This window comes from Jaculus jaculus, chromosome 12 (genome assembly GCF_020740685.1).
Source record: "Jaculus jaculus isolate mJacJac1 chromosome 12, mJacJac1.mat.Y.cur, whole genome shotgun sequence".
NCBI classification, from domain to species: Eukaryota; Metazoa; Chordata; class Mammalia; order Rodentia; family Dipodidae; genus Jaculus; species Jaculus jaculus.
The window spans coordinates 13,817,891-13,939,786 of NC_059113.1; the positions used below are offsets into that span (position 1 = coordinate 13,817,891).

Below are 121,896 nucleotides of genomic sequence, written 5' to 3' on the forward strand. Positions count from 1 at the left end.
AAATAAATAATAAACAAAAAAAAATTTCAAAATATTTTTATTTATTAAATTGAGGGGAAAAGAAAGAAGCAGAGAAAAATACAGATAGAGAATAGGCACGCCAGGGCTTCTAGCCACTGCAAATGAACTCCAGATACATGTGCCACCTTGTGCATCTGGCTTAGGTGGGTCCTGGGAAATTGAACCTAGGTTCTTTGGCTTTGCAGGCAAATGCCTTAATCACTAAGCCATCTCTCCAGCCCTATTTTTATCTTCACTTTTTTTCTTTCCTTTTTTTGTTCATTTTTATTTATTTATTTGAGAGTGACAGAGAGAGAGAGAGGCAGGTAGAGAGAGAGAGAGAGAGAGAGTGAGAATGGGTGCGCCAGGGCTTCCAGCCACTGCAAACGAACTCCAGATGCATGCCCCCCTTGTGCATCTGGCTAACGTGGGTCCTGGGGAATTGAGTCTCGAACTGGGTTCCTTAGGCTTCACAGGCAAGCACTTAACCGCTAAGCCATCTCTCCAGCCCTCACTGGGTTTTTTTGTTATTTTTGAAGTAGGGTTTTCTCTAGCCCAGGCTGACCTGGAATTCACTATGTAGTCTCAGGGTGGCCTTGAACTCATGGCAATCCTCCTACCTCTGCCTTCCGAGTGCTGGGATTAAACCCATGAGCCACCTCACCCAGTGAAAATTATTATTTTAAAACATTATTATTCTTTCAAGCATTGAGGTTGTCTGTATAATAAACCCAGCACATGGAAAGCAAATGCAGGAGAATCAAGACTTCAAGGCCAGCTTAGGCTGCACAGTGAGATCCTGTCTCAAAAAACAGGGGCTGGGGAGATGGCTCAGTGGTTAAAGACACTTGCTTGCAAAGCCTGCCAGCCTGGGGTTCAATTAATTCCTTAGTATCCACATAAAGGCAGATGCACAAAGTGGTACATGCCTCTGGAGTTCGTTTGCAGTGGCAAGAAGCCCTGGTGCATGCTCTCTCTCTCTCATAAATAAATAACAATATTAAAAACAAAAAGTAAAAAGCAAAACAAGTACATTCTTGCTCAAAATGCTGGGGCTCTGGGTTCATCCTTCCTTGCATGCTGAGGCCCTGCCTTAAAGCTCCAGGAATATCAAGGAGACAAAAACATTCTTGCTGATTTGATAGATTAAAAGCTGGCTTAGGGCTGAGCATCTATATTAGTGATAAAACACCTTGGGTTTACTCCCATACAGGAAAAAATAAATTAATCTAGTTTTCTTTCTTTAAAAAAAAATAAATTTATTTATTTACAAGCAGAGCGAGAGAGATAGAGAGAAGAGAGACAGACAGAGAGAGAATGGGCACGCCAGGGCCTGTAGCTACTGCAAATGAACTCCCGATGCATGTGCCTCTTGTACATCTGGCTTACATGGGTCCTGGGGAATCAAACCTGGGTCCTTTGGCTTTGCAGGCAAGGGTCTTAACCGCTAAGCCATCTCTCCAGCCCTAGTTTTCTTTTTCTTTCTTTTTCTTTTCTTTTTTTTTTTTTTTGTTGGTTGTTGGTTTGTTTTTTGTTGGGGATGCTAGGGCCTCACACATGGTAAGCTCTCTACCATTGAGCTATAGCCCAAGCATTCATTTTTTATTTATTTATTTATTTGAGAGTGACAGACAGAGAGGAAGAGAGAGAAAGAGAGAGAATGGACGTGCCAGGGCCTCCAGTCACTGCAAACGAACTCCAGACACGTGTGCCCCCTTGCTCATCTGGCTAACGTGGGTCCTGGGGAATTGAGCCTCGAACTGGGGTCCTTAGGCTTCATAGGCAAGCGCTTAACTGCTAAGCCATCTCTCCAGCCCCCAAGCCTTCTTTTGACCTTTTTTTTTTTTTGAGATAGGATCTTGACAACTTGCCCATCCTCCCAAGCAGTTGAGACTATAGACCTGCCTCAGAGACCCAGTATAAAACAGTTCTTAAATGTTTGCATATGTATTTCCTTTTTATGAATTACATCTGCATGCTCTGAACCTATTTTTGAATCGCTAAAATAATTTACTAAGAAATTAAATTCCTTCAGGTGAAAATGCTCAGTTGTCACATTAGAATATTTATGAGGACAGACATTGAAAAACTTGGGTGTTTATCTTACCAGTGTGAGGAGGAAGAAAGAATTCATTTAATCACCACATTCCTTAATAATTTGAGAAAACAAAAGGGTCAGCTCATTTAGCTTGCACAATTTTGATTGTTATCCTAGCTGCCTTCAAAGTGCAATGTGGAGCTGATGTCCAATACCAAGTTTTTTTACAAAACAAACTCTGTGGGTATTTAAAATTAGACTTCTACATTCCAAGGAATCTAATCTCCTCCCAGCTCTGTGTAATGCCCCAAATACCTCAGACGTTCCAAATTATAACTTCGAATTTCAACTTGATTACATTAAGTGCACCCAGACCTCATTGCTATGACCCAAAAACAACATTTCCTTTTAGTTTGCTCATATCTCCTATATTTAACTCTCTCTTTGGGCCATGGCCAGTCACAGGACAATAGTGAAGTGCTCTGGGCAGCCCCTCTTCTCAGTGACCCCTTGTCTGTTGGTGGCGATTAAGGCAAAAGAATTTGTTCACTTTCCTGGTTGAAGGCTTCGTGCCCATTTTTCCTCTGCGATTTATAAAGGCGTTGTCCTGAATTTTACTTGAGCGTACACAAAAGGCTCCCCTTGTGAGATTATGTTGTTTTTCTTCTCTTGCCATTTCATTTCCTATTGTAAAGCAAACCGCTTGTTAGTGCTTGGCACAAGGCATTTATGCAGTCATGTGTACAAGTGGAATGGCCCCCTTAACCAGGGCTGTGGTGATAATTCTTTTAATCCCTGGACTGAGTTTTATTGCAAAAAATAAAAATCAATCTGAGCTCTGGGAGACCTGGGTTCAGCTGACCGCCCCCCCAATGTGAAACCCTGGGAAGGAGGCAAGGAACCCCTCCCACGCTCCCAGCACCCCCACTGCCCTTCTTTATTAATGTGGAGCGCACTAGGTAGGGCAGGCCCCTCGAGACTGTCCCAAATAAGCTGGTTATCAGAGCCGGTTCTTTCGCCAACCACAGTCATTTGAGAAAACCACCAGGTCCTTGCCAGGAATCTGTAGGCAGCGGCCAGCCAATGCTGGCCTGCACGGTACTCCCTTGATGCGCCCGCATCAGCCGGCTCCTGCTTGGGGCCTCAGTTTGGTCCCGAGCCTGGTCAGCTGAGCACCAGCTGCAGTGGCCTCGCTGTTCCAACTATGGCCCAGGGGCTCAGCGCCTGTGCCACTTGCCAAAGACCAGGTGCTGCTGCCCTCTGCCCAAGCCCCAGGCCGCCTCACTGCCCGGTTGGGGGGAGGGGAGGGGGCCGGGCTCAAAGTCCCCACTGTAGGAATGCATAGTAGTTAGTGTCTGTCACCAGACAGGGAGAGCTCTTGGGGCCTGTGAGACATTTCTGAGTCACTTAAATAAACAGCTCTACATGGCTCTGCCCTCTTGTCATGCCATCTAGACCAAGTGCAGGAGGAGACAGGCCATCCACTGGTCATGGTGTTGGCGTGATGATCACAGCAGCCAAGGCAGGCCCTGGTCAAGAAGGAAGTGCCTGTTTGGGAGCCTACCTCTCTTCTGCCTTCCCACCTATGGTTGCAGCTCCATTCCACCATCTCCTTCTGACAATCCACCACTGGTCTTCACTCCTCATTCTACGGCCTTTCTTATCTACTACCTGAGTCCATCCTGCTGCTGTAACAAACTAGCTCAGGCTAGGTGTTTTATAAACAACAGAAAGTCTTGCTCACTGTCCTGGAAGCTGGAAAGTCCAAGGTCAAGGTGCCGGTATGGGTAGACTATTTGTGTGTGTGGCCGTGTGTGGTGTATGGTCGTGTATGTGCTGAAGTAAACCCCATGCGTGTGCCTGCAGAGGCCAGAGACTCCCTGTATCCTCCCTCAGCTCATGTACATGTGTTCTGAAGACAGGGTCTCTCCCTCAACCCAGAGCCAGCAAGCGCAGAGATTCTCAGGCCCTCATCCCTCTTCCGCCACGGCCGCTGCAGGACTGGAGTTACAGACGTGCACGGCCATCACCAGCTTTGCACGTGGGTTCCGGGGAGTCCCTAATGCTTAAGCTGCAAGCTGCTCAACCACTGAGCCATCAGCCCTCTTTTTGATTTTCATTTTGAGACAGTCTGAGTCACCCAGGCAGGCCTTGAACTTATGACCCTTTTGTCTCACCCTCCAGGATAGCTGAGATTACAGGCAGTGCTACCAGGCTCATCTTAAATGTCACATTTTTTTTCCGTGTCCCTCACTTGATGGAAGGGTGAACATGCTCCCTTGGCATCTTAGAAGGGCACTAATCCCACTGATAAGGGTGGCACCCTCATTACCTAATCACCTCTCTCAAACTCCTCCTCCTGATAGCAGCACATTTCAGATTATCTTTCTACATGCACGTGTGAGGGAATCCATCCGGACTCCAGAGTAGACCCAGGCAGAGTCCCTCAGCAAGCATAACGTTGGCTTCTGTGCAAACTCCAGTCCTTTCATTGAGACACTGGTTTGACAGATTTAAGGACAAAAACAAGCAAGATAAACACCTCCAAATTGCTGAACTGCAATTACAGGTGGTGTAAAAATATAAATGGGAAATGCAAGACTTCACATGCCTGAGAAAAAAACAACACAGAAAACTATATTAGTCACCTTGGGATAAGAAAGGGTTTCTTAATCAGGGCCAAGAACATATTACCATGAAAGGGCACTTGATAAATTCAACCACAATATAATTAAGGAATCCTGTTCAACAAAAGACACCATAGAGAAGTAATAAAAAGGCTAGAGGGATGGTTTAGTGGTTAAGGTGTCTGCCTGCAAAACCAAAGGACCGAGGTTCGATTCCTCAGGACCCATGTTAGCCAGATGCACAAGGGGGTGAATGTGTCTGGAGTTCATTTGCAGTGGCTGGAGGCCCTGGAGCACCCAGTCTCTCCACCCCACCCCACCCCCATCAAATAAATAAATAATAATTAAATATTTTAAAAAATTAAATTTGAAAAATTATTTAAAAAAAGTAATAAAAGACTCCATATTCCTGCAGAAAATAGTTATTGCACAAGTAAGTGAACAAGATCACAGAAGATACAAATCTCTTCTTGAAATCCCTGCTGAAGAAGATAGGCAATGGTCATTTTGCAGGAGAAGAAACACAAATGCACCAAAATGTAAGAGAATATCTGCTCAGCCTTGTTAGAACACAAGATGGTCATGCCACTCTGTACCCAACTGAGAGGCCAAGTTCACATCAGAAATAACATGCAGAGATAAGAGGGTTTTTTGAGACAGGTCTTTGGTCCTGCGGTGACTTGAATTAGATGTTTCCCCCCACCATAGACTCATGTGTGTTGGATACTTGGTCCCCGGCTGGTTGCAATTTGGGAAGTAAGTAGAGCCTTGCTGGAGGAGGCGTGTCACTGGGAACAGACCTTGGGAATTATTAGCCCAGCTTGCCAGTGCCAGCTCGGCTCACTCTTGTTGAGTCCTGCCAGCCGTCGGGGTAAGACGTGAAGTCCGGCCTCTGCTCTACCATCCTTCCCCCGCCGGGATGAGAATTGCCCTTGAGACTGTGAGCCAAAGTAAGCCCTTTCCTCCTAGCAGCTGCTCTGGGCCCGGTGTTTTGTCCCAGAAGTGCAAAGGTAACTACAACAAGCACACAGTCCAGACTGTCCTGGAGCTTGCATCGTCCTGCCTCGGCCCTTCAGGGGTTAGGATTACGGCGTGTGCTCCCATGCCCAGAGGAACCCTCTTACAGACTGCTAGTGTTTGCTCACTGCTTCGGAAACGTCTCTGGTATTCTCTTATACAATTTAACACTGGCATTCTCGACCATCTATTCATTCTACTTCCTGTTGTTTATCCAATGACAAAGCCGTGACTATCGCAGATGCAGATAAACACAGGGATATTTACACAGGTAGTCATCATGGCAGGAAGGAACGGAACAGCTGGAGACAGAGTTGTAGCCATGAACTATCACACTGCAGCCAGGCGTGGTGATGCATGCCTTTAATCCCAGCACTCGGGAGGCAGAGGTAAGGGGATCGCTGTGAGTTCGAGGCCCCCCTGAGATTACATAGGGAATTCCAGGTCAGCCTGGGCTAAAGGGAGAGCCTACATCGGAAAACAAAAAGAAAGAAATATGCTGTGGTGAAAATGAGGGAGCTACAGATACACACAGAGGTGTCTGTATCTACGGAACACAGGGAAGAGTAGTCAAACAAGATTAAAAAAATTGCCTTGGGGCTGGAGAGATGGCTTAGTGGTTAAGCGCTTGCCTGTGAAGCCTAAGGACCCCAGTTCGAGGCTCGGTTCCCCAGGTCCCACATTAGCCAGATGCACAAGGGGGCGCACGCGTCTGGAGTTCGTTTGCAGTGGCTGGAGACCCTGGCGCGCCCATTCTCTCTCCCTCTCTCTGCCTCTTTCTCTCTCCCTCTCTCTGCCTCTTTCTCTCTCTGTCACTCTCAAATAAATAAATAAAAGTAAACAAAAAATATTTTTAAAAAAAATTGCCTGTAGGAGGCTGGAGAGATGGCTTAGCCGCTAAGGCACTTGCCTTCAAAGCCTAAGGACCTGGGTTTGATTCCCTACTACCCACATAAAACCCAGTGATGCATGTATCTGGAGTTAGTTTGCATTGGCTAGAGGCCCTAGCATGCCCATTCTTTCTCTCTCTATTCCCTCTTTCTCTGCTTGCAAATAAATAAATAAAATACTAAAGAGCAATAAAAGTATGTCATGCACTGTAGTAACTCATAAGCAGACAACCAGGCTGAGGGTGCGACTCAGAGCGTGTGCTCAGCCCACGTGGAGGCCGTGGGTTCAGTCCTCATCGCCCTTCCAAAAGACAAAAACACCAACAAATGGTTTGTTACTTAGGGATGTCCACAGAGTATGATACAAAATTACTTAAAATCATCAATGGAATAACAATGCCAAAATCCATAACAAGCGTCCCCTCTGCGGGAGGACTGAGCGGTGGGAGGAGAAGCTGGTAGACTGGGGTTTCTTCCGTGAGGTGTGTTGGTCATGTTACACCGTTAATGTTGGGTGAGGCCTTCGCAGTTGATTGGGTCCCTGGTATGCTTGATAACCCAGGTGTGTAAAATACTTTATGTATAGTATATTACCTAATTTAAAAATATTAATGAGGGCTGGAGAGATGGCTTAGCGGTTAAGCACTTGCCTGTGAAGCCTAAGGACCCCGGTTCGAGGCTCGGTTCCCCAGGTCCCACGTTAGCCAGATGCACAAGGGGGCGCACGCGTCTGGAGTTCGTTTGCAGAGGCTGGAAGCCCTGGCGCGCCCATTCTCTCTCTCTCCCCCTATCTGTCTTTCTCTCTGTGTCTGTCGCTCTCAAATAAATAAATAAATAAATAATTTTAAAAAAATATTAATGAAAAAAATTTTTTAAAAATATTAAAGACTATAGAAGAACAGTTGAGGCATACCCAAAACCTTTAAATGAGATGTTTTTGATCAGAATTTTGACACCTCTACCTCAGGATTCAAAACCCACATGCCCACCTGATCACAGTCTATGGCGGCCTTATTAAATGTGCTTTTAATTTGAAAACAGTCCCATTTTAGGCTGGAGAGATGGCTCGGTGATTAAGTGTACCCCCTGCACAATCGTGAGGGCCTGTGGGGGGCTGCTCCCACATAAGCAGCTGGGCATGGCAATGCATACTTGTGACGCCAGGCCTGCAGGGGAGCAGAGACCTGAGGGTCAAGAATCATAAGAGCTCTATAAAGAGACTCTGGCTCAAAACAAGACTGGGAGCCAGGCATGTTGACTCATGCCTTTGATCCCAGCACTCGGGAGGTAGAGTTAGGAGGATCACCATGAGTTCGAGGCCATGAGACTACATTGTGAATTCCAGGTCAGCATGGGGTAGAGGGAGAACCTACCTTGAAAAAACAACAAAAAAAAAACCAAACAAGCAAACAAAAAAAAGGACTGGGCAAAAAAGCAGAAGAGTTCCAAGGACCGTAGATGAGCACCCCCACCCCACACTTGAGAATGTGGGAGACGGAGACATACACACACACACACACACACACACACACACACACACACACACACACACACTGAGATCTGGAAATCCAATCCATCAAGCTCAGTGGCCTAAACCAGGCAGCTCACACCTGTAATCTCAATACTTGGGAAGCTGAGGCAGGAGGATTATCATAAATTTGGTGTTAGCATCAGCTACACAGTAAGTTGTCGACCAGCCTGGGTTACATAGTGAGACCTTGTCTCAAAAAGTAATAATAGCCGGGTGTGATGGTGCACGCCTTTAATCCCAGCACTTGGGAGGCAGAGATAGGAGGATCGCCGCGTGTTTGAGGCCAGCCTGAGACTACATAGTGTATTCCAGGTCAGCCTGGGCTAGAGTGAGACCCTACCTCGAAAAACCAAAATAATAATAGCAACAATGAGAGCTGTGGAGAAGGCTCAGTGGGTAAAGTGCTTGCTGAGTGGACGTGAGGACATGCGTGAGTTCTGATCTCCACACCCCACTTCAAGCCAGATGTGGTATTTCCCGTCTATGATCCCAAGCACCTCTAACATGATAGGACACAGACAGAGAAGTCCCGGGAACTCCAGGGCCAGCGAGCCGAGGGCGCACACTGGGAAGCAATGAGACGCTGTCTCGAGGAAGAAGGCGAAGGTGGAAACCAGAGGTTGCTTCCACATGTGCGCCATAACATGTGTTCACATACATACATATGCCACACACACACACGATTTGAAAAAATAAAAACAAAACAAAAACTGAGAAAGAAGCCAAGTGATCAGTCTGTAGTTTTTACACCTGCACACTCTGTCTTCTGCTTCCTGGATGACCACGCTAAGCCCATAGGTTCCTCGATGCCTGTTTTCTATGGGTATGCAGGTAAACAGAAGCAGGAAGGAGTCTCTTGGGCCACCCCTGCCTAACCTCTGGCCTGCCTTCCTTCTCCTGGACCTGATGATGGCCTGGAGCTCAGGTAAGAAAAATGAATCACCCAGTGGGATTGGAGCAGCAGCGCTGTCCCCTGGCTCCAGGCCAGCCTGTCAGGATGTGCGTCAGAAAATGCTAGTGAGTGAAATTCCAAAGCAGTGTGAGTCACCAGGGACCCAGGAGGACAGGACAGGCCCCCGGTCATACCAGGAGCCTGAGGGCAGCTTAATGAGGCTGGTGGGGGAGGGTGAAGGGACTGGGCCAGGCACTGAGAATGAATACCTGTGCAAAGATGAAGACAGGTGGCTTACCCTGGGTCCAGCACAGCTCTGGATGAAGGCCAGCCTCCCGGTCACACCCTCCATACTGTAACCAGACACTCGCCTGCTTCCCTATAGGCTGGGCTTCTCCTCCCAGCCGTAAATCCAATCCGCTTGCTGTTTCTTCATGCCTCCTCTCCCAGCAACCTGCCCAGAAACCACTGCCCTCAAACACACTACGTTGGGGCAGGACAGGACGGCTGGTCATCCAAGGCAAGACAGCAGATAAGTCCATGTCCTATGGCACTTGTTCTGTTGATGATCATGGCTCCTTCACCTGTGTGCCCTGGTCACTCCCAGCACATCATACACACAACAGGTAGCTCTCGGCAGTGGGTCCCTTGCGATGCATGACATATAAACACAGGAAACATTAGCGGGTGGCTGAGCAGTCATGTCTGTTGATCCCTCTGTGTGCAGACTCTTCGAGAGTGTGGTCCAGTAGACACATCTGTAACATTCAGACAGGTGGCAGAAGACTCCCATCCCCTGTGGGAGCGTCAAGGATGAGTGTCCACTCTCTGCTTGTAACCCTGGTCAGGATGGAACGGCAGGTATAGGAGTGCCTAGGTGGCATGGAAATGCCACCCCAAACTCCCAGCCCATTGAATTCCCATCTCTCAAAGGGGTCACCGGAGTACAGTGACAGCTTGTGATATTGGGGCCACCTTGGCCTTTATGGTCACTCTGTCTCCTGCTCCTCCTTGTCTCTAGGGACCCTGCTTGTGGCAGCCTGCCCCAGTAACGCCCCCATGTGCTAGAGGCCCCAGACTGTGAGACTCCTTTTACCCACTGGTCTCGGGCTCTGAGTAGCCCCAGAGTCAATAGCACTTCACGCTGGAGGATTCCCAATCCTACAGGCATCAGGTTCTGAGCATCCCGAAAGAAGCACAGCAGCAGCCCAAACCTTGATTTTCCTCTCACCTGTTCCCAGTGCCTGAATGTTATTCCTCTTCTGAGTCCTAGCTAACCAGGAGCTCTCAGGCTTGCCGAGGGACCCTAACCCTGTCTCAGGACTTTGAGGGCTCTGCAGCTGTACTAAGAAGAAGAGCCTAACTAAGGTGTGGGCCTCGCGATGCATGGGCAAAGGTGCAGCAGGGTACAAGCCTTGCTCAAATGTCAGGCGGGGGGGGGGGCTGGAGAGATGGCGTAGTGGTTAAGCACTTGCCTGTGAAGCCTAAGGACCCCGGTTCGAGGCTCGGTTCCCCAGGTCCCACGTTAGCCAGATGCACAAGGGGGTACACACGCCTGGAGTTCGTTTGCAGAGGCTGGAAGCCCTGGCGCGCGCCCATTCTCTCTCTCCCTCTATCTGTCTTTCTCTCTGTGTCTGTCACTCTCAAATAAATAAAAAAAAATTTTAAAAAAATGTCAGGCGGGCTGAGAGGGGCTCCTAAAGTGACCATTTAAGAATCTTGCTGACCCCGCTTACATTTTCCTTGACTTCAGGTTCAGGGGTTATCTGTGCTGTCCCGCGTGGCCAATCTCCAGGGCACACTTCCTCATTTGTCACATGCAGACCATCTAGGTCCTTTGTGGTCATGTGTACAGTGAGTTAAACCTCCTGCTTGCACGCAGGAACACAATCCCATAACCTGAGCGTCTCTTGTAAGGGCAAGGAGGGCCCAGCTCTATTCTGGTGGTATGGCCTGGAGGAGGTCTCGAGGTTTCTTTCTTTCTTTTATTTTAATTATTTATTTATTTGACAAAGAAAGAGGGAGAGAGAGAATGGGCACACCAGGGCCTCCAGACACATGTGTCACCTTGTGCATCTGGCTTATGTGGGTCCTGGGAAATCGAACCTGGGTCCTTTGACTTTCCAGGCAAACGCCTTAACTGCTAAGCCATCTTTCCAGCCCAGCTTCTCTGCTTTCTATCCTCTCTCCAGCCAAGGTCATGGGGACACTCCCCATGGCAGATAACAATGTTGCATGATAACATCACACTTGGGAAATTTCAAAGATGGCAGAGATCAGTGAGCAGCCTAGATGCACGCAGGCAACTGAAGGGCAGAGAAAATCCTTGAATTCCACATCTCAGACTAGCCCTTGGGCTTCGCTCCATCTGCCAGATTGTCTCAGCTGTGAGCTCCCATGTTCCTGTCTGAAAGGAGTTCAAAACAACCTGTTGGGACTAAAGGTGAGTGGAGGCCCAGGGAGGTGGGGGTCTCCTCTGGCCTGGTGGGAATGCTAATGGTTGACCATCTGCTCTGAGACCCACCCTGGCAAGTCCCACCCCTTCTGGAAGTTTCAATTTCTTCCTCTGCCAAACAGGGATAACAATAATCACGACAACAATAACATCATATTATAATGATTTCTTCCTGTAGAATCGTTCTGAAGCTTAGGCAAGACAGTGTATAGAGTACATCAGTCACAGAGCAAGCACAAAGCTAGTTGTTATTATTGCTGCCATTAAACTTCAACTCCTTGGTGACATAGGTCACTGGCATCTCTGCCACCTTTACTTCCCAATCTCTAGGGTAGTATCTGGCACTGATAGGAGCATGTGCTTGATGAATGAAAGGAAGAAGATAAACAGAAGAATGAGTAATCAAGTTAACGTCATTATTTTCAGAGAAAAGTGAAAGGGGCTGGAGACATGGCTTAGCAGTTGCCTGCACAGCCTAAGGACCCACATTCGACTCTCCAGATCCCATGTAAGCCAGATGCACAAAGGTGAGGCAAGCACAAGGTCGCATATGCCCACTGGGTGGCACAAGTGTCTGAAGTTCAATTTCAGTGACTGAGGCCCTGGTGCACCAATTCTCTCTCCCTCTGACTCTGTTGCGCTCTCTCTCTCTCTCTCTCTCTCTCTCTCTCTCTAAAAGGAAAAGAAAAGTGAAAAGGGGACTGGAAAGCTGGCTTAGTGGTTAAGGCATTTGCCTGCAAATTCAAAGGATCCAGGTTCGATTCTCCAGGACCCATGTTAACCAGTTGCGCAAGGGGGCGCACGTGTCTGGAGTTTGTTTGCAGTGGCTGGAGGCCCTGGGGCACCCATTCTCTCTCTCTCAAATAAATAAATAAAATACATTTTTTTTTAAAAAAAAAAAGACAAATGAAAGGACAGTTAGGCATGGTGACCCCGGTTGTACAAGCTAGTCACACACATTGACATGGCGAGGGGCTGTCCACCTCTGTCCAGGAGGTAGCCTGTGGCTAGGTCAGCTAAGCTGGACCTCTGACTCATGACTCTGACATCTCCCAACATCAGGCTCTCTGGTCTTCAGCTCTAGATTTGTAAAAATGGAGTAGTCCATGCCCAAGACTCCAAGCCTTCCTCCTGGGTGAGGGCCACCATGCATTCTTCACTCTGGGCTCCTCTTGGGACTGTCTCCCACCCTAGGCTTCCAGCCACAGCTCAGACCCATGGTGTACCCTCTACTGCTGCTGTCCATTCCCAGGAGCAGGAGGAAGAGAGTAGGGCTGGTGGTCAGGCAGCAAACTTTGCAGAGCCTGTGAGAGGCCCTGGACAAACAAAGGTGGGGCGTGTGCTTGCAGTGGGCAGCTTGGTAACAGCCCACAGTCCTGCCCCTCTGCCTAGGCACCTGCCTCAGGCCATCTGCAACCTGCCTGCTCTGTGGAAAGCCCCCAACTTTCTTTCCCCTTTCTCATGTGCAAGTTAGGTCCTTGGGTCCCTGTAGCTTGGTTCCTGTCCTTCCTCTCATCTCACTGCACACCTTGCCTCCCTGATCGGAGGGAACAGTAGACCAGGTATGACCATTCCCTGCAGATAAGCTTGGGTTTTGACAAATGAAAGAGGCCTCTTAGAAATCTCCACAGAGCCCTTATTCCCTTTTTATCCCTTGAAACCCATAGCCCGGGAGGAGTGGGAATTCCCCAGGCAGCAGATTGACCTTGGCAATAGCTGCTGATTGGCTAATGAGAGTGTGAGAGATGACAGTGGGGTCCTAAGGAGGCCAGAGCTGGTGCAGCTGACCTGAGTGGCCCCTCATCACTGTCACTACCTCAAGAAGATTGTGACCATCAGGCCTGCCCCCTTCACTCAAGCATCATCCAGGGTTGAATAATACCCACTAGGGTCCCTGTGTCCTGGCTGGTCTCCAGAGTACCCATCTTGTAAGCCATCCAAGCCAAAGCCACGTGAATTAATTTTACGGACTCTCAGACCAGGAGGCAGGGAAAAGGGGAGACAAACACCAGGAGAAGGAAGTGATGAGGTAAAGGTGGACGTGTCTAAGATGAACACAGGGAGAAGGAAGTGATGAAGTGAAGGTGGACGTGTCTAAGATGAACACAGGGAGAAGGAAGTGATGAGGTGAAGGTGGATGTGTCTAAGATGAACACAGGGAGAAGGAAGTGAAGAGGTGAAGGTGGACGTGTCTAAGATGAACACAGGGAGAAGGAAGTGAAGAGGTGAAGGTGGATGTGTCTAAGATGAACACAGGGAGAAGGAAGTGAAGAGGTGAGGGTGGACGTGTCTAAGATGAACACAGGGAGAAGGAAGTGAAGAGGTGAGGGTGGACGTGTCTAAGATGAACACAGGGAGAAGGAAGTGAAGAGGTGAAGGTGGACGTGTCCAAGATGAACACCGGGAGAAGGAAGTGAAGAGGTGAAGGTGGACGTGTCCAAGATGAACACAGGGAGAAGGAAGTGATGAGGTGAAGGTGGACGTGTCTAAGATGAACACAGGGAGAAGGAAGTGAAGAGGTGAAGGTGGACGTGTCCAAGATGAACACCGGGAGAAGGAAGTGAAGAGGTGAAGATAGATGTGTCTAAGATGAACTCAGGGAGAAAGAAGTGATGAAGTGAAGGTGGACGTGTCTAAGATGAACACAGGGAGAAGGAAGTGATGAAGTGAAGGTGGACGTGTCTAAGATGAATACCGGGAGAAGGAAGTGAAAAGGTGAAGGTGGACGTGTCTAAGATGAACACCGGGAGAAGGAAGTGAAGAGGTGAAGGTGATGTGTCTAAGATGAACACAGGGAGGAGGAAGTGATGAGGTGAAGATAGATGTGTCTAAGATGAACAGAGAAGGCTGGGGACTTGGCTTAGCCTGTAAAAGCACTTCATGAGAGCTTCACGAGTTTTGATCCAAGCACCCAAGTAAAAAGCCAGATGTGGGCTCAAGAGATGGCTCAGTGATTAAAGCACTTGCACACAAAGCCAAAGGACCTAGGTTCGATTCCTCAGGACCCATGTAAATCCAGATGCACAAAGTGACACATGGGTCTGGAGTTTGTTTGCAGTGGCTAGAGGCCCTGGTGCACCCTTTTTTCTCCCTTTCAATAAATAAATAAAAATAATTTTGCCAGGCATGGTGGCACACACCTTTAATCCTGGCACTTGAGAGGCAGAGGTAGGAGGATTGCCATGAGTTCGAGGACACCCTGAGACTACATAGCGAATTCCAGGTCAGCCTGGTCTAGAATGAGATCCTACCTTGAAAAACAAACAAGCAAACAAACAAACAAGCAAACAAACAAACAAACAAACAAGCCAGATGTGACCATATCCTCCTGTAAGCTCAGTCCTGTAGGGAGCAGAGAATCACTGGGGCTCATTGGTCAGTCAGCCTGACCAAACAGGTGAGCTCCAGGTTCAGCTTGAGACACCATCTCAAGGAAATAACTTGGAAGAGTAATAGAGGAGAGCCCTTGCCATTTTTCTGGCCTCTACACATATACACTTGGGATATATGCATGTCCACCCTCGTGTGCATACATTTTACACACACACACATGTGCATGCACACACCAAAATAAATAAGAGAATTTGCCAGGCGTGGTAGCACATGCCTTCAATCCCAGCACTAGGGAGGCAGGGGTAGGATGATCACTGTGAGTTCAAGGCCACCCTGAGACTACAGAGTGAATTCTAGGTCAGCCTGGGCTAGAGTAAGACCCTACCTCAAAAAAAAAAAAAAAAAAAAAGAAGAAGAAGAAGAAGAAGAGAAGGAGAATTGAGGATACTCAGCTGGTGTTCTAGCTTGAACACAAACTCCATCCCAGCCTGAAAAGGTGAGTGGCTCTTGGATGGATCCCAGACCCATGAAGAACAAGGTTTCTGTAGAGCTGGGGGCAGTCCTCCTCTCCTGGTTGTTAAAAGTCAGGGCCAGACGCATCAGAACTCCTCCATGTTAACCACCCGTTTTTCTGAGAATCCCTTGGGCATGGGAACCCAGCTCCTGATGGTGTTACCACCATCTTCGTTCCTGTGTCCTTAGAGGACTAAGTATCAAGGAGGCTCTCGTGCTTGGGGAGAAGGCACAAGGTGGCTCTGCAAGGTTCAGTCTGGAGCTCTCCAGGGAAATTCACGGCACAGGCGAGGATCACATGCCCTCATGGGTAGCCCCAGAAATGCCATAACCCAGGTCCAAAGCAGCTACTACCACAAATTCATGCTGCTTCATGACACCTAGCAATGCCCAGGGGATTCCAATTCTGACTAAGCTGACCTTGGCAAGAAGGAGCCTTCCAAGTGCTTACTGCCCACTGGCCTTGATATGTTAGTCTTTCTTTTCCCTTTTCTTTGAGGTAGGGTCTCACTCTAGCCCAGGCTGACCTGGAATTCACTATGGAGTCTCAGGGTGGCCTCAAACTTAACAACGATCCTCCTACCTCTGCTTCCTGAGTGCTGGGATTAAAGGTGTGTGCCACATCCCCCGGCTAAACTTTGTGCACATGCATGCATGCGTGTGTGGTGTGTGCATGTATGTATGTATGTTTGCATGTAAGCAAGCGCATATTATGTGGGTGTGTGCATATGCATGTGAAGGCTGAGGACAACTTGGGTGTTAGCCTCAGGAGTGCAACACATGTATTTTTTTTTTTTTAAGTTGGGTCTCACTCTAGCCCAGGACCTGGAATTCTCTAGGTGGTCTCAGGGTGGCCTCAAACTCATGGCGATCCTCCTACCTCTGCATCCCGAGTGCTGGGATTAAAGGTGTGCGCCACCATATCCAGTGTTGCAGTCAAGTTCATATCGCTGGTAGAAATCTCCCAACCAAGAGCAGCTCGTGGGAAAAAGAGATCTATTTTGGCTTACAGACTCAAGGGGAAGCTCCATGATGGCATGGGCAGAGGGTGGACATCTCCCCCTGGCCAACATAAGGTGGACCACAGCAACAGGAGAGTGTGCCAAATACTGGCAAGGGGAAACTGGCTATAACACCCATAAGCCCATCCCCATTGGTACACTACCCCCAGGAGGCTTTCATTTCCTATTGCCATCAGCTGAGGAACCTAGCATCCAGAACACCTAAGTTTATAGGGGACACCTGAATCAAACCACCATATTCCACCCCTGGCCTCCATAAACTGACAACCATACATGATGTAAAATGCTGTGCATACATACACCTTTAAAAGTCTCCATAGTTTTTATTAATTCCAGTGATGTTCCTACATCCCCATGGTACAAGATCTTCTAACTAAACCACAATACCAAAAAATCCCCCCCCCCAAACCCACAATGGCACAGAATAAACATTCACACTGAAAAAAATGGCACTGGGCATAGCAAAGAAATACTCAGCCAATACAAGATTTAAAACAACCAGGGCAAACAGCAAACTCTTAGCTCTAAGTATAACAACTCTAGTCAATGACCAATCGCCAAGTCCAATAATTCTAACCAGCAACAAGTCTCTGGTATTCAAATTCCACCCCTCCAGCTAGGCTACTCACAGTCCTGGAAAACTTCATCTGGGGCTGACAGCTTTCCTTAGCAGCCATCTCATGGTCCCAGCATCTCCACCACAAGCCACGGTTCATCCTCATGGCCCCATGGGGTCTCCATGCAGGCAACCAGCAAACCTGCTTCACACTGCCCATGGTCATTTCTAAAATACATAACCGTGTTGCAATATCAATGACCCTCTCTTTCCTGCATTTCTTATACTCCACAGTACCAGGTAGCATGCCAAATTGTTAACCCAGGGGGGAATAAAGCAGACTTTGAAGAACAGGACACTTGAGCACTCAGTCCCCTTCAAAAGAGTCTACATTCTTCCTGTTGCCCTGGTGCAGTTTAGCTGGCCCAATTTCAAAGGTTGTAATCTCTCAATTGCAGCTGAATAGGCAACAGTTCACCCAAAGATTTTTCTTTCTGTATCATATCCCTCTGCTCACACTAGTTCATTTCTACACAAAGCAAACCTGCACAACTTCTCAAGAAATGGGCATAACAGCAAGCTACTCACACAAACTGCTAGCCCAGTCCAAGTAAAGCTCTTTCTCACCCTCAAAGCCAAACCTCACGGTCCATAGTTCTTACTGCATTTAGGTCTTTCAACTCTGACCAGAATAGTCCATCAAGCTGTACTTACAGCACTGCAAGGCGTCTCTTAGGCCAAGGTTTCAAACCCTCCCACATTCCTCTTGAAAATCAGCTCCAAAGTGCCAAAGCCACACAGTCAGGTGTCTAGCAGCAACCCCACTCTTGGTACCACTTTGCTGTTGCAGTCAGGTTCACATTGCTGGTAGGAATCACCTAATTAAGAGCAGTTTGTGAGCCAGGTGTGGTGGCATATGCCTTTAATCCAAGCACTTGGGAGGCAGAGGTAGGTGGATCATCGTGAGTTCAAGGCCACCTTGAGATTACATAGTGAATTCCAGGTCCGCCTGGGCTAAAGTGAGACCCTACCTCAAAACAAACAAACAAAAAAGAGCAGTTTGTGGGGAAAAAAAGAGGTCTATTTTGGCTTACAGGCTCAAGGGGAAGCTCCATGATGGCAGGGGAAAATGATGGCATGGGCAGAGGGTGGACATCACCCCCTGGCCAACATAAGGTGGACCATAGCAACAGGAGAGTGTGCCAAACACTGGCAAGGGTAAATTGGCTATAACACCCATAAGCCCACCCCCAACAATATTCTGCCTCCAGGAGGCTTTAATTTCCAATTACCATCAGCTGGGGAACCTAGCATCCAGAACACCTAAGTTTATGGGGGCATACCTCAATCAAACCACCACACCCACCCAACATACTTCTTTTTGAGACAGAGTCTCTCATTGGCTTGGAGCCCACTAATTAGGCCATACTGACATTTTATGTGGGTACTGGGAATCAAACCTGGGTCTTCATGCTTAGAAGGTGTGGTGCTTTGATTCAGTTGTTCCCCATACATAAACTTAGGTGTTCTGAATTCTGGGTTTCCAGCTGATGGAGATTTGGGAATTAACGCCTCCTGAAGGCAGTGTATTGTTGGGGGAGGCTTATGGGTGCTATAGCCAGTTTCCCCTTGAAAGTGTCTGGCACACTCTCCTGTTGCTATGGCCCACCTTATGTTAGCCAAGAGGTGATGTCCACCCTCTGCTCATGCCATCATTTTCCCTGCCATCGTGGAGTGCACCCTCGAATCTGTAAGCCAAAATAAACCCCTTTTTCCCAAAAGCTGCTCTTGGTCGGGTGGTTTCTGCCAGCAATGTGAACCTGACTGAGACAGAAGGCAAGCACGGCACCCCCTGAGCCATCTCCCCAATCTCCTCTTTCTGTCTCACGACGTCCCCTTCCTCTGTCTGCAGTGGAACACAAGCCCACACACTCACAGCGGGCACGTCTGAAGGTCCTCAGGAAATGCTCCCGTCCCTGACATGAAGGATGATCCCTGCATTCCGGCAACACTGGGAGAAAGTGGGCCAGGGAGAGGAGTCACAGGGCTTCAGGTGGCCTATCTTCCCTGCCACCCCAACCCCAACCCCCAGCCCTGCCACTGCAGCCACATGGACACCCTTGGGGAACAGTTGGGGCTTTTTATAATCTTTATTTGTTAACAGTTGAGGCTATTTTTTTCCCCCATGCTGCAAGAGATGCCAGAGCCTCATGAAAAAGTTGTGAAAAACACAAGTCTATTTTGGGGGTGATCAGCCTCCTCAAGGCCTTACACCCCCAGCTTTGCAGGGGTTTGAAGATGGGACCTACCGTCGCTCAGGCGGTCCGAAGTCTGTAGGGAGCCAAGGATTCTTGGATCCAGAAGCACTTGCTGCTGCAGGCTGCAAGTTTGCCCCTCGTGTAACGTCTGCGCCTATGAAAGGCGACAGAAGCAGTCCGTCGCTCCATGCTGCCTGATGGGGGCTCTGTCCCAAGAAAGCTGTCTCCCAGGAGGCTTAGGCCGGAGCCGCCATACTGTGTGCCCTGTCGTCATGAGCGGGGGTTCTGGAAGTCTCTGGAGACACAAACCGCTGAGATCTCAAATGTTTCTCCTGATCCAAGAGCTGCTTCAGAGCCAAAAGCTTCACGGGGGGCCGGGGGAGGGCTGCACCAGCTGTGGGCAAGGAGGACTGGGGGAGTGGGCGTGGGCTCCGCATGTCTTGTGCCAGCAGGAACCAGCTGTACCTGATCACCACAGATTGCTCGTGGGATCTTCAGGCCCCACTTTTCAGCCGCGCGGCGTGAACGCAGGCCCGCCGCAAGGGGCTGGCTGGCCTCGAACATCCGGCCACCATCTCTCTCGCTCACATTCCCTGACGCATGTCCCCTGACCTCCTTTACACTTCCTCACGTGACTCCCAGGCCACTAAGGCTCAGATGAGCTTGGGCTTCTCCCACCTTAGAAGATTAGACTCTTAGCGTTCCACCCCCATAGCCTTGTTCCATGTCCTTCCGCTATCTGGTCTGCACATGGGGACCAGATGGCTGGGATGCAAATAGAAGTCGGTTCCTCCATTACCCACAGGCACGGAGCTATGGAGGGGCTGTGTACTGAAGGTGGAGAAGCCTTACAGGGATCTCAGTGCTGGAAGGGACAGCAAGGTCACCTAGCCGTCTGCTGTCTTCACACAAGTGACACTGTTATCCCCAGTGGGAGATCAGAGAGATTAAGTTCCTGGCTCAAAGTCATACAGATATTTTCAAGGTCGGCACCAAAGAGGGCCATGGGTGCACCCCCCCCCCCCCGCACGCTTTGATTTCTTTTCACCCTTGGGACAATTCTTGCCTTTTTCTTGTCACTCACTCCTTTGCCCTTGGGAGCTTAGCTTAAAGCCAGCTAATAATCCCACTTTAACAGTGCAGTGGCCACTGCTTCCAGGGTGTCAGCTGACCCCTCCAAGCCCTTGTTCTTTGTTATATTATTTCTCCAAAGGTAGGTTCTCACTCTAGCCTAGGCTGACCTCTCACTCTGTAATTCAAGGATGGCCTTGAACTCACAACAACAATTCTCCTACCTCTGCTTCCCAAAGAGTGCTGGGGTTCAAGGAGTTTGTTTCCTATTTTTATTTTTTAACTTTAAAAAAATTCTATTTAGGGCTGGAGAGATGGCTTAGTGGTTAAGCGCTTGCCTGTGAAGCCTAAGGACCCCGGTTCGAGGCTCGGTTCCCCAGGTCCCACGTTATCCAGATGCACAAGGGGGCGCACGCGTCTGGAGTTCGCTTGCAGAGGCTGGAAGCCCTGGGGCACCCATTCTCTCTCTCTCCTTCTATCTGTCTTTCTCTCTGTGTCTGTCGCTCTCAAATAAATAAATAAAAAATTTAAAAAACAATTCTATTTATTTATTTGAAAGGAGAGAGAGAGAGAGAGAGAGAAGCAGGGGTGCCAGGGCCTCCTGCCACTGTAAACACATTCCAGATGCATGTGCCACTTTGTGTATTTGGTTGTATGTGGGTACCGGGAACTTGCTCTGGCCTGAACCCAGGCTGGTAGGGTTTTGCAAGCAAGTACCTTTAACTGCTGAGCCATTTCCCCAACCCATTCCAACCCTTTTTTCATTTTATTTTATTTATTTATTTTGGTTTTTCGAGGTAGGGTTTCACTCTAGCCCAGGCTGACCTGGAATTCACTATGTAATCACAAGGTGGCCGTGAACTCACAGCAATCCTCCTACTGCTGCCTCCCAAGTGCTGAGACTAAAGGTGTGCACCACCACACCTGGCTTATTCCAGCCCTTCTTGATCACATTTCAGCTTTCATGAAAAGGATGGCCAATAAATTTCATGCCCTCCATCATTGGTACCAATAGCAGCCGGCAGAGCTTCCATGAACATTGAAGGCCACATAAACTGATCTGTGTTCATGGGAAAATGAGCCCTGAGTAGACAAAGTTTTGTCCTTTATCACCCAGCTCCATGATGGACAGCTAACTGCTTCTTTTCCCAATTCACTCATCCAACTCAGAGTGAGCTTGATTTTGGCCCCAGTGCTGGCCTCATAGCTGATGTCTGGACTCTCCAGGGTGACCTCAGAGACATCCCCCCCCCCCAGACTGGTGTGTGAGCCCTCTGAGCTTGAACATCAGGGGCCATGTCCTTGCACTGTGTAGAGAGAGCCCTCTATTTCAGCTAACAGACCCTTTTTTCAGTTTTTAAAAATATTTTATTCATTTGTTTCTGAGAGATAGAAAAAGAAAGAAGAGAAATAGAAAGAGGCAGATAGGTAGAGAGAGAGAGAGAGAGAGAAAGAGAGACAGAGAAAATGGGTGCACCAGGGCCTCCAGCCACTGTAAAGGAACTCCGTACACATGCTCCACCTTGTGCATCTGGCTTACATGGGTACTGGGGAATTGAACCCTGATCTTTAGGCTTTGCAGGCAAGCACCTTAACCACTGAACCATCTCTCCAGCCCCTGGCTGACTTCTGAGTGACTTAGTGTATTTATTTTCTGCCCACCTTCATCAGGAGCCTGGAGGGAAACCAGTGCCATGGAAAGCCAAAGAAAAGGCTGGTACAACCCATGGAAGACCTCTCTGGACAACATGCCAGTCATCACTCGCTCTGTGGCTTTGTCTCCTGTCCTCACTCCATTTCCTCTTCTCAAACATTCACTCATCCGTCAAGCATCTACGGAGCACCTAGAGCATGTGCGTTCAACCACTAGGCTATAGGCCGCAGACCAGCATGACCAGTAGACAAATACCCCTTTGAATAAGCACATTCCTTCCCCAAAGAAGCTCTCAGCACTGGGAGGGAGGGAGGGAGGGAGAGAGAAAGAGAGAACACTATGGCTGGTGTTGGTGTTACTAGAGGAACACAGAAGGACAGCAAATCCAGGTTTGACAGGGGGCATTATGGGAGGCTTCCTGGAGGAAATGATACCCAGATTAACTTGAAGAATGAGTCAGCATTCCCAGGTGCAGGAGATGTTCTGAGAGCACTAGTAAGGATAAAGACCAAGAAGGGTTCTACCTTCTTGCAGAGACCTAGTGGTACCCTGAACCCTGGGCCAAGAGTTGAAAATACCTAGGTTTCTCCAACTCAGCTCTCTCTCTCCTTGCCCAAGTTATGCATCTTTTTTTGGTTTGTTTTTTTGTCTTTGTGCATGCCCGTGTGCCTGCATGCGTGCGCTGTGCATGCATGTATGCACGTTTGTGGTGTTTGGGCAAGTGTGGATGCATGTAGGTGTGCATGCACGTGCAGGTCAGAGGTCTCTGGGACACGGTCTCTTGATGAACCTGGAGCCCCCAGGTTCTGCTAGATTAACTAGCTACTGAGCCCCAGGGACGGCCGTCTCTCTTTCCTCAGTGCATGGATTACAGGCGTGTAGCCCCACACCTGGCATTTTCCACGGTAAAGAAAATGGCAAGCATTTTCCTCACTGAGCCGTTTCCCCAGCCCCAGGCTCTCTGTATTTTGACAGACTTTTGCATTTGCTCTTAACTTTGCCCCCGGAGTTGGGCGGGGATGCCACCTGACCCAGTAGGCACACTGCTAGGGGAGGGTAGGCCCATGTCACAAGGTCTAGCGGGTGTGGGGGGGGGGAGGGAGGAGCTCAGGAGGCTCTGGTGTTCCAGGAAAGGGGCGGCTCTTGCAAACATGTGCTGAGCAGCCTGCAGAGCCGGGGAGCTGAGCCACCCACCTGCAAGGCTTACAGAGCGTGCAAGCTGGAGGAGGGGCTGGCAGAGGAGCGTGCACAAGCTGGGCTGGTCCCGGGAGGGGGAGTTCGAGCCACGGGGAGTGGGCAGTATTGGAACCTAGCAGTGTGCACTTTCCTCAGAACTGGGGGTCAGAAGCTTCTCTCCCCAGCGAAAACCTCCGGCTCGTAGCCAGGCATCTGTCTTGGCAGGGGAACAGCAGCCTCGTAATGACCTGGCACAGAGCGGCCTTGGGAGGTGCCTTTAGGAGACAGGGCCAAGGGGGGATTTATGTCAGCAGCTTTGGCGAAGGAAGGGATGGTCGGCCGGGGGCTCTGGAATCAAACCTGCAGTCATACCATCTGGAATCCCCCCAGGCAGCAGTAAGATACTGCCATTGGAGTAAGGAAGCCAGGCTACAATATGGCAGTGCCCAGACCACCTGGAAGGGCCAGCTAGCCAGTGAAGTGGCAGAATGAACAGCTCGTTTTGAAGCATTCCTTAAAAGCACACTGGTGACTCTGGGCTGCAGGAAATGAGCAGAGAGGACTGGTGTGTACAGAAAGGACAGAGAAGCAGGTAGAAGGAACCTTTCTGGAAAAATCTCCAGCCACTTGAGAAGAACACTGAAGCAAGGGAAGCAGGCTCCTGGGCTGGGCTGGGCTGGGCAGCTCCGGTGAGGGGAAAGAGGCTTCAGTCTACGTGGCAGCTACTGCTGTGACAGCCAAGATCCAGCCATGGGGCGTGACACAGACTGTGCCCCTGGCAACTTCTTGCCTTGATGCTGGGGCAACCTGGCCTCAGGAATGGTCCTGCTTTTCAGGATCTAGCATTGGATGGCCTGGGCAAAGATAATCAAACACGGTAGAAAACCTTTGGCTCCAGAGCTGGTATGTGGCTGTTTGAACAGCAGGGAGGGTGAAGTTGAGGATCTAGCCTGGGAATCTGACATCAGCCACAACTGGAACACAGTGAGGGCCAGGGCTTGTCAGTGATCTGTCCATCATGACCAGAATCTTCCATGGCCATGCGCAGGGGACAAGCTCGAAGCTGACACCAAGAGACCTTAGTTACTGAGCTGTGAGTGGGGACCACAGAGGTCTCTGTAGACTACCCTGGTCAAGAGGGCTGCAGAAGCTTCCAGACAACTGGGACGAAATACAAGTGGGGCTCTGTAGCACTTGCCTTCTCAATGCTGGGACGAAACACCTAACCAGAAGCAGCTGATGAAAGGAGAGGGTTTATTTTGGTTGACAGGTTTTTCTGGGCTTTTTATTGTTGTTGTTTTTGTTGGTTTGTTTCTGTTTTTCAAAATAGGGTCTCACTCTAGCCCAGGCTGACCTGGAATTCACTATGTAGTCTCAGGCTGGCCTTGAACACTCAGTGATCCTCCTACCTCTGTCTCCCCAGTGCTGGGATTAAAGGCATGCGCCACCACACCCAGCTGGTTTACGGTTTTGAGAGGAAGTGTCATCATGACAGGGAAAGCGTGGCAGAGCACACGGCAGACAATCACATCTTTTCACATCAGCTGGGGAAAAGAAGGAAAGGGAACTGGCCTTATTGGGGCTGGACTAATAAACTTCAAGGCTGTCCCTCAGTGGCACACCTACGCCAGCAAGGCTCTATCCCACAAAGGCTCTACTGGCTGCAGATTAAGGTATGAGATTTAATCACATACACACGAGACTATGGGGGACGTTTTTCATTCAAACCGGAGACACCCTGGCAAGGACAGTCTGAGAAGAGGCACTGACTTCTAAGGAGGCAGGCTTGGAGGAATGCTGCCCAGTGAGTAGGGTCTGGCTGAGAATGCCTGAGAGGTGAAGTGACGGGAGGACTTTGGTTGGAAGAAACACTGAAAGAGGGGACTGTGTGCAAAGGCAGGACAGGAATCAAGGCCATCTCCCTGGCCAAGCGCCTCTGCCTGAGCCTCCTTACTGAACCTGAGCAGATTCACAGCCTCATTTACACTTGCATTGATTCAAGACCCAACTCCCAAGCCTACACGTTTGGAACCAGTTAAGTTTCCCAAGCTGAGCTGGATTTCTCTCCCACGGGGAAGGGCACTGCCTCCAGAGTTACGGGCACTTCAGCATGTCCCCCCCACCCCACCCCGGGACTTTGGACACTGCACTGGGGATGTATGTACCTGCTGCCAGGATTTGTGAAAGGTGACATTATCCGGCAGCTGACCTCCAGGTGGCTTTTGGGAACTGGGTGGAGGCACCAGGGTATGGATGGGAGAGACCCCAGCCTGCTGTGGGAATGCAGAGAAGTCTCATTTTGGTGCTTTTCTTTGGGGCAATCATTCTTTGTAACATGGAAGATGGGGTGAGCCTCATCCATGCCAAACATGGGAGGGGGGAATGCACATGAATGTGGTCTCATTTCCCTCCTAAGGATAAACTAGTACTTCTTTTTTCTTATGAAGAGTGAATCCAAACACGAGCTGTGAAATGGCACTCTTGTCATTGCCAACTTCTCCAGCTGAGGGTGGAATCAGGAGACAGAGTTAGGGGCGCATCCTCCAACAGTCTCATACCCACTGTTCATTGAATGAGCCAAAATGCCCACTTGGCATGAGTACTTGATGGGCAACTTGCAATCATATGCAGCCACTGATCAGAGACAGCTTCAGGCAATACAAAATTCAACATATATTTATTTGAGATAGGGTCTATCTGTGTAGTCTAAGATGACCTTGAACTCAAGAGCCTCCTGCCTCAGACTCCTGAGTGCTGGGATTACAGGTGTATGGTGTGTGTGTGTGTGTGTTTGCAGATTGCCCAACTTCATTCAATTTTTATTTGGTGAGAGTTTTTTTGGCAATAAATTTCTTTTCCTCATCATATTTTGTGTACACTAATATTAAACTGGATGTACATTCTCAAGAGTGTAGAGCTGGAGCTGGGCGTGGTGGTGCACGCCTTTAATCCCAGCACTCGGGAGGCAGAGGTAGGAGGATCGTCATAAGTTCGAAGCCACCCTGGGACTACATAGTGAATTCCAGGTCAGCCTGGGATAGAGTGAGATCCTACCTTGAAAAAAAAAATGCGTAGAGCTTAAGAGATGGCTTAGCAGTTAAGGAGTTTGCCTGCAAAGCCTGAGGACCCAGGTTTGATTCCCCAGTACCCATGTAAGCCAGATGCACAAGGTGGTACATGTATTTGGAGTTCATTTGCAGTGACTAGTGGCCTGGTGTGCCTATTCTCTCTCTCTCTCTCTCTCCCTCTCTTTCTGTGCCCCTTCAAATAAACAAATAAAATATATTTTTTAAAGAGTACAAATTGTAGTTGTGATGGAAGGGATTGAGGTGATGGCCATGCCAGTCTAGGTTTTAAAAACTGTCCAGAGGCGGGACTGGAGAGATGGCTTAGCTGTTAACGAATTTGCCTGCAAAGCTAAAGAATCCCAGTTCCACTCTCCAGGACCCACGTAAGCCAGATACACAAGGGGGCGCATATGCCTGGAGTTCATTTTCAGTGGCTGGAGGCCCTAGCATGCCCATTCTCACTCTCCCTTTGTCTCTCTCAAATAAATAAATAAAGTATATTTTTAAAAAACTGTCCAGAGGCAATTGACAAGATAGTATCGCCAGAAGGAGCTGCCTGTTATAATTTGTAGAGGTCCGGAGCATCCCAGCAAGACTGGTCTTGAAAATGGAAGCATCCTTTAAATTTTTTTTTTCCAACTGTGTTTCAGAGAGACAAAAAGAAAGAGGCAGACACAGAGAGAATGAGTATGGACATGCCTGGGCCTCTTGCCACTGCAAAGGAACTCCAGACACATGCACCATTTTGTGCATCTGGCTTTATGTGGGTACTGGGGAATCGAACTCAGGCTATCACGCTTTGTGAGCAAGTGCCTTTACTGCTGAGCCACCTCTCCAGCCCCTGGAATTATCCTTTTAAAGACCACTTGGGGGCTGGAGAGATGATTTAGCAGTTAAGCGCTTGCCTGTGAAGCCTGAGGACCCCTGGTTCAAGGCTCGATTCCCCAGGACCCACATTAGCCAGATGCACAAGGGGGCGCACACATCTGGAGTTCATTTGCAGTGGCTGGAGGCCTTGGCGCACCCATTCTCTCTATCTGAGTCTTTCACTGTCTGTCACTCTCAAATAAATAAATAAAAATAAAACAAAAAATTAAGAAAAATAAATAAAGATCACTCGGTATAGATGACATTGAGTCATCTTATTTTAATTTTAATTTAATTTTGGTTTCTTGAGACGATGCCTCACTCGGTAGCCCAGGGTGGCCTGGAACTCGTAGCAATCCTCTTGCTTCTACTTCCCAAATTTTGGGATTATAGGCGTGAGCCAGCACCCCTGGCTTGAATCATCTTATTTACTGAAAGGTGGATTGAAGACAAGAGCACTCAAAAAGGACTTAGGTAGGGCTTCCACGGCTAGTGTTTTTGTGGCATTATTTGCAAAAGTCATTAGATATTAGTGAAGCCCCGGCAGTAACAGGATGGGTGTCGGGGCTGAAGAAGGCCTTTCGGGACTGACAGATACGGAGGTAGGTATAGGTTCCCAGCTAGAAAGCTACTAAGGCCCAGGGCAGTCCAGTCGAAAGCTCTGGCTGCAGGGTGGACGGAGGAAGGACGGTCCTCAAGAGCTGGGGAAACTCTTCAAAGGGACTTGAATGGAAATGGTCTCCTGGTGTGCGACTGGAGGCGGTGTGGGTTTCAGCGGGGGGAAGATAGGCAAACCGTCTCGCTATAGTCTAACCGCGGTCCTTCCAGGGCGCACAGGATGCCTATGGGTTTCTTCTCGGCCTCTTGGGGCAAAAAGAGGCGAAAACGCTGTGGGAATGCAGCGAGGTCCAGCGGCCGGCTCAGGAGCAGCAAGCTGAGCCCTTCCCGCGGCGGCCAGGGCCGCGGCGGGGCGGGGCGTGGGCGTGGGCGTGGCCTCGGGACATCCAATCCCGTTCGTCCCACGCCCACTCCCCACCCCCTCTCCCTCTCCACCAATAGCGTGCCGCGGGGGGCGGGCCTTATTACGGCAGCCGTTCCTGGATGCGATTTTTTTTTTGCCTCCCTCTTTTTTTTTTTTTTTTTTTTTTTGTGAATGAAAAAGGAGGTCGCGAGCGGTCCCGGGGACTGCAGCGCTAGGCGTCTTCAGGCAGCGCCCGTGCGGCGGCGGCAGCGGCCTCGCCCCGCGCCTTCCCGTCCCGCGCACCGCCCGCAGCCTCCGCAGCGGAACCGGGCGGCGGCGGCGACGACGACGACGCGGCCCAGCAGCCCGAGGTCCGATCGGCGGCGGCGCGCGGCCGGGCTCCGCGCGCCTCCGTGACATTGGGCGCCCGGGGCGCGGGGACGGGGAAGAGGGGGGGGTGATGCTGATCCGGAAGAGGCAGTGGCTGCAGCCGCTCGGCCGGAGTTTCTGACCGAAGCCGGGCCCCGGAGGCTGGATCCCCCGGCACGGCACGGCACGGCACGGCGGTACCCTAACTTGCAAGCGCGGAGTGACCCCAGGCATCCCACTAAAATGAGCGTGCTTAGCAGGAAGACATGTGCTCCCTCCACTAGAAATTACCCCGTCACGTGTAGTGGTGTAAGTAAATGACTGATTCCTGTTGTGGCCCGGTGGCCTTCCCTCTGCCTCCTGAGCCCCTCTCCTGTCCTCCCGGGCTCTGCACCTCCCAGGGCTCTTGCTGAGGCTGTCCGGGTGGGGGGTGAGGGTAGGGGGGGCGCGGATCGGAGGGGCGAGGGACTAACCTTTCTCGGGTATTTCTAGGGATAGGAAAGATGACTTGCTTCGGCTTGTCACGCCCCTCCCCCTTCCGTATTTATTTTTTTGTGTGTATATATGTATATGTGTGTATACATACATATATGTGTGTGTGTATATGTATATATTTATACATATACACACACACATATATAGTGGTGTGTGTACAGAGCAGCATGTCAAAAAAAAAAAAAGCAGGTTCAGAGTGCTAGAGGTGTTTCCTTTTCTTCTGTTTTTTTAAAGCCAGTGGAATTTGGGTGTTTTGCTTGCGGTTGTGGACAGACGTTTCTTTGAAGTCAACTCCGTTTGGGTCTGTCCAACTGAGTTCTGGCAAACAGCTGGTGGAGTCTTGAGTTTTGCTTGCTAATGCGTGGACATCTTAGGATTGCGATGGCTTAGCCTGTGTCTAGGCTTGTGTGTGTGTGTTTTTTTTCTTCATATGACCATTCACGATCTCTTTGGGCCTTGCTTTATGTTACATCTGTGAGGGGAGCCAGCTCTCCACCTTCCCCATGTTACGGTGTCAGCTTCCCCAGTGGGAGAGTGAGCCCTAGTCCACCCTTTTGTTTCCTCTTCTCCCGATTCTCCCTTCCTATCCATCCTCCTCAAATTTACCTTCGTTTTCTGGATTTTCCTCCCTTTCACGTTTTGTAAGATGCAGGATGTGGGATATCGGTTGCTAGGAGACAAGCCAGGCTCCCAGGGAGATTCTGTTGTTTCCTTGACAACCAGACTAGGGCAGCCACAGATGAACAAGCCTCCTATCAGCTGTGGGAGGGAAAGGGGCCCTTTTTGAGCTCTGCAAGCAGTGTGTGTAGGGTATGGGTGTGGGAGTGGGAGCCCATTACGCTTGCAGCTCATCACTGCACACCTTCCGATCTGCCCTGGACGGAGCACAGGGAGCCGGGAAAGCACTTGAGCAGGAGGCTAGTTTTGAAAGAGGTGGGACAATGACTTGGGGACAAGAGTTGGAGGATCTGTCAGGAGCTTTGGGATTGTCACAGGGAAGGAGTGGATTTGGGGTTGTGATACTCAGTGCAGGGTAGCAAGGAAACCCAAGTTTATGAAAGGTGGTCAGGAGGCTCTGAAGGAATGAGCAGGAAGCAATTCTGAGGAAATGCATAGTGTCACTGGAAAAGAGAGTGGCAGAGGGCAAGGGGATGCTGAGAAGATCACCGAGTGGGCTGTATCATCATGCATCAGCCATGAGCCGGAAAAGTAGCCGGATTCGAGAACGGAAATCACATTACTGTTGCCATGCCGTCTGCAGGACAAGATCTTCACTTAAGACGGGCCTGATCAGACAAAGAGTTCTGCGGGCTTAATTGGGCCAGTCTGTATCCTAAAGAGGGTTATAATTACACATATGGATATGCAATCTAGCATTATATAATGCTACATTACGTAAGAGGACAAATGCCTCCTCTCACCCAGGCTCTCTTGGCATGAGTTTACCAAAATTCAGGAGAGTTTCTTACAATGCACCTCATACCCATTTTCCAGAAGTGGAGACTGAAGTCTGCAAAATAAGTGAGGTGCTTTGCCCTTTCCTATATAGGACAATGAAGCATGCAGTTGGGACAGGGGTGTAATGGGTGATATGGACTGAAATGAAGAGGCAATTGGGAGACATTCAAGGGAAGGCTGAAGGGGCAGCCAGGGAGGGGGTGGGTTGGGAATGTTCGGGTTGGAAAGCAGTTCTGGTGCCTAAACTTGCTGCCAATATTCCTCACTTCCATACTTGTTGATTAGTTGTCCTCGCGAGAAATCTGAAAGTGAAATGACACAAGCCTTGCATGAGTGTTTTTATCATAACATAGCTGAACATGGACATGCCCCGGGATTTAAGAATAAGGCCCTCTCCTTGGTGCCTCCTCCCCCTCTTTTGCTTCTATACCCACATGCCACTAAATATAAATTGCAGAAAGTTCTGTTGGACAATGTTTTTGTTGATTGGTTGGTTGTGGGTTTTTTTTTTTTTTTTTTTTGGTCTTCCTTTACTTTGTAGGTAGGATTCTATCTTTTTATCTTTTTTGTTGGTTTTTTGTTGTTGTTTCGAGGTAGGGTCTCACTCTAGCTCAGGCTGATCTGGAATTCACTACGTAGTCTCAGGGTGGCCTTGAACTCATGGCGGTCCTCCTACCTCTGCCTCCCGAGTGCTGGGATTAAAGGCGCGCGCCACCACGCCCAGCTCCGGATTCTATCCTTTTTGTTGTTGTTATCCACTGAATAAAACAGAAACCACACCCATGTGACTCCTGCTGGTGCCCACACATCCCTCAACAGCCCCACTTGAGATGAGGAACTGTAAAGGGGGGCTCCACGTCCTCCCCACAGGAGAGAGAAGCGTGAGCAGAAAGCTGTTGGTTAGAACAGTCACCCGGTGGAGAGGGCCAGGAGGAGGGAGCACACTGATGCAGACAGTTGCTGCAGAGACTGGGGCAAGAGCTGTGTAGAGACCCCTTCTAGTTGGAGGGTCCTGATCTTGTGGAATTCCCAGGAGAAGGAGGAGGAGGCGCCTGTCTCATTGAAAAGTCCTTGCTTCACTTTCAGCTTAGGTCGCTGAGCTTCGTCCACTCACACAAATCCCAGTTGCCGTCGTTCCTTGGACATTTCGGTTCTGCGTTCCTGCATGCTGGCATCCAGTTTCAGCCCAGCAGGCATGGAGCTTTGCTGCTGCTGCTGCTGGCCTGGCTCTGGTCTGGATGGCTCTGCAGCGAGGTGCCTGGGCAGCCTCCAAGACATCTCTGCACGCATTAGCCTTCCTGGGCCTGGCATGGCTCACTCTGAATGGTTCTAGCCCCAAGACGCCTCTTCCTGCACACAGGAAATGCGAGCAGGGACAGGCTGATGACCGCAGTTATGCCTGCTCTGCCTCCACTCCCCTGTACCCCTTCACCCTCCTAGAAGGGTGGGTACCAGTGGAGAGGCTGCTCCCAAACACCTCTCAAAGTTTTATGGGAACAGCTTTTCAACCTCTGGAATGACATTTTGGCTATGGGAAGGCTCTCTGTGCATATGAGCCATCCCTGTCTAGGGGTGAACCAACTACTTCTCTACCTGTCACCGAAGGAAACTGAGGTAGAAATTCAGGCTGAGGGCTAGAGATGACTTATCATTTAAGGTGCTTGCCTGTCAAGCGTAAGGACCCAGGTTCAGTTCCTCAAAACCCACATAAGCCAGATGCACATGGTGGCTCAGATGTCTGGAGTTCACTTGCAGTGGCTAGAGGCCCTGGTGTGTAAGAATAAAATTTAAGAAGAAACAAAGAAATTTAGGCTGAAGTTTGACTCTCTGCTCCCTCAAGCACTCAGTTCCCTACGTAGACAATGTGGCCAGCCTCTCCCCAGAGCCCGTGGTCAGAGTTGTTCTAGCCTAAGCGTCCGCCTCCCTAGGAATGGACAGTGCACAAAAAACTGATCTCTGTCTCGGGGGATAGACGTGGGATGCTGGGAGCAGCCTAGGTAGCCCATGGACCATGGAGTGTATCATCACAGGTTGTGGCTACGCGGGGATCTCAAAGCTGATCTTGGACTGAGTGGGACATGTGGGCAACGTGACAGACCCATAGTAGAGGAAGGGAGGCCTGTGTGCATCCTGAAGGCTTTTTACTCAAAGAAGCTGCCAGGAAAACCTCTCCTATCCCATTGGGAGTAGCGGATGGATGTGAGCAGACCAGGGCATGGAAATCCACCACCGGAGAGGGCCAGGGGGAAAACGGGGCAATCTGGGAGAGCTGCTGCCCAGCCCTGACATGTCCATTAAATTTTAAAGTGGCCTAGCCCTGTAGCATGCTGGGAAGGGGTGGGGACCTGGCCCTGACTCTGCTTCTCTCAGCTGTTTATTCTGCTGCTGCCACAGCCCCGGGGTGGAGGAAGAGGAGGAGAAGAACCCAGAATGAGTGAGCTCCCCATCAGTCAGATACTTTTCTCTCTGGAGGAGTGGGGACCAGACAGGCCCAGGGCAGGCTCCACCTTGCCATCTCTCACAGGTCTCGAACATCCCAAAGGAACACCAGCTGCAGGATGGTGGGGACCAAAGGGAGTCAAGTGGTTCATTTGGTGGCATTTTCCCTTGCTGCCTGAGTGGACCCTTGTCTCCTGGGACCCCTGCAGAGCTACCCCCCCTCTCTCTTTCTCTCTCTCTCTCTCTCTCTCTCTCTCTCTCCCTCCCTCCCTCCCTCCCTCACTCTCTCTCTCTGCCTGTCAGTTCTGCGGTTTGATAGGGTGATAGCAGCTTCAGTTGAGGGGGGCCGCCAATGCTGGCCCTGATCCTCAGGGGCTGCTGTGACACATGGTTGTGACCACTCCCATCCTGCCCCTCAGGTCCCAGTTAATGGATTCTGACATGGATTATGAAAGGCCAAACGTAGAGACCATCAAGTGTGTGGTGGTGGGGGACAACGCTGTGGGCAAGACCAGGCTCATCTGTGCTCGGGCCTGCAATGCCACCCTCACCCAGTACCAGCTGCTTGCCACCCATGTGCCCACGGTGTGGGCCATTGACCAGTATCGCGTGTGCCAGGAGGTAAGGCTGCAAGGCCCCTTGGTTGGAGTCCGATGCCATGCATTTGAAGGTTCCCTAAACTGTAGCTTGGTGTGTGTGGAGCTCATGGGAGCCCCCTAGAGGTGAGGAGAAGGCAGATGACGCTGACCCTGGAGAGAGAGAGGATGGAGGGAAGCTTACCTGTGGGGAGGTATCTTTGCAATTTGTGGTCAATGGCTGAGCACACGTCTGGGACCCTGGTTTTGGCTGGGTACCACATTTTGTGTAATCACAGCCCAAAGTAATACAGAATCCAGGGGTGGGCACTGATGGTTGGGAAAGGTGAGAGCTGAGAGGAGAAAAATCTAATACTGAAAAGTCCGAGGCATGTAAATATAATGCATGGAGGGCTGGAGAGATGGCTTAGCAGTGAAGTTGCTTCCCTGCGAAGCCTAGGGACCCAGGTTTGATTCCCTAGTACCCACATAAGTCAGATGTACAATGTGGCGCGTGCATCTGGAGTTCGTTTTCAGTGTCTAGAGGCCCTGGTACCCCCACTCCCCCCTCAAATAAATACACAAATAAATAAAATATTAAAAATATATGTACTGCTTGGAAAGCTGGGGTCAAGGTCAGGGTCCTGAAGGGCTCCCTTCTCCAGCCAGAGCAATCTGCTTATTTAGGGCCTGTTCTCAGAGACTGCCCCTGTTACTGATTTTCCAGAAATTTCATGTGGTTAAGTAGGTTGTGTAAGATCTTTAGTAAGATGTACCTATAGTAAGATGTATTCTCCTATCCCCCCCCCCATACTGCCAGGGACCCTTAAGGGTGAGTGAGCCAACATCTGCCTCAAGAGCCATTGCTCCCATCTCCCCCTGCTGCAGGTACTGGAACGTTCCCGAGATGTGGTAGATGATGTCAGCGTTTCCTTGCGCCTCTGGGACACCTTTGGGGACCACCACAAGGACCGCCGCTTTGCGTACGGGAGGTAGGAAAGGCTGAGGCTGCTGCGCGGGAGGCGTATGGAAAGGTTGTCCCTGGTTTTCCCAGGGAACTGTGGTAACGGGTAGGAAGATGTGGAGAGAACAGCCTGGTGAACATTTCCTGGGGCTAGGAGCAGCCTGGGCTTGGAGTTTAGAACTAGAGCCCCAATTCTGTTACCTACTAGGTCTGAGATGAGTTTTTTTTTCACTGTGGAATGGTGAAAACGGCATTTTCTTCATAATTTCTCCTCTGCTTGCAATGCTGGAGGGTCTCGTGCATGCAGGTATTCACTACCACTGAGCTGTGCTCCTGGCGCCGCCTCCTTTTTAACATTTTTTTAAAAATTTTTTTGTTCATTTTATTTTATTTATTTATTTGAGAGCAACAGACACAGAGAGAAAGACAGGTAGAGGGAGAGGGAGAGAATGGGTGCGCCAGGGCTTCCAGCCACTGTAAACGAACTCCAGACACATGCGCCCCCTTGTGCATCTGGCTAACGTGGGACCTGGGGAACCGAGCCTCGAACCGGGGTCCTTAGGCTTCACAGGCAAGCGCCATCTCTCCAGCCCTCCTTTTTAACATTTTGAGACAAGGTCTCACTAAGTTACTCAGCTGGCCTTGAACTCACCCTGTAGCCCAGGTGGACCGTGAACTTGTGATTCTCCTACCTAAGCCTCCTGAGTAGCTGGGCTTACAGACCTGCACCACCAGGCCTGGCAGAAATAACATTGTTTTTATTTTTCTAAGGTAGGGTCTTGCAGTAGCCCAGGCTGACCTGGAATTCACCCTGTAGTCTCAGGGTGGCCTCGAATTCACATGATCCTCCTACCTCTGCTTCCTGAGTGCTGGGATTAAAGGAGTGTGCCACCATGCCTGGCTCAGAAATGATATTTTTTTTTTTTAGAAATGATAATTTTTAATTCATTCTTTGAACTAAAATGCCACATTAGGAGCTGGGGAGCTAGCTCAGCGACATATCTGATGTGCCTGCATGAAGACCTACGTTTGGATCCCCAGTAGCCACATAAAATGTTGAATATAGTGATTGATATCTACCTGCACTCTCAGTGGCGGGAGGGTAGAAGGTAGAAGGATCGAAGGACCCCCCAGGGCTTGCTGACTAGCTTATTTAGCTGAATCAGTGAACACTAAGTTCAGCAAGACTCTGTCTCAAAATAAATACATAAATAAATAAATAAGGTGGTAAGCAGTCGAGGAAAACAGCCAGTATCAACTTCTGACCCCCACACTTATGTGCACCCCTGTTCATGCATGCCTATACATAAATGCGGCCACACACACAAGAATGTGCACACACACTTGTGCATGCCAACTGTGTATTTACACAAACGCCCCATAATTTAAAGGAACCGTTACCATAATGCATTGTGTGGAAGATTGTGGACGTGAGTTCGTCAGTGGGGTGGGGCTCCGGAGAGGAGGGTTAGGGCCATAGTGTGGGGCATGGGAGCAGGCATGCACACTCCCCTTATTCCAAGGGGTGCTAAGCCCCCACCAGCCTTTCCTGCCCGTAGCCTGTCTCTCCCACCGCAGATCGGATGTGGTGGTCCTGTGCTTCTCCATCGCTAACCCCAACTCCCTCCATCATGTCAAGACCATGTGGTACCCGGAAATCAAGCACTTCTGTCCCCGAGCTCCTGTCATCCTGGTGGGCTGCCAGCTGGACCTGCGCTATGCTGACCTGGAGGCTGTCAACAGGGCCAGGCGACCCTTGGCTAGGTAGGGTTACTGGTGCCCAGGGAGAGGGAAGGCGCAGAGAAATGACATGTCACCATGGCTCCCTGCTCAGCCCCGAGGGAGTCCACTGATGTTTATGTGCTCTTTCCAGTTGTCGCAAGCTCACATCGGAGCTAACAAACATGTTCATTCATTCACGCCTCCTTGTACCTGGGCTAGGCTCACTGAGGAAAGGCAGAGGGAAGAGATGGTATTTGCATGAACAGCTCTTAGAATGTTGTTGGAGGGAAAACAGTTAGCTTTCTCTATCCATGGGTTCCAAATCTGTGGATTCAACCAAGATAACTGGAAAAGGTACAGATATTTTTTCCTAAACAAGATATAATGACTGTGTACATAACATTTGGATTAGGTATCATACGTAATCTAGAAATGACTTACAGAATAGTGGGGTCTGTGCAGGTTTTATAAATACTGTGACATTTTATATTAAGGGATGTGAATTTCTACGGGCTTAGTGTCTGTGCAGGACCCTGGAACTGATTCGCTTTGGATGTCAAGTCATGTCTTATATAAGCACATTAAATGCCAATGTGAAGTATTGCCTACGAATTTTCAGAGAGAGAGAGAGAGGTGGAACTATCACTTGCTTTGACCTGGGGAGGTCATTGGGGGCAGCCAGAGATAAGGAAGCCTTCCTGAAGGCCAGAGGAGAAAAGGCCAGGACAGAGAAGGGCCGGGGGTGGGAGGCAGATTCTGAGCCGAGTCCCCAGCCTGGGGAAGAATGGGGAGACTCCTTCCACCAGCAGCACAAGTTTAGTTTCCCTTCTTGAACTCACCAGGCCCATCAAGCCCAATGAGATCCTTCCCCCAGAGAAGGGTCGGGAGGTGGCCAAGGAGCTGGGCATTCCCTACTATGAGACCAGTGTGGTGGCCCAGTTTGGCATCAAGGACGTCTTTGACAATGCCATCCGGGCTGCACTCATCTCTCGCCGCCACCTGCAGTTCTGGAAGTCTCACCTGCGCAATGTGCAGCGGCCCCTGCTGCAAGCCCCCTTCCTGCCTCCGAAGCCGCCGCCCCCCATCATTGTGGTGCCCGATCCCCCCTCCAGCAGCGAGGAGTGCCCCGCCCACCTCCTGGAGGACCCGCTCTGCGCGGACGTCATCTTGGTGCTGCAGGAGCGGGTGCGCATCTTTGCCCACAAAATCTACCTCTCCACCTCCTCCTCCAAGTTCTATGACTTGTTTCTCATGGACCTGAGTGAGGGGGAGATGGGGGTCCCCTCGGGGCCAGGAGGCCCCTGCCCAGAGGACCACCGGGGCCACCCTGATCAACACCATCCCCATCCCCATCACCACCACGGGCGGGACTTCCTGCTGCGGGCAGCCAGCTTTGACGTGTGCGAGAGCGTGGAGGAGGCCGGGGGCTCTGGTCCCGCTGGCCTTCGGGCCTCAACCAGCGATGGGATCTTACGGGGTAACGGAACGGGGTACCTGCCAGGCAGGGGTCGGGTGCTCTCTTCCTGGAGCCGAGCTTTTGTGAGCATCCAGGAGGAGATGGCAGAGGATCCCCTGACCTTCAAATCCCGGCTGATGGTGGTGGTGAAGATGGACAACTCCATCCAGCCGGGGCCCTTCCGGGCTGTTCTCAAGTACCTGTACACGGGGGAGCTGGGGGAGAACGAGCGGGACCTCATGCACATCGCCCACATCGCCGAGCTGCTAGAGGTCTTTGACCTGCGCATGATGGTGGCCAACATCCTCAACAACGAGGGCTTCATGAACCAGGAGATCACCAAGGCCTTCCATGTCCGCCGGACCAACCGGGTGAAGGAGTGCTTGGCAAAAGGCACCTTCTCAGGTATGCAACATGTTTAGAAGGCAGGGAGTTCCTGCCAGGGAACTTTTTTTTATTTTTCCGGTTTTTGAAGGCAGGGTCTCACTCTAGGCTGACCCGGAATTCACTATGTAGTCTCAGGGTTGTTTCAAACTCACAGCGATCCTCCTGCCTCTGCCTCCTGAGTGCTGGGATCAAAGGCGGCGCCACCACGCCCGGCCTTGTCCAGGGGACTTTCTGAGAGGTCTGGGTTAGTCCTCTTAGCACCTCATGTCATTCTCAGTTTCTGATGTCCTGGAGATTGTGGCCTCCCTACTGCTCAAGCCAAGAGCATGGTTGCCCAGTGCTCATATTGTGTGGCTTCAGAAGGCAGTTGGGTACTTGGGGCTCAGTGACTGCCCGTGGGGCTGGTTTTCCTTCATGCCCACCGTATCCTCATGCGATGCCTCTTCTCCTGGACAGATGTGACCTTCATTCTGGACGATGGGACCATCAGCGCCCACAAGCCCCTGTTGATTTCCAGCTGTGACTGGATGGCTGCCATGTTTGGGGGGCCATTTGTGGAGAGTTCTACTCGGGAGGTGAGAATGGGAAGGGAGGGGAGGCGAAAGACATTCTGTCCTGTGCATCTGAGGTGCCATCAGTTAGTGGCACTTTCATCAACAATGATGGTGTGCTGGGTACTGAGTGATGGACCCAAGAGAAGATGATGACTTTTCTTTTGTTTTGAGGTAGGTTTTCACTAGCCCAGGCTGACCCAGAATTCACTATGTAGTCTCAGGGTGGCCTTGAACTCATGGCAGCTCCTACCTCTGCCTCCTGAGTGCTGGGATTAAAGGCATGCGCCACCATGCCCAGCTTCGAGATGCTTCTTATAACCAAGGACCTTGTGTTATTCCAAAGGAGGGACTTACAGTGACAGCTAAACTTGGTATTTCAGAAAACACACACAGCTCATTTAATTTACCCATGATGCTTATGCATAGTATGCCATTCCCATATTGTATGTAGGAAAGAGATGTCCTGTGAAAGGTGTACAGCTTGCACAAAATTGTGTGGTTGAGAGGTCAGGAACAGAGCTCAGGATTGACAGTTATGATTCGTTGTACTGTAATCTGTTGCCACTTTGAGACACATGAAACAAGTAGAAAAAATAATCAGTGTGTCCCAAGCTGAGTTCATCAGTAACTTCAAAGGTGGGTTTTGAGGCAGGGGAGATGGTTCAGCAGTTAAAGGCACTTGCTTGCAAGGCCTGCTGGCCTAGGTTCAGTTCCCTAGCCACCCACCTACAGCTGGACCCAAAAGGTGGCACAAGCATCTGGTGTTCCATTTGTAATGGCACAAGACCCTGACATGCCCATGCATGCACACATGAGCACACACACACACACATGTGCAAATAAATATTTTTATTTTTAAATTTAATTAATTTATTTACTTGTTGTGGTTTTTCGAGATAGGGTTTCACTGTAGCCCAGGCTGATCCGGAATTCACTCTGTAGTCTCAGGGTAGCCTTAACCTCACTGTGATCCTCCTACCTCTGCCTCCGGAGTGCTGGGATTAAAGGCGTGCGCCACCACGCCCAGCTTAAATAAATATTTTTAAAGGGTGGGTTTTATTATTATTGAACTCTGGTAAGGCCCACAGGACAGAGATGATGCCACTGAAAAGATAGTCTGTTCCTCAGAAAGAGCCCAGTGAGGGAGCATGACGCTGAGGCCATGGGAAAGCCCTACGTCAGCCCGCAGGTTGAAGTGGAAGTGCTGGGGTTGTCTGGGCGATGGCTGGGAAGTGGTGGGCTGGAGAGGAGGTGGCTGGCCGGTCACTCTGGATAGGTGATTTGCATAGGAAAGGCCCTCTTATAGGCAGCAGCTTCGCATTCTCTAGGAACTGCCTAGAACTGAGAGGGGACAGGCCAGGAAGGGCCATCAGAAGTGTATGTCAGAGCATCAGAATACAGAATATGGGGCAAGGGAAATGGCTCATGGGTAAAGTGCTTGCCATGTAAGAGCAGTCCCTGAGGGTAGATCCCCAGCACCCAGGTAAAGATGCAAGCTATATTAGCTGAGGTGTGATGGCACACACCTTTAATCCCAGCATTTGGGAGGCTGAGGTAGGAAGATCACCATCAATTCGAGGCCAGCCTGGGGCTACAGAGTGAGTTCTAGGTTTGCTTGGGCTAGAGTGAGACTAACCTCAAAACAAAAGAAACAAAAATAATGCCAGATGTGAAAAAAGTTTTAAAGTGACGTATGACAGCACATGCCTGGAATTCCAGCCCTGGGGAGATGAAGACAGGAGGTGCCCTGGGCCTTGCTTAGTCTAGCTGAATCAGTGAGCGCTCAGAAAATACGATGGGGGCTGGAGGGATGGCTCAGTGGTTAAGGCACTTGCCTGCAAAGCCTAACAACCTGGGTTCACTTCCTCAGTATTCATGTCAAGCTGCATGCACAAAGTGGTATATCCATCTGTTTGCAGCAGCTAGAGGCCCTGGTGTGCCCATTTGCCCCCCACCAGCTTACAAAAATAATAAAATTATATTTTTTAATTTTTTTGTTTATTTTTACTTATTTGAGAGCCACAGAGAAAGAGAGAAAGAGGCAGATAGAGAGAGAGAATGGGCGCGCCAGGGCCTCCAGCCACTGCAAACCGAACTCCAGACACATGCGCCCCCTTGTGCATCTGGCTAACGTGGGTCCTAGAGAATCAAGCCTCGAACCAGGGTCTTCAGGTTTCACAGGAAACTGCTTAACTGCTAAGTCATCTCTCCAGCCCAATAAAAATATTTTTAAAAATAAGATGGAAAGCTATTGAGGAAGATATCTGATGTCAACCTCTCGTCCCAACACACATGCACACACGTGCATGGGCACCCACACACTTGCACCCATGCATACAAACATGCATACTACACACATACATATCCCCCACACAAAATATATGGGAGCCCACGTTGAGAACAGCAACAGCCTTTTCCTCTAGTCAGTGCCCAACTGGTGTGTCCTTTTTCCCATGGTCCTCTTTCTCAAGCACCAACTCAGCGTAGAGTTGGGAAAGGACTGTCATTTGGACCATTAGAAATGTTTTCTCAAGTTTGCTCCCTTCTCTCTCAGCCCCAGACAAGCAGAGTAGTCTAGGCCACAGCCTTTGGTGTGCTCCGTCATCTCTGACTCCTGGATCATCAGTTGTCCCTCATTGTATGTTGGAGCTAAAACGTCCTACTTTGCTCAGATGTGTAAAGTTCTGAGTGTCCCTATACACTTCTTCCAGGTGGTCTGTAACGACTCTGAAAGACAAGGCCGCCTCCCATTTTTTGCCAAGTACCCCTATCAAGACCAGTGCCTGTGTCTTAATGCCCTTCAGATAGTTTACTGAAAAGCTGAACTAAGAGACCACCCTCTCCTGTGGTGCAAGATATGACCTCCCTAAGGTTCCTGGGAAGGGTTAAGAGTTGAGTTGTGGACTGCAGAGATGGCTGAACAGTTAAGGTGCTTGCCATTAAAGCCAAAGGACTCAGGTTCGATTCCCCAGGACCCATGCAAGCCAGATGCACAAGGTGGTGCATGCATCTGATGCTTGTTTGCAGTGGCTAGAAGCCCTGGGGTGCCCACTTTCTCTCTCTCCCCCTCCCTACTTCCCTGTCTCTCTCTCTCTCTCTCTCTCTCTGCCTCTTCCTCTCTCACAAATAAATAACAAGTTAAAAAAAACCCTCCCTATCAATTTAAAAAGAGAGTTGAATTGGTCTCTGAAGTGGGAGTAGGACTTAGAAACACAAAGTGTGGGGCCAGGATTCTCTGAAGCCCCAGGGGCCTGCTTGCTCTGGGAACTGGGGTCAATAGCACCGACACCCGCCTTACAGCTCTGCTGTGTTCCCAGCAAGTCCAGAGAGACTTGCATCTGATGAGAAAGCAGTTTTTGTGGCAGCGCTGCTCTGAAGAGATCCCGGAGGCCCAAAGCAGCAGCTCTGAGCAGCCAGCTGGTTCCCTCTGCTCATTCTGCATCCCGCTCTGGCTGCTCCCCACAGGCATACAGAGGAATGGGGGTGTAGCTGATGAAAATGGTTCCTGGAAGCGTCCTCGCAGCCAGAGCAGCTTCGTTAGGATGCCAACAAGAATCGAGGTCCCGTTAAAAGACAGCAGAGCCCCACCCCACTGGTGGTGTCAGCAAACTGAGGCTCAGTGCCAGTCAGCATCGTGGGGGGCCAGGGCTTGAAGGGTCTCCTAAACGCATTGAGGCCCATCATCTGCGGGAGAGCAGCCCACCAGCCTCTGGGTTACTCTGGCCTGTGCTGGACCTTATGCCGCCTGCCCCGCTCCTCCTACCGCAGGTGGCGTTCCCGTACACGAGCAAGAGCTGCATGCGGGCCGTGCTGGAGTACCTCTACACGGGCATGTTCACCTCCAGCCCCGACCTGGACGACATGAAGCTCATCATCTTGGCCAACCGCCTCTGCCTGCCGCACTTGGTCGCCCTCACAGGTAACTGACGGAGGAGTGCGGGAGCCTCCCTGGGGTGAGGTCGTGGAGACCACAGGGAGCGTTTACTTGTCTTTTGTCACCTCCCCTCTCCTGAGGACAGGGATGCCAAGGGAAGCAACTCTCCTAGAATGCAGTTTGCTGATGTGTGTAGGTTTGTGATAGAGGGTCACCTTAGAGGTCACTGTGGCCCCACAGAGTCTCTAACACACGATGGCACTTGGCCTTCTGGGCTTGGCTTCTCCCAGGCAAGCTAAGAAGTCTACAAAGAACAGAACACAATCCTTCTCCCATCATGTAAGTCTATTTTTTTTTTTCCCCAGGCAGGGTCTCACTCTAGCTTAGGCTGACCTTGAAGTCACTAAGTAGTCTCAAGGTGGCCTTGAACTCACCATGATCCTCCTACCTCTGCCTCCTGAGTGCTGGGATTAACCCAGCCTTTGTAAGTCTTTTTAACTTCCTCCTTCTCTTTCTTCTTCCTTCCCTTTGGCTCCTCCTCCGCCTTTGACTTTAGCAACTCTTCCTTTTCCCGGGAACATAAAGCATGCATTGACTAGCTGTTTATAACTCTTGAAACAATTATGACATCCAGGCATAGTGGCACAGGCCTATAATCCCTGCTCCTTGGGAGGCAGGGACAAGACGATCACAAGGTCAGGGCCCAGCTGGGCTACAAAGTGAGTTCAAGGACAGCCTGGGCAATTTAGCAAGACCCACTCTCAAAATTAAAATTAAAATAGGGCTGGAGAGGGCTGGAGAGATGGCTTAGCGGTTAAGCGCTTGCCTGTGAAGCCTGAGGACCCTGGTTCGAGGCTTGATTCCCCAGGACCCACGTTAGCCAGATGCATAAGGGGGCGCATGCGTCTGGAGTTCGTTTGCAGTGGCTGGAGGCCCTGGCGCACCCATTCTCTCTCTCTCTGTCTATTTGCCTCTCTCTCTCTCTCTCTCTGTCACTCTCAAATAAATAAATAAAAATGAACAAAAAAAATTTTTTAAAATAAAATAAAATAGGGCTGGAGAGATGGCCTAGCAGTTAAGGCATATGCCTGAGAAGCCTAAGGACCCAGGTTCGGTTCTCTAGGTCCCACATAAGCCAGATACATGGTGGTGCATGTATCTGGAGTTCATTTGCAGTGGCTAGAGGCCCTGGTGTGCCCATTCTCTCTCTCTAATAAATAAATAAACAAAAATAAAATCTTTAAAAAAAATTAAAATAAAAAAGAGGGATATATCTTAGTGGTAATCTTAACCTAGCAAGTGTGAGGCCCTGAGTTTAGTTCCCAACACACACACACACGTATGTGTGCATGCACACATGCACAATTATCAGAGCAGAGATCAGCTTCTAGAATACACCACACTCAGAGATCCTGAGGGTGGAGAAAGATGTGGGCAGTTAGGGGATCCAGTGGCAGACAGTTAGGGGATCCAGTGGCAGACAGTTAGGGGATCCAGTGGCAGACAGTTAGGGGATCCAGTGGCAGACAGGGGAATCCAGTGGCAGACAGTCTGAATTCCAGGACTTGGCTCTCTCACGTTGAAGGGAGGTTTGGGCCAGAGGCCCAGGTAGACAGACAGCTCTGTTAGCATTTATGTCACTGCTGGCATCAGTCCCCCTTTTAGTGCTGAGTTCATGGTTGATTTTTCTGGATAGGTCAGGAGGGTGGAGAGAAGACCCTCTGGTCCTGAGTCAGGATTCAGGAAAGTTCCTACTGTAAGAGCTGCTAAGACCCTGGACCGTTAATTAAGATTACAGACAGGTAGCAATCTCATGATGGAAAAGAATTTTAAGGGACAACTTGGTTACAGGAAGAGGGCAGAAACCATTGACCAGAATCAGAGTACAAGGAATGAAACCCAGAGCTGGGGAGACGGCTCATTGCTGTGCAAGCTTCAGGCCCTGAGTTTCATTCCCAGCACTCATGTAAAAAGCCATGCAGGGGTGGGAGAGATGGCTCAGCAGTTAAGGCGCTTGCCTGCAAAGGCTAATGACCCAGGTTAGATTCCCCAGCCAGATGCACAAATTGGCGCATGCATCTGGAGTTCCATTTGCAGTGGCTGGAGGTCCTGGAGAGTTCATTCTCTTTGTCTTTCTCTCTTCTCTCTATCTCTCTCTGCTTGCAAATAAATAAATAAGAGTGTTTTTCTTTTATTAAAGCCAGACATGGCTGTGCATGCCTGTGACCTCATTGCTGAGAGGGGCACAGAGACAGGAAGATTTCTGGGGCTCACTGGTCAGGCAGTCTAACTAAAAACAGGTCCAGTGAGGGACTCTATCTCACAGAAATAAGGCAGAAGAGTTACAGAAGAGGATGGCTGACATCCTCTTCTGGCCTATATATGTATATGTGTACACAGTCTGCACACACATGTGCACATGCCACACATGTGTACACCACACATACCATAAAAGAAAGAAAAAAAAAAAAACAGAAGCCTGCAACAGGAGCCCAGGGGTCCCAGCAAAAAGGACTTCAGGGAACTGGGTGTGCTGGTGCACACCTTTAATCCCAGCACTCAGGAGGCAGAGGTAGGAGGATCACCGTGAGTTCCAGGCCACCCTGAGAGACTACATGAATTCCAGGTCAGCCTGGGCTAGAGTGAGACCCTACTTCGAAAAACCAAGCAAACAACAACAATAACAAAAAGGTCAAGGAATAAAAGCTGTGTTCCAAGATTATAGTTATAGCAATATGACATTCTTTGCTGCCCGTGAAATACAGTGTGGATTTCCTAGAGCCCATAAAATTTCAAATTCTAAGATAGAGTAATTCCATTTTTAAAAGACTGTCTCCAAAATAATAGTCTGAGGTAAAAATAAAAGACATCATATCTCTGCTCTTGTCCTTAGGGCGGGCAGATGGGCACAAGTCAGAGAGGGGCCTTGGTTCAACCCTGATAGGTCATTTTCAGATGACAGCCATTTAACACATCAAACTACACTGCCACGTGGGAAGCCTTGCAGAAAATAACATTGAATTACGTTTCCTGGGAAATGGTGTGTGCACATTAGACAACGTGTGGCAAAGTGTTATCTATCTGTCTCATTAAGGCTTGGGAGAGATGCTTGGTGATGCATCTGTCACCGGTGATGCTTGACATTTTGTGAGGCTTTTCATTCAGACTTAAACCGTGCTCATTGTTAACTATAACATAAATACATGAGACATATGTTCAGCTTAATGAATGATAAACGCAAAATTCTTTTCCACTACCTAGCCACACACCATGTGTCCTCCCCCATTGTAGATCCCCACCTCCTCCCCAGAGAAGCCCCACCATCCAGTTCTCCTCTCTGACAGGATTTCTGTTGGATTTGCTTCCTGAGAATCCTTTATAGTTTCATCATCCAAGCATGCTTCCATAAACACTCCAGCCTGGCCTTGCTTTTCATGTTTCTCGTTTGTTTCAGATAATGAATACCTTCCCATTAAAATATTTCCCCTGAGCCAGATGTGCTGGCTCCCACCTTTAATACCAGCACTGGGGAGGTAGAGGTAGGAGGATCACTGTGAGCTCGAGGCCAGCTTTGGACTACAGAGTGAATTTCAGGTCAGCCCGGGCTAGAGTGAGAACCTACCTTTAAAAACAAAAAAAGGGCTGGAGAAATGGCTTAGCAGTTAAGCGCTTGCCTGTGAAGCCTCAGGACCCCGGTTCGAGGTTCGTTTCCCCAGGACCCACGTTAGCCAGATGCACAAGGGGGCGCACGCGTCTGGAGTTCGTTTGCAGTGGCTGGAGGCCCTGGCGCGCCCGTTCTCTCTCTCTCCCTCTCTCTATCTCTGCCTCCTTCTCTGTCTGTCACTCTCAACTAACCAAACAAAACAAATAAATAAATAAATAAATAAATAATAAAAACAAAAAAATCCCCCTTGGAATTTATTTGTTGAAAACATAACAAAACACAGAACACTTCTGTTATTAGTTACCTTCCCATTGCTGGGACAAAATGTTTGACAAAAATTAATTGAGCTGGGTATGCTGGCACATGCCTTTAACCCTAGCACTTGAGAGACAAAGCTAGTAGAATCACCATGAGTTCGAGGCCACCCTAAGACTACATAGTGAATTCCAGATCAGCCTGGGCTAGAGACCCTACCTCGAAAAGCCAAAAAAAAAAAAAAAAAAAAAAAATCAGTTTAAAGGGGAAAAGGTTTGTTTCAAATTACAAAAAAGGGCAATCCATCCTAACAGAAACAGGAAGCCAGTGTCATGTCACATCACATCAAAGCCCAGGCTGACCTGGAATTAGTCTCAGGCTGTCCTCAAACTCACAGCTAATCCTCCCTCAGCTTCCCTAGTGCTGGGAATAAAGGAGTGCAACACCATACCCGGCTGCCTTTTATACAGTCCAGGACCCCAGCCATGAAATGGTACTGCCCACAGTTAAGGTGAATCTTCCCTCCTCAATTAATCTAATCTAGAAAAACTCCCTAGCAGAGATTTGTTTGCATGGTGATTCTAAATCATGTCAAGTTGACAACTGGATAGTAACCATCACAACTTATCTTTTGATCCTGTAGTTTTCTATGATCACCAGTTCTTTTTTTTCTTTTGTAACAAGGTCTCATATAGCCCAGGCTGGTCTCAAACTCTCTGTGTAGCTGAGGATGGCCTTGAACTTCTGATCCTCCTGCTGCTACCTCCCAAGTGCTTGGATTATAGTTCTGTGCCACCATGTCTGTTTGATGCACACTGAGGGTCAGACTCAGTGTTTATCCAGTGGGCACTCTGCCAACCAAGCGACATCCCTGGCCCGGCGAGTACATCTCTGTGATGTAGTTCACCATAGTCCCTGGCTTGCCATATTGTCTGCAAAGTGATTAGTTTAGTTCAGGAGCTGGATTGTCATGTGTATGTAGTATGTATACTTGTGTGTGTGTGTGTGTGTGTGTGTGTGTGTGTGTGTGTGTGTTTTCTTGAGCTAGGAGCTCACTCTAGCTCAGGCTGACCTGGAATTCAATCTCAGGGTAGTCTCAGGGTGGCCTTGAACTCATGATGATCCTCCTACTTCTGCCTTCTGAGTGCTGGGATTAAAGGTGTGCACCACCATGCTGGCTCCATACATATTTCTCTAACTTTTTTTTTTTTTTTTTTGAGGCAAGCCCAACAAATGGGCTTTTTTTTTTTTTTTAAATGTGAGAGAGCGAACGAGAACAAATTGGTGCACCAGGGCCTCCAGCCACGGCAAGTGAACCCCAGAAGTGTGCACCACCTTGTGCACATGTGCGACCTTGCATACTTGTGCCATCTTGTGCGCTTGGCTTACATGGGACCTGGAGAGTCGAACATGAGTCCTTAGAGTCCTTAGTCTTCACAGGCAAGTGCCTTAACTGCTAAACCATCTCTTCAGCCCTTCATACATTTTTTTGAAGATTTCTTAATTTTTTTTTTTATTTATGAGAGAGAATGGGCGCACCAGGGCCTCTAGCCACTGCAAACAAACTCCAGACACATGTGCCACCATGTACAACTGGCTTATGTGGGACCTGGAGAATTGAACCAGGGTCCTTAGGCTTGGCAGGCATGCACCTTAACCGCTAAGCCATCTCCTCAGGTCCCCTTCATGCATAGTTTTAGTTTTGAACCACCTCATAGGTTGTTTATCCTCTTTGTCAAGAGACATAGCTTGATGCTTTCCTCTCTTTATATATATATATTTTTGTTCATTTTTATTTATTTATTTGAGAGTGACAGAGAGAGAGAGAGAAGAGAGAGAGAGGCAAATAGACAGAGAGAGAGAGAATGGGCGCGCCAGGGCCTCCAGCCACTGCAAATGAACTCCAGATGCGTGCGCCCCCTTATGCATCTGGCTAACATGGGTCCTGGGGAATCGAGCCTCGAACCGGGGTCCTCAGGCTTCACAGGCAAGCTCTTAACCGCTAAGCCATCTCTCCAGCCTGCCACTCTTTTTATGATGCTAGCAGCCATCGTGTGCCACTTCCTGGATCCCTCAGCTAGTTCAGGATTGCTAAATGAATGTTCCAGCTCCTTCATTTCTTTACTTCTCTGTTGGAAGACTTTTACTAAGAGAGAAACTTCCTGCCTGCAAAGCCCAATGACGTGTGTTCAGTTCCCCAGTACCCACATAAAGTCAGAGGCACAGAGTGGCACATGCATCTGGAGTTTGTTTACAGCAGCTGGAGGCTCTGGCATGCCCATTCTTTCTGTCTCTCTATCTCTGTCTCTTTGCAAATAAATAAATAAAAATATTTTTTAAAGATACTTTTTTATTCAAGGTAGAGTTTCACTGTAGCCCAGGCTGACCTTGAATTCACTCTGTACTCTCAGGGTGGCCTTGAACTCATGGCGATCCTCCTACCTCTGCCTCCCGAGTGCTGGGATTAAAGGCAATACTTTTATTAATTTTTGAGGAAAGAGGGAGGGGGAGAAAGAGTGAGTATGGGTACACCAGGACCTCTTGCCATTCAAACAAACTCCATGCCCTACTTTGTACATCTGGCTTTATGTGGGCACTGGGAAATCAGACCCAGGCTGATAGGCTTTTCAAGCACGTACCTTTAACCACTGAGCCATGTCCCCAGCCCCAGTTCCTCCTGATTTTTGTTTGTTTGTTTGTTTGAAGTAGGGTCTCACTCTATCTCAGGCTGACTGGAATTCACAATTCACTATGTATTCTCAGGATGGCCTTGAACTCATGGTAATCTTCCTACTTCTGCCTCCCAAGTGCTGGTATTAAAGGCATACACCATCACACCCAGCCCCATTTACTGATTTTTTTTTTTTTTTGAGGTAGGGTCTTGCTGTAGCCCAGAATGACCTGAAATTCACTATGTAGTCTTAGAGTGGCCTCGAACTCATGGCAATCCTCCTACCTCTGCCCTCCACGTGCTGGGATTAAAGGCATGTGCCACCATGCCTGGCTTTCATTTACTGATTTAAGTATATCTATATCTATCTATCTATCTATATCTATCTATATCCATCTATCTATCTATATTTATTTACTTATTTACTTATTAGAGACAGAGAGAGGCAGAGCATGGATATACCACTTTGTGTATCTGGCTTTATGCAGATACTAGAGAATCAAACTTTTACAAGCAAGCACCTTTAACCACTGAGCCATCTCTCCAGCCCTATTTACTTATTTTTAAGATGCAATTAGTTTGTGTGGATTTTGAAAATAGCGTCATGAACTCTTAGGTTTGAGCATACTGTATCATTCTCAGTTAATTACAGTATTTTTGCTGAAGCTCAAATACTATACTTTTAGCCAGGCACAATCTCTTCAAGTTGGCGCCAGAGCCTCTGGACTTCCTTGCTCTGTGGAATCATGAGATGTTCTAGCTCCAGCATGTTCATTTCATGATTCAGAGCTACTCATCCATTCCTCCAGGGAGCCCTAGTTTCTTTGTGGTACTAGGGATTGAACCCAGGGCCTGTTTGGTGTTAAAAGTCCTGGTTCCTATGGTGAGCACTGAAGTGGACATTGGTTTGCTCACTGCTCCTGGTATAGTTACTGTTTCCAGATCTTTTCTGTGAATGGTGCAGGAAAATAAATTTATCTCCTTAAAGATAAAAATCCCCAAAATAAAAAAATAAAGATAAAATACCTCATGAGCTCATACTGAATCTTCTGATTAAAATTCTGGACCAAGGAGTTGTACTTCCTTCATATAGATGTTTTAATATTAAAGTACAAGTTGAGTACACGGTTTACTAGAACTTACTTAAATTAATATAAAGAAGCAGGCTTAATCCATAGTAATAGCTCATAATTCTAAGCAGATTTACTAGAGACAGAGAGAGGAGGAGAAAGAGAGAGAGAGAGAATGGGCACGCCTGGGCCTGTAGCCACTGCAAACAAATTCCAGACACCTGTGCAACCATGTGCATCTGGCTTACGTGGGACCTGGAGAATTGAACCTGAGTCAGGCTCCACAGGCAAGCGCATTAACCGCTTAGCCATCTCTCCAGCTTCCACGTCCCATCAGTGGCAAATTCTTTTGGGGACTCTGATGCTATGTATATCAGATTATATAGTGGGACATATATTGTTTGAAAAATCCTCTTAGTAAGCTTAACATCCTTTTTACTTCCCACCCTACCCCACCCACCCCACTGAGGTCCCCCCACAGCCCCTTGTCCCCCTGGTAGGAGGAAATGTAAGTCTCTTATGGTCTTTGTGGCCTATCAGGTCTTGCCCTTGGCCCTAGTCCCTCTGAGCCAGTCCTCCGTGGTGAGGCTAAGCAGTCAGGTCCTTGGCTGTGATTCTCCAGCTGACTGCCGTCTGCCTCTGTGTGTCACAGAGCAGTACACAGTGACCGGATTGATGGAAGCAACTCAGATGATGGTGGACATTGATGGAGACGTGCTTGTGTTCCTGGAACTGGCCCAGGTACCCCAGTGAGGGGAGGAATTGACAACAATGTCAACTCCCGGCTCTGTAGGGGGTCCTGGGAGGTGGTGAGTAGATGGGAACCTGTTGTCTTCCTGTTTATCAAAAAGGAGCCAAAGAACTCCTGGGCATCCACCAGGAAGAGCGGTCCATGAAAGGAAGGACTGTAGTCAAAGGGCACCAGAGAGGCTCCAGGCTAAGGTTGGGGTCTTCCAAGGGGTATAGAGGACTCTCCTTCTGAAATTAAATACCCACCTCCTTATTTCCAGTCCAAGCAAAGTCTCGCACACAGGTCCTCACAGCAGTGGCCGGGAGCTGAGCCCCTCCAGAGGTTAGGTTATTGAATTAGATCGTGGCTAGTGCCAGGCTTGACCTTGTGAAGGTCAGCTCTCTAAGCCCCATTGCCCACATTTTGGTACAGACTGCCCAGGATGCTGAGAGAAGGGAGTTGTGTGGTGTAAGAGCTAAAGAGGGCAGAGACACCCCCCACCCCAGGGCCGTGGGTACCAGCAGCATGGATGTAGCCACAGTAGTGGGGCTGGCAGTGGGTCCAGGAGCCTCCTTCCTGTTCTGTCTTCTTTGGCTCTGGGTGGGCTTGTTTATGAGGATGGGTCCCTTGACAAGGGAATTTGCCCTCACTGCCCAAGGCTGCCAGTCTGAAGGCCACGGTAGGCATCCCTGAAGATGCCCCGCTCGGGTTACAGGTGCATTTCTCTTCCGCCCACAGTTCCACTGTGCGTACCAGCTGGCTGACTGGTGTCTCCATCACATCTGCACCAACTACAACAACGTGTGCCGCAAGTTCCCCCGAGACATGAAGGCCATGTCCCCAGGTGAGCACGTGCGCCGCCCCCGGTGGCTGCTGCTTTCCCCTGAGCTCAGGTCCACGGCACGGACTGAGCTCCAGGGACCCAGAGGTTTCCAGTGATCCTGAAGGCTCGCATGCCACTGAGGCGCGAGCAGCCTCGCCCGAGGGCTGGGCAACCGAGACCCCTTGGTAGCGCACACTACCTCTGGGCTCTGGGCTCGTGTTTCGTAGAGCTCTGAAGAAGGCATTGGACTAGAGTCTTCAGAATCTTTGGTTTAGAACACTACAAATATATTAGCCACGGTGTGACCCAGGACACACGGAAAAGTCTATAAAATTATAAAATGATGTCCATGACCCACTAAACAGACTTCCCTACATAGAGATGGGCACCGCCCACAGCTTGGCCCACCCAGGTCTGACTGTCCTCTGGGGTCACCTGCGGCTCTGTTTCCTCAGTGAGTTTCCATTTCTCAGTCCTGGAGCCCCAGCACCAAGTGCACGGGTTCCCGAGGGACATGCTGCCGGCCTCCCTGAGACGCCGATCTCTGGGTGCCCAAGTCTTCACGGCTCCCGCCACCCCGCTCTGACCTGCTGCCCTGGGCAGGTGGTTGCCATGCTTGCCAGTTCTCCCAGAACTCTTGTCTTCCCTTTCTTCCCACCTTTGTTAGACCCCTTCTAGCATTTTCTTTCTAAAGCCCAGGCCCAACTGCATCCATCTCGGAGCGGCACACCTTCCATGGTGCCCCAAGCTTCCAGAATCTGAGCCAGGTCCTGTCGTGGCTCTGACTCTTGCTTCTCCTGGGAACTTCAGCTCTGGCCAGAAACTTCTACGCTCATGCCTAGTCTTGCTGAGTCCCAGCTCTGCAGCTCTTCTTTCTTGGCCTTAACCTGTTGTATTCCAAATTCATAGGACCCGCATGCTTTAACTTTTTTTTTTTTAAATTTTTTGGTTTTTCGAGGTAAGGTCTCACTCTAGCCCAGACTGACCTGGGATTCACTCTGTAGTCTCAGGGTGGCCTCGAACTCACAGCGATCCTCCTACCTCTGCCTCCCAAGTGCTGGGATTGAAGGCATGCGCCACCACGCCCGGCTTAACTTTATTTTTATGTGTATAATGTGTGGCGGATGTGTGTGTGCAGTGTGCAGAGGCGCATGCTCGTGCTCCTGTGGAGACTGGTGCATGTCCGGTGCCCCTCCTCTATCGCTCACCCATGCTTTCTTAAGATGGCATCGCTCTCCGTGGCAGAGCTGCACTTTTACTGCCTAGTGATTCTCGGATCTTTGCTCCCGACGGGACTGGGGTTTCAGACTAGCTGTTTACGTGGGACCTAGAGAAGCCCCCTCACTCACACAGTCTGAGCCCCTCGTGCTTGTATCAAGTGCCCTTACCCACAGGGCTGTCTCTCCAACCCCTGATCCATGTTCTTGAGTTACCATAACGCAAAAGCAATAGGCATTGTGTAGCAACTGTACACTGGGTTTTGAGTTTGGATGTTGTTCTGGCCAGAGCTCTCGGTTCAGTCCCCTTGGTCCATGCTGGGGAGCAATGGGTGCAGTTCAGTCCATCCTGAGTTAGGGTGGGTACAGGGACCACTCTTGAGCAAGCTGTGCTAAGCTGGAATGATTGGCAGGTAAGGTTCCTCCACCGTGGATGGGCTGCCTGGGCACGGCTGCATCGTGAGAAGGGAGAAGCAGCATGCGCGCAGCCAGGTTTAGATGTCCCCTCTGCCGCGGGACATCAGCATCTCTGTAGATGGGGGAGACGGGCACCAGTCCTGAGCCTTTCTGGAGCCCCCTGAGCACGGTGGGTTTGGTGCTGGTCTGTGTGGTAGGCTGCTAGGCTGCTGGCATGCCTGCGCTCCCCTCCTCCAACTGTCCTTCCCACATTCTGCTCTAGAAAACCAAGAGTACTTTGAGAAGCACCGCTGGCCCCCAGTGTGGTACCTGAAGGAGGAAGACCACTACCAGCGGGCTCGGAAGGAGCGAGAGAAGGAGGACTACCTGCACCTGAGGCGGCAGCCCAAGCGCCGCTGGCTGTTCTGGAACAGCCCCTCCTCCCCCTCCTCCTCCGCGGCCAGCTCCGCATCCCCGTCCTCCTCCTCGGCCGTGGTCTGAGATGCCGCCACCCTCTTCTGACCCTGCTGCTGTTGTCCCCATTCGCCCCTGTCCCTCTGCTCGTCTGCATCACCCCCTCCACCTGACGGGGATGAGGGGACTCACCTATTCAGGACCCTAAGGGCAGAGCTATTCTCACCAGCCAAAGGGGCTCAGCCCGAGGAGCCAGACCTTGTGGGTCAGCACAGGGTCCGCCTACAGTTAAAGGGCAGGAGAGACCCGCCCAAGGTGGGAAACAGGAAAGCTCAGAGCTCCGGTAGTTTTGCCTCTGGACTTGAGCACCCCAAGTACAAGGAGAAAAGCCTCCCTGCACGAGGGCTTCCCTGTGTGTTTGCTCTCCGCTCTGGCCAGAGGCAGCCCCTCCTAGCCAGCAGCCAGGGTCTTCACTCTGCTGGCCATGGCTTTCCACCAACAGACTTGAGGGTTTTGTAGGCATCGTGCCCTCCTGGAGAAGTCAGGGTAGAAAGGAGGTATTTAGGGCCCAAGTCTGCGGCTTCTGTGTCTGGTGTGGCTGCTGGAAGGCACATGAGGGCGGCTCGCCCTGCCAGCACTTTTCTAGGGCTGCAGGCAGCTCAGGCCTGGCGATGGGTGGCAGCGTCAGTTTGGAGCTTAGGCCTGGAGGCAGTGCCCGTTGGTGCCAGGAGAAGCTTCTCCCTGAGCCTCCAGCCCTCCTCAGGTTGGAGATGAGAAGCAGAGGAATGGCTGGCATAGGGAAGGAGGAAGGGTGGGGCCAGCACGCAGCAATCCTGTGCTCCTTTGGGTCTCTCCCTGCCTTTGGGGAGCACTGCTTTTTATGGGGTGGAGGAAAGTCAGAAAAAAAAAAAAAACCAAAACAACAACAACCAAAAAACCCAACAGATGAAAACTAAACTCAAAGGAAAGTTACCACCAACAAAACCGTCTACCTACCCTCTATACCGCCTCCCCAAAAGTGAAGGTTGTAAAGAGACTACATATAGCCTAGTTTTTCATAGAGCCAAGCAGAGTCCTCTGTGATGTGGAGACAGAAGGTCAGGTTGTCCCATCAACCCCCATGCCTTTCAGGAGAGGACATGTGGCCCTCTGGCTGAGGATTCCTCAGGACAACCCTGTTCCTGGCCTGGGGCTTTGGCTTCAGGGCTCAAGTAGCGTCAGACTTGTGACCCACCTGGACGCAGACTGGCCCCTCCTTTCTGAGAGTGACCCCATAGGATGTGTAGCATGTGCCTTGTGAGCCTGGAGCAGGGGTCACATGTCAGGAAGAGGGTACGGACGTAGAGAACAGTACTTGCCTGAAATAACGTGTCATGGGGAGCAGGGCCCAGCCCAATGCTGGTTTAGGATAAAAGGGGGAGCAGGAAAGAGCTGAAAAGTGGAGACTGGCAGAATAACACGGTGGCTTGCAGACCCCACAGGATACAGCCTCTGACCCTTACTGGTTCTTGATCCTGACCCACACCCCACCACCCTCTCTACCCTTTTTGCATTTATGAGTTAAGTCCCAGGACACGGTGGGTCATAAGCCCTTTGGCGTCCGCTCCCCTGAGAAAATGCTTTAGACGAAGGGCTGGTGAGGTCCTAGGATTAGTTAGGTTTGGGGTAGAGCAAACCCAGAAGTGAATGCAAGCCTACGATTAAGAGCTGGTGTTCTGAGGCTGGCCTTGTCAGAAGGGACAGGCGGTGGAAGATCAAGCAGGTCTCCAGTAGGGATGAACCCCAGTTGTCTAGGCCTGGATCCTCCAAGGTTAAGTCCTCCAGGGAGCTCTGTGGGAAGGCGTTTGTGTGCTGCCGTCTCTGGCAGGTCCATCTTATCGCAGCCGAGTTCTGCTCCAAGCAGGATGAGGAGTCCGCCTCACCCACATGAGTCTCCCTGGAACTGGAGGTGAGAGGGAGAGGAGGGGCCCAGTGTGTCTCTTGGGGTGCCTGCAGTACTGGGCACCTTGGGCGCACTGATGCTGATGGAAAGACCAGAGGGAAGCGCAAAGCAAGACTTGGAAACCCAAGGAAGGTGGTCACAGAACGGCACCCGGGCCAGCTCACCCCTCAGGGACCCACCACCCTTCTCCACAGCTCCATCACAGCCAGTTTGTACCACCTAGAGCCCTGGTGTCCAGAGGAGCCATTCGGGGATCTGTAGGTAGGCCAAGAGAGGAAAGAGCTGTGAGTTCTAGTCCCCCCACCCCCACAAGACGCAAGCGCTTTGTGCTCCAGGAATGCAGAGAAGCAGGAGACCCCCTGGGCAGGGCAAGCCTGGGGCCGAGCGCGAGGCAGGCCGGAGCAGTTCTACCCCAGAACCCACTCCGCGGACTCGTCACTCCGCGTTCTTTCAAAGGATGGGGGCAAAACAACAAAAACCACTCCTCTTTTTATATAAGGTTTCATATTTAATTTGGTCATGAATTCATAATACATGAGTATTTTGTACCTAATGATGTTTTCTTTCTTTAATATTACCAACATATTTTTAAGCGATGTGTGAATAGGTCCCCTCTCCCACAACCTGGATACATGTAGGCCACCCAAGAGTTAAGAGGACCAGGGCCACCTGGCACAGGCCTCCGGTGAGCTCGGGCTCTGATCCCCACCCCCCTAGCCCAGACACATGGAGGGCGCTCAGCCCGCTCTCCCAGCTTACAAGTCGGCATTGCCCCAGTCAGATACACTAAGACCGCCTGCATGGAGCAGACCCAGGGAGATGGTGGTCTCTTCCCTCTCCCAAACCCAGAAGCCAGTGACGGTAGCATCCTTGACCCAGCCTACCCGTTGTCCCCCAGTGGAGCTGCAGTTGCTCCAGTCTCAGCCAAAGGGAATTGTCTTCAGATGGACAAAACCCAACATAAAGCAACTAACACAGGAAACCAAGCCAGATATCCTCACCGAGAATACCGAGTCCCTGGGACGGAGGAGATGGCTCAGTGGTTAAAGGCGCATGGTTGTAAAGACAGGTGCAAAAGGTGGTACTCTGTCTGGTGTTCCCATGCACTATAGCAGAGACCCCATTGCACCCATACACACACATAGGCAAATAAATATTTTTTGAGGTAGGGTCTTACTCTGGCCCAGGCTGACCTGGAATTCACTATGGTGTCTCAGGGTGGTGGCGAACTCAACGGCGATCCTCCTACCTCTGCCTCCCAAGTGCTGGGATTAAAGGCATGTGCCACCACATCTGGCATAAATAAAATTTTAAAGGATGCCTTGTCTCATAGTTGAAGCCTCCAATGACAGCTACTTAGAAGGCATGCCAGACAATCCTGAAACACGATTATGATAAATATACATAACACATTTACAGAGGACATGAACAAATAATGCTTGCATGAAATGCAAGTGAATCAACTAAAATAACTATTATAGACACCTACATGAGTTCGAGAATGCGAACCAATGTCTGAATGAACTCCAAGGACATGCAAACAGTACCTCCAACAGAAGGTTTGTATCTAGAATATATTAAGAACTAAAAAGACTAAGCAAAAATCAACTCTATCAGAAATGGGGTAAGTAATAGAACAGTGTTCTCAGACGAAGAAATGAAAATTGCCAATAAACATCTAAGAAGTGTTCAACATGTTTAGCCATCAGGGAAATGCAAAGAAAACAAACCAGTCAGAATGGCTATCATAAAAAAATGACAACAAAAGCTGGCAAAAAGGTGTGGGGAAAGAGGAGCCCTTAGTCACTGTTGGGAGGAGGGTAGGTAGGCAGACCTTCTAGAAGTCAGTAGGGAGGCTTCTCAAAACCTTAAAAACAGATTGGCCATATGATCCAACAGAACTACTCCTAGGCAGACCCTAAAGTCTACACGTTATTTCAGAGACAACTGCTCACCCATGTTTGATCTGGAAAGGATTGTAGTAAGTGAGGTAACCCCAGCTCAGAAACAAGCACCGCATGTTCTCTCTCTCGAGTGGATGCTAGCCGGGAGGATTCAGATTTGTTATGTAAGCCCCAGTAATAGTGGCCAAGAAGCTAGAATGAAGCTTGGAGAAATGTGGGAGGGACAGAAGACAGGGTGGACAGGTCTAGGGGGAGGAATACTCAAAACTAAAAGACGGTATGAATAGGAACGACAGAAACCTACTTCTTCATTAGTTAATCAGAATGTCACTTTAAAGGAGAGCTGGGCAGACGTAACCTACTGGAGCAGAGAAGGCTTTACCCTGAAGCTGTGCATTGTCGCAGGTAGATCCCAGTGCCAGAGATGGGTCACCCTTTCACACACAGCGGCTTTGCTCAGGGCGATCCATGAGCCCCCCCACCCCACCCCCGCCAAAGTGCAGACCATTGCCAAAGTACATTGCCACCAGAACTAGGTAAGACCTTATTGCTGAAGACACCATAGGCTGTGGTAAGAGGACTTATAAAAATCAAGCTGGACCTGAGATGGAGGCCATCTGTCTACCGGCTAGCTCTGAATGCTGCTGGAAAGCAGTGCAGGCCAGTCATGTGAGCTGTTGGGGTTCAAGAAAAGCTGTCAACAGGCTGAACGAGCAGGGGATTCCTGCAAGCTACATGAACCAGCCACGGAAGCCGGAGCCACTGATGTAACAGTGGCACGTAAGTTATGCTGTATGGTTGGATGTGAGGCCTGCTCAGTGGGAGAGAACTCATGGCTGGTACTGAGAACCAAGTCAAAAGCCTGAAAGGTCATAGACCCTAAAGGGGCAGCTTCCACTGTTCTCTAGCTAAATGGAGATGTTTTGGCCATCAAAAGTCTTCTAAATATGTGTGTTTGACGTTTAACGTTGTGCTCACTTTTGGGGTGTGCGTGTGTCCCGTTTGATTAACGTTGTGCTCATTTTTGGTTAGAGAAGCTTCTTTGGACAGATGGCAGTGAATACCAGGGAGAACAAAGACTTTTCAGAATGACAAAAAGAAGGGAAAGCGCTTCCCGCCCGCTGGGGGTGGGGACATTGCGGAAGGGGCGGAATGAGCAGGAGGGCTTGTCTCACTGCCACCCAGTGAAGCTTCTCGAAAGAGATGGCAGCAGACACAGAGAAGACCCAAAACTCATCAAAGCAGAAAATCAGGTGCTGCTTACAGTCTAATACATAGACTTATAACACACCGTCCAAGGCTGCAGCAACACTGTGGAAGGGGGCAGAAAGAATGTCAGAGCCACTGGGTGTGACGCAGAACTTTGGGGCACTGCCTTTCCAACAGGAACCAACTGGTGCACTCCGGACTCCGCAGTGGTCACCGATAACCCCCAAGACCTGCAGTGTTCTGAGCCCATCAACATTTGTTTTTTCTTTTGGTTTTTTTGAGGTAGGGTCTCCCTCTAGCCCAGGCTAACCTGGAATTCACTATGGAGCCTCAGGGTGGCCTCCAACTCACAGCTATCCTCTTACCTCTGCCTCCCGAGTGCTGGGATGAAAGGCGTGCGCCACCATGCCCGGCTTTTGCCCTTCAACATTTTGACATGGAGAGAAGAGAAGGAAAAAAATGAACTGAGACAATGAAGCAGAAGGGCCACCTAGAAAGAGGAGGGTCCTCAGTTGGATGGGATGTGGAGAGAGGAAACAAAAAAAAAATGATAAGATGGGAACACAATAAAATTACCGCCATGTTCATACATTAAGATTCTCAATTGGAGAGAGAGACCAAACGTGGAGGCACAAGCCTTTCATCCCAGCACTGGAGAGGCTGAGATAGGAGCAGCACTGTGAGATCAGGCTATCTTGGAACCACAGAGTTCCAAGAGTGAGACACTGCCTTGACACAAAATGAGAGACAGCGTAAGAGTCAATGGAATGCAGAGGTGCCCATCACTTGGAAGGGGTAGAGAGCCCAGCAAACGATGGCAAATGCCAGCATCTGCATGTCAGCATCATGTTTATGCTCAAAGAATAGCATTACAGGGCTGGAGAGATGGCTTAGTGGTTAAGCACATGCCTGTGAAGCCTAAGGACCCTGGTTCGAGGCTCAATTCCCCAGGACCCATGTTAGCCAGATGCACAAGGGGGCACATGCGTCTGGAGTTCGTTTGCAGTGGCTGGAAGCCCTGGCGTACCCATTCTCTCTCTCTCTCTCTCTCTCTCTCCCCCTCTTTCTCTCTCTCTGTCTGTTGCTGTCAAATAAATAAATAAACAAAAAAAAATTTAAAAAAAAAGAATACCATTACAAACACCGATGAGGCTAATGCTTTATTACGTGAGGGAACCGGCTCCCAAACCTTCAAGGAAGTCCCGGCAACCCCAGACAACACCTACATAAATAAATACATAAACACATCACATACACAAAACACAGGGAATCCACACAGAATGAAAATCAGAATGTGCCAGTTCTTCTAGGTCCCATGGTCATGGTGTTTAAGAAACAGTATTATTGGGCTGGAGAGATGGCTTAGTGGTTAAGCGCTTGCCTGTGAAGCCTAAGGACCCCGGTTCGAGGCTCGGTTCCCCAGGTCCCACGTTAGCCAGATGCATAAGGGGGCGCACGCGTCTGGAGTTCGTTTGCAGAGGCTGGAAGCCCTGGCGCTCCCATTCTCTCTCTCTCCCTCTATCTGTCTTTCTCTCTGTGTCTGTCGCTCTCAAATAAATAAATAAAAAATTTAGAAAAAAAAAAAAAGAAACAGTATTATTATTATTTTTTAATCCCAGCACTCGGGAGGCAGAGGATCACCGTGAGTTTGAGGCCACCCTGAGACTCCCTAGTGAATTCCAGGTCAGCCTGGGCTAGAGTGAGACCCTACCTCGAAAAACAAAAAACAAAAAAAATAAATAAATAAATAAAAAAAACAAAAGAACAGGAGTCAAGTAGTGTGATCATATACATGGGCAGCTCTTCCTTCTTCTCTTCCCATTGCTTCTCAACCCCATTGCTTAATCCTTCCAGGCAGCCCATGTAACTCCATTTTCAAGTGTTTTGGCACCATTATGTGAACACATACAAAAGTACAAAGACAAGTGGCTGGGCGTGGTGGCACACGCCTTTAATCCCAGCACTCAGGAGGCAGATGTAAGTAGGATCACCGTGAGTTCAAGGCCAGCCTGGACTAGAGTGATACCCTATATTGCAACCCTCCCCCAAAAATCCATACAAAGGTGTTAAAAAAGTATAATAAACATACTATAAAGGCAAATACAAGTAACTACACATATACTAAGATGATGCCTCTTAAAATATGACAAAGAAAAAAGGCAGGCGTGGTGGCACAGGACTTTAATCCCAGCACTGCAGAGGCGGAGGTAGGAGGATCGCCATGAGTGCAAGGCCACCCTGAGAATAAATAGTGAATTCCAGGTCAGCCTGGGCTACAGTGAGACCCTACCTCGAAAAACCAATATATACATATACATATATGACAAAGAGGCACAAAGTCCCCTTGAGGTGTTCTTTCACTCAGAGCAGTTGGCCATCTATCTCCCCTTGATGGATGAAATTCCCGGAGCCCATGTGGTTCTCAGTTGTGTCCTGGGCATCCCTCTCGCCCCGCTCCTCCAAGCCACACTGCCAGGTGCTCACGAATACATTTTGGTTGAAGCACTACAGCAACCTTTGAGCCAGGCCATCTCCTGTGTCCTGTGTTTGAGAGTTGATCACTTGGGGATCATCATCATTGAGGTTCCTCTTCCGTAGGAGGCTGGCCTAAGATTTAAAAAAAGCACAATGTAGGCTGGAGATATGGCTCGGCAGTTAAGGTGCTTGCCTGCAAAGCCTAACAATCCAAGTTTAATTCCCCAGCACACACATAAAGCCAGATGCACAGTGGTGCATGCCTCTGGAGTCCGCAGCAGCTGGAGGTCCTGGTGTACCCATTCTCTCTCTCCCCGCATTTCTCTCTGCTTGCAAATAAAATTTTTTGAAGCATAATATGGGCTAGAGAGATGGCTTAGCAGTTAAGACACTAGTCTGCAAAGCCAAAGGACCCAAGTTTGGTTCCCCAAGACCCACGTAAGCCAGAGGTGGCACATGCATCTGGAGTTCATTTGCAGTGGCTGAAGGGCCTGGTGTGCCCATTCTCTATTTGCTTCTTTCTTTCATTACATCTCAAATGAAAAAAAAAAAAAAAAAATACAAGTGCCGGGCGTGGTGGCGCATGCCTTTAATCCCAGCACTTGGGAGGCAGAGGTAGGAGGATCGCCGTGAGTTCAAGGCCATCCTGAGACTCCATAGTGAATTTCAGGTCAGTCTGGGCCAGAGTGAGACCCTACCTTGAAAAGCAAAAAAAAAAATTTTTAAGAGAGGCTGAGAGATGGCTTAGTGATTAAGGCATTTGTCTGCAAAGCCAAAGGACCCAGGTTCGATTCTCCAGGACCCACGTAAGCCAGATGCACAAGGGGCACATGTGTCTGGAGTTCGTTTGCAGTGGCTGGAGGCCCTGGCGCCCATCCTATCTGCCTGTCTTCTCTCTCTCTCTCTCTCCTTGAAAATAAATAAATAAAATTTTAAAAAATTAAACAAAAGCATAATGTGATGATGGTAACTGAAGAACAGCCCCAGGGCTAGCTGACAGAAATGTGGGGGACAGGTAAGCTGGAAGCACCCCACAAAGGGTGGGGAATCCTAAATTAGGTCTAGAAACCAAGATGGAATCGAATGAGCTCTTCTGCTATTCCATGCAACTGTCAGCACCTCTCTTGCACACAGGGTCAGTCACCAAGAATCCAGCCCCAGGAGAGGGATGGGAGCCTAGCCAGGAAGATACATGGGCAGTGTGGGGAAAATAAAAAGCAAAGTGTGACATGGACCAGAGAGAGGCACAGGGAGAGAGCACAACAGCATGTCACCAGAGGGAAGTTGTTAGGCTCATTGTGAGCCAGGTCCAATACAGCCATCGGTAGAAAGCAGAGCCCAGAGGTGGATGACCTCTCGACGGCTGTCGCTAGATGGCACTAAAGGACCAGAGTGAAAAGCAGACCAGCAGTAAAGTAACAACAGCTGACACTCTTGGGCTATGATGAAGTAAATGAACCCTGCACAAAACGTACATCACCTTCCATCCTGAGAAACCACAGAGACAGGATCATGAGCCCTATGGGTGTTTCCTAACAGCCTCGCTTAGGCAGTAAAAGAAAGCAAACAGTTTCTTTTTTGATAAGACACTGGACGATGCAAAGGATAAAAAAAGTTTATCATCTCATCATATAACCAATACTTTGAAAAATTATCCAAGCTGGGTGTGGTGGCGCACACTTGAACCCCAGCACTTGGGAGGCAGAGGTGGTGAGTTCAAGGCCTCCCTGAGACTATATAGTGAATTCCAAGTCAGTGTGGGCTAGAGTGAAGCCCTACCTCGAAAACAACAACAACAAAAATTATCTAAGGGATAGTTTCCATTCATTTCTGCATTAAGCCTCTGAAATCTGGTTTACACTGTAGCCCATCAAAACTTGGCCCGGCTACACGTCAACAGATCCTGGGGCCCAGTAGGGTGTCATGCAGGCCAGCACATTCACCATGGAGGCCATCAGGGGGTGCTAAGTTACAAGGGAGGAGGGAAGATAGTGGAAGAGTGGAAGGACCAGAAGATGCCAACAAAATGAGCAGCTGGGGAGGGCCTCAGGGGGCACAAAAGAAGATGGAGAAGGGGGTCTGTGATAGCCAAGTTCATTCAGCAGCAGCAGCCCAGGGGGCTCTGCACCTGACATCGACTCTGGTGACAGAGCACTGTCAGCTGCAAGGACAGCCACTGCACAACACGCCCTAGGCTCCTGCATGACTGCCTCACACAAAATATTTACGCAACTAGGGTCCTTTCCATGTGATGGATTCCTCCTTGTTGGACATGGCTTCTGCAGGAGAATGGAGATGGTCCGATCAGAATCAGAAGACCTGGGATCCAGGCCTGACCCTGGCAGCTTCCCCTTAAGGTGTCTCTGAGGACAAGATACATTTCCTGCCTCAGTATTTCGAAGGCTCTGGGCGCTGGTGGTCCCCTGGAGTAGTAAATGCTCACCTAAAGTGTTCTGTTCTACACCCATGTATAAGCATCACTCCGTCAACACGGAGCACTTCTACTCCAGGGCTGTTCTGCCTCCCATTCAACAGTCCCTCTTCCCAGGCTTTGTGAGACCCAGTAGGAGACTGTAGAGGAAAGAGCTTTGCAAAGTCAAGGTTTGGTTCAAGACACGTGCAGGTATTTTGATCAATAACAATGTCTTGTAGGGCTGGAGAGATGGCTTAGTGGTTAAGTGCTTGCCTGTGAAGCCTAAGGACCCGGTTTGAAGCTTGATTCCCCAGGACCCAAGTAAACCAGATGTACAAGGTAGGGCATGCATCTGGAGTTCGTTTGCAATGGCTGGAGGTCCTGGCACACCCATTCTCTCTCTCTCTCTCTGCCTCTTTCTGTCTCTGTCTGTCGCTCTCAAATAAACAAATAAAAATAAACAAAAAATATTTTAAAAAATAGTGTCTTGCATCAATAGGTGAAATAAGGAAATGAAAACAGCAATCACCACCACACCAGCTGGAGATGGATTTGGTAAGATTAAATTCTAATTCTGACTTTTAAAGACAGCTTCAAGGCGCTGAGGAGAGGGCTCAGCAGGTAAGAGAGCTTGCTGCACAAACATGAGGATCCCCAACACCCACACAAACTGCCAGGCATGGCTGCACATGCCTGTAACCCCAACACTGAGTGAGGCAGAGACAGGGGGATCTCTGGGGCTGCTGGTTCAGCCAGTCTAACCAATAAAACAGCATGAGCTCCAGGCTCAGGGAGAGATCCCGTGTCAAGGAAATAAGGCAGGAGAGCAACAGAGGAGATTGCCTGACATCCTCCTTTGGCACATATATGAGCAAGCATTTGCACACAAATGTGCACCACACACACACACACACACAGAGGACACAGGGGTGTCGGGATGCAGAGAAAGACATATGGGGGGGGGTAGGAGCACGGCAGGAAGGCATAGAGAGTGCTTGGTGTACCCACTTTGAGCCAACACTTACCTGCCCAAGTATCCTTAAACAGAGTGTTCTCTTCATTTTATACAGCTTATAGGCAATGAAGCAGAGACCAGCAACAGCCACTAGGACTACAACTAGAATAATGGGGTAGATGATGTCTGAGTTTTCAGGAGCTAAGGAGTCCTCAGTGACATTGGCATTTGATTCAGGAGAAACACACTTGCGGTCACTCCCCGGAGTACAGGGAGACGCTTCAATCTCCTTGTCGGTGCACCTGGGTTCACACAGAGAAAAAAACTGAGAGGATTCTGGGTGGAGAGGCTTGCCAGATGGGGTAAAAGGAAAGCCACCCCCGCTGCGCAATGTCCCTGAGAAGGTGTGACAGGAAGGACAGGCTCCTCGTGTCTGGTGGGTCCCCCTGTCCTAGACCCTTTTGTCCTCTGTCTCGGGAAGGATCTTACTTAGCAGCCTTGTGGGTGGAGAGGCAGTTCTCCCTCCTCGGCAGAGTGTGTGCTGACAGAGAGTCTGGCTGCAGGGAGACCCTGATCTAGGAAAGGGACCCCTCTGTGGCCACCACTGAGCCACACCCCTTGGCACAACGCCCCCTTTCATACCACCAACCTTCCTACCAATCATAGCAAACACTCGGTGGTCACGAGAAAAGTTAATTAACTAGTGGTTCTGAAGCCCCAAACAGGGTCAAGATATGTCCTTTTTTTGTTTGTTTGGTTTTTTCTTTTTTTGAGGTAGAGTCTCACTCTGGTCCAGGCTGACCTGGAATTCACTATGGAGTCTCAGTGTGGCCTCGAATTCATGCTGATCCTCCTACCTCTGCCTCCCAAGTGCTGGGATTAAAGGTGTGCGCCACCACGCCTGGCTCAAGATATGTCTTCTTGAGAAGGTCTGGAGTGTGGCTGGCTAGGTCCCTATGGGAACCCCCTGAGGGAGCTACACATATGGCCTTATCATACCTTCTGTCAGCTATAGGCAATTTTGTTTGTTTGTTTGTTTTGATTTGTTTTTTGAGGTAAGGTCTCACTCTAGCTCAGGCTGACCTGGAATTCGCTATGTAGTCTCAGGGTGGCCTCGAACTCACGGCGATCCTCCAACCTCTGCCTCCCATGTGCTGGGATTAAAGGCATGCGCCACCACACTCAGCCTAGGCAATAGGCATTTTTGTTTTCATAGGCCTGTGCCTGCACAAGGAAAGATTAAAATTTATCTCTAGGGCTGGAGGGATGGCTTAGTGGTTGAGGCATTTGCCTGCAAAGCCAAAGGATCCAGGTTTGATTCCTCAGGATCCACGCTAGCCACATGCATAAGGGGGCACGCACGTCTGGGGTTTATTTGCAGTGGCTGGAGTCCCTGGCACACCCATTCTCTCTCTCCCTCTTTCTCCCTGTCAAATAAATAAATAAACAAAATATTTAAAATTTATCTCAATACGGATACATAAAAGAATATAAGCCAACTCTATGCTACTCATTCCTCTTTTTTTTTTTTTTTTCAAAAGGAGTTAATGTATGTCCTAGGGGTCTTAAAGGCATCATGGTCTCTAAGTCATAGCTTCCTATGGGCAAGGGAAAAAGAAAGGGTGGGGAAGGCTGGGAAGGGATTGCTGCTACAGTGGATATGTGGGTGAAGGAGGAAGGGGAGTCTGAAGGACCTGCTTATGGACCTGACCTAGAGGACTCACTTATTGTGGTTATACCCTGTGTGGATGGTGGAATCTATGAAATCAGAGGAGAGAAAGGGGTACAAGGAAGCTTGAGTCATCTGGGCTTCTCCCTGGGCTGGCAGAGTCCCCTGGGTCCTGGTGTCTTACTCAGTGCAGATCCGGCAGAACTCAGGAGAATCTTGCTCCCGGAACGTGCCTGCTTTGCAGATGCACACTGTGTCTCGGGTTGTGGTGCACGACACATTCTGGTAGGTATCTGAAAAGGCAGAAGAGTTTGGCGGATGAGTTTCCCTGGTTAGCATGATCATCAAAGCACAGCCTCCGACCCTTTGAATTCAAGAAGTAGTTCCAAGAAGCCAGTTGTAACAGCAATGCACTTGGAATAGCTCCCCTCAGAGGGCCCTGTACGCGGTCATACAAAAGCAACACAACTCTCTACTCCGTGCATCAGATTTTGGAGGAAAAATCTTCTAGACGAAAGGTCAGACACAAGGAAGGAAGGAGGAAGAACCTGTGAGCTCCTGGAAGGAGATGCACCTTTGGGTAACTTCTCAAAAACCTGGCTCTGCTGGAGGAGGGAGGGGGGAAAAGGAGCCACAGAATGTACAAGAGCCTTCACATGCCAGAGCCCAGAGCCTGGAAGAAGAGGATTAGGTTTTCAAGGAGACAGAAGATAGTCTACACTGAGAAAAAGGTGATGGCGCTTGTACTTGCGGGTCAGGACAGACTATGTCAGCTAAATTAAAACCCTTTTGATTGCTTTTGGTCAGGTATTTGGTTCCAATAAAGTGACAGGGCCTGTTACAGCATGCACTGCCCTGCCTGTGCTGAGTTTACAAATCAGTAGTGGTAACTGACCAGACAACACATGCAAGGGACCCGACTGACCCTCCCAGGGCACATTCGTCTCCCTGCCCCATGGATCTCCCAGTCCCACAGGACAGCAGAGACTGAGAATCTCTGGAGCCTTGTAGGCTCCACATTCAATAAAGAGACTCAGGCTCAAAACCAAATCAGGCAATCAAGGTACCTGAGACTCCACGCCATCCACTGCGGGTGAGTGCACCCTGCTGCAGGTGAGCACATGGGGGCCGCAAGGGCATACACACACACACACACACACACACACACACACACACACACACGCACGCACGCGCAATGCACACACACAAGCAGACATTTTCAAAAATGGAAAGTAAAAACTAAATATCCCATTGAATCAAAGACAAGTAGGGAGCAAAGCAGGTTAAAGAACAGTTGGACTGGAATTGAGGTTTCGGTGGTCACATCCAGTACAATTTGTGGGACAAGACCTTCCTGTTCCATACCTTCGGGACAGATGCTGCACGGTATGCATGCCTTCATATTACGCTGGTTGGTGTAACTCTTACCATCTATGCATGGCTTACACGTTCCGTATCTGAAGAGGTACTGGCCTGAGGAAGGAGAGAAAGCTGGTGAAGGAAACTGCCAGAGCTGGCAGGAGGAGGCCTGGGGACACCTCTGGTGATCTCAGCGGGATCCATGCTATCTGGTCTCATTTCAACATAGGCTAAACATACATCTTAGACCAGCACTGCTGGCCCATGCAAGACACACGTTGAGATTCAGGTTCAGTGGCCATAGTAACACAAAAAAAAAAGTGGGCTAGAGGGCCTGGCATGGTGGCACACGCCTTTAATCCCAGCACTTGGGAGGCTGAGGTAGGAGGATCGCCGTGAGTTCAAGGACACCCTGAGACCACATAGTGAATTCCAGGTCAGCCTGAGCTATAGTGAAACCCTACCAAAAAGGGGGGGGGGCTAGAAGAAATGGAAAGACATCCCTTGTTCTCAGATTGGAAGAATCAATATTGTGAAAATGGCAATCTTACCAAAAGCAATCTACACATTTAATGCAACCCGCATCAAAATTCCATGGAATTCTTCATGGAAATAGAAAAAAAAAAAAGATCCAACAATTCATTTGGAAGCACAGAAAACCTCGAATATCTAAAACAATTTTGAGCAACAAAAATAAAGCTGGTGGAAAGCCAAAGGGCAAGCGAGTGAGCTAAGCAGGCAGCGGGCAGGCGGGTGGACAGCTGGCCACCTGGCACGGAGGCAGGGAATGAGCAAGTAGTGAGAAAGCCAGCGAGGGCACAGAGATTCCTCAGCTCCCTCCGGCCCCCTCCCTGGAACCCAGGGCACCTCTGGCATACAACGGAGCAGACACCAGATAACGACCCACCCTGGCCAAGGCCTCGTTGCTAAAGGTGGATCAGGAAGTAAAGCTTAAGGTTAATTCAGGCAGCAGATCACAAGTGAGGCAGAAGACTTGGTAACAATTTTTTTCCCAAAGAAGTTGTTAGAACTTGATTGTTAAAAAAAAAAGAAAGAAAAAAAAAAAGAACTTGATTGTTTTTTTTTTTTGAAGGAACCAATTCTAAACATCCATGACCTAACTCAGATCCACTCAGACATGAAACTTCCAGTCCTGGATCCCATCCTTCTCACCAACAGTCATGATGGATTAGATGGTCCCACTTGCAAGAAGTGTGGCTGCATGAGTGTCAAGAAGCCTTCCGGGTTGCAGAGATGGCTTAGCGGTTAAGCGCTTGCCTGTGAAGCCTAAGGACCCAGGTTCAAGGCTCGATTCCCCAGGACTCGGGGGCACACACGTTTGGAGTTCATTTGCAGTGGCTGGAAGCCCTGCTGCACCCATTCTCTCTCTCTCTCTCCCTCTTTCTCCCTCTGTCTGTTGCTCCCAAATAAATAAAATTTTTAAAAAAAAATTTAAAAAGAAGGCTTCCAAGGAACCAAGGTGTTTGTGATGCCCAATGGGATGCTGACAAGCAACCAGCAGCTGGTGGACATCGTTGAGAACATGAAACTTGAGGTCAGGCTGCTGAGTGAGAAATGTAGCACATTCAAAATGTAGGTACAGCTCTTAATTCCCAGAATAGAAGATGGGAACAACTTTGGGGTGTCTATTCAGGAAGAAACAGTTGCTGAGCTAAGAACTGTTGAGAGGGAAGCTGCATCTTATCTGGACCAGATTTCTAGATATTATATTACAAGAGCCAAATTGGTGTCTAAAATAGCTAAATATCCCAGGTGGAGGACTATCGCTGCCCTGTAACAGAGATTGATGAGAAGGAATACATCAGCCTCCGGCTTATCATATCAAAGCTAAGGAACCAGTGTGTCACCCTACATGATAAGATCCTGAAAAATATTGAGATCAAATGGCCTCGGAGCAGCAATGCAGAGACACTCTACTGGGGCCAGGACCAAGGCCAGGGGACTCTGTGAGTCTGGCTCAAGACCAACACTACTCTGGTTTGTAACCTAACTATTGTGATGGGAAAACTGGCTGGAAATAGTAATCACGCCTCTCTGTTTTTAGTGACAGCCTAATGAAACTCTCATCTAGTTCTGTGACGTGTTTACCTCTTTTTCCAGGTCTCAGGAACTTTTGTCTCTTTCCCCAATACCCCACACCCAGCCTGTCCTAACTTCTGGAGAACTCCAGGTTTGTGCAAGATCCTGGTAGAAAATCATTCATGTTTCCTCTTTCCCTTCTCTCCCTATTCGCTGTGACTTAGGCTTAGTGTTGTTTTGTTTTTCCATTTGATGACTAGCTGTTTAAAAGCTGGGGAAACACAGGGAAATTGCTAGGTGTTTGCTAGGAACTGGGGTAGCAGGGGTAGAGGGGACATCGCTCTGTTATAAGGCTTGTCTCTCTCTCTTTTTAAAATATTTTTATTTTATTTATTTATTTGACACAGAGAGAGAGGGAAAGAGAGAGAAAGAATGGGCGTGCCAGGGCCTCCAGCCACTGCAAACAAACTCCAGATGCATGCGCCCCCTTGTACATCTGGCTAACATGGGTCCTGGGGAATCAAACCTAGGTCCTTTGGCTTTGCAGGCAAATGCCTTAACCGCTAAGCCATCCCTCCAGCCCAAGGCTAGTGTCTCTTGCTTCTGTGGGACATGGGCCTCTCCCCACCACCGTTGGTAAGTAATGACAGGGCTTCCCATCAATAGGCATCCCACCTTAAACAAGATTATGATAAGGAACATCTTAGGCCTTCAGCCAAGTCTCTAGCTCCTTAGAATGTTTTTATAATTTGGGTTTTCACATACATATGTGTAACACATGTACACACATATAACAGCATACGTGCCTCCTGATCCATTACCCAACATGACCCTCCTTTCCTTTGTCCCCTCCCTTCAGTCCCTGACACACACGCACTTTTCAGCAGGTGATACTTATCTTAGACATCATCCTCCCAGGTAAAAGTCCCAGGCTCATCCTCCTTTCTGATAAGGTAGCCACTTGGTGCCCAAGGCAAGGTGGAGGAGAATCAGGAGCCGAGAAGCAGAGGACTGGCAAAGGCCTCCCCTCCATCACTCGGGGTCTCCATGGTAGTGTGCAAAAGTTGGTCTTCTAACTCCCGCAGGCCTCCTCCGGGCCAGTGGGCTTTGGGGAGGGTTATGGGCAGCTGTGAGCTCCAGACGCTGCCGCTCCTTGTTGCACTTTTCCTTTGAGACATCTTTTTATTTTTATTTTTTTATTTCTGTTTTTTCAAGGTAGGGTCTCACTCTAGCTCAGGCTGACCTGGAATTCACTGTGTAGTCTCAGGGTGGCCTCAAACTCATGGCAATCCTTCTACCTCTGCCTCCTGAGTGCTCAGATTAAAAATGTGTGCCACCATGCCCAGCTTGAGATATCTTTTTCTTTTTTATAGTACTGTGCTTCCAGGAAAAGCAGTAATTCGTGTATGCGTGTGCGTATGTACACACATGCACATACCCAAGTGTGTATGTGTGTAAATATGCTGCACAGGTCAAACCCTTAGAAGAGTTGCCTCTCCAATCTCCCAGAGATATCACTTGTTACAGCTTTTGTTTAAACCCTTATCAGTCCCTAGCTGTTTTTTTTTTTTTGTTTTGTTTTGTTTTTTTTGTTTTGCTTTTTTTGCCCTCTAAGGAGAGTTCATGTCTGCAGTCAACCTGTTAGGTCCTCCACATGGGATCTCTAACCACAAGAGTGTCTTTCTTTGGCTTTATACTTTCCCCAATAAATATGATACTTTAATAATTATCCTTTTTAGTCCTTAAAAAAATCAATTCTTTGATTAAAATTAGAAACAAACCTAGGACATTCCTGGGCCCCTTAACACCCTATTACAATACTTTCTCCAGCAAGGCTCCACTTCCCAAGTTGCCATCAACTGGGAACAAAGCATTCAACACTCATGGGTTTATGGGGGGAGCATCTGATTCAAACTAGATGTAGACTAGCTTATTGGAGTGAACAAATAAGACCCACCTATTTGTTGCCATCAAGAAACACACCTCACTGACAAAGACATACACCAAAAGTCATGGTCCAGTTTCCTCTGGGTAATCTGAATCAATCATCTTTGCTAACACTGCAACTCCTCCTACCTCAGTCTCCCAAGTGCTGAGATTAAAGGAGTACACCACCATGCCTGCCATGTTCAATAATTTTCACCCAAAGCATCAAGACCATTTTTTGGGAGAGAAGGGTGTTTTCAACAAATGGTACTAGGACAGCTGCAACTGGACAGCCACATGTAAAATAAAGATGCTGGGGCTGGAGATATGGCCCAGCATCTAAAGCACTTGCCTGCAAAGCCTATGGACCTTGGTTCGATTTCCTAGTATGTAAAGCCACCTGCATAAGGTGGGCATGTTTCTGGGGTTTGTTTGCAGTGACAGGAGGCCTTGGTGCACCCATTCTCTCTCTCTCAAGTAACATATTTCAAAAACATGCTGGGCCTTTATCTGACACTATATGCAAAAGTTAGCTCAAAATAGATCAAATACCTAAATGCAAGTACAGAGACTATTGAACTCATTGAAAACATGTTGGCAAACTTTCATGACCCTGAATTTAGCATTTGCTTTTGTTTTGTTTGAAGCAGGGTCTCATCCTAGCCCAGGCTGATATGGAACTCATAGGCAATCCTACCTCAAGCTCCCCAGTGCCGGGATTAAAAGCATGTACCACCATCCCCAGGTGTGTTTAGCATTTGAACGAACTAGGAACTGCAAAACAAAAGATTTAGAAGAACATGGAGACAAGGTGGGGGGAAGAGTGACCAATCTGGAATTTACCTGGTAAACAAGTGATTTGTGGGGGGCTCTGCCCCTGTGTAGCAGCTGGTTGATCAGGAAGTGTGGCAGCTGTCACTAGATTAGTGAGGCTCTGTGGAGACAAAACCGGGGCTGGTTTTTAAATCTCACCCATCACAAGATGTCTCATTGCTGCCCTCTCCTAGCCTCTAAAACTGAATAGAACATGGACCCTTCCCTACTTCTAAAACTTCAAACCTATTGTTTGTGTTCTCTCTTAGAGCTAACCAAGTAACATAAACTTGAAAAACTCTCCTGACTCCTTTGTTTAAAAAAAGATTTTGTAGCTGGGCATGGTGGTGCACGCCTTTAATCCCAGAACTCAGGAGGCAGAGGTGGGAGGATCACCTTGAGTTTGAGACTACCCTGAGACTACATAGTGAATTCCAGGTCAGACTAGGCTAGAGTGAGACTCTACCTCAAACACCCCCCCCCCAAAAAAAAGGTTTTGTTCAGATAGTGTAAAATTTTTCTTTTTCTTTTCTTTTTAAAATTAGGGCTGGAGAGATGGTTTTGTCGTTAAGGATGCCTTCTTGAAAAGCCTAATGGCCTGACTATGACTCCTGAGTACCCATGTGAAGCAAGATACACAAAGTGGCACATATGTCTAGAGTTCATTTTGCAGGGGCAAGACGCCTTGGCATGTCCATACTCACTCTCTCTCTTGGTCTCTTTCAAATAAATAAATAAAAACATTATTTTTTTTAAATCACATCCCAGGGCTGGCTGGAGATATGATTTAGCAGTTAAGGTGCTTGCCTGCAAGCCTAAGGACACAAGTTCAATTCCCCAGCACCCACATAAGCCAGATGCACAAGGTGGCACATGTGTCTGGAGTTCATTTGCAGTGGATGGAGCCCCTAGCATGCCCATTCTCTCTCACACACACACAAATAAGTAAATAATAAAATAATCACATTCTGGCCAGGCGTGGTAGTTTACACCTTTAATCCCAGCACTTGGTGGCACAGTTAGGATGAATGTCATGATTTTGAGGCTACTCTGAGACTATATAGTGAATTCTAGATCAGTCTGGGCTAGAGTGAGACCTTATCTTGAAAAACCAAAATAAATAATAAGTAAATAAATAATTTTTTTAAAATTACGTTCCATTAACCAAAAAGGCATATTCTAATATACTATCTTATTCCATTCTACAAGTTATTCACATATATTGAATTTCCCTCTCTTTCTTTCTCCTATGCACACAAATGCTTTTTATTTAATGTGCTGTGGAGCTGGGTGTGGTGGCACATGACTAATCCCAGTACTTGGGAGTTCAAAGCCAGTCTGGGGTACAACAGAGTGAGTTCCAGATCAGCCTGGGCAAGAGTGAGATCTTGCCTCAAAAAAAAAAAAAAAAAGAAAAATTATAGTCAAATAGACAGAAGATAAAACTTAACATAACCACTTCAAATACAGAGGACAGTGGCATTAAATACATTTATTCACAGTGCTGGACCACCAATACACAGAATGCTTTTCATCTTGCAAAACTGAACATCAGCATCCATAAAGTACTACTCATTCCTTCATCCATCTTCCAACTCCTGACAACCAGCATTCTGTGTTCTGTTCCTATTAATTGGACTATTATAGGTACTTCATGTAAGTAGAATCATACATTATCTCTTTATGACCATCCTATTTCCCTTACCACAATATTCTCATAGCTCATCTACACCGTACCACACTAGGATATCTCTCCCTTAAAAGGCTGTGTAACATTCCATTGTATTCGCCATATTTTGTTTATTCATTTGTTTGTAGACAGTTGTATTGCTTCTAACTCTGCTATGAACATAGGTGTACAGAAATGTGTTTTCAATTCTTTGATGTATATTCCCAAAAGGAGAATTGCTGGGTCGTATGACAATCCTATATTAACTGTTGGAAGGACTGCTATAATATTTTCCATAATTCTGGCACCACTCATATATTCACCAATTGGGCACAATGGATCCATTTTCTTTTTCTTTTTTTCTTTAAGACATGTGCCACCACATCCGGCTTTTTAAAAAATGTTTTATTGTAGTTTATTTACTTATTTGAGAGGGACAGAGAGGAATAGATAGAGAGAGAGAAAGAATGGGCATGTCAGGGCCTCCAGCCACTGCAAACCAACTCCAAGATGCATGCACCACCTTGTGCATCTGACTTACATGGGTACTGGGGAATTGAACCTGGGTCCTTAGGCTTTGCAAGCAAGTACCTTAACCACTAAGCAATCTCTCCAGCCCAAGTGTGGTGGTTTGATTCAGGTGTCCCCCATAAACTTAGATGTTGTGAATGCTAGCTCCCCAGCTGATGGATATTTGGGAATTAATGCCTCCTGGAGGGAGTGTATTGTTGGGGGCAGGCTTATGGGCTTTATAGCCAGTTTCCCCTTGCCAGCGTTTGGCACACCCTCCTGTTGCTGTTGTCCACCTTCTGTTGGTCAGGGGATGATGTCCACCCTCTGCTCATGCCATTGTTTTCCCCTGCCATCGTGGAGCTTCCCTTTGAGCGTGTAAGCCAAAATAAACCTCTTTTTCCCAGAAGCTGCTCTTGGTTGGGTGATTTCTACCAGCAATGCGAACCGGACTGCAACACCAAGGGATCCATTTTCTCCACATCATCACCAAAACCTATTTGTCGCTTCTCAGTCCGACCAGCAGAAAGGAACGACACCACGCAACGTTCTTCTCAAAGCAGTTTATTCAGGAACCTTAACCTCATGCAAAGAAAGAAAAGAATGAACCCCGAGCCCTTCCAAGTCCGTCCTTAAATCCCTAGCCTGCACCACTCAGAGTCTGCCACATAAGTCTCTTCAATAGGCTCACGTCAGTAAAACGTCAGAGGGTCTGATCTTGCATAGCAACGAGTCTGCACAGTGCTCACTGCAGATGTGGCTATTCAGGGGTGTATAAGGAAGTCAGGTGCAAATCATACGACTTGGCAGCCGTCCCGGGCACCATCTTGGAATGTCTGCCACACCCGCTCCCTACACCTATTAGTCATTTATCTTATTTAGTTTCTGAGTCAGGGCCTGTAGATCACGTAGGCTCAATCCTCCTAATTCAGACTCCCAACTACATGTCAAGTGTGCCCCACCACACCTGGCGTGTTACATCCCGCCCCTCAAGGCAGGGTCTCCCTCTAGCCCAGACTAACCTGGAATTCACTATGTAGTTTCAAGGTGGCCTTGAACTCACAGTGATCCTCCTATCTCTGCCTCCCCAGTGCTAGGATTAAAGGTGTGCACCACCATGTCTAGTCCTGTTACTTATTTTTTTTTTAATTTATTTGTATTTGAAACAGAGAGAAAGGGGCAGAGAAAGAGGGAAAGAGAGAGAGAATGGGCATGCCAGGGCTTCTAGCCACTGCAAATGAAATCCAGACGCGTGCAACACCTTGCGCATCTGGCTTCAAGAATTGAACCTGTACTGCCTCCTGGGATTTGCACTCGGGTCATTTCCTTCTCTGGAGTTTGGGGACTTTGGGTCATAGACTGTGGCCTGTGCCAATGTGCTTCAGGGCTAGGAGGAGGGTGCCCAGGAAGCCAGAAATGTTGAATGTGACGTCCTGACCCAGGGCAGGAATCTAATGGAGTAATTATTCCCTGCTGGACAGTGTGGTGTGGCTTCAGCATGGCATGAGTTTATAAAAAAAGCTTGTTCTGTGGAGACTAGACCTGCTTTTCAGTCCACCAGCCTTCCTCCGGGACCATAAGACCTAGGAGAACAGTGGCCTATGGAGCTTAGCCTACTGTACATGAAGGAAGCTGATGCCAGGGCTTGGGAATTTCATGGGATTGTCCCTCATTGCCTGCTACCGTGGGACACACGGTGGCTGTGCTTTCAATAGAAATTTAAAATTTCCTGTGAAACTTTGCTGCAGTGGGATCAAGAGAGGACACTATACCCTAGGATGTAGACAAGCTATCCTTCATGGACATCTGAGCCCAGCTCCACCAGCTTCATCAGCTTTCTAACAAAGAATGAAAACCAGAAGTTCTCTAGGATTCCTTGAGGCATCCAGTGCCAGACCAGGATGGCTGAGGCCGCCAGCCTCGTGCACTCAGACTCTCTAGCCTAGAGATAGTCATGGTTGGACTGCCCAGCTCAGCCGCCTTGTGGGTCAGCACCATAATGGCAGGGGAAAACAATGGCATGAGCAGAAGGCAGACATCACCTCCTGACCAACATAAGGAGTTGGTGTCGTTTGAAGACATAGCTGTGGACTTCACCTGGCAAGAGGGGCAGGACCTGGATGTTCAGCGAAAACTCTGCAGAGATGTGATGCTGGATAACTACGCCAGCCTGATGTTCTTGGGGAATTGTATAACCAAACCAGATTGGATCTTCAAGTTGGAGCATAGACTTGCCCCATGGCGTGTAAAAGAAGACTCAATTCAGAGTATTCCAGAATTAAAAAGTGAGCAGAAAATGTACTGGATAAAGACTGATGATTTCAAACAATGCCAGAATGCTTTGTATCACAAGTTACATCACACTTGTCGTCAAGTAGCGATCTCAGTCACAGGTCCCTGTGCATTACAGACCTCACAGTTAGGAGAAATCATATTAATGTGGGAAAAATTCATCTTCAAGCCATCACTTACTATTCATCAGAGAACTCAAATGAATTCAAATGAATATAATGGATATGGGAGTTTCCTTTCAAGACATGTCTCAATAGGGATCAAAAAATTCATTCAGATCAAAAGCCATATGGACAAAATGAAGATTGAAATGTTTTCTTGGCCATGGCCAACATTGTTATAGAATTCAAACAGGTAAGAAGCCACATGAATGTGGTAAGGCTTTCTGCTGGAAGTCACAAATCACTATTCATCAGTGAAGTCATGAGTGTGTGTGTGTGTGTGTGTGTGTGTGTGTGTGTGTGTGTATGTATGTATATATGTATATATGATTTTGAGAAACCTTTCTTCCATAAGTCAAAACTCATCTGTCAGAGAAATTTTGTAGATAATAAGCCTTATCAAAGTAATGTAGGTTGAAATGCTTTCTATCAGAAGTCACAACTCATGAATCTGGAAGACATACCTCTAAGAACTTTTACCAGATAAAAACCATAGGAATGTAATGAATGTGTGAAAACTTCCCTTTCTCTTCTCAATATGTAGCAGAGAAATCATGAAAACAGAATTCTGATGAATGTGAACAAGCTACCAAACCTCACAATTTACCCAGTATAGAAGTCAAAATGTGTTTATGAGTCACAACTCATGAATCTGGAAAACATACCTCCGAGAACTTTTACCAGCTAAAAGCCATAGAAATGAATGTGTGAAAAATTCAATTCCTCTTCTCAATATGCAGCAGAGAAATCATGAAAACAGAATTCCTATGAATGTGAACAAGCTAACAAAACTCACAGTTTACCTACTACAGAACTCAAGAAATGTATGTATATGTATATACATATGTATCTCCAGAGAGAGAGAGAGAGAGAGAGAGAGAAAGAGAGAGAACACCCATGGCCATTTTTAACTCGAAAGTCATATATCATTTGACACATGAGAACATTTGTACAACTGAAATGTTACAAAATAAAAACTCAATTGTTTTTTCCCCTGAAATGACAATATATATTGACAATAAAAGAAAGAAAACCCATGAGCAAACTAGTACTATCTTCATGTCAGAGATTGCTTGCAGGTGATATTTACGAATCTGAAAAAAAATCATACACTTTATTCTTTATGTCTTCACTTACTCAACTTCTGAAATATGTTGACTTTCTTCTTTTGGAATTGGTTTGTGGGAAGTATATGGAATGATTTTGAAACTTTAACTTGAGTCATATGGTAATGTAACCAAAGCTTCATGGGCAATTGTGATATGTTTGAACAAGCTAAAAGCAGAATGAAATGTCGGGCATAAGAAATTTTGTGAGTATTTTGTGTCTTGTCTTGTGACCAGTTCCTGGGAACTAGAGTGATGTTGAACTTGAAAGAAATCATCTGTTCTCTGGCACGGGAAATTAGAGAAGCTTTGAATTTCAAGATGTATAAGCATCATTTTATGTTATTATTGTCCTTCAAAGTGGGCTTCATTCTTCCTGTATTTATAAATTTTGTCACTCATTTTATATTGCTTTTGCAAGTCCAACAAAGGCAGGAGAGAGGGGTCATCAAGCAGCCAAGGAATTCAGATTGCTAACTTACAACTAATGGACGTTTTGAAGATCTTGTGTGGAAACCCTATCATGTCAAAAATGGGACTATGAAAATGAAAAATGTTTCATTGTAGCCACTCCAATTTTCTGGGAATTGCTGCTCAGAGTGCTGCTCATGCTGCTATAGTTTGATTTTTCCAGCAAAGCTAACGTTCATGTCTAGAGGGTTTTAGTTAGGAGACTAGTAAATTTTTTTTGCTTAGTTTCCCAATGTAAAGCTGCAAGATTTGATGTTTGTCCTAATTGTTTTCCCATTTATATTGCTTCAATATTTCCATGGTATGCCTTTTTTTTTTTGCTATGGAAATGTTTACCCTGTGTCATTGTGTGTTGGAAATAAGTACCTATACTTTGAGTTTATAAGGCTCAAAGTTAATAGACTTTCTGGTGTCTTTATTTAGATGATGGATTTTTGAGTTTTGAGTAATATTTTATTTGCTTAATACTATGGAGATTTTTAACGTAAGACTGAAAACCTCATGGAATCAAAATGATCATGAGTTTAAGTGGGCCAGGAGTAGAATTTGGATGTTTGAATGTTTCTCTTCTAGCCTCATGTTTTTGTTCACTTCATTCTTACTTGCAGTTCACTACGTAGTCTCAGGCTAGTCTCTAACTCTCAGTGATCTATCTTTGCCTCACAAGTGCTGGAACTAAAGGGAAATGCCACTATGCCCAGTGATTATTCAATTTCTAATGTAGGTAATTGATACAAGATGTTATGCATGTAAGAATTATATCTTAAAAAATGATTGTTAAAAATATTTTAAGGGTCTTGGCAGATGGCTAACTGGGTAAAGTGAGTAACATAAAAGCATGAGGGCCTGACTTTGGTTCCTCAGTACCTATGTGATAACGCAAGGTGTGGGGTTGGCAAAATTGCTCAGTGACTAAGGCACTTGCCTGCAAAGCCCATTGACCAATTCCTCACTGCCAACATAAATTCAGATGCAGAGTGTCAAATGCATCTGGACTTTGTTGAGTGCAGGTAAAGGCCTGGCATGTCTATCCTCTCCATCTCTCTCTCCCTCTCTTTATAAACAAAAAGTAAATGAATAAAACAATTAAAAATACTTAAAAAAAAAAAAAAGAAGAAGAATTGAACCTGGGTCCTTAGGCTTTGCAAACAAGCACCTTAACCACTAAGCCATCTCTGCAGTCCTGTTACTTATTTTTTGATAGAACATTATGATAGGTGTAAGATAGTACATTTCCTTCTGGTTTGGGTTTACAATTTTCTTGACAACTAGTGATATTGAATATGGCCATTTTCACCTTTTCTTTGATGAAATGTCTCATTCAAAGTCCTTGCTCATTTTTTAATTTTTTTGCTATTGAATTATAGGAACTCTTCATATTCTCATTATCAACTCTCTTATTCCTTATTGTCTCCAATTAAGTAAGAACATTTCACAACACTGGTTGAGCTCTATCCTCTCTTTCTCTTTCCCTCCTTCTCTTCTCCCCCCCTTGCTTCCCTTCCAGCACGGTCAATCATTTGTTTGGGCTCCAATTTCATCTATTTGCCTCTTAAGTAACAAGATTTGCTGGGTGTGGTGGTACAGGCCTTTCTGTAGGAGGATCATAGTAAGTTCTGGCCACCCTGAGGCGATATAATGACTTCCAGATCAGCCTGGGCTAAAGTGAGACCTTACTTTGAAAAAAACAAAAAGCAAATAAACAAAGAAAAAGGTAAGATTCTTATTCAGATGGTAGAAAAGAATAGTAAAAAAAAATTTTGAGCTGGGTGTGGTGGCACAGGCCTTTAGTCCCAGCACTCAGGAGGCATAGGTAGGAGGACTGTCATGAGTTCAAGGCCACCCTGAGACTGCATAGTGAATTCCAAGTCAGCCTGAGCTAGAGTGAGACCCTGCCTCGAAAAAAAAAAACCAAAAAAAATTTTTTTAACGCTTTTTATCCATCTTTTAAATATATTTTAATTTATTTATTTGTGAGGGAAAGACAGAGGGAGAGAGAAAGGGAGAGAATAGGCACACCAGGGCCTCTAGCCATTGCAAACGAACTCCAGATGCATGTGCCCCCTTGTGCATCTGACTCACATGGGTCCTGGAGAGTCGAAGCGGGATCCTTAGGCTTTGCAGGCAAACGCCTGAACCGCTACGCCATCTCTTTAGCCCAGGAAAAATTTTAAACCAGAAAGCAATCCTATTCCTCCTACTGATATGAACTGTTTACTTCTGAACTGTGAGCCTCAATAAACCCTTCCTCTGTTAAGCTGCTTTTTGTCAGGTATATTCAGAGATAAGAAAAAGAACTCAAACACAGGGCGACAACATATCTGACAGATCAACTGCAACAAAGCAAATGTAACAATGTAACCATAACAACGCAACAATGCAACTGTACCGAGACAACATAACAACAGCAACACAACAATGTAACTAAAGCAAGCCGATAGTATGACTGTAACATTGTAACTATAACACAGCAATGCAACCGTGATTGTACGTGTAACAAAACAATGCAACTGACAACACAATACTGTAACCATAGCAAGACAACAATGTAACAAGGTAATAAAACAGCTGTGACCATGCAACACTGAAACCAATTTTTAAAATGCCTAATAAGGAAATAACTGCTTAAACAAAACTAGATAAATGAAGGGGGCACATGTGTCCACACAATATGAACATGCATGCACACACACATGCATACTCCACACACCGGCTTATCCCCAGTCTTTGTTATTTCTGGTGTTTGTTTCATTTGCTGGTTTGGTCTCTCTTTCTCCTTTTTTTTTTTTAAGTTTATTTATTTATTTGACAGAGAAAGAGGGAGGGAGAGTGGGGGAGAGAGAAAGAGAATGGGCACACCAGGGCCTCCAGCCATTGTAAATGAACTCCAGATGCGTGCACCCCTTGTGCATCTGACTAATGTGGGTCTTGGGGAATCAAACCTGGGTCCTTTGGCTTTGCAGGCAAACACCTTAACCTCTAAGCCATCCCTCCAGGTACCCCTCCCTCTCTTTTTAAATATTTTTATTTATTTGCAAGCAGAGAAAGAAGGAGAGAGGAGAGACAGATAGAGTGAATGGGCATGCCAGGGCCTCCAGCCACTGTAAACAGACTCCAGATGCATACACTACTTTGTGCATCTGGCTTTACTTGGGTACTGGGGAATCGAACTCCAATTGTTAGCCTCTGCAGGCAGGCGCCTTCACCTGTAAGACATCTCTCTGGACCCTTGTCTGGGCTCTTGGTAGAAAGACTCTTAGAGTATGAAACAAGCATTTGGCTAGCTCTGAACACCGTCTTGGTCCTTGGGAAGTTACTTCGCTAAACATGCTGTTAGCGAGTGTGAGCCTCAAGGAGGGCCACCCAGTAATCCCCCTGTGGACAACCAGCAGGACCAGTAAACCAGTTGGTGTAGCCTTCTCTATCACATAGGCTCACCCATGCTCTGCCCAGATGCTACCCAATGCTCTTGTGAATTAATCAAGGATAAAAAGGCTTCCTACATAGTTTGGGTATTGTGAGAATTGGATATGTTAATATATAATAGGCTGAGAACAAAGCCTGTCATATTTAAGTGTACTCTGATTACTAGAATCATTACCCACAATGTTAAGTTATGTTTTTATTTATTTATTTTAGAGAGAGTGAGTAAGAGAGTGAGACACAGAGAGAGAACTGGCATGCCTGGGCCTCAGCCACTGCAATTGAGCCCCAGATGTTTGCGCCACCTAGTGGGCATGTGCGACCTTGGGCTTGCCTCATCTTTGTGCATCTGGAATAAGTGGGATCTGGAGAGTAGAACATGGGTCCTTAGGCTTCATAGGCAAATGCCTTAACAGCTAAGCCACCTCCTTTTTTTAAAAAATATTTATTTATTTATTCATTTGAGAGACAGAGAGAGAGAAAGTGGTAGGTAGACAGAAAGAGAAAATGGCATGTCAGGGCCTCTAGCCGATGTTGGGCCCTGAAAGGCCTAGGCGTGAGGTCTAGTGGAACTTCCTGAGCCTAGCTAAAGTTTGGCGACCTGTCTCTGGCCAGCTATGACTCAGCAGGATGCCTAAGGGCTTCTGGCCTGCTACTTCCTCCTGGTAATTGTAATTACCATTTCAATAGTTAAAGTTTACTATTGGCCCTTACCTCTTCTCCCACCCTAAAATCCCCGCCTTCATCCCCAACCTGATATAGGCAACTGCTCAGAGTAATAAAGCGAGTTGTTCCTGCATTGCAAAGACTCCCGACTCAGTGTGGTTTTTCTCCGGTGGCCAGGAGAGGTTCTGAGTCGTCCGACGCTCATCATCCCCTCAACCCCTAGGGAGGAACCAGCAGGCCTGGTCCTTCCCTCGGCACTACCTGTGCGGGAAGGAGCCCCGCAAGCCATTGCAAGCAAACTTCAGATACATGTGCCCCCTTATGCATATGGCTTATGTGGGTCCTGGGGAATCGAACCAGGGTTCTTAGGCTTTGATGGAGATTTGGGAATTTACACCTCCTGGAGGGAGTGTATTGTTGGGGGCTGGCTGATGGGTGCTATAGCCTGTTTCCCCATGCCAGTGTTTAGCCCACTCTCCTGTTGCAATTGTCCACCTTATGTTGGCTAGGGGGTGATGTTCACCCTCTGTGCATGCCATCGTTTTTCCCTGCCATCATGGAGCTTCCCCTCGAGCCTGCAAGCCAAAATAAACCTCTTTTTCCCAGAAGCTGCTCTTAGATGGGTGATTTCTACTAGCAACGCGAACTGGCTGGCCCTGAACTCACAGCGATCTTCCTACCTCATCCTCCAGAGTGCTGAGACAAAAGGCTTGTGCCACCATGCAAGGCTCCATCTCTTACTTAAGAAAACAACCGCCATCTACCAGCACACTAGGGAGCACAGCTGACAATTTATTTGCAACAAACAATGCCACCTCTGAACACACCAAATTAACAGAAACATGAGGCCCCACCGGTGATGCCCTCCCCAAGGTAATATAAAGAGAAGCGCTGGGAAGCCGGGTGTGGTGGTGCATGCCTTTAATCCCAGCATGCGGGAGGCAGAGTTCAAGGCCACCCTGAATTCCAGGTCAGCCTGAGCTAGAGTGAAACCCTACCTCAAAAAAACAAAAAAACAAAAAAAAAGAGAGAGAGAGGGGGGGGGGAGGGAGGGAGGTGCTGGAGAGAAGAAACCCTGCCTGACCCTGACCTACTGAGCTGTATGTACAACACAGGAACTTGGCAGGGGAAGAGGGAAAATCCAGGCCTCCGGCAACAGCATAGCTGTGTCGGTCACCTAGGCTCCAGTGGACAACTCTAACACACATCTATTTAACTAAAAGTCAGACTTGACCAATCTTTCGTCAGTAGCCTCCACATATGGCATGAATAGAATGCTCTTTTTATGGCTTCCCAACAAAGCCACTGCAATACCTCTTCGAGACAAGACTTTCCCCGCTTACATTGAAGAGAAATTTTGTTTCACAATCCAAGGAAGACCAGCTTAAAGACAAAAGGTGAAAAGAAATGGCACTCGAGAATGAGAAAACGAAATAGGAAAAATAACTTTTCCCTTAATAAAATATGCACTTAGGAACTTCCAGCCTGGCCCCCAGTTCCACTGCTGGGCCCATCCACACCCACACCCCCACACACACCCACGTATTTGAGAAAGAGGCAGAGAGAGAAAATGGCCGCGCCAGGGCCTCGAGCCACTGCAAAGGAACTCCAGACACATGCGCCCCCTTGTGCATCTGGCTTATGTGGGTCCTCAAGAGTAGAAACAGGGTCCTTTGGCTTTGCAGGCAAACGCCTTAACAACTAAGCCATCTCTCCAGCACCCCCCACACACACACTTTTTGATATCTTTTTTTTTTTTTCGGAGGGGCGGATAGGGTCTCACTGTAGACCAGGCTGACCTGGAACTCACTCTGTAGTTTCAGACTGGCCTCGAGCTCACAGCGATCCTCCTACCTCTGCTTCCCGAGGGCTGGGATTAAAGAAGTGATTTTTAGGATTTTATTTGTATTTGTTTATTTATTACTTCATGATTATTATTATTGTCATTGTTGTGGTTTTGTTTTTCCCCAAGGTAGGGTCTCGATCTAGCCCAGGCTGACGTGGAATTCACTATGGAGCGTCTCAGCCTGGTGAATGTTAAGATCTTTAGCTGCCGCTCACTCCTCTTTCCATCCCGCTTCTCCGGGTAGGGAGAGCCGCGCAGATTCCCAGCTGGCTGGCCTTGAAGGAATCAAAGCCAAGCAAATTGTCCCTGCAACAGGGTACGGTGCCACCGGCCCTGAGGAAAACTTGTCATCATCCAGCCGGGCTGTGGCAGAGGAACTTGCGATGCCCACCCCGCGTTCCCAGCGCCGGCCAAGACCCGAGGATTATCCGCTCTTCTCCTCCGCTCCCGGCTGGGTCCTTCTCGGGGACCTGGTCGTGGCCTCTCCAGGTATGCCCCACGTGTGCGACACCTGCCCAATCCCGGACGTTCCCGCCAGGTTCCCCACTTCTCGGTCCTCCCTTCCGGGCGCATAGCGGCGCGCACGTCCCGGGCCAGACTTACCAGCAGTAGCAGCAGCAGGACGACCGCCTGAACGATTACAAGCCTGGGGATCTGGCGGACCCCGAGCCGAGGCGTGGCACTTGGGGCTGGCCCGGGGACCCCCCGAGGGCGCCTGGCCCGGCTCCTGGAGACTGCGGGCGCCGCGGATCCCGGTGCCTCCATGGCCCCAGTGAAGGGAGCGCTCCCAGACCCGAGCTGCGCGCGTTCCAGGCGCATCGCGAACGAAGCGGGAGCTGGAAAAGACGCGGTGGATCGTGGAGGGGAGGGCGTCGAGCGGTCCGCGGTATGGAGCCCTCCTCACGGGGGCGGGGGAGGACCCTGCCCGGCGCGGCCCCGCCTCCGAACCCGCCCCAGTGAGCGCGGATGGGCGGGCTGTCTGTCTCCCAGTCCCTTGGAGGGCGGAAACCGGTAAGTCCCTGTGGGAGAACTTTGGACTCCCGAGTTTTTTCCTCACCTCTTCCAGCCGTGATTCTGTTTCGTCCGCAAAAAAAGAAAGAGAGAGAGAGAGAGAGAGAGAAAGAAGGAAGGAAGGAAGGAGAGAGAGACAGAAAGAAAGAAAAGAAAGAAAGAAAGATAGATTAAAAAAAAAAAAGAGGGCTGGAGAGATGTCTTAGCGGTTAAGCACTTGCCTGTGAAGCCTAAGGACCTGGTTCGAGGCTCGATTCCCCAGGACCCACGTTAGCCAGATGCACAAGGGGGCATAAGCGTCTGGAGTTCGTTTGCAGTGGCTGGAGGCCCTAGCGCGCCCATTCTTTCTCCCTCTCTCTATCTGCCTCTTTCTCTGTCTGTCGTTGTCAAATAAGTAAATTTAAAAAAAGAAAGAAAAGAGATTTAAAAAAGAAAGAAAGAAAGAAAGAAAAAAAGATTTTTTTTTAAAAAAGAAAGAAAAGAAAAAATTAATCCCAGCCCTCAGGGGGCAGCGGTAAGCGGGTCGACGAGAGTTTGGGGCGACTCTGACCCTACATAGTGAATTCCAGATCAGCCTGGGCGACAGTGAGACGCTACGTCGGACAAAAACAAAACTAAAGACCCTGCCTGTGCCCAACGGACTTCACTGGCGGGACGTGGCCACGGCAACTTTTTCAAGTTTCAGCGGACAGATTTGCGAATGCATTCTGTGTTCTTCGCTGGATTGTTGCCCGGCGAGCTTCCGGGAATTCTGTCTCAGTTTCCCGTTGCGCTGTTCGGTTTTTTTTTTTTTTTTTAATATTTATTTGAGAGAGAAAGAGAATGGGGTACTGAAGACGAACTCCAGACGCATGCGCTTCCTTGTGCATCTGGTTTACGTGGGTTTCGGGGGATCGAACCGGGTCCTTTGGCTTTGCAGGCAAAACGCTTTAAGCGCTGACCCATCTTCTCTGGCCCTCGCTATTTGATCTTGAGATATATGAGCTCAAGACTCCAGGCTGTGCCCTGTAAACGCTCTCCACACCCCGTCCTCACCCCTCAGCCAGCTTCCCAGCCCGTTGTCCTAAATCTTTGCCGTGTTGTGCTTAGTGGAATTGGTTTAGATTGTTTCATTTCAGATCACCTGTTATTTCTACATAGGAGTGAGTTCTGGAATTGGTCCTGTGTGTATGCTTATGTGTTGTTTATATTTTGTGACTTTTTGGTTTTTCGAGGTAGGATCTTGCTGTAGCCCAAGCTATCCTGGAATTAATCTCAGGCTGCAGCCTCCCTAGTACTGAGATTAAAGGCGTGGGGGGGGGGGAGAGAAAGAGTGGAGAGGAGAGGGAGGCAGAGAAAGAAAAGGAGAGGGGAGGAGAGGGAGAGAAGGAAAAGGAGAAGAGAGGGAGAGAGAGACAGCGAATGAAAAGGAAAGGAGTGAAGAGGGAGAGAGAGAGAGAAAGAAAAGGAAAACCAGGTGTGGTGGCGCACGCCTTTAATCCCAGTACTCAGAAGTAGGAGGATTGCTATGAGTTCGAGGCCACCCTGAGACTACATAGTGAACTCCAGGTCAGCCTGGGCCAGAGTGAGACCCTACCTCAGGAAAAAAAAAAAAAAAGAAAAGAAAAGAAAAGAAAAGGAGAGGAGAAGGGGGAGAGAGAGAGAAAGAAAGAAATGGAGAGGGTAGGAGAGGGAGAGAAAAAAGGAGAGGAGAGGAAGAGAGAAAGAAAATGAGAGGGAAGGAGTGAGAGGAAAAAGGATAAGGGAGGAGAGAGAAAGAAGGAAAAGGAGAGGAGAAAAAGGAGAGGGAGAGAAAGAAAAAGAGAGGAGAGGAAGAGAGAGAAAAGGATAGGGGAGGAGAAGGAGAGAGAAAAAAAGGAGAGGACAGGAAGAGAGAAAGAAAATGAGAAGAGGAGGAGAGAGAAAAAAGGAGAGGAGAGGGAAAGAAAACGAGAGGAGGGGGGGGAGAGAAAAAAGGAGAGGAGAGGAGAGGGAAAGAGAAGGGAGAGAAAGAAAAGGAGAGGGGAGGCCCTCCAGACACTGCAAATGAACTCCAGATGCATGTGCCACTGTGCATCTGGTCTTATGTGGGTGCTGGGGAGTTGAACTCAGGCCACAGGCTGACAAATAAGTGCTTTTTAATGGCTAAGCCATCTCCCTAGCCCTGTTGTGTGTGTGGGTTTTTTTTTCACTGTCATCTTTTTTCAGATTAAACTCCTCTGCTTCCCTAGTTTGCTGACAATACCGGTCATGAATAGTTGCTGAAATTTGTCAAATAATATTTTCTGTACCTATCAATGTGGTTTTGTGATTTTTGTTGTCTTGTGGGTTCTCGTTCATACTGTTGAATTGATTCATTTGACTTCCCAATGTTACATCTGTCTTTTTTTTTTTTACTTGTTGCTAGATTGCATGTGGTAATAGTAATACTTTCTTAAGCATATCATTGTGTGTATATTGACCAGATCCATCACTTCTTTTTTGTGGAATGACTATGCAGTTTAGTTATCCTGATTGGGCTGGAAAGATGGCTCAGCAAGTTAGTACACTTGCCTGAAAAACCAAACGACCCCCACTCCCCAGTACCCAGGTAAAGCTAGTTGCACAAAGTGGCATGTTTGCAGCAGCTAGAGGCGCTCCCCCCCCACCCCCCTCTTTCATGGCAAGCCCAACGGAATGGCCCATTTTTATGCAAGACAGAGAGAGAGAATTGGTACACTAAGTCACTGCAATCAAACTCCAGACACCTGTGCCCTCTTGTACACACGTGCAACCTTGTGCACTTGCATCACGTTGCGCATCTGGCTCGTGTGGGGTCTGGAGAGTCGAACATGAGTCTTTAGGCTTCGCAGGCAAGCACATTAACTGCTAACCCATTTCTCCAGCGCATATTTTCTTTCTTTTTTTTTTTTTTTTATGTGTCTGTGTAAGCAAGTGAAATTTTTTTCAAGGTCTTTGTTTCTTACCTAAGCTGTATTGGCCTAAGGTTCCCTTAGCCTTGGTGGTCAGGTGATGTGACATACCTTCTTTTATTTTGACTTTTGTCATTATTTATATTTATTCTCTCTCTTCACTCACTGGGTCTAGCCCCAGGTGACCTGGAACTCATTACGTAGCCCAGGCTGACCTTAAACTCATGGTGATCTTCTACCTTAGCCTCCCAACTGCTGGGTCCATAAGCATGAGCCACCCCATATGTGCGCGCGCGCGCACACACACACACGCACACACACACACGCACACACACACACGCACACACACGCACACAATTTTTTTTCTGGTATTTTTGAAGTAAGGTCTCATTCTAGCCCAGGCACACCTATAGCACACTCTGTTAGTGCCAGGCTGACCTTGAACTCACAGCAATCTTACCTCTGCCTCTGAGTGCTAGGATTAAAGACATATGCCACCATTCCCGGCTAGTTTCTCTTTTGTAAAAATCTTTTTATTTTTATTTGTGTGCAGAAAGAGCGTGAGAGAGGGGCAGAGACAAAGAGACCGAGTGTGGAAGCACTCGAGCTTCTTGTCGCTGCGAATGATCTCCAGACACATGCGACGCTGTGCACCTGGATTTACATGGGTACTGGGGAATACAACCTGAGTTAGCAGGCTTTGCAAGCAAGTGCCCTTAACTGCTGAACCATCTTCTCATCCCTATTTTTGGTGAATTTTGTCAAGGGATAACACATTGTCTTAATATTTTCCCCCTATGAAACCACATAATCTATATGCATTTTCTTTTTTTCCTACTTCATGGACTTATTCTCTGTATTATTTGCTACTTGTTTATTTGGGTTTATTTTTCTAGACTTTTAGGGACACAAAAATACATTTGAGGGCTGGAGAGATGGCTTAGTGGTTAAGTGCTTGCCTGTGAAGCCTAAGGACCCCGGTTCGAGGCTCAGTTCCCCAGGTCCCACGTTAGCCAGATGCACAAGGGGGCGCACGCGTCTGGAATTCGTTTGCAGAGGCTGGAAGCCCTGGCGCGCCCATTCTCTCTCTCTCCCTCTATCTGTCTTTCTCTCTGTGTCTGTTGCTCTCAAATAAATAAATAAATAAAAATTTTAAAAAAAAATACATTTGAGAAAATATTACCACACAATGCATGACCCATATACCTCAACAAGGAGGAGCCAGGGGGAGGGGTTAGGACATGGATGAGCCTAACGATGGTACCAACTTGACTGTATTCACTGAGTACAAAACTAATTAGTAAAAAAAAAAAAATTAATTAATTAAATTTTTAAAAAGGAAAATATTACCACATCAAATCTAGCAAAAAGACAGAAGTAGCATTCGGAAGTCAAATTAATCATTTTGAAAGTATAAAAGAGAAACCACAAAACCACATTCATAGACAGAAAAAATATTTGACAAATTTCAGCGACTATTCATGATAAGAATTCTCAGTAAACTAGGAATGGAAGAGCATTTAATCTGACAAAGGGCATCGATGAAAAAAAAAAACACAGTTTTACTAAACTATTGATTTTTAAGCCTTTCCTCCTGCTTCTCTTCTTCTCCTCACCCCAGTTTTAAAAAATATTTTATTTTTATTTATTTATTTGTGAGAGAGAGATAGAACAAGGGAGGAAGAGAGAGAATGAGTGCATCAGGGCCTCGAGCCACTGTAAACGAACTCCAGACATGTGCCACCTTGAGCCTCTGGTTTACACAGGTACTGGGGAATTGAACCTGGGTCCTTAGGCTTTGTGGACAAGCACCTTGTAGCAGACAGCCTCAGGTCACAGAAATGAGCTTCCAGACCAGGCACAGTTATGGAGAAAGGGGTTTTTATTGAAGATAGAGGGGACATCCCATAATAGCAGAAGAAGCTTTCACAGATCTAAGCAGAGAGAGAAAAGCCACAAGCCACATAAACCGAAAGCCACACCCCACAGCACACTTAGGAGCTCCAGGCAGAACTCAGTTTGTTTATCTTTAGACTGGAATTCTAAATCCACCACCATACCTGAGGGCTGGACCCTAAAATCCACCTACTGACACCGCTATCCAGGTGGCTGGAAATCCAAGAAGCTATAATAAAATCCTGAATCTATTGGGGGGCATCCATTCAAACTACCATACACCTTCACCATTAAGCCATCTCTCCAGCCCCCACCCACTTTTTTTTTTTTTTTTAGACTGGTCTTGCTATGTAGCCTAGGCTTTACACAAATCTGTTACTCTTTTGTCTTACCCTTCTGATTGCTGAGATTACTAGCATGCACCATAAATCCAGCTCTTGGGTTTTTCTTTTTAACTCCTGCAAGCCCTTCTACTGCCTAAGCCCCGCTCTAGTTGCTTCTTAAAAAAAAATATAGATAGATAGATAGATAGATAGATAGATAGATAGATAGATAGATAAATTCATTTGTTACAGAGACATAGAATGGGTATGCACTGGGGCCTCTAGCCACTCTAAATGAACTCCAGACACATGCGTCACCATGTATGTGCATCTGGCTTACATGAGTTCTGAGGAGTTGAACCTAAGGCTTCACAGGCAAGTGCCTTAACTAATAAGTCATTTCTCCAGCCCATTACTGCTTCTTCTTATTGTGCAACTTAAAATGCTTTCCAATCTCCATGTAGTTTCTTCTCTGTTCCATGTATATTTGTAAGAGTGTTGTTTGAATGCCAAGTAGATAAGTCTTTTCTGTACATTTATTGTTACTGATTTCTAATTCAATTCAATTACAAATATACAAGATGGTCTTTCATTTCAGTCCTTTAAACTTGCTAAGTGCTTTTCAGTGTCTAGAATATGGTCTACCTTTGTGAACATTCAAAAAGAGTGTTCGTTCTGCACACATTGGATATGGCGCTACATAAATGTTTTCGAGGCCAAGGTGGATGACTTTTTGTTTTCAAGGTAGGGTCTTCCTGTAGCCCAGGCTGACGTGGAATTCACTGTGTAGTTTCAGAGTGGCTTCGAACTCACGGCAATCCTACTTTGGCCCCCTGAGTGCTGGGATTAAAGGCATGTGCCACCATACCCAACCTTGGTGACTGTTTTCAGATCAGCTATGACTTTATTGTCCCCCTTTTTTTCTTAATATTTAATTAATTTATTTATTTGAAAGAGGGAGAGAATGGACACACCCTGGCCTGTAGCCAATGCAAACTAACTCCAGATGCATGTACCACCTTGTGCATCTGGATTTACGTGGGCACTGGGGAATCAAACTCGGCTCCTTACGCTTTGCAGGCAAGTACCTTAACCGCTGAGCCATCTCTCTGGCTCCCCTTTTCCTTTTGACTGGTTGTTCTGTCAGTTGTTTGACATGTGGTGTTGAAAATCTGTAGCTGGGCTGGAGAGATGGCTCAGTGGTTAAGGTGCTTGCCTGTGAAGCCTAAGGACTCATATTCGAATTTCCAGGTCCCATGTAAGCCAGATGCACAGTGACACAAGCGCTCAAGGTCACACATGTACACAAGGGGGCGCACTTGTCTGGAGTTCATTTGCAGTGGCTGAAGGCCCTGGCACATCCATTCTCTCCCTCCCTCCCTCCCTCTTTACCTTTCTCTCTCAAAATAAATTTTAAAAAAGAAAATCTGTAGCTATGATTATAGATTGCTTGTTAGTCTCTCTAATTCTGTGCATTTCTACTTCTAGAGTTTGAAGTTCTGTATTAGGTACTTAGATATGCTGTATTGTGTTGTTGTGGTGAATTGATCATTTTATTATATATTCTTTATTATTTTTACTATTATTATTATATTGCCCAGCTTATGTTCTTTATTTTTTGCTGATATGTTCTGTCTCAAATCTGTTATTAAGAAGTGCATCACTTCTTGGCCTTTTGGCTAAGATCAAGTGAAGAAGTGCACACTCGGCCAGGTGTGGTGGCACACACCTTGAATCCCAGCACTTGGGAGGCAGAGGTAGGAGGATCACCGTGAGTTCAAGGCCACCCTGAGACTACAGAGTGAATTCCAGATCAGCCTGGGCTAGAGTGAAACCCTACCTCAAAAAACAAAAACAAAACAAAACAAAAAAACCCACAAAACACCCTGGCTTCTTCTCCCTCACCCACTCCCAGGCCCAGTATCATTCTAGCTGGGGCTGATCTGGAACTCACTCTGTAGCACCAAAGTGGCTTCCGATTCCCTGCACTCCTCCCACCTCAGTCTTCCCGGCACTGGGACTAAAGGTTAAATTAAAGCGTGTGCCACCACTCCTGGCTACACAGCATCTTGATGTTTAAGGATTGCATTCCCTCCTTTGCTGTTAACCTATCTGGGACTTTAAAGTACATGTGCCTCAGACCATTGTGAATTGGGCTTACTTTTTTCCAGTTGGAGAATCTCTGCTTTTTTTTTTTAAATTTTAATTTGTTTGAGAGAGAGAGAGAGAGGCAAATAGAGAGGGGGTGGGGGAGTGAATGGGCATGCCAGGACCTCCAGCTGCTGCAAACAAATTCCAGATGCATGCACTACCCTGTGCACCTGGCTTACATGGGTCCTGGGGAGTCAAACCTGGGTCATTTGACCTTGCAGGCAGTCACTTTAACTGCTAAGCCGTCTTTCCAGTCCAATCTCTGCTTTTTAACTTGTTTGATTGTTCCAGCTATACAATTTTGTAGTCAAGGGTAAATATATATGTCACAATCTCTTCATTTCTCCTTTTTTTAAAAAAAAATGGGTTTTCAAAATTTATTTGCAAACGTGGGTGGGGGAATGGATGCACAAGAGTCTCTTGCTATCTTAAAAAAACTACAGGTGCATGCACCACTTTATGCATCTGTCTTTATGTAGGTTCTGGGGAATCAAACAGGCTGTAAGGCCTTGCAAGCAAGCACCTTTAACTGTTGAGCCATTTCTCCAGCCCTCTTTTTATTTTATTTTATTTTATTTTTCTGAGGTCAGATCTTACTCTAACCCAGACTAACCTGGAACTCATTGTTGTCCCAAGTGCTAAGGTTCCAGGTGTGAGTCACCATGTCTGATTCTCTATTTTCACTTCTTTATTTTAGATATATATATATTTTATTTATTTGAGAAAGGGAGGGAAGAAGGAGGAAAAGAAAGAGAGAGAGAAGGGGGGGGGGTTATGAATTGGCATGCAGCATGGACCACTTCGTGCATCTGGCTTTTCAAATGTGGTTGGCGAATTGAATTCAGGCTGGCAGGCTTTGAAAGCAAGTGCCTTTAATTGCCTAGCCATCTCTGTAGTCCCTGTCCTTTGTTTATTTATTTTGTTTCTGTTTTTAGGTAGGGTCTCACTCTGGCCCAGGTTGACCTGAAATTCACCCTATACTCCCTAGCTGGCCTTGAACTCACAGCAATCCTCCTACTTCTGCCTCCCAAGTGCTGGGGTTAAAGGCGTGCACTACCATGCCTGGCTCTCTCCTTTATTTATTTTTATCTTATTAGCTTTTTTTTTTTTTTTTTTCAAGGTAGGGTCTCACTCTAGCCCAGGCTGACCTGGAATTCACTATGTAGTCTCAGGCTGGCCTCCAACACTCATACCTCGGCCTACAGAGTGCTAGGATTAAAGGCGTGTGCCACCATGCCCAACCCCTCTTCTTTATTTTTTTTCTTCTCATCTCTATTTTTCTATTTATATATTTTTTATTAACAACTTCCACGACTGTAAACAATATCCCTTGGTAATGCCCTCCCTCTCCCCACTTTACCCTTTGAAACTCCATTCTCCATCTTATTGCCTGCCCCTGTCAATCAGTCTCTCCTTTATTTTGATGTCATCATCTTTTCCTCCTATTATGATGGTCTTGTGTAGATAGTGTCAGGCACTGTGAGGTCATGGATATCCAGGCCATTTTGTGTCTGGAGGGGCACGTTGTGAGGAGTCCTACCCTTCCTTTGGCTCTTACATTCTTTCTGCCGCCTCTTCCACAATGGACCCTGAGCCTTGGAAGGTGTGACAGAGATATTGCAGTGTTGAGCACTCATCTGTCACTTCTTCCCAGCACCATGATGCCTTCTGAGTTATCCCAAGGTCACTGCCATCTGAAGAGAAAAGGTTCTCTACCAAAACTGCGAGTAGCATTAATATATGGGTCTGAACATTAAGAGAAGTGCTTACCAGGCAGTTTGGTGAGCATAGTATATACATTTATCCAGACACCAGCAGATGTTATACCCCTAGGGCTCATGACTACCCCTGTTTTAAGTTTTCAGTATCAGGGATGTATTCCCTCCCATGGAGCAGGCCTCCGGTCCAATTAGAGGTCAGTAGGTTTCCACCATGATATATGTGCCACTATTGCACCCATTGGCTCATTTGGCTTGGCTGGCCAAATACAAGGCTTGCAGTATCCACTGACTGTTGAGTGTCTTCACTGGTGATTTCTCTCTCTACCATTGAACTGCATGCACAATGTCTTCTTCCAGCTTTCTGTCAGCTGGTCTACATGGAGGAGGTTATCAGCTCAGTTCCAGCAGGATTTCTCAGTGGCCTTGCAGCCCAAGTATGTGGAGTCTTCAGTAATAGGGTCTTACCATCTATTCCTGGTGGGAAACCAAGAGCCTTGGCAGTGGTCTGTAATGTTTTGGGGACCTCAGGGACCTCTCTGGCCAACAATTCACTGGAAGGTATTCCATCCCTGGCACAGAAAATTTTCTAATAACAATCTATGCTATTTGAAGTTTTTTGTGATTCCAAATGAATTTTTGGATTGTTTTTTCTATTTCCATGAAGAATGCCTTTGGAACTTTGATGGGGATTGCATTAAATGTGTAGATTGCTTTTGGTAAGATTGCCATTTTCACAATATTGATTCTTTTGATCCAAGAACAAGAGATGTTTTTCCATTTTCTAGTGTCTTCTGCAATTTCTTGCTTGAGTGTTTTAAAGTTTTCATTGTAGAGATCCTTCACTTCCTTAGTTAGGTTTATTCCAAGGTACTTTTTCCTTTTTGTTGATGCAATTGTGAATGGAAGCGATTCTCTGATTTCATCCTCTGTGTGTTTGTTGTTAGCATATAGGAAGGCTACTGATTTCTGTGTGTTTATTTTGTATCCTGCTACATGGCTATAGGTGACAGCTTGCTAGTAGAATCTTTAGGTTCCTCTATGTATAGAATCATTTCATCTGCAAAGAATGACAACTTGATCTCTTCCTTTCCGATTTGTATCCCCTTTATGTGTGTCTCTTGCCTTATTGCTATGGCTAAGACTTCCAGTACTATATTAAATAAAAGTGGGCACAGTAGACACCCTTGTCTTGTTCCTGATTTTAGTGGAAAAGCTTTAAGTTTTTCCCCACTTAGTAATATGTTGGCTATAGCCTTGTCATAAATAGCCTTTATTATGTTGAAATATGTTCCTGCTATTATTAGTCTCTGTAGGACTTTTATCATGAAGGGATGTTGGATTTTGTCTAATGCTTTCTCTGCATCTAATGAGATGATTATGTGATTTTTGTCCTTCAATTTGTATAATGTATTACATTTATCAATTTGCATATGTTGAACTATCCCTGCCTCTCTGGGATAAAGTGTACTTGGTCAGGGTGAATGATCTTTCTGATATATTCTTGTATTCTGTTTGCCAGTATTTTGTTGAGAATTTTTTGCAACTATGTTCATGAGGGAGATTGGCCTGTAATTTTTTGTTGTTGTTTTATCTTTGCCTGGTTTTGATATCAGAGTGATGCTGGCTTTGTAGAAAGAGTTTGGTAGGATTCCTTCTTTTTCTATTTTATGGAAAAGTATAAGAAACACTTATGTTAGTTCTTTCCTGAAGGTCTGGTGAAATTCACCAGTGAATCCATCAGGGCCTGGAGTTTTTTTACATGGGAGATTTTTGATGAGTGCTTGAATCTCCATACTTGTTATAAGTCTATTTAAGTGATTAATCTCATCTGGATTTAATTCAGGTAGGTCATATAATTCAAGGAAATCATCCATTTCTTTCAAATTTCCTTACTTAGTGGAGTGTATGTTCTTGTAGTGTGTCCCTATGATTTTTTTAATTTCTCTGGTATCTGTTGTGATGCTTCCTTTTTCATCTCTAATTTTATTAATTTGTGTATCTTCTCTCTTTGGTCAGATTTGCTAAGGGTTTGTCATTCTTGTTTATCCTTTGAAAGAACCAACTCTTCGTTTCATTGATTCTTTGGACGTTTTAGTTTTTGGTGTCTATTTCATTAATTTCTGCCCTAATCTTTATTATTTCCTTCCATCTACTGATATTTGGTTTGCCTTGTTCTTCTTTTTCCAAGGCTTTAAGGTGAAGCATTAGGTCATTTACTTGAGACCTTTCTAATTTCTTAATATAGACACTTAAAGCTATAAATTTACCTCTTAAGACTGCCTTCATTGTGTCCCAAAGATTTTGGTATGTTGTGTTCTCATTATAATTTGACTCTATGAATTTTTTGATTTTCTTCTTTTTTTTTTTTTTTTTTTTTTTCAAGGTAAGGTCTCACTCTAGCCCAGGCTGACTTGGAATTCACTCTATATTCTCAGGATGGCCTCGAACTCCTGGTGATCCTCCTACCTCTTCCTACTGAGTGCTGGGATTAAAGGAGTGTGCTATCACACATGGCTGATTTCCTTCTTAAGTTCTTCATTGACCCATTTATCATTTAGTACTGTATTGTTTTGTTTCCATGATTTTGTGTGCATGATAGCTTTTCTTGCTATTGATTTGTAGTTTGATTCCATTGTGGTCAGATAGAATGCAAGGAATTATTTCAGTTTTCCTGTATTCGTTAAGATTTGCTTTGTGTCCTAATATATGGTCTGTTTTAGAGAATGTTCCATGTGCTTCTGAAAAAAAAAAAATGTATTCTGTAGCATTTGGATGAAATGTCCTGTATATATCTATTAGGTCCATTTGTTCTATGACCTCATTTAATCCAGATGCTTCTCTGTTTATTTTTTTTGAGATGACCCATCAATTAATGAGAGTGGGGTGTTGAAGTCAGCCACTACAACTGTGTTTGGTGTTATTTGTGACCTTAGTTCTAATAGCATTTGTTTGATGAAGTTGGGAGCCCCCATGTAAGGTGCATATATTTTTAGGATTGTAGTGTCCTCCTGTTGGAGTGTGCCTTTAATCAATACAAAGTGACCTTCCTTATCTTTCCTAACCAATATTGGACTGAAGTCTACCTTGTCTGATATTAGGATAGCAACCCCTGCTTGTTTTCTAGGCCCATTTGCTTGAAACGCCATTTTCAACCTTTCACCCTAAGGAAGTGTCCATCCTTTGTAGAAAGGTGAGTTTTCTTAGAGGAAACACATTGAAGGTTCCTGCTTTTTAACCCAGTCTGCAAGCCTTTGTCTTTTGGTTGGAGCATTGAAGCCATTGAGTTTTGTTTTTTTTTATTTCATTGACTGTGTTCTTCATTGATAGAAAATTCTGAATGGTTTTTCTTTATTATTTCTATTTCCTTATTTATGTCTTTTATTGACCTCTTTACTTCATTAAATGGCTTCCTGTATCTTCTTTGATTCCTTTGATTTCCCCTTTCATTCCTTTGATTTCCTCTTTGACATCTTTGAGCATATTTATAATCATTCTTTTGAAATCTTTCTCAGCATTTCCTCTAAATCAGTCTCACTGGAGGTAATTTCGGATGCATTAATACTTTTTGGTAGATTTATATCATCTTGATTTTTGGTGTTTCTTGTGTTATAATTTACATATTTTTGTACTTGGATTAATTTAATACTTGGATTTTTGATTAGCTGCAGTATTATTAGATGTGTCAATCTGATGTTATATATCCTTAGGGTAGGACCTTAAGGTGCTAGGTATGGCTCTTAAGACTCTCAGAGTGTCTACAAAAATGACCCTTGATGTTGGGCCTGCCTGCTATGATAGTATTCAAGTAGGCTGAGTGGAACAAAATACAGGCAGATCCTAAAATTTACCTAAACAATAAAACAGCACAGAGTATTTATGCAAGAGTAGGTATCATGACAACAAAGCTTCTAACAAAGTCATAGTCCCTTAGGATGTGTGTTGCCCCACACCCTTAATCCTGTCAACTAGGAGGCTAAGATTTCTGGTGTGTTGAGGGTTCTAAGTCAGCTTGTGACCAAGTGAAACCCTTCCCTAATGAGCAACAGAAGAGGAAACAAAGGCAGTATAAATCAGGAAGCAACAAATGACAAGACCAAAACACAGCTTATTTCAGAATGGCAAATCCGAACATCCATTCGACTTAACATATAATTTATCCTGATATGGAAGGTGCAGTTAGCATTTCAAATTCAAGCATATATACTAGGCTCATTTGGTGGGTACTGACCTAGTGTCATCCCAGTTACCTTCTGGGGTGATTTTGGTCTCAGTTATGCTGCGCTCCTGCTTGGGTCCCTCTGTGGTGGGCTGTGGGTTCAAGTAGGCAGGCTAGGTTGCTGAATTATTGCTCTGGTCACTGGTGCTTGGTGCTCTGAGCTCCCTTCTGCAGGTTTCGGGTGCTTGCTGGCACTTGGGCTGTTGGGGGGGAGGGGAGGCTGTGGATGGTGGTTCTAGTTCTCCTGCTGTCCATGTGATCCTCTACCTCACGAGTGGGTTGTTCCTGTCCTCCCTTAATGTTTCTTGAGTTTGCAAGGAGCTCCAGTGTGAGTGGATAATCCCCTCACCTGGCTTTTCCTGATGCTCAAACCAAGCCTTGCAGCTGTGGCCCCACAGACCTGATGCCACCACTGCTGGAGCTGCTTCTGCCTGCCTATGTGCGCTCCGGATGCTCTGACTCTCTCCCACTTTTCTGCTGCAGTTGGTAATTTCTTATACACCTCACTTAAGAGTGTATTTTGCTGGGGTTTTTGTTTGTTTGTTTGGCTTTTTCTCCCCTAGGCTACTTTGGTGTGGTCCCTACACCACCATCTTAATCTGAAGTCCTCTTCTTTATTTTTTAAAAGAACTTTTTTTAAAAAATTTTATTTAGTTATTTATTTATTTGAGAGAGACAGACACAGAGAGAAAGACAGATAGAGGGAGAGAGAGAGAATGGGCGCGCCAGGGCTTCCAGCCTCTGCAAACGAACTCCAGACGCGTGCGCCCCCTTGTGCATCTGGCTAACGTGGGACCTGGGGAACCGAGCCTCGAACCAGGGTCCTTAGGCTTCACAGGCAAGCGCTTAACCGCTAAGCCATCTCTCCAGCCCAAGAACTTTTTTTTTTTTCAACCAAATGTGAATAATGGGTGGACAGATTTATTTTACCTCTTTAAAGACACTAGCCCCTACTATTTAACTCAGCTGCCATTCATATTGTTCTGTGATTGCATACCACTTTGGGTGTGTGTGTATATAACACTGTGATGTGAATGTGCGTGGTGTATACACATGTGTGTACAGATGTGTTTTCCCAGTGCACACAAATGTGGAGGCCAGAGGAAGATACCAGGCGTCCTTCTTCATTGCTCTTCAGCCTTATGTCCTTGAAACAGTCTCTCATCCAACCAGTTGAATGTACAATGTGGCCCATAGGCTCATGTATTTGAACCCTTGGTACCCAGCTGCTGGCATTGTTTGGGGTGGTTGTGGACCCTTTGGGAGGAAGAACTTTGTTAGAAGAAGTGGGTCATTTGGGGTTTATAACCTGGCCCTTTTTCCTGTATGCTCTCTCTTCCTGATGGGATGCCATGGGGCTGACATCAAAGACTTGCCAGTCCTGCCTTTATGCCTTCCCCATCCATGCAACTATAAAAGAAATGCTTCCTTACTTAAAATTTTTCTGCTTATTGGCCACAGCAATAAGTAATGTAACTGATACATAAAATTGACATCAGGAGTTGGTTTGACAAAGTGACACATCCTTTTTTTCTTTTTTTTTTTTATTATTTTCTTTCTGTTTTTTGAGGTAGGGTTTCACTCTAGCCCAGGCTGACCTGGAATTCACTATGTAGTTTCAGGGTGGCCTCAAACTCATGGTGACCCTCCTACCTCTGCCTCACAGAGTGCTGGGATTAAAGGCATGCACCAACACACCCAGCTTTCCTTTTTCTTTTTTAATTAGAATTGTTTTGTTTTTATTTATGTATTTGAGAGAGAAAGAATGAGTGTGCCAGAGCCTCCAGACACTACAAACTCCAGATGCATGCACCACTTTGTGCATCTGGCTTACATGGGTTCTGGGGAACCGAACCTGGGTCCTTTGGCTTTGCAGGCAAGTGCCTTAACTGCTAAGCCATCTCTCCAGCCCTCACATCCTTTTTGAACAGGTCATAGTATAAATAATAAACAAATAATACACACAAAAAAACTGTGCCCATTGTAGTTAAACTTTTGTGATTGAAGCTTCAAGGAGTATTAATTTATGAGAATAAATATAGAGATATTTATTTAGATATCAGGGGCTATTTTTTAAATTCCTTTCGTTTATTTTTATTCATTTATTTGAGAGCAACAGACAGAGAGAGAAAGAGGCAGATAGGGAGAGAGAGAATGGGTGCACAAAGGCCTCCAGCCACTGCAAACAAACTCCAGACGCGTTCACCCTCTTGTGTATCTAGCTCACGTGGGTTCTGGGGAATTGAGCCTCGAACTGGGGTCCTTAGGCTACACAAGCAAGTGCTTAACCACTAAGCCATTTCTCCAGCCCTGTTTTTTTTTTTTTAATTTTTAATTTTTTGGCTTTTTTCAAAGTAGGGTCTCACTCTAGCCCAGGCTAGCTGACCTGGAATTACTCTAAGGCTGGGCTCAAACTCACAGTGATCCTCCTACCTCTGCCTCCCTAGTGCTGGGATTAAAGGCAACCATGCCCTGCTAGACAGTAGTTTGATATGCTATCTGTTTAGCATAACCACAATAGTAGGTTCCCCACTAGGGCCTATATAACTAGCTATGTGCTGATGGCAAGATTTACAGTACCTGGTATTAATTCCCTCTTGTAGATTAGACCTTAAATCCAATCAAAAAGTGGTTAGTCACTCCCATAACATTCATGCCACTATTGCACCAGTGGGCATATCTTGTCTGGTAGGTCAGTTGTGGAGTAGTTTCCACAGTAGGGTAGGACTCTTGATGACCTTTTTCCCAGCATCTCTCATAGCTCTATCTGGTATGAAGAAAGCTAGCCAGTAGGCAAGAAGCTTCCAGCTCAGTTCTAGTTTAGTTTGTCTGTGTTGTGGAATTGAAATGTGTGGTATCTCCAGCAATGAGATTTACTATTTAGTTTTCATGGACAATCCACAGCAATGGATGTTGCTTATGTTGTTTTGGGACCCCCTGTAGTTTCCCTGACCAACAAGACATTGGAAATATTTCATTATTGGCACTGGAATTTGTGATTAATAACTTGTGGCTTCTGGGACCTTCATTAAAACACTGTTTGAAAAAAACTTTATATTTCAGCTGAAAATATGGCTCAGCAGTTAAAGGTGCTTGCTTACAAAGCCTGATAGCCCACATAAACCAAGATAAACAAAGTGGCCCATGTGTCTGGAGTTTGTTTGCAAGGTCAGGAGGCCCTGGCATGTCCATTCTCTCTTTCTCTTTCTTCCCTGTCTCTATTAAATAAGTAAGTATTTTAAGAAATTACATTTTAGCCAGGTGTGGTGGCACATGCCTTTAGTTATAACACTTGGAAGGCTGAGGTAGAAGGATCACTATAAGTCTGAGACCAACCTGGGACTACAGAGTGAGTTAGTGTCAAGTTAGCCTGGGTTAGAGAAAGACCCTGCCTTTAAAACCCCTTCCACCAAAATTATATTTATTTATTTGTGTGAGAGAGAGACACAAGAGAGAATGAGCATGCCAGGGCCTCTAACCACTGCAAACTAATTCAAGACCCATGTGGCATCTTGTGCATCTGGCTTTATGTGGCTACTGGGGAAATAAACCTGGATCCTTTGGCTTTGCAGGCAAGCATCTTAGTGCCAAGCCATCTGTCCAGCATCTCCTGGAAATCTTTTAGGTTAGGTCTATTTTGACTTAATCAGATCCTGAACTAAGTTGAGAAAAAAACCAGTAAGTTTACTGCGTATAGAAGATAGCATGGCACAGAGTTGTTTCTTAGGGTACAACTCATTTGCTCACATCCTATGCAAATCTCTTCTGGAGTGCTCTCCGTCAGATTTAATAATGACAGCTCAACTTCCTCTCCTGTAAAAATCAAGGGATGGAAAATTTTACTTACAGGTTGGCTATGATGTTAAATGAAATCTTGATTGTAAAAGTACTTGCAGAACAGCATTAAGTAAGGTATTTTGAACATGCTTAGTGAAATCTAACAGACTACCTAGATACTAATTGATGCATACATTTTTCAATCAATCATATTCCCTCTTCTTCTTTGAAGTGCATATTAAAATTCACTCTTACACTTTGTGAAACTACTGTAAACCCTAAAACTCATCGTATTTCCTTCAAGTGACTCTACTAGACAATTGAGACTTTACAGACAAGTATTTGGTTGTTTTTTTTCAAGGTTGGGTCTCACTGTAGCCCAAGCTGACCTGAAACTCTGTAGCTCTAGGATGGCCATGAACTCACAATGATCTTCCTTCCCCTGCTTCTCAAGGGCTGGGATCAAAGGCGTGCCCCACGACGCCCGATAGAGGTAAGTATTTAACTGGTTATTTTTCTATAACTTATTTACAGGCAGATCCTTTCACCTTTTAGATGAAACCAACATGGTAGAACGGGTGACTAGTACAAAGTCCCTAACTTTGGAAAACCCACCCCACAACAAAATGATTTATTTTCAACAACAGATTCAAGTTTCTTGTTCTCAAGATTTTTTTTTTTGTAAGACTCTTATTCTATGTGTGAGCTCTCAGTCTTACAGGATTACAAAATAAAGAGCAAGATTTTATGTAAGCACCTTTCAGTGCATCTCCTGTAGCACTGCTGTCATAGCAACCTGTGCCTGCCCTCCTTCAGGAAGAAGAGGAAGAACCAGAAACCTAATGGCAAACGCTAAACTGATGGGGCAGTCAACCATTCTAAGAAAGTTAGAATGATGCTGGTTTACCAAAAATAATAATTTATTTGAGAGAGGGAGAGGCAGATATATAATATATATAGAGAGAATGGGCATGCCGGGGCCTCTAGCCGCTGCAAATAAACTCCAGACGCATTTGCCACCGTGTGCACCTGGCTTCATTATTTCCGTGGGGTCCTAGGGAATCGAACCTCGGTCCTTTGGCTTTGCAGGGAAGCGCCTTGACCACTAAGCCATCTCTCCAGCCCCGCTGTAGAGTTTTAATGGACCGGACAGGATATGGATCCTCAGAAGGTACCAGAGGGTCCTTCCAGAGCCGAAGGTGGGAAGCAAGAGTAGCTCTAAAAATAGCTGAATGCACTGTCACGAAGCTTCCGGGGCCATTTCTGTTACCCAGTGACATGCCAGTGAAAGGAAGGTATCCTGGGAGCCTCAAGGTTAACCTAAGAACCGCTGGGTTAGGAGCGGCAAGCCATGGTGGGAGGAGTAAAAGTGCTCCACGGGACCCCGTAGTCAGCCCTTCCCCAGTCCCACTACCTGCGACTTCTACTAAAGGCGGTTGCTCGCCTCTACAGTGCTTCGCCAAACTCTGTGGTCGGGGCGCATGCGCACAGCCCTTCCCGCGGCACAAAGACCGTAAAAGAAGGCGTCGGCGCACGCGCCCTGTGTCGCGCCCAGCACACGTCATCACCCCGCCTCCGGGGCGCGCCGCGCCTGCGCCCTGAGAGCTGACAGGATTTATTTGACGCGGGTGGGGCGGCGATGACGTGATGGCAGAGGAGGAGGAGGGAGTGTAGGAACGGAAGCCGGGAAGGAACTAGGGCGGAAGGCGGACCAGGGCCAGGGCTTGTGTTCGGTTCCTTGGCGGGGCTGGGGGTTCCGATGTGGTCCCCGGAGCGGGAGGCCGAGGTCCCGACCGGGGGAGACCCGGCGGGCCTCCTGCCCCCCGAATGGGAGGACGACGAGGAGCGCATGTCCTTCTTGTTCTCCGCCTTCAAGAGGAGTCGCGAGGTGAACAGCACCGACTGGGACAGCAAGATGGGCTTCTGGGCGCCGTTGGTGCTGAGCCACAGCCGCCGCCAGGGGGTGGTGCGCCTGCGTCTGCGGGACCTGCAGGAGGCCTTCCAGCGCAAGGGCAGCGTCCCGCTGGGGCTGGCCACCGTGCTGCAGGACCTGCTGCGGTGAGGGCCGGGCCGGGGGGCGCGGGGGGCGGCGCCCCGAGGGCCCGGGTGACAGCATCCGGCTCCGAGGCGTCCGGGGTTTGCTCTGGGTGACCGAGGGAGACCCGGAGACCGCCCTGTGGTGGTTTGGAGACGAGGGGGAAGAGGGGTCAGGGTGCTTGGGGGCCACGGGGCTAGTCCCCATAGATGGGTTCCAGGCGAGAACCGGCTTTGGGAGAGGTGACCTGGACTCGCCCGGGCTGGGAATCCGTGACGGAGTTATTTCGTTAAGACCTCCGAATGTAAATTAGCCCTGGGGCAGATCTGTGAGGTGGGTGCCTTGAACTGAGGAAGATCAGGGGCAAGAAGAGACTATTGTGGGGAAGGGTCTGTAAGTAGAGCACAAACCCCGGCACAGCCCTGGCCTTTCCTGGGCTTGGAAGCAGGGACGGTGTGAAGGAAGATGCGGGTTTGAGTTGTCTGGGGCCCAGAAAATGTCTTTCAGATGGTAAGAGTGTGGACACGTGCAGTACTTGGGAGGTGCCTGAGGAGGTGACATATCTAATGGAGGTACAGCACTTTACAGTATGCAGATACCTTGCATATCCCATCTCTGGCCCACCGTGACAAGGTAGCGCAGATATCTTCAGTAACAGAAGAGAAACCTGAGGCTCAGAGAGGTCAAGTGACTTAGTGTGGCATAGGTAGAGTAACAGGATTGGATCTCTGTCTTTGAATTCTACCTTATGGTGCCTCCTGTAGTGAGCAAACAGAGGTCAACTCTGATATTTTCTTTAGGACACTTCTCGCTCTCTCTCATTAAATGATCCCACCCGATCCATTGCTGTCCCCAGTACTTTTTCATTGGCTGACCTTGACATTCAGGTCTTCTTTGGAAAAGCCATACTGTGGAAAAAGTCTGACTTCATGCCTGAAGTTGAGAACAGGGAAGAGAGTAGTGGAGGGAGTTAGTGAGGGACAAGACCAGAATGAACATCCAGCGCTTCCAGTCCAGAGATCTTGAACACCTTGATACCACCTTTCCTGGCTGCTGAGTCTCCTGAAGCTTCCTTGTGTTTGACTGGGTCTGCACCTGCAGAATTTCCGAGGAAGATGGAAATTGCACAGCACAGTAGCTAAAGCTTTGTTTGAAGGACCACACAACTGGTCCTGAATGCTGGCACCCTGCACAAATGGCATGCCATCTTAAGTCAAGCCTTCCTTTGACCAATTGGCAAATTGCCCTCACAATAAACCCTACCCAGGTTTATTGTGAGGGCTTGAAGATCTTCATATAACCCTTAATGCAGTCACTGCCCATGACAATCAGTGAGCAGATTCAGGTGCTGTTGTAACCACTACCAGGAAATACATATCACCTTCAGCCGAGCTGAGGGATAGCAGAGAGCTCTGGGCTGTGTTCTTCCTAGTGTCTTGCACTTGACAGGTATTTTTATGTGATTGTTTCTAGCTCCCTTTGTAGAAGGAAACACCGTAAGCCCAGTGGATCCTCTCTGGGTGTCCATCGTATTAGTGGAACGCTTGCGTTCTGTAGCCAGACAGAATGCGAACTCCATCTGGCTGCTACCTTCCTAGACTGTCTCACTAGTTAACTTGCCGATGATACTGTCTAGCTACAGAGAGGTCAGGAGATTTATCATGAAAGTATAAAACGATGCTGCTCTTAGCTGAGACAGGGTAGATCCCTAAGTAAATGGTGGTGATGGTGGTGGTGTTGAAATGACTCTGTGAGGGCCGAGGGGCAGTTGGGGACCAGAACAGGACATGGTGCTAAGCGCTCCCACATGCCTTTCTCCTTGCCCTGTAGTCGGGGAGAGCTGCAACGAGAATCAGACTTCATGGCCAGTGTCGACAGCAGCTGGATCTCCTGGGGGGTCGGGGTCTTCCTGCTGAAGCCCCTCAAGTGGACTCTTTCTAACGTGCTGGGGGACAACAAGGTTCCAGCCGAGGAGGTGCTCGTGGCTGTGGGGCTGCTTAAGGTGAGTACGCGGAAGGCGGGTTGGGGCGTCATCAGCTGGGACAGCAGGGGCCTCTGCACACGGTCTTTGTTTGCTTGTTTTTTAAATTTGTTTATTTGCAAGAATAGAGGCGAGGGGGGAAAGAGTGAGAGATGGGCATGCCAGGGCCTGTTGCCACTACAAATAAGCTCCAGATGCATGCCCCACTTTACGTATCCGTTTGGCTTTATATGGGTCCTGGACAATCAAACCTGGCCGTCAGGCTTTGTGCGCAAGCACCTTTAACCACTGAGCCATCTCTTCAGCCCCTACTTTTTACTTTTTGAGACAGAGCCTCACACTGTTGGCCAGCCTGGCCTGGAAATCATTATGCTGGCATCTTTAAAAAAAAAGCATTTATTTTATTTTATTCATTTGAGAGAGGGGGGTCAGATAGAGAGAGAATGGGTGCACCAGGGCCTTCAGTTGCTGCTAATGAATTCCGAATGCATGCACTACCTTGTCTGCACACATTCTTAGGAAAAGATTATCTCTTTTTACCAGGTGACAGGGTAGACAGCTCAGTTTACCTGACACCTCTCTCTCTCTCTTTCTCTTTTAATAGTTTGTTTGTTTATTTATTTGAAAGACAGGCTGATAGAGAATGGGTGTGCAGGTCCTTTTGCCACTGCAAACGAACTCCAGATGCATGCAGCACCATGTGTATCTGCTTTATGTGGGTACTGGGGAATCGAGCCTGGGTCCTTAGGCTTCCCAGGCAAACACCTTAACTGCTAAGCCATCTCTCTAGCTCTTTTGTTTTTTTCAAAGCAGCTTCATTTCATACTCGAGAGGGTTCTCACTATAGCTCACGCTGACCTGGAGCTCACTCTGTGGTCCCAGGGTGGACACGAACTCATGGCAATTCTCCTACCTCTGACTCCCGAGTGCTGGGATTAAAGGCATGTGCCAATGGAACTTTTTAGCCTTACGTATTTGTCAGTCTTTGCCCAGGAACTATTAGTAACAGGTGACCACTTTCTGTATTTGTAAGGTAGTTGTAGGGATTAATGATAAGCTGTAGTGGAGGATGAGTTTTGCCGGCTGTCGTTCACTGCATGAAATTCCCAGGATTTCTTCCATTTTTGAGGGAAAGGGGACATAGTGGTGATAACTGAGGATCGAACCCAGCTACATTCACAGTCCTTTGTCACTTTCTACTTTGATACAGGTTCTCACTAAGTTGCCCACACTGGCCTTGAATTCACTCTCATAACATAGGTAGGTCTTGAACTTGGAAGTTTCTCCTGTCTCAGACTCCAGAGAAGCAGGATTACAGGCCTACACCATCAGGCTCGACTTGTGCCCAGTTGAGGACCTGTCCCTTTGCCTACCCCTAAAATTAGCAAAATAAGCTCTGATTTCCTACCCTTTGACTCTTCACTTTTCCTTCCTCCTTGCCGTCCGTACTCTTCTTCCTTGATGAGACCATCGGGGGCCAGGTCCCTTCCTGCTCACCTACCCGGTCAGCCTTCTCCTGGGCACGCTCTGTCCCAGTCCAGACCGGGCACTGACTGGTACTGACGCCCTCTCAGATCCCCCACAGCTCCTCCTGTTCTCCTGGAGGCGCACAGCACAGCGTCCGTCTGTGTCCCTGCAGCGGGCCTCCTTCACGGTCCCAGTGGTGGGGTGCCCTCAGAACCACCCTGCGGCACTGTCCCGCCCTCATACTCCGCTCTGCCCTCTTCACTTGCCACAGACTCTTCACTGAGGAGTGAATCTTCTGAGTCAGGCCTTCAGGAGTCTGTCCTTCCATCTCAAGTTGAACCTCCTCCGAGCCTCCCCATGCCCCCCCTCTAACTGTCCTTGACCAGCCTTGCCGTGACCTCTTCCTCGCCTCCCACTCGCTGATTCGTGCGTGCAAACGGTATCACCCCGTCTCTCCACAGAAACCACTAGCCAGGCTTCAGGAACCTTGAAGTGTGCGTGCTTACAAAGCGGACTGGACACTAGTTTGCATAATTTTGCTGCAGTTATGAAACCCAAAGTCCAAATCCCACCTCAGGGCCCTTGTGTGTCGTAGCTGGGGCATGCTCAGTGTCCTAAGAAAAGCGGGGTGGCACTCCCCAGTGTTCTGCCTCAGATTGGAGTTTCCCCGGTTGACCTGTCTCCTGTCCCATGCCACCAGCCCATAGCTTCTTTGCCCCTCCCCACAGGGCCTTGCTTAGCAGGCTCAGCCGCGGTCCCCACTGAGAGGAGGTGAGGTGCTGAGGGCATCCTCTTTCCTCACATGCTGCCAGTCTGCAGAGGGGAGAGGTAGATCCAGTGATCCCGCACATGGTTGTGGACTCAACACTCTTGAGAGCACTGATGGCTTACATAGTCTGTGGGAACCAGCTGCCATTTTTGAAAGTGATGTAGTCTAATCCTATGTTGTAGAAAAATAAGCTTGCACACTCTCAGACATGGTGTTGTTAATTGTGTCCCCTCATGTCACTATCAGGAAACTTCATGTTTTATGTAGTGACATCTGCTTTCAGATATATGGCAACTCCTGTTTTGAGGGCTGGGCACTGATTGAAATCTGAGACGTGAGAGTGTCTCACCCAGATGTAGAAGAGAAAGGTGCCGACACAGTAAGGAAGCCCACCTCCGTGATCTGCTGATTTCCCAAGTGCTCACGTGGAAATTGGCCAGAAACTTTCTTCTGTACTTAAAGCAGTCTTGGGATAAGAAGAAAAAAAAAAAAAACCACAAATGAAAACACCCAAGAAAACAAAAATTTCCCACAATTTTCTATTTTAAAAAAGTTATAAGCTGGGCGTGGTGGTGCATGCCTTTAATCCCAGCACTCAACAGGCAGAGGTAGAAGGATTACTTTGAGTTTAAGGCCAGCCTGAGACCAGATAGTGAATTCCAGATCAGTCTGGGCTAGAGTGAGACATGACCTGGAAAAAAAAAGTTATAAACAAAATCACAGTTTCCTTTCTGTTTGTCCTGTCTGCTTTTGGGGGACATTCCTTTCCCATTTGTATGTGTGCGTACATGTGTGTCTACATCCTGTTTTAAGCTTTAAACACTTTTTTTTTGGTTTTTCGAGGTAGGGTCTCACTTTAGCTCAGGCTGACCTGGAATTCACTATGTAGTCTCAGGCTGGCCTCGAACTCAGTGGTCCTCCTACCTCTGCCTGCCGAGCGCTGGGACTAAAGGTGTGCACCACCACACTTGGTTATACATAAAATTATTTTTACTCTCCATAGAAAGGCTGCTTCTGACCCTCTCCTCTGGTGGTGGCAAGCATTGATTTTAGCAGAATAGTAGAAATGTGTCAGCGATTCCAGTTGAAAGCAGGACTTTAATACATGGCTCTGTGCCCATGTGTTAGGGATAAACACGTATCTTATTCAAAACTACAAAATTTTTCCATATACATGGACAGTGGTAGCCTAAACCATTATATATATACAACTGAAACCAGTAACTGATGGTTATAGTGATCTTCTTAACCTCCAGCCAGACTTTTCTTCAGTAATTTTCTTCAGCTGACTTCTCTGAAGCTACTGGTGAGGGGCCCCGCACTGGGCTTCTGGCCACAGTTGCTTAGCAATAGCAAAGTACTGTTGGAGGAGCTGGAGAGATGGCTTAGCAGTTAAGCGCTTACCTGTGAAGCCTGAGGACCCCGGTTCGAGGCTCGATTCCCCAGGACCCATGTTAGCTGATGCACAAGGGGGCGCACGCGTCTGGAGTTCGTTTGCAGTGGCTGGAGGCCCTGGCACGCCCATTCTCTCTCTCTCTCTGCTTCTTTCTCTCCCTGTCGCTGTAAAGTAGATAAATAAAAACAAACCAAATAATTTAAATTAAAAAAAAAAGTCCTGTTGGAGAAATTGGAATGTGCCACCACCCACCCCAGCGGTCATGCCCTCCCAGGATCCTTCTCTGCCTGAGATTCCTGTGACCACCACGTCCACTGAAGCTCACAAGAGGCCACCGAGCAGCGTCCGGTAAAGCACTTCTTATGTGTTTACTGGACCAGTGATTCCTTTTCCACCACGTTCACTAGATCTTCAAGCAGGGCCTCAAAACCATCTTCTGAGGCTCTTTGCAGAGCTCTTCCGCCGTCCTCCAGTATCTGTGTGCGTGGGAGGGAGCGCACGGCAGGCTGTGAGTGCACGGTGGTTTCCACTGTGAAACTCCTTAGCAGGCTTCACTGGGTCCCAGGCTGGAAGGCCCCAAGGCAGAGTGCAACCCTCCCGCCCCCCGCAGAACAGAGCCTCTTTCATCAGCTGCTCTGGTAGCTTTGAGGCCTTTGACTGTCTTTTCATCCCTTGCACATCACCTTCCCACCAGCCTTTAGCACACATGCCCTTTCTGAACACTTTGCCGGGCATTCATCCACTTTCTCCCTTTCATCTTCACTAGTTGAGATGCCCGCTTGCTCACTGATGTTGCCAACTTCCATGAATTTAGACAATCTACCATGATCATAATCCCTTCCTACCCACCACCCTCCCTTTGCTCCCCTCCCAAATCCCCTGTCCATTGAATCCCTTTTTCTCCAACTAGTCTCTCTATTTTGAGATCTTCAATTTTTCCCCTTCTTTTATGCAGGTCTTGTGTAGGTAGTGTCAGCAACTGTGAGGTCATGAATATCAAGGGAACTTGTATGTAGAAAACAGCATTATAAGGTGGCCTCTCCTTCCTTTGGCTCATGCATTTTTTCTGTCACCTCTTCAACAATGGTCCCTGAGTCTTGGAGGGTGTGGTAGAAATGTTTCATTTAGTGTTGAGCAGTCTACTGTCACTTCTCAGCACTTTGGTCAGAGTTTTGAGTCACCCAGTGGTCACTGACATCTGAAAAGAGATGCTTCTCTAACCCATTAGCATTAACATATGGGCATAACATAAGTATTTAGAGGGTCGTTTAATGGGCATAGTATATCCATTTAGCCAGAAAACAGTAGTAGTTTTCCCCATAGGGCTTATGACCTCCCCAGCCTTAGGCTTTTTTTCATCAGGTTGTTAGTATTGGGCTGGAATTTCTTCCCATGGAATGGGCCTCAAGTCCAACCAGAAAGCAGTTGCTTACCCCCAGAACTGACATGCCACCATTGCACCAGTTGGCACATTTGGACTGACTGGCCGACCAGAGAGCGTGCAGGGTCCACTGCTGGTTAGCACTGTTGATGACTTCTCCCCAGCAGGGTGCACAGGTCTTTCCAGCATCCTGACAGCTAGTCAGCAGGGAGGAGCTTCCAGCTCAGCTCTGCTTGATTTCTCCATGACCTGCCGCCCAGGCGTGTGCTCACTGATTCTTGAACGCATTTTAAGTTTGTGCTTTGCATGTTGGGCAGCAGCATCTTTGGTGACAGTGACCTCTAGCTGTTCCCGAATCCTGAGCAGGTTTGAGATTAGGGTCAACCCTTTTTGAAGCCCTAAAATGCATCTACCACATTCCCAAGTGTCTTCTGTCTATTGTACCCAAAACGGGGGTGTGGTCTGCCACACCTGAAGACTGCTTTTCACTTCAGTGCTTGAAATTTTCTGTGTATTCAGAATGTAGGCATCCTTGATTTCATATTTTTGGCCTTTGGATGTGTTGATCAACTATTGGTCTGGGCGTGGTGGTACACACCTTTAATCCCAATACTTGGGAGGCTGAAGTAGGAGGATCACCATGAGTTCGAGACCAGCATGAGATTACATGATGAATTCAAGGTCAGTCTAGGCTAGATCGAGACCCCACCTTGTAAACAAAGAAAATTATTGGGAAAGACTCCTTGATCAAACTTTATGCCTTTAATAATTTCCATCCATGATTCAGTTTTTCCATCCTTTTCTGGGTGACACCCCTTCTCCCTGCCTTTTTCGTTATGTTAGAAATGATGCTGCCACCTGCAGAAGTGTGGCACCCTGAGCAGTTTTCTCAGGGCCTATCCCTGGGTTAGACTGCTTCTCAGTGTTCAGCAGTTCCAGCACCAGCCAGCAGCTGGCATCACACCTCCGGTGATTTCCACTGGATTAGCACCTCTGCTGAGCCTCTCACGGCCTGCCTTAGCCAAGCCAGTACAATAACAGTGTGGTACCATTCCCAGCCTCTTTGCCTGTGTTATTGGCAACATCTTGAACAAATTTAGTTCCAGTATTTTTATATTTACCCTTTAAATCTATTGGTTTTGCACTGGTTATGCTATCTTTTGTAACTCTGGGACTTCTCCAACTCTATTTGGCAGTCACCACTCTTCCCTTTGACCTCATGATTTAACAGCTACAGTGACTAAAGGGTCTGTACCTTGAGCATTAAGCCTAGGCATCCACACCAAATTTTACATCTTTTTTGTTTGGTTTGGTTTTTGTGGTAGTGTCTTGCTGTAGCTCAGGTTGACCTGGAGTTTGCTGTATCGTCTCAGGGTACCTCAGACTCACAGCCGTCCTCTTACTCTGCCTCCCAAGTGCTAGGATTAAAGGTGTGAACCACCACACCTGGAATCTTTTTTTAAAACAAAGTTATTATTATTTATTTACTTGTAAGCAGAGACAGAATGGGCATACCAGAGCCTCCAGCCACAGCAAAGGAATTCCAGATTCATGTGCCACTTTGTACATGTGGCTTTACATGCATACTAGGAAATCAAACCCAGGTCTTTAGGCTTTGCAGGTGAGCACCTTAACCACTGAGCAGTCTCTCCAGCCCCGAAATTTTACATCTTTGACATAAGCCCAAGTGAGATGAGGAGTCAGGACCCTGGACACTGGTCTCATCTGATGAAAGACCGTGGGTCCTTCCCTAGTGTATATGGGTAGGTAGGTAAGGGACAAAGTGAGTCACATTAACTCTGCCAGCCTCCATAGCGTGTTGCTTTCCTTTTTTTTTTTTTTTCTCGCATCTAGTAGTAATTGAAAAATCTTATATGTTCACTTGTTTATTATCTGTTTCCACTATTAGGAGAGACAATTCCATAAGCTTCAGGATCCTGGGAACTGTGCCTGGTGCATTGCAGTCAGTGAATAGTCGCTGAATGAATGAACATAGACATGAACATATCCACTGCATTTCTGTTTCAGGACGTAAAACCGGTCCAGAGCCAGCTTGTGCCACTGGGCTCTGTCAGGAGCGCCCTTCCCTGTCCCGCCCAGCGCAGCTGCACTTGATTCTTTCTGATGGCTGTGTCGGCATCTAGAGATATGCCGGAATTTATGCACCAGCTGCCCCACAGGTGGACTTTTTATTTTTATTTATTTATTTGACAAAGAGAGAGAGAGAATGGGTGCGCCAGGGCCAGTCCCTGCAAACGAACTCTAGACCACCCCCTTGTGCATCTGGCTAACAAGGGTCCTGGGGAATTGAACCTGGGTCCTTTGGTTTTGCAGGCAAACATCTTAGCTGCTAAGCCATCCCTCCAGCCTCAGATGGACTTTTAAACCATTCCAATTGTTCTATTATTTCATTGCAAAAGAAAAGAATTGCTGCTTTTACTACTTCGTGCATTCATCTATGTACTTGTAAATTGCTAGAAATGCATAGGTGCCTTTTCCATTGTAAACAAAAGTAAACGCCCATCTTCTGTTTTCTTCTTGGTATCAGGGTCTTGCTTGAACTCATGACAGTCCTACCTCAGTCTCCTGAATGCTGGGATTAGAGGTGTGAGCCATTACATGAGTTTGTACTAACTTCTGCTTTCGTGGAGAGTATCTTAGATTGCTTGCTCCCCGTGCCCGTGTCCATTCTCACGCTGCATGTCAATCTTAAATTAGTTCCCGTTTCTGTGTTGAGCATCGGTTTATTTATTCATTCAGAGATAAGGTCTTATGTAACTCAGGCTTTTCGATTGCTTCCTTCCTGTGTGTGAGTGCAGGTGCAGGCGTTGTCATGGTGCCCGTGTGGCATCAGAGGACGACCTTCCGTGTTAGTCCTTGCCTTTCGCCTGTTTGAGGCAGGGTCTCTTGTTCATTGCTCTGTTGGCCAGGCTGGCTGTCCAAATCCCCAGATTTTCTTCCTGCTTACGGACAGACTCAGTGTCTGGAGGAAAGCAGGAAGGGTGGCTCTCGTCCTTGGCACTTGTAAGTCTGCTCTCTGACCCTGTCCCACCTATTGGTCGCATACTCTTCTCTTGCTCTTTATATAGATGCAGTGATATTTGCCTCTGTAGTTTTGCCAATCACATAAATACAGAGACTCGGATGAAAAAGGGAATCAGGCATCATCTTCCACCTTCAGCTTGTGCTCAGGAAGCCTAGGATCTGAGAGCCCCATGGGTCCAGGGTCATGCCCTGGACCAGAAATGAGGCTTGACTGGGAATGTGCCTCATTCCTCCCATGAGAGGTGGGCCAGGCCAGGGAGAGGCAGAAAGGGGAAGTATGTCATTTCATACAGTCACCGGCTCTCCTGAGTATGCGAACCTTGCAGCTCCCCACCTGAGGGGCTGGGTCAGTGCTGCCTGTGCTTGCTGGGGGTTCACGGCTCAGAGGCCTGGGGTCAAGCTTGCGCCTCCCGGGCGTGCGTGGGGGTGACCAGGCCTCTGGCCCCTTTGTCTGCTGCACAGGAAAAGGCCGAGGAGGTGTATCGCTTGTACCAGAACTCGCCCCTGTCCTCCCACCCCGTGGTGGCCCTGTCAGAGCTGAGCACCCTCTGCGCCAACTGCTGCCCAGACGAGAGGACCTTCTACCTGGTGCTGCTGCAGCTGCAGAAGGAGAAGAGAGTCACCGTCCTGGAGCAGAACGGGGAGAAGGTGTGGCGCGCGTCTGTGGCAGTGGACTCAGTGGCGACCTGTTCACTGCACCCACACGCCCGCCCCGGCCTGCTCATGGCTTTCCAGCACGTGCGCTGGGGGCAGCAGTAATTGGCTCTGTCTCGCAGATTGTGAAGTTCGCCCGGGGACCACATGCCAAGGTGTCTCCTGTGAACGACGTGGATGTCGGTGTCTACCAGCTGATGCAGAGTGAGCAGCTCCTCTCCCGCAAGGTGGAGTCCTTGTCCCAGGAAGCTGAGAGGTAACTCCTTCCCAGCCTGCCAGTCACAGCGCAAAGCATGGGTATCGGGGCTCATCATAAGTAAACAGATGGGGAAATGGCTTAGTGCGTAAAGTACTTGCCGTGCATGCATGAAGCCTGAGTTTGGATCCCACAGCCCACATTCAGCCGGGCGTGGTAGTGACGTGCATGATCCCAGTGCTCCGACAGTGCGGTGGGCGCAGGAGACAGGGTCCCCAGAAACTGGCAGGTCTGCTAGCCTGAGTACCCAACGGGGAGCCACAAAGAGACCCTGCCGCAAGCAAGGTGGAAGGTGAAGACTGACCCCCAGGTTGCCTCTGACCTGCACAGGTGTGCTTTGGCACACCCTTCCACACACAGACACAAACACAGAGGATTTTTTTGAGGTAGCCCAGGCTGACCTGGAATTCACTATGGAGTCTCAGGGTGGCCTCGAACTCACAGTGCCTCTCCCTCTGCCTCCCCAGTGCTGGGATTAAAAGTGTGCACCGTCACGCCAACTAAAAACAGAAAGATTTTTAAGGAAGAAAGGAGGGAGGGAGTAAAAAAGAGGATTGTTGGGTGTGTATCTCTGTAATATTTGCTTAGGATGTGCAGAGCACTGGGTTCAATCCCAAGCAATGCTAAACACAACAAGGGTGTTTGTTTGCTGATGATGAAAACAGTAGCAGCTTTATGCAAACACCTTGGCAAACATACTGTAAAGGACAAAATAGGAGTCAGTTGTCCCTCCCGCAGTGACAGCTGTCACTGTCTTATCTGTGCTCTTGCTTGCCATTGTTCATGTAGCTGTACTTATCAAGCCCAGCATTGTCTTAGGAACAGGGTACAGCAGTGGGCAAGGCGAGCCTGTCCTTCCCAGAGCCTTCCTGAGGGGCTGCTGCTCTTTCCGGGACGCCTCGTCAGGGTCCCTGGGCGTGACTATAGACACCATTCTGAATGGAGGACAGACACATAATAGGTTGGAACTCTTCACTCCATCTCTCAGAGAAATGCAGGTGTGCTGGGTAGCAGAGGGCCATGTCCAGAGTCACTCTCGCAGTCAGGGTGGATCCCTTGTCCTTCACAGTGGGGAGGTGTGTCTAATTCTCTCTTCCCCACAGCTAGAATGGCTTCTTGGTCAGTTTGCCTTGCCACACAGATGCTCAAGTGTGCCTGTCAGTTGCTGCTGGAGAATGGCAGTGGACGGCTGGCCATGGGGAGCAGGGAAGCTGCCCAGCCCCGCCCGGGCCACAGCCCTCTTCTGCCTTTGTCCTGCAGGTGTAAGGAGGAAGCCCGTCGGGCATGCCGAGCAGGAAAGAAGCAACTGGTGAGTTCTCTTCCTCTGCAGACTGTGGCCGTGTCTAGACTGGCAGGGGTGGGCCTGGAGTTCCAGAGAGCAGCCTGCTTGGGGGTTGGGGGCAGAGCATGCAGGTGTCCCACACTCGCAGGGACAGAGGCCCAGAGTTTCAGAGAGCAGCCCACTTTGGGGTTGAGGGTAGAGCCTACAGATGAGTTAGGCGCTAGTTGATTTTCAAGTGAGAAAAGATCTGGGGCACGCCTACGGACTGGTAAGGGTTGTCTTCCTTTGGTCCTATAGCTTGCCTTGTCCCACCCTGACCCAAGTCTCCATGCCCCCTAGGCACTGAGGTCTCTGAAGGCCAAGCAGCGGACGGAGAAACGCATTGAGGCCCTGCACGCCAAGCTGGACACAGTTCAAGGCATCCTGGATCGCATCTATGCCTCCCAGACAGACCAGATGGTAGTCATGCCCTCTGCGCCCTTTGGTCCCCGACTCTCCACACACACTGCCCCTTCCCTGTGGGGTGGTGTTTCCAGAATCTCTGGTTCCTCTAGAGTTGGCTGGGCTTGTCTTTGTTGCTCCTCCTGGAAGTGTCAACTCTGTGGGTGTGTGCTGAAACAAGCAGGGGGCCAGAGAGACCCCAGAGCTAGCTCGTGGAGATGAAGCAATGCTGCCCGTATTTTGCCAGATGTTGTCAGGTGTGCTGGTAACTCGGTCTTCTCTTCAGGTTTTCAATGCCTACCAGGCAGGGGTGGGAGCCCTGAAACTCTCCATGAAGGACGTCACAGTGGAGAAGGCAGAGAGCCTGGTGGACCAGATCCAGGAGGTATAGGAGGGGCGCATTCAGAAAGGAGGGGCAGATGACATGTTGGACTTTGTTGCAGTCCATGTTTCCCACACTGGACTCATAACCTTGTGACCTTGAGGAACCTTTTGTTGATCTCAGGTCTTTGTAACACTGAACACTTCCCCCTGAGGGCTTTGGGATCCCCAGAGCCCCCACTCCCATTCAAGGCTTTGTGCTTTTTTTACAGCTGTGTGACACCCAGGACGAAGTTTCTCAGACTCTGGCTGGTGGGGTAACCAATGGTTTAGGTGAGTTGAGGGGATTTGTTCCTTTCTGAGAAAGCTGCACTTCCTGGGCCAGAGCAGGTGTTTTGGGTTTTGTTTGCAGTAGGCTCTCACTCTAGCCCAGGTTGACTTGGAGGAATTAATTCACTATATAGCCTCAGAATGGCCTAGAACTCGTGGCAATCCTGCCTCTGTCTCCCAAGTGCTGGGACTAAAGGTGTGCGCCCCCACACCCGGCTAGGGCAGGTTTGATTTGGATCACGAACTTGGCCCCTCTCTGGGGCTCCCCTGCGCAAGTGCTTAGAGGGAGTTGCAGTTCCCTTCCCAGCAACTGCTGTGGCGGCCTCTGTGCTCTGGCAGGTCCTCCTTCAGGGCAAGGGCAGCAGGCCGGGTGCTGGCGGTCAGCGGAGTGTGCCTGCTTGTTGGCCTGGCTCTGTGTAGGGAGACAGAATCTCTGCCTTCCAGCTCACATGACTCTGCCTGCCTGCAGGAGGCTGGGCACTGGTGCCTTCCTCTCTGGTCGATGCGTCCTTACGCTGTCTCTCTCCCTCCCAGACTTCGACAGTGAGGAGCTGGAGAAGGAGTTGGACGTCCTCCTTCAAGACACCACCAAAGAACCATTGGACCTGCCTGACAACCCACATGAGATGCTTTACACCAACAGTGTGCCTAACCCTAGGGTCCCGGATGCTGAGCTTGAAGCTGAACTTGAGAAACTGTCCTTATCAGAAGGAGGTACAACGCTGTTTGCCAGGGATCCTGGTGGACGTGCCAGGCACAGAGTGGATGGGTTCCAGTCCAAGTACTCCATTTGCCTGGGCACCCAGTCCCTCTGAGGGAAGGAGGGGTTGTTGCCCGTGTGTCGAGGCAGTCCCTGAATCCCCAGGGTGCTTTTGTCGAAGGTCTTCTCCCTGCTGAGTACTGCGTTTTCTTCCTGCAGGTTTGATCCCAAGCAGTAAATCGCCAAAAAGGCAATTGGAACCGACTCTCTAAAGCCATTGTGGGACCTCATGTGAAGGACCCTTGTGTAAAAGAGAGACAACTTCATGTGTGTACATAGTTATTTAAATGAGAGCCACTCGGAATTTGTTGAAAGAGGAGGAAAGAACCACTGGATATTCCTGGATGCTGCCACTCCCAACGGGCCAGACACAACTGGAAGCGATGCGGCGAAGGCCTGCTCCCAGCTGCTGTCGTGGGCTGCCTTCCCATCTTCCTAGTGCCACAGTTGATACGGTCTGTGTTTACCTGTCGTCTCCTAGACTGCGGTTCTTGCCATCGGCTCTGTTAGGTTTGTCTTCACCTACCAGCTCGTACCAGCCAATGAAGGTGAAAGATTGCGGCTTTGCCACATCAAAGTCAGCCCTCTCTTCCACCCCCAGGGTCTTTTGCTTTTTAAAAAGGAAGATCTGTTCATAATGCCAGCTAAACAGCTCTCTCCTGTCCTCTCTGTCTCCATCGGGAATGACAAGAGTGAGAATTGACCAAGTTTCATTCAAGGGACTTAATGGCTGTCGCCTCATAGAGAAATGCGCAGTGTACAGGATGTCTCCATAGGTGGCTTGTCAGATTCCCCCGATGTTGAGGAGCTCAGGGTCATGGCAGTGGGAGCGGGGCTGATGTGACTGACGGTCACAGCCTCTTCCCTTCAGCAGAAGCAGGTCTGCTGATGGGGTAGAACAGTTAGTTTTGACCTTTTGAGTATGAGTGGGGAGAAGCCCACGTAAACTGCAGGGCCCAAGGTGTCCAAACCCCATATGCTTTTTTTAAGAGGCAAATTTTTGGCTCAGTCCCATCAGGGAACAGCAAATTAACATATATTTTTTTCCAGAATAAGCCACTCAGTTCCACACTCCCCCTTCTTGAGCCTGGTGCACACCAACAGACTCCCTGTTAGGATCTGGAAGTCCTTTTCCCAGGTAGCCCGTGGCTCAGGGCAGGGATGGGAGATGAGATGTGCAATAAGAGGGCATGGGCTGCCGGATCTGTTCTGGCCCGCCCCGGCCCTGAGCGCCCCTGGGCTTCGCTCTTGCAGGCCCATCCTCCTGCTCCCTTGGATGAACTGGGGAGCAGGGACTGGCAGGAAAGGGCGCGCCTGTGTACTTTGGCAGCAAAGTGGAGCAGAACGACGATGCCGCTCTGCTGCCCGGGGGCAAGGACTGCCTGGAGCCCTCGGCACTGCTCTCCTGCTTGAGGTGGTGCCCAGCAAAGACGAGGGCTTGGCTCCAAGTCAGGAACCCGAACCCAGCTCTGCTCAACCAGCCTCTCCCACTTGGCCTTGGTAAATGGAAATGTTGGGGGTGAAGAAAACAATCACTATTTTTTTCTTTTTTAATCTGGTAAATAATTAAAAGAGAAAAATCCATTTCTTGTATCAAGTTTCTTTTTTATTTTTTTTTTTTTCAGACAGGGTCTTATGTAGCCCTGGCTGGCCTTGAACTCCTGAACCTCTTGCTTCTATTTTCTGGGATCATAGCTGTGTACTCCCATACCATGCAGGTTATGTCAGATTTCCTGTTCCTTCCTGCCTCCACTGGTTCCCCATATACTCACACTGTGGCTCTTCTGTCCAGGCCTTGATTGGGAGAAGGCATGGGGTCACTTCAGGAAAGTTGGCCTGTCCAGTTGAACACTCCTGAAGGCCCTGGACTGTACCGTTGGTGGGCTTACCTTCCGGTGCCCATTCTATGTACTTGGAATGACCCAGTTCTTCGGTCCACGTGATGGTTCTCTGGTTCCAGAGCTCGCCAGGGCCTCCTCTGTGCATGGGGCCAGTCGTGCCCTGTGAGGAAAGGCAAGGTCTGAGGCTGCGAGCAGGTCAGATCTGTCACTGCACGGGGCATGTGGCTGCAGGAGAGCCAGCTGGGCAAAGGTGCTGAGAGCAGTAGCCCAAGAACTGCGGAGAGCAAGCCAGGTGGGATAGCACACACCTTTAACCTTTTAGCCCTTGGGAGGCAGAGGCAGGATTACCATGGGTTTGAGGCCAGCCCAGGGCTATAGAGTCAGTTCCAGGTCAGCTTGGGCTAAAGGGAGAACCTTACCTCAAAAACACCAGCAACAATGACAAAACAAAACAAATGCTTAGGGAATCTCTGGCCCGTGAGCAGACCTGAGAGGTTGGCACTGGATGCAGAGGTGAGGGTGAGCCCGAGGGAAGTGTCGGGTAGAGAGCGCCTGCTGGCCGGCGTGCCCTGGGGAACCTCCCTGCTAAGTGCCACGGTCTGCCTTCCGCTGTCTTCTGAGCTGCTGAGAAATCCTCACTCTGCGCTTGCCATGAAGACCAGAGGTCAAGGTGCAGTTCACCTTCACAGGGTCTTTTCATTGTGCTGGCATCCCTCAGCTGCCTGGTGTTACCCACCATGTGCCAAGGAGACCGCCTCCAGCCTCCACCATCCTCCTAAAGCACTGGGCTGCCGGGGAGGGCCCCCATGCCTGGTCTGTTTGATACTGGGGATCAGGCACAGGGTTTGGTGCATGCTGAGCAAGCACTCTGGCAACAACTACATCCACAGCCCCTTTTGATTTCTTTATTAAAGCATTCTTGCCATTTGCCATCCTTTACTATTTTTATTTGTGTTTCATGTTGGATAAAGGAAACATTTCAGTGATTACTCTCAAAGCACATGGATTCAACTCTCCATTTTTCTAGCAAAGTTTAAAATTCTGTTTTCCTTCAATACCCTTAGCATCTTCCAGACATACACTGAATGCCCTCCTAACAATCCTACTATTTCCAAAATCTTGCAGACACACACAATATCCTCTGTACAGTCTTATTGTTTCCAGCAGCTTAATCAACTTCTGGGCTGGAGAGATGGCTTAGTGGTTAAGCGCTTGCCTGTGAAGCCTAAGGACCTCGGTTCAAGGCTCGGTTCCCCAGGTCCCACATTAGCCAGATGCACAAGGGGGTGCACGTGTCTGGAGTTCGTTTGCAGAGGCTGGAAGCCCTGGCGCGCCCATTCTCTCTCTCCCCCTCTATCTCTTTCTGTGTCTGTCGCTCTCAAATAAATAAATAAATAAAATTTTTTTTAAAATATCAACTTCTGGGCTGGAGAGATGGCTTAGCAGTTAAGCACTTGCCTGTGAAGCCTAAGGACCCTGGTTCAAGGCTCTGTTCCCCTGGACCCACGTTAGCCAGATGCACAAGAGGGCATATGCATCTGGAGTTTGTTTGCATTGGCTGGAAGCCCTGGCGTGCCCATTCATTCCCTCCTTCCTCTCCCTCCCTCTCTCTCTGTCTCTTTCTCTCTCACTGTCAAATA

At 48.0% G+C, this 121,896-nt stretch overlaps 3 protein-coding genes and 1 pseudogene across 8 annotated transcripts; 3 read left to right on the top strand and 1 right to left on the bottom strand.

Annotated features, from left to right (window-relative positions):
* The first annotated feature begins 28,377 nt into the window (after window positions 1–28,377).
* Rhobtb2 (Rho related BTB domain containing 2) lies at window positions 28,378–54,425 on the top strand. Of its 2 annotated transcripts, XM_004665811.2 has the most exons (10): window positions 28,378–28,607; window positions 33,110–33,311; window positions 34,154–34,257; window positions 35,808–35,993; window positions 36,794–37,812; window positions 38,251–38,369; window positions 42,117–42,267; window positions 50,535–50,623; window positions 51,351–51,456; window positions 53,332–54,425. In XM_004665811.2, exons 2-10 carry the CDS (start codon window positions 33,120–33,122, stop codon window positions 53,547–53,549), a joined length of 2,184 nt encoding a protein of 727 aa, XP_004665868.1. In that variant the 5' UTR covers window positions 28,378–28,607; window positions 33,110–33,119; the 3' UTR covers window positions 53,550–54,425. The 2 variants fall into 2 exon arrangements, with proteins under 2 accessions (XP_004665868.1, XP_044986772.1); XM_045130837.1 differs by lacking the exon at window positions 28,378–28,607 and having other exon boundaries at window positions 33,287–33,311; window positions 35,869–35,993.
* Window positions 54,426–60,618: 6,193 nt separating this feature from the next.
* On the bottom strand, window positions 60,619–85,128 carry LOC123453657 (tumor necrosis factor receptor superfamily member 10B-like). The gene is made up of 6 exons (XM_045131051.1): window positions 84,915–85,128; window positions 72,198–72,288; window positions 67,395–67,502; window positions 66,214–66,322; window positions 64,431–64,662; window positions 60,619–61,124 (listed from the first exon to the last, which is right to left on the bottom strand). The coding sequence occupies exons 1-6, from the start codon at window positions 85,074–85,076 to the stop codon at window positions 61,023–61,025; spliced, it is 804 nt and encodes a 267-aa protein (XP_044986986.1). The 5' UTR covers window positions 85,077–85,128; the 3' UTR covers window positions 60,619–61,022.
* On the top strand, window positions 67,961–69,359 carry LOC101601458 (annotated as a pseudogene).
* Window positions 85,129–85,219: 91 nt separating the features above from the next.
* On the top strand, window positions 85,220–119,999 carry Chmp7 (charged multivesicular body protein 7). 5 transcript variants are annotated; one of them, XM_045131048.1, is made up of 10 exons: window positions 85,220–85,322; window positions 106,163–106,334; window positions 114,834–115,019; window positions 115,148–115,281; window positions 116,542–116,590; window positions 116,903–117,022; window positions 117,291–117,389; window positions 117,598–117,658; window positions 118,190–118,369; window positions 118,575–119,999. In XM_045131048.1, exons 2-10 carry the CDS (start codon window positions 106,194–106,196, stop codon window positions 118,625–118,627), a joined length of 1,023 nt encoding a protein of 340 aa, XP_044986983.1. In that variant the 5' UTR covers window positions 85,220–85,322; window positions 106,163–106,193; the 3' UTR covers window positions 118,628–119,999. The 5 variants fall into 5 exon arrangements, with proteins under 5 accessions (XP_044986983.1, XP_044986984.1, XP_004665869.1 ...); XM_045131049.1 differs by lacking the exon at window positions 85,220–85,322 and adding an exon at window positions 102,666–102,790; XM_004665812.2 differs by lacking the exon at window positions 85,220–85,322 and adding an exon at window positions 103,965–104,355.
* Window positions 120,000–121,896: the final 1,897 nt, after the last annotated feature.

What these genes read in the sequence shown, in the direction of transcription:
- Rhobtb2 (XM_004665811.2), top strand. Translation starts at nt 33,120, where the DNA reads ATGGATTCTGACATGGATTATGAAAGGCCAAACGTAGAGACCATCAAG. An exon ending in AGTATCGCGTGTGCCAGGAG is followed by an intron (nt 33,312 to 34,153) that starts GTAAGGCTGCAA and finishes CCCCTGCTGCAG; the next exon opens with GTACTGGAACGTTCCCGAGA. An exon ending in GCCAGGCGACCCTTGGCTAG is followed by an intron (nt 35,994 to 36,793) that starts GTAGGGTTACTG and finishes TGAACTCACCAG; the next exon opens with GCCCATCAAGCCCAATGAGA.
- LOC123453657 (XM_045131051.1), bottom strand. Translation starts at nt 85,076, where the DNA reads ATGGAGGCACCGGGATCCGCGGCGCCCGCAGTCTCCAGGAGCCGGGCC. An exon ending in GTGCAGCATCTGTCCCGAAG is followed by an intron (nt 66,323 to 67,394) that starts GTATGGAACAGG and finishes CTGCCTTTTCAG; the next exon opens with ATACCTACCAGAATGTGTCG. An exon ending in TTCTGCCGGATCTGCACTGA is followed by an intron (nt 64,663 to 66,213) that starts GTAAGACACCAG and finishes GTGTGAACCCAG; the next exon opens with GTGCACCGACAAGGAGATTG.
- Chmp7 (XM_004665812.2), top strand. Translation starts at nt 104,057, where the DNA reads ATGTGGTCCCCGGAGCGGGAGGCCGAGGTCCCGACCGGGGGAGACCCG. An exon ending in TGGAGCAGAACGGGGAGAAG is followed by an intron (nt 115,020 to 115,147) that starts GTGTGGCGCGCG and finishes TCTGTCTCGCAG; the next exon opens with ATTGTGAAGTTCGCCCGGGG. An exon ending in TGGGGTAACCAATGGTTTAG is followed by an intron (nt 117,659 to 118,189) that starts GTGAGTTGAGGG and finishes TCTCCCTCCCAG; the next exon opens with ACTTCGACAGTGAGGAGCTG.